The sequence below is a fragment of the Haemaphysalis longicornis genome, unplaced genomic scaffold (assembly GCF_048455015.1).
Source record: "Haemaphysalis longicornis isolate Haplotype H1 unplaced genomic scaffold, Haemaphysalis longicornis Haplotype H1 scaffold_2, whole genome shotgun sequence".
In the NCBI taxonomy this organism is placed as follows: Eukaryota; Metazoa; Arthropoda; class Arachnida; order Ixodida; family Ixodidae; genus Haemaphysalis; species Haemaphysalis longicornis.
The window spans coordinates 250138154-250282332 of record NW_027526295.1 but is presented as its reverse complement, the minus strand read 5'-3'; the positions used below and the strand labels follow the sequence as shown (position 1 = coordinate 250282332).

The 144179-nt window shown below is 46.7% G+C and overlaps 3 protein-coding genes across 4 annotated transcripts; 2 read left to right on the top strand and 1 right to left on the bottom strand.

The window, feature by feature from the left end:
* The first annotated feature begins 68952 nt into the window (after positions 1-68952).
* Positions 68953-87499, top strand: Epsiloncop (coatomer subunit epsilon). Its single transcript, XM_077700145.1, has 9 exons — positions 68953-69179; positions 69567-69733; positions 71622-71724; positions 73471-73520; positions 78750-78803; positions 80421-80502; positions 83202-83357; positions 85081-85149; positions 87316-87499. The coding sequence occupies exons 1-9, from the start codon at positions 69081-69083 to the stop codon at positions 87430-87432; spliced, it is 897 nt and encodes a 298-aa protein (XP_077556271.1). The 5' UTR covers positions 68953-69080; the 3' UTR covers positions 87433-87499.
* Positions 87500-87515: 16 nt separating this feature from the next.
* Positions 87516-108485, bottom strand: Betaggt-i (geranylgeranyl transferase type-1 subunit beta). Its single transcript, XM_077700144.1, has 9 exons — positions 108239-108485; positions 107886-108007; positions 103878-103942; positions 101895-102043; positions 100686-100818; positions 99663-99708; positions 98503-98687; positions 95711-95819; positions 87516-92205 (listed from the first exon to the last, which is right to left on the bottom strand). Exons 1-9 carry the CDS (start codon positions 108325-108327, stop codon positions 92021-92023), a joined length of 1083 nt encoding a protein of 360 aa, XP_077556270.1. The 5' UTR covers positions 108328-108485; the 3' UTR covers positions 87516-92020.
* Positions 108486-108637: 152 nt separating this feature from the next.
* LOC144170373 (uncharacterized) lies at positions 108638-137719 on the top strand. Of its 2 annotated transcripts, XM_077700142.1 has the most exons (8): positions 108650-108726; positions 109691-109844; positions 110989-111775; positions 116245-116696; positions 118483-118651; positions 121455-121556; positions 123543-123573; positions 131807-131946. In XM_077700142.1, exons 1-7 carry the CDS (start codon positions 108656-108658, stop codon positions 123569-123571), a joined length of 1764 nt encoding a protein of 587 aa, XP_077556268.1. In that variant the 5' UTR covers positions 108650-108655; the 3' UTR covers positions 123572-123573; positions 131807-131946. The 2 variants fall into 2 exon arrangements, with proteins under 2 accessions (XP_077556269.1, XP_077556268.1); XM_077700143.1 differs by lacking the exon at positions 123543-123573 and having other exon boundaries at positions 108638-108726; positions 131807-137719.
* Positions 137720-144179: the final 6460 nt, after the last annotated feature.

The following is a 144179-nucleotide window of genomic DNA, read 5'->3' as shown; positions in this document are numbered from 1 at the left end:
ACTGAACCGTTGTAAGGACGTTTTCAAAGGAAAGACGTCTCTGGTGAGGCGGCATCCCACCAAACAAAACGTCCATCTAACCAATATGTCACGCTTTATACGATGCAAACGGTTTTTTTAACACGGAATAGTTTTATGCCGGAGTACACAAACCTTACCGACGTCACATCCGTCACGGAAATGACATAACCAGGAAAATTTCCATTCGCGCAGCGGCGCTATGTTTCGAGCCCACGATCGCTCTGGGCGCAATGGCACAAACGATAGGTGTGAAAAGCTTCACCGACTAAGCCATGAAGTCATGCCCGGATAGCTGTACGAACGCGCTTTATGTCCCTCCCTCTAACTTGTCCATTCAGATGGTGCTGCCGTCTAGGAGAGGTGAAGTGAAGTCGTGCGTCATGACACCAATGAGCGCCGATAGTTGGCGCCTCGATAGGGCAGCGTGTAGCAGCGCAAGCTGCTGTGTTTACCCGTCCGCCGCCTATGTGGAACGCAGCACAGCTTGTCGCAATGAAAGCGTCTGGCGTACACGCCACGGAGCAGGACCAATGTGGTCGCACCTTTGCCTAAGCGACCCGCCAGCAGGACGTCGCTCGCCAAGCACACCCGCAAGACTACGGCAGACCCGCAAATCATCCTCCTTTAGCTGTAGCGGATGGACTGTGACTTCACCAAACGATTCGTTGACAACCCGTTCGGTTTCGTTGCCACGCTTTGAGAGATCATGAGGTTTCAATCGGATTTACGCAATGCTACGGCGCGTGTAATCCAGTGTCTAATGTTGATGCGTATAACGGTGCCATACCGACGAAATATAAGTAGCGATGTGCAAGTTCATATCGATGCACAATAAATATACAAATGCTCCTGTGAAGGCACATTTCACTTTTGTGCTTTAACGATTCCTATGAATGAAGGATCAACCACATTTTTAATACAAGACAACCCCCAGCTGTTCCGATCGCTTGACTTAAGCACACGCAATACCTTCCCATAAATGATTGCACCATGGGGCTTGTGTGTTCCTCCCCATAAACATTTCTCTCTTGGATGACCGATAAGTAAATTTGCTTATGTTTCAGTTGCTCGCTCAGCTGCATTTGTTACTCCTTCGAGCCTAAACTTTCTGACATTGAGATTTGCTACGTGGAGGGGCCTGGAAACGAACGTAGCTTAGCAGAAAGGGACCATCACACACCAACACATGTGATTACATTCGTGTAGCTTCTACGCTCGGCACGTATATTAAACGTCGACACGGACCGAGGTTCTCGTGTCAAAAAATTTTCTTTCCTTGTGGCTGCCTTCCCAACTCCAGCTTCAGCCATCAGTCGTTGCTCATCGCTCTGGACCATCTCTCGTCGATGCCTCGACGGTGCGGTTTCCGGGTTCTTTGTAGAGAGCTTCTGAGCTTCGTCGGCTGTTCGATACCCTTAACTTTCTGTGTCAGCATCGAGCTCCCCGACTGCTGCCTCGAGGTATCGCCGTGTATGTGCTCGTCTGGTTGGTCCTTAGCAGAGTTCTCGTCAAGAGCAGGGGTGCTCACCGAGAAAGTTGCATCGTCAATAGTTTTCGTAGTTCCCCGAGTTCCTTGGTAACACTAACACTTGGTAAAATTTCTAGCAAGTTTAGTATCAGTTGTAAATATACATTCCTTGGTAACGCACCAAAGAGTCAATCAACGTTTCACCATACACCTTTTGACAAACAGGAAGGTTGAAATTTCCATCTGTATGGCGTCTCGTTATACGAACAGGAAATAGAAAACAAAGTTAAGGGCAAGAGATAATTAGAAGTTAGTATGCTATTGACTAAGAGTGCAATTTTGTAGTCACGGTGAGATGTGAAACACAGCACTTGAAGTTCTTCCAATGCTGAGTTACTGGGCATTCAAAGGGAGAATATGCTAAATTGTTAACTGTTGTTTTTGTATTCATTGAAGCGGAGATAAATACATCGCATCTGTTACCCCCCCCCCCCCCCCCCCGCGCGCCTAACGTTTTATTACACGAACTTATATGGCTGCGTACTGATGAGAAATATACGGAGCGAATAATATTAATAGGAAAGTGTTGACAGGCCTCATTAGTGTCTAGAAACCAAAGCAATTTTTAACGTGCGCTATCAATTTGTTCCTCCCAAAGTACGCATTGGTCAAAAATACCGCGTAAGTATTTAATAGGAGACACTTCTGAGTTCTTAGATTTCTATGACAAAATTACATGTGTCATAACTGAGGTATTTTGATATTGAATAAAAGTTTTCATATTTTGATTTTATTAGTATTATTAGTTGATGTATTAAACAAAAACTACTCTGAGAGGTATGATAAGTCCGCTATGATATTACTTTATTAAGTTGAATGATTCACCAACTGCGACCAGAAAATAGACTCGTTTGCGTAAATTAAAACTTCTGAAAAAGCAAGGTGGAAAATAAGATTACACCCAACACCAAGCCTTGAGGTACTCCACACGTGGTTGCTTTACACGCACAGTGACAGTTAATAATTACTACTTTCTATTGTCGAAATGGTAAATAGCTTTGAAAGTCAGTCCTCATTTGAGCCATTCACGCATCCTTAGGTTTCCGATTTATTCAACAGCAATGTACGGTAAGCCGTATGAAATGCGTGTTTGCTTCTAGCTAGGTGACACGTAAGCCATGGTTTCTTGGTTCAAAGGAAATATTAGGCATGCCCACCTTGGAGGTGAAAATATCTTCCAGAGAAGCTTTCAATATCGGTGGGTGCCCTCCTTTTTGTGCACAAGTTCCTCTGCAGGTGGTGAGTGAGTGAAATTGAAATTGAAATACCATTTGAAATTCAAAGTTTAACGCGCCGAATTCTGACTGCTTATGAGGCATGCCTTTGTATAGGTCGCCATAGCAGCATGGGCTACCTGTTCTTATTTACTCTCCCACACCTCGCTTACGAGAGTTGAAATTTTTTGTTTTTGTCCCCCCCCCCCCCCCAACAAAAGAGACTCACTCCAAACTTCCCATATACGGCAAGCAAAAGCTAGTTTCCAGAAATGGCAACCTAACTGCGCCACAATCTCTAATTCTAAGTAGAATTTTCCCCGGGTTCCCCGCAGCGGCGGTCGCTTTTCTGATGGAGGCGAAAAGCAAAAACGCCCGTGTGTAGGAGATTTTGGCACACGATAAAGATACCCAGGTAGTCGAAATTAATCCGGTGCCCTCCACTACGGCGCGCCATATCGAATGCGTTCCATCGGCGCGTTATACCCTACAATCAATCAATCAGTCGGAATTGCCCCCGATCACGACGTAAAAAATGGCATGATCATTACTATAGTCCCTAATGCGAAATTTGTGCGCAACGCGAACTGCAGTCTTCGGTCACTGCGCATATCTGCTGCGTCTGAGGAAGTGATCACGCGAGTAGCGAACTCACAGCCGCGCGTGCTACTCTGACGTTATCTCGCAGCGCTTCGCTACCGCCGAACATGTAGCAAATTGTGTTTGAACCCCCGCGCAAATGTCACGTGTTTCGGATGAGCCTAACACGGAGAAGGTAAACGCATCACAAACACTCATTAACTAAACTAATCAATCCCCCATTCCACAACTTCTGCTTCAAATACTCACTTTACCTCGTGCTCTGAGGGAGGGGAACAGCCTCGATTCACCCAAGCCTGCAACTCATCATTAGATCAATTTTCAGGAATTAAAAGAAAATAACTTGCACCAAAAAACACTTCATCCATTCGTCCCGGGAGGTGCTCCGCTTTCGCGTTCAGCACGAACGCTCAGCTGTACACAGAGCAGATGTGATAACGATCGCATTCAGAGATAGAGAGATCAAACTTTATTTAAAGTCGCCCATGTCTGAGCTGCTGAAAATGGGGCTCCTGGGGGGCCTGCAATTCGTTCAGGCGGTATTCTGCAGGTGCAGGGAAATAAAGGCAGCATTCAGAGAGGCGCCTTTATTTTCCACAGGCTTGTAACCCTACACGTCCCTGACACATGATATCACAAATATCCAATGCGGCCATTTTTTAACGAGTTGTTGTTAGACGCTTCACCTTGACACAAGCGATGCATCGACACGTAGATCGTCTGCAAACGTGCATCTCCGCGCAAAGACGGCGCAAGCGCAGCGAAGAACGGATCCGTCCCATCCGCCGCAGCGAGGACGCCACTACACAATAGAATGCACCATGGAATGCTCAGAAGACACTGCTCGCCATCTAGCGAGCTCGAAGTAAAGCAATGTTTAAAATGGGAGATAGATATCCCCCCTGAAAGGGGTGGGGGGGGGAGTGTGGCAGCTACTAAGGATGCCTTTCAGTGGGCGCTTGCGTAAAGGCGTCTCCTCTATTCCTTAAGCCGGCAACATTACGGAGGCCGCACATTGGCTGGCACAAATTGGGAAGAAACATATGCATAGCACAAGACAGCAGCGTACACTTCATTGAAGCCATTTCAAACTTACAAAACATGCTAATACACAACGCGCAAGCATGATACATGTATACATACATGTATTATGTGGTTGATAAACACCTGTCTCTAAATCTAAATTTGGTCCCTTAATCTGGTCGATTAACACCTGTCCATCACTTCTGGTTGTTGATCAATTCGCTCTCGCGCTACAAACGATAGCCTCCTGGTTAGCTCATTTGGGTAGAGCGACTGCTCCGGTTATGCGGTGGCCCCGGATTCGAATCCTGGACCAGGGCGATTTTTTTTTCTTCAGCTGCGCGAAGTTTTTGAGAAAGCTGTGCCAAGCAGCAGGTTCACGAAGTACACCCAAAGCAAATGTCAGGCCTATGGAGCGTACACGGGAGAGTTGATGTGGGGATTCTAGAATAGTGGTGTGTACCTCTGGAGTAGAACATACTCGCAGTGTGGGATTGGCCAACCAAAGAATCCAATATGAGAAAGCTTCGTGTTCAAGCATCATCGTCGTTAGAGGGAGGGGTGGTTCTTAGGGGTTGCCTCAATGCATTAGATAAAAAGATGTTGTTGCTGGGTTCCTATTTTCATGGGATTTTAGGCTTCGCTTATATTTCTCAAGCGTGAAAAAAAATGCTAATCCTGCGGAATTCATCCAGCATTTAAAAATCATTGAAGGCGGTATAACAGATGTATCGCCGTGGAAATATTGCCAAGAGAATACAACAAAACCGAACATGCCAGGGACTATTATTTACAAGCATGGAGAAAAACCGAAATTAGCAGCGTTGACCTGGAGCGTTTTTCCACTTCTCACCGCTATTTCCCAAAATACCAAAAACTCACAACGTGTATTCCAATATTTATTCGGTTTTAGGCCGTAGGGTATGCCGTCATAAATTATTAAGCGTCAAAATGTAAGTAAAAGATTACACACGCATTCCTGCATCTGCATCAAGACTGCAGCCACAGAAATGGGGGCTCTTGGAGTACAACGAGTCCAAAACCCGCGCTGTGCTGCGGCCGTTTTTTCACGTTCTGCTTGTCGGACTCGAATTGGTTGAAGTCGTAGAGGTGGTTATGTGGGGGGTGACTTCCACGGTTGGCTCGGCCCTCTGCTGCGAGGTCTGACGATAACCTGCAATTTCGCTGGCCAGCTGGGTTTCCGCTTGTATGAGTCGCCTAATTTTGTCCTCCGCTTCTACAAGGCTGGCCAGGCACGACCGATCAGAACTGGTGTTGAGAAGTCGGTACTGAGAGATCGCGTTGGCCAACTGGGTTTCAAGGTCTATCAACCGCCAGAGCTTGGTCTCAGCAGTCATTAAAGCTTGCGCGGCTTCCTGGCCCTGCAGTCCGGGCTGCTGGATTGCCTGTCGAGCTGCAATGACCTCGGCTGAAGCCTCGGTGATCTTCCTGGTGAGCTCCCGAATCTGATTGGCCGCTTCAACAAGCTGGGGGTCGTTGTAGTTCGTAGGGATCGGCGCCCTGTCGGGGAGGTTGCCCGAGCCTTGGCGAAGCCACTTCCAAAGCGAAGGGCCGTCCTTGTCCCTGGTGCGGTAGCGGCGCCGCTCTGACGGTCTCGACTTGGAAGTATTTTTCCGGTAGTTAGAAGGAGACTGGCCGTAGTCATCGTAGTCATCTCCCTCGTCGTAGGAATCATAGTCGTCGTAGTAGTCCTCGTCAAAGTGGCGGCGCCCCTGCTTCCTCCTTCCACGCGGACGATCAAAGGACACCATGCTAAGCGAATGCAAAATGTTCTCGAAGGACTCAGCAATCCTCGCCAGGTTTTCCTCGCACTGTCTCACAAAGTCCTCGTCAGCAAATGCGGTTGGCGTCACAGGTGCCTCCTCTAGTTGAGCCCGTGCAGGTGGCGAGAGCAACGTGGCTCTTGTTTGCTCCAGCGGAGCAGCGGCTACTTTGGCCACCACGGTCTGCTGAGCTGGTGCCGGTACTGCGGCCATAGGAGCCTGCTGCATTGGCTGCACAATAACCTGCTCAACTGGTACCGGCATTGCGGCCACAGCAGAAGGCTGCACTTGCTGCACAAGCACCGGCTGAGCTGGTACCGACAGTGCGGCCCCAGGGACCTGCTGCACTGGCTGAACAAGCACTTGCTGCGACGTCTGCGCCACTGCGTCGGCATTTACGGCTTGTTCCCGCCTATTAACGATGATTGTGGTCTGAGATAGGAATGTGGGCTTCTTAATGGCTGTCAGAACTTTCGGGCGGCCATCGTCGTACGGGTCATTCAGAGAACATCCGTCCACCGCATAATCGGGGCCTTCCCCTTCGTAACCCATCATGTCGACGTTATGAGGCAGGTGTCCGTGTCCCCTGCAGTGATCCAGCTCAAGGACAGAATTGGTTGGGGCTGGAACGATGGCTGTCATATCGAACACAGCATCAGCTGGGTGAAGAGGGGGTGGCAGCTTGTGATAATGGGGCACGTTTGTAGCATAGGAGCCATGAAACTCTTGGTAGTGCGTGTGAGGCGGTAATTTTTGCGGCGCCAAACAGCAGGTGCCGATGTCGCAGTCGTCAAGGGGGCCAGCCATACGTTCTCGACGAAATGCTCCTCTTTCTGTCGCGGAAAGATCTATCTCTACGCTACGGCCTCTGCTGCCACTGCCGAAACCGTAAAACCTATTTCGTTCAAACTCCGTCGGCATCAGTTCCGACACAATTTCAGTCATCAGGTCCGGATTGTAACCCAGCACGTCATCGATGACCTTCATCTGCAGGCGATTTATTTTTTTCAGCCGTTTCCTTATTTCTCCGGCCATACTAGCACTCGATTCTATTGGTTGATTCTGCAGGACGGCTCTGGCTGCTTCCAAGTGAGTCAGTAACTTCATCTTTTTGTCGATCTCAGAAGCCGCTCCGAATCCTTGGCTTTTAGTCACTGGTACCGTCTTTACGCGTCTGGCGTCCGAGGCGAACGACGGCAAATTATCGAAGCTGTGAGGCATAAAATTCGAATTGAGGCCACCGCTACCCATCGAGAGCCACGCGAAGTCCTCGGACGGGTAAAGTGCTTGGGCGGGCCCCATATAATTTGTTAAAGAGAAATACGGCTGCGCATCGAATGGCATGACACCCTGCATGACCCCAGCTGGCGCACCGTACATTAGCTGCATGAAAGAGCTCTGACGCATGGCCGGCGAGTACCAGCTGGTAAATGGCAAGCCTGTCATCATTCCGGGAATCTCTCCAGGCATTCTTGGATAGTCCATTGCGCGCATCCAGGGAAGGTGGCCGTAAAACTGCTGCTGTGTCATCTCCTCCTCTTTGCTCTTCTTTTTCTTTTGAGCTGCTCTCCTCTGTTCAGCTTTCTTCGCTTCCTCGTCTTTTTCTCTTTGCCTTCGTTCCTCAGCCAGCTTGGTTTTCGCTTCAGCTTCCTCCCGAACACGGCTTGGCCCAACCGACTTCGCCAAAGCCTTCTCTTTTTCCCCGATCTCTTTGAACTTGGACTCAGCATCCCTTCTCAACAGGGCGTTGGTTTCACTCACCAGCCGATCGAAGTATTCCAGCTTTTGCTCCATCAGCTCCTTGAGCCTCCTCTTTGAGTGTATCTTGTTTGCCATGTCCACTTCCTCGTCCACGAGCTTCCGGAAGTTTTCGAAGCTCTTGCCACGTACGTCCTCCCGGTTGCTGTTCACCATGCGCTCCCATTCGTCCATCTTCTTGGCCATTATATACCGGATAATCCTCGTGTTTTCGTCCATCGGCGGAGGTGGAGGCAGCGGGGGTGGCGCCCGTGGTGGCGTTGGTGGACGAGATCGCGGCCTTGCATCTCTCCTGGAGCGAGAGTAGCGACTTGGGCTGCCCCTTACCAGCGAGTGGCGACTAGGGCTGCCCCTTCCCCGAGAGTGGCGACCTGGGCTGCCCCTTCCCTGCGAGTAGCGACCTGAGCTGCCCTTACGCCGGCCTCCACGACCGGGACTCCCAGGTCTCGCCCATCGCTCCCGTGAAGGGCTACCGCGCACTAGTGGACCCCTCGGCTGCATGGCTGCCCGTCAAGGCTCGGGCGGAGCACCACGAGCTCACTTCAGTGATCCCACCTCCCGAAGGTGTCCTCTGGTCATTGCGAGGTGCAGGCTGGGAGTCGTGCCAGAAACACAGCGGTTGCAGTTCGAATAGAACGCAAGTCCCAAACTCGATTTCAGGGCGCAGCCAATCTTACGGCTCACACCAGGCTTCAAACCGGGCCCAACTCTGGAATTCGGTGGTCACCCCAAGGCGGTGAAAGGCGGCTTGGTGGTGTTATCGATGACGGTACTGCTTCTACACGCGGATTGAAGAAGCTGCAAGAGAAATGTGTTAAATGTCCGGTGAGGGCGTCGCTCTTTTGTGCGGGAAGAGAAACAACATACCATGAAATGTAAACACAGCAGAACTTATGTATCCTATTTTCAGTGTTTTAATTTGCTTTCTATCGACCATTTTGAACCACATGTAATGATTATTGAACCCCGCCTGATTCCCCCGATGAGTATCTTCCATCACACCCGAGGATATCATCCCTATCATCATCATTAATATAACTTAAAGGCAACAGTATTCGTCGCGAGATCGACATGTAGGTGGCGACAGCGTCGCGCAGCTAGTGTGGATGCTCCGCTGAGCCTCCCAGGAGAATACAAACTGTGGGCGCGCTTTGTGCCTTTTCCGCGCCGTATGTGCGCACGAAAGGCGCATACAAGAGTGCTATGCTGTAGTTCGGTTTGTCAACGTTCAATCTATAGCATGGAAGCGGCAATACGTTTTCATCACTACGCCAAGAAAGCGGCGACCCATCGCGAATCTCAGAACGGCCGCAATAATGGCAACGAACGCCGTGGCTCGTAGCAAACTCGATCTTCCCGGACTATTGCTTTGAGCCTTCAACAAAAGCATAAATAGAAACAAATCGTGAAGGCTCGATCTCTGGAATTTAGTTTACAGCAGCAATTTCAATCTCTCTCACTGCTAGCATGACGCACTCTTGCGTTTGTGGGATGCCCTGAAATGGTAACACCACTTAACTGCCCCGACATTCCTTCTAAGAACTTATGATATTTTTTGTGAGCTAGAAAGGCAACATAAAATTACTAAATTTTAACCAGCGCAGAGTGTTGCATCCGGGCAGGCGTACCCGAGCCGAGCTCCGTCGCCTCCGACAGGCGTGTGGTAGCGTGGTGAAACCAGCGGCCAGACAATGCTGCTTCCTTGAAGACCAGAAGCCGAAGGCAAACTTAACTGGTTTACTGCATGGCGAGAGATGAGCCGAAGCCAGGAAAGAACAATCCCCTTACGGTTACAGTACAGGACTCGAGCAGAGTGGCAGCATTGATTCACTGCTCAAACAGGAATGAACTACAGGACTTGGGAAGGGGGGGGGGGGGGGGGGTCTTATTTATTCTCAAAGCGCTAACGCTCAAACAAGCGTTCTTCTTGCTATCTGCACACGGCACAGATACACACAGCACTCTTTCCTGAGTTCGTGAGCGGCCGTTAGTAGCCGTGCAAGCCGAGTCCGAGAGAGGGGAGAGAGGAGGTCTCCTCAACGGCTTCTGCATCCTCCGGACAAGTCGAGGTGTGCCTCGTCTCCCACCGCCGCAGTTTGAATCATGCAGAGAGAAGCGGCAGCGATCCGGACCTTCCAGACATGTAGCGGCGTGTTTGGATCCGTCGGCTGCAAGCGTGAGTCACCGACAAGGAGGCCTGCTCGAAAGGCGCACATAGTGGAGGCTTCCCCACACACCCGATGAGTGCGGCACAAAGCTCGAAGCACTGCGGTGGGCTGATTCGTAACAAGATATATAAATGCGACCATTCTAACGGGTCTTTTGCACGCAGCTCTCGGTAAATGAAATTTTAGCGACTCTGAAGGCAGTTTTGGTGAATAACGGTGTCGGATCACTTATTTATATGGCTTTCGTGGCGAGTGAACTTGTGAATTAAATTGCTAACGCGCGCACTACAATCAACATCCCATGTTTATCTAAACTGGCAAAGTGACAAGCAGGTTTACAATGTTTAAACCAAGCTTTTGGGACTTCCCAGTGAGCAGAGATTTTCTGTTGCGGCTGCACTGTTGACCATTTGCGTTCCTTTTAAAATCTAACAGATGCCTAGAACAGCCAGATGTGTTTGCATTCTTACGGAATGTCGCTTACGAACCATAAAGACGACAAATGAAGTTGCCCTGTTGCAGATGTAGCAAAACGTTCCTTTTTTATTTCTCGTTACGAAACAGTGCAACGGGTTCCCGCTAACTACTTTGTTTTGTAAACTGGACCTCGCTTTTGTCTTGGCATTTAATTCTTGAGGATTGGTAATTAAAAAAGGCAAGGATAAAAGTTTTCTGTTCATTCCGTTTTTTTATGGGGGGGGGTTGCCAATGTTACAAGATTAGCGAGAAGAGAACGCATGTAAAGCGAAAAGACAAACGTTGGTTGCCAGTATTACTTGCAATTGAAACTACGCTGCGAGTCAAGTTTCGTACCTGTGAAAAAGCAGTACTTCCACAAGCAAAAACTGATTAACCATCCTTTTGACCCGAGATGGTCGAGGAATTGTGGCTCGCCTTTTTCAAAATTGTATTGAAAGCAAGCATTGTGGGAAAAATAAAAAAAAAATCCATCCAGTCAAAGCACACACCCTCCACACATGTGGGCAACAACGTGTATTATATTACGCGATTTTTTCTTATTCTTTGAACTTAGGTTCACTTTAAGAGGTTAAGACGTGACCATATTAGGCATTTGGTTATGCTGAGTCAAACACATTTCTGGACAAGGTGTTGCATGTCGGGATTAGAAAATGGGATATATAAAAATTACACACCAAATGCGACAGGACAGAAGCAAACTCAGAACTGCCGAATTTTACTGAGAAATCCCCCTCCCCCCAACTACTCTTGCGCATCTACAGAAACGTATAAGGAACCACAGTCTAAAAATAAAAAAATTGCACCATCTTCTCGTAGGGGAACCCTGAGTAGTATGCAAAGCAGCCATGGGGTCGATTCAAGTGCCCATTAGTTTTCAGTTCATCGTTTCCCTTAGGTTGAGGTACGTAGCTACCGTTATATTTACAGTTTGGTTTCCATGGTAACTACCACACTTTTCAATTTCCGGAACTACGAAATGGGAAATTGCTTTGAGCCCATGGCTGTTTCGCCTACTACTCAGGGTTCCCCTACGGGAAGATGGTGTAATTTTATTAGATGCGACGGGGCTATGTCTCTCCCTTGTCGTTGTTTCACCGTCCACACCCCCACTGCGCATGCTCGGCTTACTGAACGCCCGGTGGTGTCTTACCCTTTAATGGCTCCTGGAGCGACAGTATTACCGGTGTCTTCCTGGGCCAGCCCGAGACGAGCCGAGCATGCGCAGTGGGGGTGTGGACGGCGCCACAACAAGGGAGGGACATAGCCCCGACCATGAGATGCTGGAGCGACAGTGTTGCCGGTGTCTTCCTGGGCCGGCACGAGACGAGCACGCTTCCCCTTAAAGGGCTCCTGGAGCGGCAGTGCTGCTGGTGTCTTCCTGGGCCGGCGGGTGGATGGACGGCGGATGACGGAGCCGAGAGCAAGAGATGCTTGGCATCTAATATTTATTTTCTAAAAGGTACGTGAAGAATTCGATCACACAGGCACTTGCGGGTGTAAAATACGTCTCCGGGAATGTATGGGGGATAGCTCGCACGGGACATGTGCAGTGGAATTGTTTTTGTTTGTTTCTTCTTTCTATAAGGACACATTACAATTTTACAAGGGTGTGGCAAATGCACGAGTATGCACAGGTCTTGTCGCTTCTTAGCCGTTTCGTGTACAAAACTTTTATCCTTTAAATAATCCCCACGCCACCTCCAGAACACACGCTTTGACGTTCCCGAGACAACAGACGACTGAATAAGAAAGGTGCAATGCGTCGAAGCAATGTTTATAACACGTTTCACACTCAAGCGGTGACAACGGCGAAGATATTTCATGAAATTAAACCAGCGCATTAAACCGCAACGGCAGCTGATTATTGCGTTTCTAGAGGAAATGCCCAAGCTGAGGTAACTATGTCATTGCTCACTACCAAACATGTACAAAATATTGGTTGTTTCATTGTGTGCAGCACGTGTCTTGCGCCGCGCGCAACGTGAACGAGCAGACGACGCGAGAACGCCATCCACACTAGGAGCGGTTCGTCCCGCCGCCGCCGCCAGTGGCCGACTGTGTTCGATCTCGGGGCGAATAGACCCTGGAAATTTGGCTAGCCTGCCCTCCGAGACCTTCAGCAGGTCACCACATCGGTCGACTGCAGCGCCCTCTCAGAATACCGGCTATTTTATACCGGAAACTATTTTATATAACCCCGTGCGCCCGTGCTGCAGCCCGCACTCTGCCGACGATAAGAATACAGCCGCTGCCACCTATCTTCAAGGATACCATTCCCCACATGCCTGGGAGGGGCTGCGGCCGATTTGAGCCCGCTGTCAGCCGGTCATGTCATGTTACATGAGACACTGCTGGGCAGATCGGCTCCCTTTGAGTGTACATCATTCGTAAATTAAAAATAAACAAGCGTCCAAAAGATTTCACAATGTCTCGCGTAATGCTAGGTTGTTGTTTACGTGTGCCGTTATACTATCACTAAACGCTGTTTTGGTTGAGTGAGAAATGATACAAGCACCAAATAATAATAATAATAATAATAATAATAATAATAATAATAATAATAATAATAATAATAATAATAATAAATATTTTATTTGCACAATAAGATGGTTTTCTAGAGGACAAGGTGAAGCAGAAAGGTTTCGATTGATGCATGTTCCTTCGATCACTGTAACGCGCAATCCAAAATTTTTAAAGGTGAGACATAGTGCACCCGTATGCACTCCTAATGAGGATTTGCATGACACATTACCGATGCTCGATACATCAGCGAAGTTACATTTTTTACGTCTATTTGTACTTGCAATCTTATAGGGCACACGTATACCCGCGCAGCGGAGGAGACGGCGGAGTAAAATTCATTCATTCGAGACTTAGGCGCTGATGCCTGGGCACCAGCCTCTTTGGGTGTTACAAAAATATTCTGTCCTTCCCTGTGTGCCTTCGCTAATGAAGGGAAACGTACGCTTCCGTTCGCGCCCGGTTTGCTGCACCACAGAGCTGCGCAGGACATGGTGACGCTCCTTCTTCCGCGGCCCCGTGTTTAGAATTCATTCGAATATATTTTATAATGCAGGGAAAATTTCAAAACATGAAGCGCAGAAGACGAGAGACACAGACTAGTAGACACACACGGCGCTTTCAGCCTGTGGAGGCTTTTAGGCAACCCGTGCAGCCCTTCGCACGCCGGCTCGCTCACGCACGAACCGAACTGGCCCGCCGTGCGCGCCGAGAGAAAGAAGAAAAAAAAATTCCCCCGCATTTCCCCGAGGGGGAGAATGTGAAAGTGCGAATGCACGGTTGTCGGCCCGCTTGCGGCGCTTGCGCTCGGCCCCCGCAGCCCACCGCCTCGCCGCCTTCTCTTCCATCTCTTCCATCGGGTTTGTAGTATCACGTGTACACCACGCAGTTATCAAGCCGCTATAACGCCGCTGAGTCGCCAACGCACGCCGCTGACGACGTAGTTTGAATGCGTTAAAGATATAAGGCGCGTCAACACTGATATCACCGTCGCGTCCGTGGCTTGATCGGTAGAGCGTCGCGCTGCGGCCGCAAAGTCCGCGGATCGAAACCTGGCGCCGGATGCTGTTTCTTTATAGAGGAGCACTGCGGACGCCGACGCCGCCGCCGGCGGTGGATGGTTTGGGGTCGCTTATAAACACACTTAAAAAATATTGACGCCGGTGAGTTTTTGCGAATGCGTGAGGAGGCGCGGAAGCATGGACAGTGTGGAAAGAAAGAAACGCTGAGGGAAAGGGAAGGGCCACGCCGCAGCACCCTGCCGCTAGGATCGCCCCAATTTTCGAAACCAAAACTAGCCAAAGTCGCGTAACAGTGGCTAGAGTGTTCTAGAAGTTTACTTCTTGTACACTCTATAATGGCTGTGCTCGGGTTTAGCACGGTTTCAATACACGGGCTGGCCGGGCAGCTTCTCCTCTAGAGTCAGTCCCTATGGTTAACGCCTCTGATCGTCTGCTCACCATAGTGGGCGGAAGACCACAGCTAAAAGCGGCGTGCAAGCAGCCGACAGTAATTTCTCACCTGTAATTGCTAGAAAGCATAATCAAAATAACTCTAACCAGAAAAAGGAAGTGTCGGGCGCTGGGCCCTGGTAAGAGCAGGGCGGAAATGGAAAGAACGTGTTGCCCGGCGCTTTCAAACGCCGCGCATTCCGAGAAAGGCCGCGCCTGCTCGCACCGGATGTACTAACGGCCACCACATGGGGATGAACCCCGACGAAGAGGACTTGCTTTTTTCCACCTTCCCCGGCCCTCAGCGGCAAGATGAAAGGAAGATGAAGACAGGGAGACGCGGTCCGGGCGCCGGAGCTCTCGGCCCGTCGTCTTCGGACTCCGCTCGAGCACTGTTTTTTAGCGGCCCGCTGGGCTGTAAATAAACGTACAGTTTTGTATCGGAGGCTCAGTTCGTCGGTTGGGGATACACGGGGTCAGATCCTCAGCGCTGCTGCGGCTTGGAGGAGAAGCCCCAGGGAAAAGAACATCGCGAAGATAACTGTAAGCAAGAAAATAATTTTACTATAAAAAGTATTACAACAGCAATTCGATTATTAAAAGTTCCTAAAGGCAAACGCGGGGAGTACGCTGAGAGGTGTACTGCGAGAGTGTCGCGAGGGCGCTACGGTCGACCTGTGTGCTGTTTTTTCACGCGCTTTAGTCACTGCAGCGACACACCGTTGTAATGCAAAACTGCCCCGAACGGCAGACAACCCACATTCCTGGGGACTATATCAAAAGTTTGCTAAATGGCTAAATGGTGCTTAAAGGACCCCTGAGATGGGGTTTTTTGGGGGTCGATGGTATCGAAGCGCAACGGCTATTTCTTGAACTAATCGTGACGTACTAGTCCGACCTTTATTTAAGCAATTTTTTTACGAGCGTAAAACACCCGAAAGCTACAGAAACATCTTTGGTGTACGCTTCCGTTTGTGCCGTGCCAGGTATTTGTGTGATACCGAAGTTTAAACCAATTACACACCCGGCTCGGTGGATACAATGAGCGCAGGGGCAACGACGCCTGCAGCGTGAAAGCTCAGCGCTCCGTTTCTGGTGTAAGAGTTTCATCAGTTGCATTTGTTTTCCTGGATGCTGTTCCCGAAAGGATTCTTGGTACCATCTCTGTTTCGAGCGTAGCCTCGACGTTGTTTCCGTCATGCGGTTGTAGCGAACGGCGCGCAAAGGGCCCGCCGCGCCGAGACGGCGAAGGCGGGAGCTCCTCACGTAGAACTTGGACGACGCGTGATCACAAGGCGCACACTCACGTGCGCTCACGGTGGCTGAATAAATCAGTTCAAGCCAAAACTTCCCCAACGATGTCGCGGCTGATTGCCTCTACGCCGGGAGCGACAAGGTGAAGAGCATGCACATCCCGTAACGGCAACTCCTGCCAAAGAGTTTCATTTCATTGTTCCCCATCAAGTCATGATCGCAGGAAAATGCGGTTTGGTGCGCTCGGCCTTCTGAGTGAACCATGCTTCCTAGTGTCCTTAGCGCAATTTACCGTTTGCGGTGTTAACGGAAACAAGAGTGGTCGTTTGCCGCTGAAAACGATAAGACTGCACTCAGCGGTTTCAGTTCCGGCAAGTAGCGACATCTGACGAAGTCGCCTCAAAGCGAATGACACAAATGTTTTTTTTTGCCCAGAACTGCACCCTTACACTTCAAATAGCTTAAATCTTGGACTAAGGCTTGACGTTGGGCTAGTTGGGTACACATTATTCAGACTAAAAACAGCGCAGGGACGAGGACGGAAGAAGTGACAAACTAGGTGCTGGCGATCAACTGAAGTACGATTTATTACACGACATTAAATACATGGAAAAACCAGTGGCTGCAAGCATGCGCCAGTTCAAGGGTAAGATATCACTCCAGTATGCCATGGAAGCTAACATCAAGGATGAAACAATCAGACTTGGTGTCAAGCCAGCTATCCGGTACAAGTGAGGTTCAACTGGCTAGATATGCCACCTCTTTCCAAAAGGGCAATTGACGGCGTGCTCACGCATTGTTCCCCCCGAATGCCAATCAGTGAGGCCTCCAATATTTCCCGTGAGCGAGCGTCTCGATAGCGTTATCTTGCTACTGAGTTCGTTATAGCCGCAACAGCAATGCGACGTTTGGAGCGATCTTGGAGCGTATTCCCAGCAATGCTGGGAATACGCTCCAAGATCGCGAAAAGGCCTACTGCCCTTCCACTCGGCCCACTCAAAAGTGGTAAAACGTGGCATTGCTGTTGCGGCTATAACGAACTCAGTAGCAATATCCTGTCCACCCACCATGACGAAGAGCTTATGCACCCAAATCAAGAGACTCAGGGAAGCAGGATACCCGGTCCCTGTGTTGCGCAGCTCCGCCGAGGATGTTCCGAAAAGGGTCAACACTAACTTCGCAAGAAACCGGCCACAAGAAGAAACATCCAAGGGTCGCTTAAACGTCATACCCTACGTCGATGGGGTATCACACTTTTTGAAGAAGATCGGAGATAAGGCAGGAGTAAGGGCGGTTTTGTCAAAGCCCAACAGACTGGCGAACAACACCCACTCCGCTCCAGCAACGCTATGGCACGTTTGCTGCCAATTAAAAATAAAGAAAAAGGGGCAATAACCCGAACATACATTTTGCTTAAAAAGCCAATTAGTAGAATGCAAAAGTAAATGCCCACACATATTGGTTCACTTTCGGTCGGCTCATAGCAGCGTGGGCAGTTCGTACCCACATTGTTACGCACGTAAGACGCGTACGAAATGTGCACGTGAATATACACCACACCAAAATGCCTTAGGACATGCTACCAAAACACGAGAGGGTTTACCGATCCTGCCGTGCCCGAAGGAAACCTGGCAAAAACACTTTTGAATCCCGAAAGGCACACACTACTTGACCACGTGATAGCAGGTGCACAGCACTGAGGAGCAGCGACCGGAAGAACCACACAGCAAGTTACTGCATTCTCATGTACTAAAATGCGAAGCAATGGGAGGCACTACTGGCCAGCAACCACTCGGACGACCAGGTCGGTCAGGTTCAGTGGTCACGCAAGGCAGAACAGGCTATCGGAGTCTTGGACAAAGGGTACCACCCTGCCAAACCCGTATCACCCTTGGACCAAGGGACCTGAAGTTTAGTGTAGAATTTAACGCGCCGACGCAACGCAGGCGATGAGGCGCGCCGTAGTGGAGGGCTCCGGATTAATTTTGATCACCTGGGGATCTTTAACGTGCGCCGAAATCTCGTACACACGAGCGTTTTTGCTTTTCGCCTCCATCAGAAAAGCGGCCACCGCGGCCCGGAATCGAACCCGCATCCTCGTGCTAAGCAGCATAGCGCTTTAGCCACTGGGCCACCGCGGCGGGTAGGACCAAATGTACCACACCTGCAAACCACATGGCACAAGACTCATGTGTAGTGCCGCCCAACCGCGGAAAAAATACCTATAAATAAGCGTTTCTGCTCTCAAGTCCCCAATTCCTACTCGGGCATGGCATCAACATAAGCATCCAAAATTCCCACATACCCGTTCAGTGGAATTGGCTAGGACGTATGGCAGTTGCCGTCCAAGGTTAATGCCTATACATCACCAATCAACATTGGCTTCAATGCCGACATACCCACTACGAGGATCAATCAGCGATTTACTACTCGTACAAAGGCCATAGGTGTCCTCAGACATTTGTTGTGCAACTTTCATAGACTTCTCCCCAAGCTGAGTGTGGTGTTTAAAACAAAATTTAGTGCCCTTCCAGTCTTTTAAAAGGGATGCCCATCGGGGCTGGGTGCAGGCAAGGAAGTGCACAAAACAAACGCGCAGTAAAAAAAATGGCCGCGTATCTGCTTCTTTGGTTGCAAATGTCGACGAAACACGATAGTCGACTGGCGCCCCTGCCAAGTAAAGGCCTCCTTTCTCTTTCCCGCTCACCTCCCATGCTGTTCCTCTCCCATCTCGTTCCTCCCAAGTTACCACGCTAGAGGTTTGCTCAAGTCAATTTAAATTTACGGCGTTCCACTGCTCCAAGTCGGATGTCTCGATGCCAGTGCTGCCGTAGCGTGGAGACGCGCATGATTTGAGGCACCCTACTACAACGTTTATAGAACCACGTTGTCCTAATCCACGAGCGTTCCAAGCGGAATGTGGACACTCTCTAGTAGAACCTTTCGTTGCTATTGCCGTTTGATTTCTTAAATGCCGCCAGGAGGTGGCGTGGGCAACAGAAGACGACAGTTTTCTACCGTTTATGTAATATTTCATTTGTTATCACAAAAACCAAGCACCCATGATTTTTTAATAACGGAACACTGCAAATATCCCTTAGGTATTAATTCTATGCCTTATATTTGCGTAAGGCCTTGTTCTTGTTCAACAATGTTGACAAGTATGAACATTGACAACGGACTTAGACGTTTAGATTTGGCTGTTGGTATATACGACTATGGCACAGCTTGAGTTTCACTTTGGCCGGGTGGCTGAATCGAGCCGCAGACAGCCAGCCGGAGAAACACACATGCACACAGAACAAAATTTCTCCCTTTAAGTAGCCCAAGAAAGACTATCGTCTTTAAAATTCGTTTTGATAAGAGAGTCGCCCTAGCGGGTTTTTGAAGTATCTTTTCAATATACTCACATTAGATTGAGATGTACAGAGAATTTCCAGACGGCTGGCTTTGCCGCAAGATTCAATGTTGTCGACGAGACTTTTGTCGATGCGACTAAATATGGACGGTTGGCTTCAGCTTCCCGCTCGTTGAACTCGGGACTTACGCGCCGTCGGCGCTGCCGTATCGGACAAGTTCCAGCTGCCGCGTACGCTGTGCCGAATCCATGGGGCGAAAGGACGCGCATCGGCGACAAACCGCCAGGCAGACAAGGCTCGAATCAGAACAGCTCCATTGTTAAAAATCTCGCCTTATAAAAACACGTACAAACAATGTTACTGTCAGCAAAAGTAGCAGTGTGTTTTGGTAAGACGTTCATTACTGCCGTGTTCAATTCATTTACAAAATACTGGATGGTAGTAAGATGTGATTTGTAGGTTGCACATCACTATATGTACAAATGGCTTTAGGAAACGTAGCATGTAATATCGCGCGTACCGGTACCGATACGCCCAGCGGGAATGCCAACTTTCTCTGTCGGTGATGATGAATGATCGCGAGAGAAGTGAACAAAAAAACCCTTCTCGTGGCCAGAATCGGACCTTGGTCCCTCGTGCTATGAAGCCGGCGACTCTCCGATTGTTCTATTTCCACATGGTAGAAGCAAACGCCAAGTAGCAGGTACCGATTCGCGTATACACTCCAAACCCAAACGTTAGGCCTACGGAGTACACATCCAAGAGTTGCACACTCGGAGAAAGGGATTAGCCAACCAAAGAATCCATCACGAGAAAGCTTCGTGTTCAACAATCGTCGTCGTTAGACAGAGGGGTGCATGATTTTTCCTTGAGAGTTCCCTTAGGGGTAGCCTAGGAATATAAGAAATTGTGGCTATGAAAACAATTTCCTAAGTCAGTGGAGATCATCTAGCACTTAAAATTATTGAAAGCGGTGAAACAAATGTATTGGTGTGGCAATTCCCAAGAGAATATAAGAAAACCGAACACGCTCGACACTATTTGTACATTCATGGAGAAGAACAGAAATCAGCAGCGTTGTCCTGGAGCAGTTTCCCATTACTCGCCGCAGTTTCCAGAAAACCAAGAATTCACAAGGTGTATTCCAATATTTACTCGGATTTAAGAAGTCGCATACGTCGCCATAAATTCTGAATCTTCTAAATGCAAGTGAAAGATTACCCACACAGTTCTTCATTTGCATCAATACTGCAGCCGCAGAAATGTGGCTAGCGGAGTACAATCAGCCCTCGAAAACCCGCGTTGCGCTGCGGCCGTTTTTCACGTTCTGCTCGTCGGACTCGAAGTGGAAGAACTTGTTGCAGTTGTAGAGGTGGGGATGACGGGAGTTTCTTCCATGGTTGGCCCGGCCCTCTGCTGCGAGCGCTGACGATAACCAGCAATTTCGCCAGCCAGCTGCGTTTCCGCTTGTATCAGCCCTCTAATTTTTTCCTCCGCTTCAACGAGGCCGCCGCGGCACGACTGATCATAATTGGTGTTCAGAAGTCGGTACCGAGCGATCTCGTTGGCCAACTGGGCCTCTAGGTCTATCAACCGCCAGAGCTTGGCCTCAGCAGTCATTAGAGCTTGCGTGGCTTGCTGATCCTGGAGACCAAGCTGCTGGATTGCCTTTCGAGCTGCATAGACCCCGGTTGAGGCCTCGGTGATCTTCCGGGTGAGCTCGCGAATCTGTTTTGCCGCTTGAATGAGTTGGGCGTCGTTGTGGCTCGTAGCGAACGGTGCCCTGTCACGGAGGTTGCTCGAGCATTGTCGAAGCCAGTTCCAAAGCGAAGGGCCGTCCTTGTCCCTGGGGTGGCGGCGGCGTCGCTCCGAAGGTCTCGACTTGGAAGCGTTCTTACGGTAGTGAGGAGGAAACTCATCGTAGTCATCGTAGTCGTCGCCATCGTCGCAATAGTCTTCGTCAAAATGGCGACGCCCCTGCTGCCTCCTTCCACGCGGACGACCAAGAGACAGCGTGCAAAGCGAATGCAACATGTTCTCGACGGACTTAGCAATCCTGATCAAGTTATCCTCGCACTCTCTCACGAAGTTTTCGTCAGCAAATGCGGTTGGCGTCAAAGGTTGATCCCGAACAGGTGGCGACGGCAACGCTACTTGAGTTGGCTGCAGCGGTACAGTGGATACTTCCGCCAACACGGTATTCTGAGCTGGCACCACCACTGTGACCACAGGGGCCTCTTGCTCTGGTTGCACAAGCACCCCTTGGGCTGGTACTGGCACTGCAGCCACGGAGGCCTCCTGCACTGGCTCCACAAGCACCTGCTCCGCTGGTACAGGCACTGTGTCGGTCTGTGCGGCTTGTTCGCGCCTATTAACGATTATCGTTGTCTGCGATAGGAATTTGGGCTTTTTGGTGGGCATCACAACTCTTGGCTGGCCATCGTAATACGGGTCATTCGGCGAAGAGCCCTGCTCCACAACCCCGGAGTCTTCGACTGCGTAACCGATCATGTCGAAGTTATGAGGCTGGTTTTCATGTCCCCTGTAGGAAGGCAGATCAAGCACGGAGTAGGTTGGAGCTGGAAAGACGGGTGGCATATCGAACACAGCGTCAGCTGGATGAAGAGAGGGCGGCTGTTCGTGATAATGGAGCACATTCACAGGATATAAGTCACTAAACTCGCGGTAGTGTGTATGAGGCGGTAACTCTTGCGGCGGGCAACAGTAGGTGCCAATGTTGTAGTCGTGGAGGGGACAAACCAAACGTTCTCGACCAAATGCTTCTCTTTCTCGCCTCGCCTTCGCCAGGCCGCTGCTATCACTGCCAAACCCGTAAAATCTATCTCGTTCAAACTGCGTCGGCATCAGTTCCGACAAAATTTCAGACATCAGGTCTGGATTGTAACCCAAAACGCCGTCGATAACCTTCATCTGCAGGCGATTTAGTTTTTTCAGCCGTTTCCTGATTTCCTTGGCCATACTAGCACTTGAGCCTATCGGTAGATTCTGCAGGACGCCTCTGGCGGCTTCCAGTTGAGCCAGTAACCTCAGCTTTTTGTCGATCTCCGAAGCCGATGCGGATCCTTGGCTTTCAGTCACTGGTACCGCCATTGCGTTTCTGGCGACGGAGGAGAATGACGACAAATTATTGAAGCTGTGAGACATGAAATCCGAATTGAGGCCACCGCCACTCATCGAGGGCCACGCGAAGTCCTCCGATGGGAAAAGTGCCTGGTCGGGACCCATATAATTTGTTAAAGATAAAGAGGAAGACAGCGTTGATTCGAATGGCATGACACCCTGCATGATCCCAGCTGGCGCACCGTACATTAGCTGCATGAAAGAGCTCTGACGCATGGCCGGCGAGTACCAGCTGGTAAATGGCAAGCCTGTCATCATTCCGGGAATCCCTCCAGGCATTCTTGGATAGTCCATTACGCGCATCCACGGAGGGTAGCCGTAAGACTGCTGCTGTATCATCTCCTCTTTGCTCTTTTTCTCCTGAGCTGCTCTCTCCTGTTCAGCCTCGTCCTTTTCTCTTCGCCTTCGTTCCTCAGCCAGCTTGGTTTTCGCTTCAGCTTCCACCCGAACACGGCTTGGCCCAACCGACTTCGCCAAAGCCATCTCTTTTTCCCCGATCTCTTTGAACTTGGACTCGGCATGGCTCCTCAACAGGGCGTGGGTTTCACTCGCCAGCCGATCAAAGCATTCCAGCTTTTGCTCCATCAGCTCCTTGAGCCTCTTCTTTGAGTGTATCTTGTTTGCCATGTCCACTTCCTCGTCCACGAGCTTCCGGAAGTTTTCGAAGCTCCTGCCACGTACGTCCTGCCGGTTGCTGCTCCTCATACGCTCCCACTCCTCCATCTTCTTGGCCATTATCTGCCGGATAATCATCGCGTTTTCGTCCATCGGTGGAGGTGGTGGCAGCGGTGGTGGTTGCCGTGGCGGCGTCGGTGGGCGAGATCGCCGCCTTGCATCTCTCCTGGAACGAGAGTGGCGCCTTCGGCTGCCCCTTCCCAGCGAGTGGCGACTAGGGCTGCCCCTTCCGCGCGAGTGGCGACGTGGGCTGCCCTTACGCCGGCCTCCACGACCGGGACTCCGAGGTCTCGCCCATCGCTCCCGTGAAGGGCTACCGCGCGCTGGTGGACCCCTCGGTTGCATGGCTCCCCGTCAAGGCTCCAGCGGAACACCACGTGCTCACTTCAGTGATCCCACCTCACGAAGCTGTCCTCTGGTCATTAAGAGGTGCAGACTGGAAGCCGTGCCAGAACACAGCGGTTGCAGCCCGAGTAGAAGGCAACTTCCAGACTCGATTCCAGGGCGCAGCCAGTCTTGCGGCTCCAAGCACGCGTCAGACTGGGCCAAACACTGGCGTTCGGTGGTCACCCCAAGGCGGTGAAAGGCGGCTTGGTGGTGTTATCGATGACGGTACTGGTTCGACACGCGGAGAGAAGAAGCTGCAAGAAAAATGTGTTTGTCCGGTGAAGTTGTCGCTCTGGTGTGAGACGAAAAACAACATAACATAGAATAATAAAACAGCAGAACTTTTGTATCATATTTGGTGTGTTTTTATTTGTTTACTGCCGCCCATTTCTAACTAGAGCTAATTAGTATTGAACAAAGCTTGATTTCCCCGACGAGTACGTTCCATCACATGAGAGGATTTCATACCCACCGTCATCATTATTGTAACTTAGAGGCAAAAGTATAGTCCCTGGAAATTTAGCTGCCGTCCGACGTCTTCAGCGGGTCGTTTTGAAATGAACGTGTCGGGGTTCTGAGACATTTCCCAAGATCTAAGGTTTTTTTGCGATAGAATGCCCGTTGGCATAAAAATAACTTATTTACAAGTACACATGGGCACCCGTCTCTCGAAGGAAGTCAAGAAGGGCGCGGTGGTGGGGTCCCCAGAGCCACCGCTGAAGGTCGGGGAGTCTTCCACGATGGAGGCCTGTGCCTCTCAGGTGTCGCTTTATGGCTGAGGCCAGTGAAGGACACGCCCATATGAGATGGTCCGCATCAGCTTGTTCGGCAGGAGCTGTGCAGAAGGGGCAGGTGTCATCGAACGGGGCATGGTAGCGTGGTGGCCACGCCCGGGTCACAGCAGGTGATAGCGCCACTCCAACGCGAAGTCTGTGCAGCAAAACCTCTTCCCAGCAAGCAAGTCTACTGGGGAGGTCCGTTCCACACGGCGGGATGAGGGCACGTGTGGCGCGACGCAGATCGTCCTTCCGTTGGAGAGTTTTCTATCGGACCGGTTGTTAACATTGGCAGCGGCCGAGGAATATACGTCGGGTGACAAGCCATATCCGCTGCAATGTGAGCGGGGAGCGTATTCCGCCTAACCCACACCAGCCTGAGAGGGCAGGGGTACGCGTATAGTAGTGTGTGGATGTCCCTTGAAATGGTACAATTGTTCAATACTTGGTGGCGTAAATCCCGTATCGCCGCGGTGGAGTCCGTATAAAGATGTAGGATGGCACCCACGGGGGCGCGCTGTAGGGCCGATGTTAGTGCCTGTAGGCCATCCCGGATGGCTGTGAGCTCCGCCAGTAGAGGGGGCAGGGTGCGGATGGTTTGGTAGAGGCAAGTTTGAGAGGCGTCAGGATAGACGGGACACTGTATCGCAGTAGATAAAACGCCATCCTGGGCACCAGCGTCCACGAAGGCCTCTATCGCCGCGTACTGGGTCGCAGCCGTCAGTAGTGATCCTCTCGCACATGTTTTTCCGGTAGTTCGAGTGTGCAGTCTAGTCAGTGGTCGGTTGTCGGTCACCTGGTGATACCGCCACGGCGGCCTGGTTACAGGGCGATCTGGTGAAGCAGGTAGGGAACAGCCCATACAGCTAGCCAAGGACGCTGCTTCCGCAACAAAAGTGCGTTTGTGTATGCGGGCTGAGCGACGTTGTTCGACGAGTTCGTCAAGCGTGTTCAGCTGAGCCTCAGCTTGGAGCGATGGTATCGGGATCATTGCAGGAAGGCAGGTGATGGTGCGCATGTCGGCTCTCTTAATAGCCTCAAGTCGGGCCCACTCCGTCTGAGTCATGTACTGGAATTGGGCCTGATAAACCAGTCGAGGCTGCAGTACTGACTTCACCAGGAGGCAGGAACCACCAGACTTCTGCGAGATGCGTCGAATCAGGTGAAGCATCTGTCCTGCTTTTTGTCGGGCAGATCGAAGCCACATGGCAGCCGACCCAGCCGCAGAAATTTCCAAACCTAGCACGCGAAGAGATGCGGCGGTGCGTACGGTTTGGCCGGAAAGTTGCAGTATGAGTGGAGAAATCGCTCGTTTGCGACGGCCCCAAGCACTGGCCACCGGCAGAACGGCTGTTTTTTCCGCTGAAAGTGTCAATCCAGCGTATTGACACCGTGTCTGCGTGTCTATTAAGGCCAGTTGAAGGCCCACGTTTTGGCGATGCAGGTCTGGGTGGACGGTCCATACCGTTATGTCGTCCGCGTAGACGAGGAAATGCAGGTCCGGTATGGAGCCCAGATGCCAGGCAAGCGGCAACATCATAATATTACAGAGGAGGGGTGAAATAACTGACCCCGGAGGTACTCCGCGAACTGGTGTGAAGTGGCCATAGCTTGCCCCGCCGATTCGTATAGAGAAAGATCTTCCAGTAAGAAAAGTCTCGATGAAAGCGCACACCTTGTCTGGTAGACAAAGACTTCGGAGAGTTTCCAGGATTGCCCCGTGGCTGACGTTGTCGTAGGCCTTGTGGATGTCCATGGCAAGGACTGTCCGCACTTTGTGTGAAGGACCTCCTAGTAGCACCATTGACGACAAATGGCCCAAGCCATCCTCTGTACCCAGACGAGGTCGAAACCAATCTAAGTTGTTGTTTTGATCACATTTTCTGGAATTCATATTCTGTTGGAGTTTTTTTGTGTATAAATAAATTTATTAGGAATTTTAAATTGTAAACTACTGTTTACGCCGCTAGTGGCCTGCTTCCTGCAGAGTGCGGACGACCACAACCACCTTCTAGTACACTGTACCACAGCTAAAAGTGTTGTGCAAGCAGATGACGGTAATTTTCGCCTTTAATTGCTAGAAAACATAACAAAAAACTCACAAAAAGAAAGCAAATCAATAATTTTCCAATAAAAAATTATTAGAAGATAAATTTGGTTCTTAACAATGCCTAATGGAAAACGCGGTGAGTACGCAGCATGGTGTACTGCAAGGGCGACACGGTCGGCTGGTGTACTGTTTTTTACGCACTTTGATCCCTGCGGCGACACACGGTAGTAATGCAGAACTGGCCCTGACGGCAGACTAGCCAAATGTTTTGGGACTATAGCAAAAGTGCGCTACATGGTGCGAAACGGATACAACGAACGACTATAAATGTAATTACCCCTCCCCTAAATACGTTGACTAACCAATCCGAACCCCAGCGCTGATTCATACTAGTTCAGAACATGCTGCCTGCTATGGTGACGCTCCAGCCGGGACGTTTCGCTGCAACGAGGAGACGTGTTCACTTTTTGGGAACTCGGAAACGACAGCAGGGTCATTACGTTGCTTAGTGTCTTTCCGCTATAAGAAAAACGCCGTTAAAGTTAGAAATAATAAACCTTTATTGATGAGCTCAAGTGGAAATCTCAGGGTACTCCTCCGGTAGACGGCACGCTTACTCAGGTGTACCCAGCCTGAAGCTTGCCGTCCAGGCCCCTTCACAAAATATTGCTGGGATCCAAGGTCCGGGTGGGCCGTCCAAGCCATCCATAGTTCATGAAGCATAATGAATTCCTTTTAAAGCAATTATTAAGAACATACATTGTGATAACCGCTGTTGTCTATTGTTACCCGCCCAAACAAACTCACCTACCCACACGCACACTCCACCGGAAGATACTTCAGTAAAATATGCTGTTCGGCTAGTTGATTCATTGCTTAAGGAAAATCGAGCGCTACAAACGAGGGCAGAAAAAAACGAAGAACGACGAGACAGAAGCGCATCTGTCTCGTCGTTCTTCGTTTTTTCTGTCCTCGTTTGTAGCGCTCGATTTTCCTTAATCAACCGGCAGCATTTCCTCGCTCACGTGAGGAGCGAATGACTGACATCGACCCCGTTGAACAGGGTGACAAGCATACTGCCTTAAAGGGACACTGAACTGAATTTGTCAAGCTCCCGGTTTTGCTTTCACTGCGTAGACTGGCTCAAATTACCACACTTTTCATAGTTTATCCAGTTTATAAGTGGGTAATTATTTTACAAAGAGGGAAAGAAGAAAAACTACCATGCGCGGTTTGTGGCGGCCGCACAAACTAAAGGCTGTGACGACAGGCGGAGATGCACCTTCATTGGACGGTGTCCAATGTTAGCATTCAAACAAGTTTCGGTTTCAGCTCTGTAAAACAACATGCTTGACATCCAACGTCATCGTTGGATGGGCATTCTCGATATCTCAGTAATCGTCGTACCGCGCTTCTGCCATGTTGTCGGCTGTAAAATGCATAAGATAAGCCTCCCAGGACGGCTTGGAATAGTAGCATTCACTAGCCGAGGCCTACGCAGTGCATGAATGCCCTCCGCGTCACCACAGAAGCTCCAATGCCATGCGCTTTTCCCGCATATTCGGAGCTTGCCTCACTCATGCCTGTATCGTAAAAAGCGTGTTCGCACCAGGCCAAGGGTCTGCTGATTCTGGCCTGTGCCCACTGCCCGCAAGTAGTCGGTGCTTCTGGCAACAGCACGCCAACGAGAACTCGCTAGCGCGTCAGTGTCAGTCTGCGTGCGTTCTGCGAACTCGCTCGTGGAGCAGTGAACGTTGCGGCCCAAAAATGGTGAACTCAGTTTAGAAAACATCAGCCGAAAACAAAAACGTCAGCTTACAAAAAAAAAAAACAATGTACACTCGGGAATTCGAACTTGCGACTTGCAAAACAGCAATCCTAGCGCTTCAGACCACTCGGCCACGAACCATTTTTTTGCTTGTCTTTATTTCCTCTTTTTACATTGTTACAAGTCAACGATGTAATAAAAAGCGCCTACCATGTTTTGGTTTGTGGAAACTACTATAAACATCAAATGATGCCAATTTTTGAAGTACTGGCAAGATTTCCGCGTCAGGATTTTCCACTTTGTACAACTCACACAGATCACTTTTTTCCTGAAATATGCGCTGACACTTTGCGCATTGACGTCCGCATGACGCACCGCCATTCGAAAGGGCCAGATACTATACAATCCTAAAAGCATAATCATATCATGCGGTACATCGTCTTCATTATTTACACTGAGGAACCTGATTCCAGTGTGTCACCGGATACTCCTTCTTTAGGGTTCTCATCAGGACGTCCCAGAAGAAAATGGCATCCCAACAGTCAAAGAACGCACAAGTTGTTCCAAGCAACAAAAAGACCTCGGTCTTCCATCTATGTTTTCACAGGTAGTGTGTTGGTGTGCAATTTAAAAAAGAAGTCTTTCACAGAGGCTGGGATTACCATAGCTTTCACCTTGGACAAAACATCCTGTCCTCGGACTGCAGAGTACACTGTTCGGTACAGATGCACAGGTAAGGAAATTTATTTCAGATCTTTTTTTCAAACCCTTCCTGGAAACATTTGAGAGATAATCCAAAGAAAACTGCACAGAAAGGAATCTACCTGCGTCAACTACATCTAGCTATCCTCTAATTGTAGGCCATTCCTCGTTGCGTGAAGAAACGATGAACTGCGGTAAAGCATCGGCAAGTGCAACTTGGAAAAAAACTTCGCAAGAAAGGGTCCTTTGAATCCCTGAAGAACATAAAACGATCAACAATTTGCCTTACGTATATATGCGATAGCCCGAGCCCTCCCAGCTTCACTCTTCGAAAAGGAGAACTTTGGCTCGTGCGTTCCCATGTTGAATTCCAAATAAAAACAGCTAAAATACGATGAAACTTATTCACATGAACACGGTAACAGTGAATAGCTTGCATCACGAACCACACTTTCGCCAGAAAAACCAAGTTGCAGACAGTGGCCCTTGCGAAGACGGACAATGCAACGGACAACGGAAAAGCGTTCGCAGATGCGTAGTCGTGCTGCTGACCGCTGTGCGTGTTCTCCCAGCGCAAGAAAGGGCTTCCCGCACCCTATATTTACGCTGCACGGTAAAAATATCAGTTGATTTTATTTCCTTAGTACCTATATTCACTTCGCAGACTCTTCTCCCGCCTTCAAGTGGCATTAGATTTTCCTACTAGCGTACCAGTCAGCGAGGCGTCGCATGTGCATTTGTGCAGCGCTTGTGTGAAGCGACCTTGACTTGGAGCTAGATACAGTGTACAAACTAAGGAAGTAAAGAAAGGCACATTCTTCCATTCACAAACGTGTCCTGGCTTCGCTTCAACTGAGCGAACGAATTGCGACGACCCGTCGGCGACCGGCGGACGAAACGCTGGGCCGACTGACTCTGAAGGCCGGGGAGCCGTGCAGTAGCGCAGCCAATTGCCAGCTCATCTCCTCCTGACGTCACACGAAAACGCCAGAGAAAATGGGCGAGGGTGCAGAAAGGAGGACAGCATTTTCGAATTGATTTTTCTACTTAATAAATTCGCGTAAACGCGCTCAGAGTGGTCGAAACATGGCCTATGGACACCGGACTACAATTTGCGCTAGTAATCCCGCAATGTTTACAAATCACTTCAGTGCCCCTTTAAGTTGCACTTCAGGGGACATCCTCAAATGGGACTTAGCCCGAGTCGTTCTACTGTATTGCCCATTATGTACCGCAGTTTCACCCAGGAGGTGGCATCGCTACCCTGGGCCTCGTTGTCCTCATGGTCCTTTCGGGCGAGAGAATAGCGGTATCGTGATTGTACTGGACATTCAGAACCTTACGCCAGTGAAAAGTGATGGGGATAATTATGATGGGGATGGTGATGATGAATAGGAGGAAGAAGGGGAGGGGTAGGGGAAGAGGAATGGTTACAGCGACGACGACGAGGAGGTGGACGACCGTACCGACAACTACACTCTAAGTTTTTTGGTGTGGTAGTTTCTCCCTTAAGGGTGGAACAGGAATGTATCATATATTTCTCCCTAAGAGGTAGAAATATTCTCCCTTTAAAAGGGAGGAGCGCGTTTCTACCCCTAGGAGTGGAGGAAGATTTCCCCCTTTCGTGAGCTAATGGAGGAGTGTTCCTCCCCTGGCAGCGTCACCCAAGCAAGGCTTGTCATGCGAGAAAGGCCTAGGGAGCTGATCGGTTTGAGGATCGAGGAAGTACAAATACGTAGGTTACCGTGGTTGTGTGCGCTTAAAATGCGCTAAAATAACAAAGAAATTACCTACCGAGCACCAGAACTGCGGTGAGCAAGCGATGTCGCCAATCGTATATGCGCGACTTCTTGCATTCGTCTCGCTGCGCGCCCCGCCTACGCGTTCAGAGCGAACGCGCCACCGTAAAAATTGCTTCCAAAATTCCGCCTTTATTTCCGAAAGGCTCGTAACCCCGCCGTTCACTGCACTCGAGATCACAAGCATCCAGTGCGGCCGTTTGAGAACAACCAGTTGTTGTTAATCGTCTTACCTTGCTACAACCGATGCATCAAAACGCGGATCGTCTGCAATCTCAGCGCAAAGGCAATGCAGGCAACACGAAAAACGTATCCGTCGCTGTCGCAACTGGTCGCAACCATTAAAGGCGGAATTTTAAAGGTGGTGGAGAAGGCGGTGGAGAAGCGGGCAGTATTTTTTTTCGTTAATGAGACTTAACTAATTAATTGTAATTAATTATCTAACTCGAGAATTACTGCCCTAATCACTGAAGTGTCAATGAGGCACTTGTAGGTACACACGACGGGCATCTAAGTGCGGTGTTTTCAGCAACGAACTAATTGCGTACTCATTTATTCTGACTGATAAATAAAACCCGCGAAATATAAAAAATACCACGTGACGGCGCTTCTGCGCGCATTGTGAAGCAGCGTCCCCAAACTAGCTGAGTGAAAGCAACTGCTCCGCGTGTTACCCGCCCGAAGAGACAGCGCATCACCTTGATAATGGCATACATGGAAGGAGCAGCGACAGCAAGATTCGCGGGGCGCGTGTGCAGATAATATGCAAATTCGGTCCCGATTTCTTCTTTTTTTCTTTCGTTCATTTCATTCTGGCTAACTCAGAGGCAGCCTGTTTCAGGGCACTGCTTTACGATGCGCGCGGAGGCGCCGTCACGTGGTATTTTTCATATTTCGCGGGTTTTCTTTATCAGTCAGAATAAATGAGTACGCAATTAGTTCGTGGCTGAAAATACCGCACTTAGATGCCCCTCGTGTGTACCTACAAGTGCCTCATTGACACTTCAGTGATTAGGGCAGTAATTCTCGAGTTAGATAATTAATTACAATTAATTAGTTAAGTCTCATTAACGAAAAAAATACTGCCCGCTTCTCCACAGCACTGCAAACATTATGCACTAGGTTTTCTTCGAGTTACGCCATTGCTCTTTTTTTAAATCTTGGTGCATGATAGCTGGGACACCCTGTATATGGAAACCTAGGCATACACAGCTTCGCTGCAAGTCAAACCAACAACGCCCTTTCTCCCCGCCAGTATTCCGCAGATGAACAAAGGGCAGAGAGAGAGAGAGAGAGAGAGAGAGAGAGAGAGAGAGAGAGAGAGAGAGAGAGAGAGAGAGAGAGAGAGAGCTTTATTGGAAAACCGCTGATCAAAGCCGTCGGCCAAGAGCTTTTGGGCTCCAGCAGCGTCCTCGACCAGTTTTATTTTGAGGAACAAGCAGCGAAATTCACCATCGTCAACTCTCCCACTGCCTGAACGGCATGAACGAGCAGCGGCACAACGCGTCGGAAACAGATCGAAGCTATTTCAAAGTTTTAAGGGGGGTTACAAAGTAAGGCGTTTCCAGCGGCAAGATTTCAGAACCCTTCGACAACCCCAGGTGAAGCAAGGAGTCTCGGGCCCTCAGCTGGACACTCATATTTTCGTGTTCACAACCCATAAGAGCTCAGATATATCCGCAATTTTTTACTAAGCTTTTGCAGCTAGCTGGCTCATGGCCCGGCGTTTCTCAACCGTAACACCCTCTAACACGGAACTTAAGTTGAAGCCTAGTATAAAAATATGATGTGTACAACGACATCCAAAGTGCGTACGTATCCCGCGTAGCCTCCCGTCTTTTCGAGTCTACCGGGTGCTCCTAAACCTTCATATTTTGCTTAAAATGTTAATTTCTTCAAACCCGGCGGTTTCTCAATTTACTTGTGCAACAATGCCAACCTCAGTACCTACAGGCCTAGAGCCCACTATGCCCCAATAGAAACTTTTCTCTCCTCCTCTCGTTCTAAAGCCCACGTTAGTTTGTGTTGCCCAAAATTACAATCAAGACCCAAAAGACGACGACCCCTCTTGCAGCTACTGCTCGCAACCGGCCCGAGAAGCGACCCTTTCAAATGAAAGCTCTATGAATAACACCAAGTTCGACCAAGATTTATTATAAAAAACGTTTCATCGCCACAAAATCACTCGCCTACAGTTAAGATACGGCCTGATGCAGGTTGGATTTTAATGCGTAGCATTGTTTGCCGATTTCCCCCGCAGACAGGACCGTGTAACACTCTGCATTTCCACAATAGTGCAGATTTCGCGGAAGTTCCACTTTTAATCGTTGTAATAGCGCAAATGAAGATAATTGGCCTACCAGAATTTTGAAAACCCAAGAAATGAAAAAATATATAAAAATAGCAAGAATGGCGAACTGTGTAACGCCTTGCATTTCCACCTGCAATCGTTATAATATCATAAATGCAGACAACTGGGCAAATGAAATTTTGAAAAACCGAAAAGTAAGGAAATTACAAAAAAAAGGGGGAAAATGGCGAACCGTGTCACGCCCTGAATTTCCAGTACAATGCATATTTCGCGAAACTTCCACCTGTGTTCGTTATAATGCCGTAAATGGGGATAATTGGTCGAACAGTATATTTAAAAACCAAAAACAAGAGAAATATAAAATACTACGACAATTGCGAACGGTGTAACGCCCTGAATATCCACAATAATGCAGATTTTGCGGAAGTTTCACCTTTAACCATTATAATGGCGTACATGTTGATAATTAGTCGAACATAATTTTTAAAAACAAAAAATAAAAAATACAAAAAATAGCGATAATGGTGAACAATGTAACGCCCTTCATTTACACAAAAATGGAGACCTGGCGAAGGTAACAACTTTAATCCTTATAATACCGTAAGTGGAGATAATTGTTTTGACAGAATTTAGAAAAACCCGAAAAGTTTGCTGCAAAGAATTCACACTCTATACAAGTGGCATGAGAACGCTACGCATTATAAGGCAATTGTCTGAATTTCTACAGATTTCTACAGTTCTTTTCACAAATAAATGCCTAAGTAATGGGAAAAATAATGTTTAACCGCAAGGCTCAGGCTTCTAAGTGATCGTATTTGGAACTTCCGGTCGTAGCATGTCGATTTTACAAACGGCGGCACAGATAATAATAAAAATTGTTACAGCATGCACGGGTAAATATATTCAGCCAAGAGAAACAGGCGCAAAATGGCGATAGGGGCGCGTACAATTTGACTTTCAAAGTCGGAAATCATGACAACGCGTTGTGCGCGCAGGTACCGCTCTACCTTTACCGCTTTATGCACCAGATGCTAACATCGCTGAAGAACTTTTTTTTCTCTGGTTCACTATCGGGTTTCCTTTTCAGTGTTTTCTCTTGCTAATGTCCGTTCGCATTTCCATGGTGTCTGATGCGTGATAACATTTGTTGGAAACCGCGCGGAAACGAAAATTTCCTAGAATTCGCGCTCAACAAACTCAAGGCTCAAAAAAAAAAAACATACGATCGCTGTCAGGGAACGCATGCGAACATCCAAACTGATAACAACCCGCCTATAGAAAACTGCCCGCCAAAAACATACCACGTTACATACTGGCATTGACGCTGAAAATGGGGACAGGCTTCTCTGTCGAAGCCGCCATTTTAACATCCTCACACAGCCATTTTCCCTTGTTTCTTTTTTAAGACTATCGCTTGCTGTCATCTTTTCCTCTTCCAGTGGCTGGGCAACTGTAGCGTACCGCCAACCATAGTACATAACTCTTCCGCGTCCCAGAGAATCGTTATATGAGTGCCAATTCCGTGGAAAATGCCAGAAACTTTCGTTTCTTTCTTAGGCTCCCGAGTAATTCAGAAGGAAAAGATGAGCGCGAGCGATCACGCAGTCGGTCAGTGTCATAGAAGTCAAGCTTTCTGTGGCGGATAAGGAGCTTCTACAAGGCGGCCACTAATGTCATTGACAGTCCAAGAAATGCGCAACATTAAGTCAACGTGCAGTGAGATTATAATTTACATGATCGAGGCACGTTTAATGTAACGCGTGGAATGAAATTTGATAAACAAAAATGGTGCTATTGCCTTTTTAAAGCGAAGCTTTCTACGGCTCACTGGTGGCGATGTAGTTATGAAATGCACTGCAGGGAAGCCACCTTTACACAATGGGTTTCCACGAAGGCACATCAATCATACCACACGCCTGGAAAATGGGATGTCTTTACGCACAAAACACGATGCATTGTAGCGCTGGAAGACACATTTGCATTGTAATAGAATCGCTGATGATGATACACGATCCGTCTTCGCATTCCGGTCATTCAGCCTTTCCTTTGGGTTCGTTGCTCAGCCGCTGGCTTTGGGTGTTTGCTGAGTTAAAGTGGACTTTGGCTTTGGGCTTTGGCAGTTTGGGTTTTGAACCGTGGGAGTGCAGATTTTGGGCTTTGATTTGACTCAGTTTGCCTGGAGAAAGCATCTTAACCATCTTTCTCTTAAGAAAGGAGTTTTGGTTTCTTCTTGTATTTTGCTTCGCCTTCTGTTGAAGGGAAGTCTCCTTGCCTCCACATTGCGAAAGAGAGATGGAGAGATGCCAAACTTTATTAAACAGTTGAATTCCGCACTGTCACATGATTTTCTCGGCTATAAAGCACGCTGGAACAAAATACTAGCTCCGACTCGTAATGAGTAGGGCAAATCCACAACCTATTGGTAAACTGATGCGCTTTCCAAGGACTCAAGCTAAACTACTACATTTCTGCCCATAAGAAACTCCCCGCGATGACGATGAATTTGTTGGCGATGCTGTTGGCGGATTTTATTGAGCCGAACATTCCTGGAAGCCAGTTTCAGTGACAACAATAACTACAATGGTGTCATTCCCGTCCTGTTTCGAGAAAATATTTTGTTCCATGTAAGCTGAAGTCAATAAATTACAGCCGCGTACACCTTAATGAAATGATGCCCCGATGACGACCAAACGAGATTACTTGGAGAACAAAAGGGCACACTGGGGTCTTAAACAAGAACATTGTCAGTCTAGACCCACCTGATTGCAAACAAGGAAAAAGTCCTGCGACAAACCCCCGCTGGATGCAAGACGTTGGCGGGTCTTTGTTATGTCCAGATCGGCTCCAATTCAAGAGAGAGGCCTAAAAAACTGGTACGATTAAGAAGCAGTAGTCTGTCCGATGAACCTTCATAACATAGCTTTTTTCTGAGGGGGGAGGGGGGGGAGGGCAATGAATGAGAAGCGTAAGCTACGGCAATATCTCGGGAACATGCGCTTCTCCCGTAGGAGTCCATATATCTGAAAGTGTCGAAAACAGCAAGGGTGGAGGGGGGACTTGCCAATGTCTGTTTCGCAAAGGACAATTTCACCTTCGTGTTGTCCAGAGTGGCCATGGCGCAGAGCAAGCTAAAGACGCTCGAGGACATGTTTAGGTGCAAAAGGACGAAAAGCTTTATTGCATGTCGAATCGAGGCACCGCAAACAAAGGATGAGGCACGGTGGCAATGCTTACTGTGCCTTTGTTTCGCATCTGTTCACGCGGTTCTGATCGTCCAAACGGGCTTAAAGTGGAGGAACAAGGGCCACTTGGGAAGTATCCTAAATTCCAAAGCTTTTTCGTTGACACTCATTAACGGTAGTTAACTAAGTGGGGCAGTACCGTGGGCAGAGATGTGCTGCACTGTTCTTCCACGCTGCTCATTCAGTTAGCCCAGCACCACGGTACCTATAGAAGTGCTCTCGCTAACATCGGAAATTGCAATATTTGTAGTGGTCACAAACGTTGGTGATGTTGTAGAGACGTCCATACAACGCTTTCCTTCCTGAAATACGGGAAAATTAGGTATCAGAAGGGGAAAACGGCAAAATATGTAATTACCTCTTAATTATACCGTGAGGGCACCGTAAAATCGACGGATAATAGCAAATACTTAGCGTCGGGCCGGGTTACAGAATAAAGTACACAATTGCCGTCTCAGAAGGCCGGACGTGCGCGGAACTAGCAATAATATAGTGTATAAGTTTCTGCCCTCATTTGAGTGAGAGCAATGCATGCTAATGCCCGCCTTTTGGCAGAAAAAAGTGTTCCAGCAACCACCACAACCCGTCCTCTATAGTGGTGTAAGAACTGAGCAGCACCGAAGCATCCAAGCAGTCGAGAGCACGCAGCTCGCTAAAAGGGGAGCTTCCAGAGACTCCTGGGCGTCGCTAATGCAAGCCAGAGACTTCGGATGCCCCGCTTCAAGGAGTTCACCTTAACTCACAGTGAATTGGTGTCGTGACGTGACCGCACTATACAAAGCGCCGATGGCGAAACCCACGAGTGTAGCACAACTACCCGATGGGGACAAGTGCTAGGTTTCTCTCCTCCTTTCCAACTCTGGCTCGCATGCAGTCGACGCGAACGGAATCCCACGAAGGCGCGGCCCCGTCGGTGCTGCTTGCTTGCCATCCCCTTTTCCCTAGCCTGTTGGCTTTTACCGTGGCAGTGCTATAGCTCGCGCTCGACAAAACGGCGATAATTAATGATGCCAGGGAAGTCAACTGTCCGGCATCCGTGGGTTTCTAGTTTTCTCAATTTCTATCTCCCCATCCTTCCAGCATTTAGCTCGAGCACTCTTTGACGTGCTGCCTTGCGGGACCCCATCCGAGCACGAAATCTGTACAGCTAGACCCAAACTTCGTTAACCAGGCTTTTAGCAGTTCTTCTATATTTACAAAAGCTGATTTTCCGAAATTTAAGAGTACGATTTAATAATAAGCTTTATTCAATGTTTTATATACATGATATATTTACTGCCGCACCTAAGCACGCAGTGCTTGTGAGTGGGCAGGCAGATCAGAGGCGCAGCAACCATGCGATAACGCAACAAAATTGAAATAAAAAAAAAAACAAGGAAAAAATAATAATAAAGAATAAAAATACATCCATGTATGTCCTTAAACAGCATTTCATCCCTTAGAAAACGCTGCTAGTGAAACAAAATCAGCAACAAGAACAGTAATGCCGAAAAAGATTACACAATACCAATATCACAAATATACAGCGGCGTACGACACAATTGACGCATATCAATGTATGCTGCACTAAGAGCAGAAAACATAACGTCATAGCTGCAAGCAAACAAAGAAGACAATTTTTGCATAAAGAATGAACCAGGATGGTAAAGAAAGAAAGGGTAGGCAACAATTCGCGAAAATATGCGAGGGAGGGAGAGAAGAAAAAAATTACAAAAGAGATATACCGACTTGTATACAGGTAATTGCCATGATGCACAATAATGCCACACTGATGAAAATGTAGATCACAATTTGTTCAACCCAACTGCGACAACCACGATGCATTGAAATGGGCCGCGAAGTTCTTTTTCCCAATATAGTTCTACTTAAAAATCTAGACACCAGTTTTTAAATAGCTTTTTTACGTGCTTAAGATTGCTTAAATTAAGAAGTTCTGCTGGGACCGAGTTAAACATGGATGGAACATAATATTGTCTATTCCTTTTCCCATAATTCGTAAAAATTCTCGGTATGTGGAATCGTTCTGTCTGCCTTAACGTTCTAGCTTTAGCTACAGGCATTTTGAATTCCACGAGATAGTAGCGCGTAATAAAGACGGTATAACGAAACAACTGATCAAAATTTAATATGCCCATTTCATTCATTATGTCTGGTGTTTTCTTTTCATGCAGGCTTGTAGCATATACAATGTTCCTGACGATTCGGCGAACAAGCTTATTTATCTTTTCCTGTTTAGTTATTGGGCAGCTTCCGTACAGAGTTATGCCGTAGCGAATAGTGCTTTCCGCAAGTGACTGGTAAACACGATATCTTTTTTCTATATTAGTGCCGTCTCTCAATTTATACATGTAGGCAGATATTGTCCTCAGTTTTACAAACGTGATTTATGTGTTCATCCCAGTTAAAAAACTCGTCTATGCACAAACCTAGATATTTTACACTTTGACTGTACTCTAAAGTCGAGCAAGAACAATCATTACAGTTTTCTAAGTGTAGAAATACCTTTCTGTTCAATTGAATTTGCTTATAGGGGCTTCTAATGCAAAGAAGTTTTGTTTTGGCTTTGTTAACGTGTATGTAGTTCTCAAACATCCAATGAAGTGCTTTGCTTATATCCTTTTGAAGAGCTTCAACGGCATGTTCGTACAACGAATGTTCAAAAACTAATGCTGTATCATCAGCATACTGATACAGCCTGGACGAAAGAGATAAATTGTTAATGTCGTTCGTATAAATATTAAAAAGTAAAGGGCCAATTGTAGAGCTCTGTGGAACCCATTTTTAATTAGTTATTTTCCGCTCATGGCATTTTCCTATTCGAACAGATTGGTACCTTTTTGTAAAGTAGTTCTTGAATAATTGGCTATATTTTCCTCTGAATGCCATGTGTGCTAATTTCTGTAACAATATTTCATGATAAACAGTATCAAAAGCCTTAGACATATCCAGAAACAGAGCTAACACTATTTTATTGCTACCTAACGCTTCAGTGATAGAATCATTAAAGTCTTCTAAAAGTAATGTTGTGCTCTTGCCTTGTCGAAAACCATATTGCGTTTCAGATAAAAGGGAATGTTTGCAGCAAAAATTTATCATGACTGTCGAAATATACTTTTCAAGAATATGGGCCATAACAGGCTACTGGCCTGTAGTTCGCAGGATCGTCTTTAGCACCGTTCTTATGTATAGGGCGTACTCCGGAAATCTTCATTTTTTCTGGAATACTACCGCTCTGGAATACTACCATTAAGTATCGACAAAATCACCAAGCCTAATCTGTCTATGTGAACTTTTATATCTCGCGGTCGGATCTTATCGTATCCCGCTGGTTTCGTAATTGAAATCGTATCCACGATACTGTGGAGGTCCCCCAGGGTCATGTCTGGGAGAAAGGCTGACTCAACAATGCTGGGCACATTGGTAATTTTTGATTCAGTAATTTTTGATAATTTTTGATAAAAAATTGATAATTTTTTATTTCAATGTAATTGTGAAGTCAATTTCCCCTACAAAGCTGACCATCTAACCCAATTTCACTAAACTTTTCTAAAGAAAATACGTAAAAAAAAAACCTCTGTCGCATGCCCCCGCGCGAGCGACACGAGTAAATGCAGAGCATTGGGGGTGGTCACGTGGCGTAGGTTGTGGTAGTTGGCGGTGGTAGTTGTAGTTGTTGTTGTCGTACGGGTGCGTCGACGGCGCTTAAAGGCCAAGTACGACGAAATGCACCAGGCCTTGGAGCACGGGGAGTTTGCGAGCTTGGACGAGTTCCTGCGCGCCTTCGACGTGCGGTCCGGGGAGGAGTACTCGGAGAATCTGCGGGCTGGCGCTTCGCGTCCGTGCGTGCTTCACGCGAGGACCCCCGCCGAGAAGCGCGTGAACGCGTTCAACCCGTGGATCGGAAGGGTTCTCGACTCCAACATGGACCTGCAGATCATCCTCGACCACTACGCGTGCGCGGCGTACGTCGTGGACTACGTCAACAAGGCCGACCGCGGCATCTCGTTCTCGTAACGCGGGGTCCGCCGCTCGCCGCTGACGTTTCGAAGCCGTGTCTCGCTCTCGATTCGATGGATCCGCAGCTCGACGCTGACGACTGGCGGCGGCCTCTCGTTCTCGACGCTCGGGATCGGCCGCTCGACGCCGACGCTTCGCCGCTGCCTTAGCGCGCGCAGTAGAGGGAGAGGAGGTAGCACCTGCTGCTGCAACGCCTCTTTCAGAGCGGACAACGCCGAGGGACGACGGGTGCCAGTGCGAGTTAAAGAAATGCTCTGCATTTAAAATTCTGCGAAATTTCACTTTGTTAAGGCGAATGATTAGCGGAGCTGTTTCTCGGCGAATTTTTTTGCACACGGCACGCTTCTGATCCATATCTCCCGGCCAGCGCGCCGCTGCAGCACCGCTCACGTCACGCTCGCCCACTGCGCTGGAGCTTTCTGTGATATTCGCCCTTCGCGAGTGGCAATCTGATCCTCTTGAACCTCCTCTGCTGTATAGAAGTTTAACGCGCGTATATATTCCCACTTATTTGTCCTTCAAAATTCCCGGGGTCTCCTCACGACCGAGCCGACCATGCCGCTGATTAGGGTGGTAAAAGACAAGCGGCACTAAGAACGCACTTCGCCCTGAAGTAAAAAGTACATGCTAATCAACCGAATACACCTTTAACATCAGCTGCATGATCTACACTCTAACCTCTCAAAGGGATTCGCATTAAAACATTTGTCTGACAATAAGAGACACCGGTGCAAGTAGAGGAACGTTCTGTTGCAAAGCGCGCAGAGGAACATGACAAATGGTGGGACTGCTAAATTTGGTGCACGGGAAATTCTCGTACGCATGAGGGAAGAAAGACGCGCATGTATTGTTGTTTCTTCGCGGGAATGACCACCTCCCGGGCCCTGGGGGTCGCGGCGGCCCCATCCTGCACCCCCATTACCTGACCCAGAAAGACGAAAAAAACGTCTCTCTCTCTCTCTCTCTCTCTCTCTCTCTCTCTCTCTCTCTCTCTCTCTCTCTCTCTCTCTCTCTCTCTCTCTCTCTCTCTCTCTCTCTCTCTCTCTCTCTCTCTCTCTCTCTCTCTCTCTCTCTCTCTACTATAAGCTTGCGGGTAGATTCAGGAGCAACAACCATAAGCAACGCCGGTAACACCTGTCACAACCTTCGCCACAGCTAGCCGTTTCGTAGGAGTGATGAAAATAGCAAAAACAGATTTCGGGCATGTGACCCATCCCCTTGCAAAGTGCTAACCTAAAGACGCACGTCCAGGGGCACGCTAGGTCACCGTAATGGCAATCTTAGCTGTCCACGCAAAAAATTAGGACGTCAGCACCCGAAAACCGAGAAGACTGAGCAAACGGAGGATTGTATGCGCATTACGACACTCGTGAATGTACAGAATAAACAAATAATACGAGTAGAAACAACGAACCAGTTTCCATCGCAGCCCAACCAGCACGGCAATAATAGTTCTGCGTCCCGTTGACGTCAACGCATTATCCACTGACTGTGACAAATGCGTATTTCTCCCTGAAGGAACACAGGCTATCACAGCACTGAGTGCCCTCGTATTCCTTGATCCGACTGATATTTTTTTTTTGCTCCTATACACGCACGCGTGTTTTTATTTTCTCGGAGGAACACTGCACACCTTTACGTCTCTATACATCGTCCCAAACACACGCCTACCCTCTACGTCTTTCTTCTTTGTTCAGCTTTGCAGAGCACTGCTAACACTTTTCAAGCCATTGTGCGTCCTACAGACCATGTGTCTTCTCGTGTCCAGAGAGCTCTCTTGCGAAATTGGTGTAGCTGAAGCCGAAATTAAAGGACAAGGTTACAGTATCATCTGTAGTTTAGGTTTTCGCTTTGTTGATTCTTAGCCCCGAATATTGTGTTATTCGTTTTTGTCTACAGTTCAATCTCCATCGTTTATTTTTCTTGTGTGCATAGCCAAAGTCAAGCCATCAAAATTAATAAACAGTGGTCATTTTCTTTTTTGGCAATGTCGCAACATGCTTTGTGCGCAGTATGCTCTTCACATTACAGTTATACATACGGCCTGGCGACTGCAATGTGAGCAGAGCAGAGCATGCGGAGCAGAGCCGAAACAGTAATGTCGACTGCCCGTCGCCAATACAGTCTGCTGTCCAGTGTAACACCAAGGAACCGCACGTGAGTGGCTTGACGGATAGACAGGCTGTACAATGTTAAATTAACACGAGTGGCCCGTCGCCGGTTCCCAAAAAAAGAACACAACAGCACTTCTCGACCGACAGCGTCAGTCCGACAGAGGACAAATATTTCTGCATGGTGTGAACGCTCCGTTGAGCCATTACTGCCAATGGCTTATGTTGATATCCGGACAACCAGATGCAAACATCGTCAGCGTACATGGATACTTGAGCTCGTTGTCCAACTTCTGTTAGTGCTGCAGGTACCCCGCCATAGCCACATTGAAAAGAATAGGGCACAAAACACTACCCTGGGGAACCCCCATCGAGACACTTCTTTTTTCGCTTAGCACACTCCCCAACCGATTTTGCATGTACCGGTCCATGAGAAAGCCTTGAACGAAGCGAAGGAGGTGTCCTTACACCCCCTGTCTACTATTGCTTGTCTCAGGACACAGGCATAAGCCTTCGAAACGTCAAAAAACAGAGCTATAGTTGAAATTTCATGCACTCGGTTATGTTCGACATGGCTGATAAAGTCCAGAACACTATCTTGGGCGCTTAAGCATCGTCGAAACCCAGTCATGCAGTATGGTACTTTTTTATAACAATCTATCCACCACATTAATCTAGCACAAACCAGTTTCTCCATCAACTTCGCCACACAAGATGTGAGGGAAACAGGCCGGTATGAAGACACCGCCGTTCGGTCCTTTCCAGGTTTAAGAACCGGCACCACCCAGGCGAGTTTCCACGAAGAAGGAATGGCACCAGTTTCCCAAATGTGGTTGAAATACCAGAGGAGATCGTTTTTGCGTTGTGCAGGCAAATTAAGTAGCATTTGACTGGTGGTTTCGTCAGACCCTGGTGAACATCGCCTGCCTAAGGAACTTAGCGCGCTCCCGAACTCCCGAAACGTGAATGTGGCATCCAACGCTGAGGAGGACATAGAGGCTAACGGGGAAGGGAGTCCCGCATACATGGTATAAGTGTACGCGCACGCAAATTCCTTATCCAATTGGGAGATCGATGCCAAGGCCGCAAATGGCCTCATCGAACGTAACTGTCCAGACAACGAGTTCACGATGCTGCAATTTTGAGGCAGTGGTGGGAGTACGCTTAAGGAAGAGCAAAAAGTAGCCCATTGGGAGCGCCTTAATCTGATTGTGTAGCGGCGGTGGTCTTCAGTGAAGGTGGTCTTCAGTGTTGTATCACCCTTTCTTCGCTTAAGCTGCCGGTCGGCTCTTCGCCTGGCGGCACACAGGTTCTTCAACTTCAAATCAGTCGCTGGGAAGTGGCATGGGAGCTTACAGATTGTTGTTGCTTTCTCTTTACTCGCTGACATATCCTTGAACAGGTCATCTGACCCGGCACTCAGCTCCTCTTTATACCGGTCCCAATTGACCACACGGGCAGCAATTTTCGCTTCGCTGTGGTGAAAGCCAGTAGCGTTAATGAAGATGCATGGGAAAGTGGTCGCTGCGCATACGGTCGGGCGCTGTGCAACATGGGATCTGGATATCACTGGTATGGAGAGAGAGATCAATTGTGCATGCTGACGCAGGTGGTCGGAAAAATGTGAGAGCCCCATCATTCGCAACACACAGGTTCAAGTGGTCAATTACGTCGACGAGATGTTTTCCCCTCGCATCCGTCTTTGTGTCGCCCCATAGACAATGATGGATATTGAAATCCCCACAGATGATCATAGGGGTGGGGCAGCGATTACACAGCTGTTCCAAGAAAACTTTGCAGTTGATGGGTCTTCCTGGGGACAAATAAATAGATGCAACGCTAAGCCTGTGCTTGCCCAGTTGAATGCTCACCGCAACCACTTCCGCTACTTCCGAGCAAAGATCACTAAAAGGCAAAGATACATGAGTGACCTCACGCCGGATGTACAGTGTGGCGCTACCATGCGGAAATGTTTGGAGACTCGGATTTTTGTGAGCCACATTGCCAGGTATTGATCTTCTGCCCGGTAATCCAGCTTCAGACAAAGCCAGAATAGGGATCGGAGTGTCCTTAACAAATACATTAATTTCGGCCAGATGACATGCTATACCAGCACAGTTCCATTGCATGATTAGGGGCACTTTTCGTCGTAGTTTTGTAAAGCTGCGACCTAAGGACGCCATATTATTATTGCAGGAATGGAACCAAAGATCCTACAATGACTGGCTATAAACCGAGCACTGTCTCAAGGATGATCTTGGTCGTTCCAGGGGCCATTGAGGCGAAGTACGACCGCAAGGCTACAAAGAGAGCGCGTATAATTTCAACGAAGTTTCCACTCTTTCGCTCTTCCTGTCTATTATGGCGCTCTTTCAAGGCTTGAGAGTACTGAGCTCTTCTACACTGCCTAGTCTATACCTCCTAAGGTGGCTTCTGGGCAGATTCAGCCTCACTGGGAGTAGCTGGCGGCGTCGCTAATGCTGAGCATGTTGAAGCTCGTGAATTTTCCTTTGAATTTGTAGGTTCTAAAGGTGGCAACGCTGGAAACTGTTGTTCATCGGATGGCTTCGGCGCTTCTGGAGGATGTTCCGGCCCAGAGATGAACGCCTTCCGTCGATGTAATGCACTCACTCTAAATGGGCATCCACTATAGCTTGCTGGATGATCACCACCGCAACTTGCACAAGAAACCGTTTTTTTTTCCAGTCCACAAAATCGCTCGAACCTCCGCAACGCTTGCAGCGCTGTTAAGCTCTGCAGAATTTCACAATATAGAAAAATGGACAAAAATAATGTTCCCCACAAAAATAAAGAACAACCTAAATAATATTCCGTAACGTTGGCACTTAAAACAGCGTGGAGGTGACTCCGTATAATCGGCAACTTCGTGTCTCGTGAAGCCAAGGTTGATCTTCGCGGGACGTTCGGAGCCCAACCGCGTTGGTCGGGAAGACTTTCCACTTATAGGGCGAAGAATTGTCTCGATGCATAATGCGCCTTACATGGAGGACCCCCTGCGGCCTTAGGTAGGTGAGGAGCTCCTCTTCCGTGTGCCACTTGGGGACGCCTCTAATAATGCACGTGTTCTGTACATAAGAGTGTGCTAGTCGGGCAGATATAGCAACACCACCCAAACGGTCGCATCGCAAAAGGGCGTTCACTTCTTCTTCGGAGGTCACATCAAGAAGTAAGGCGCCTTGAGCTGTGAGACGACTGCGGTTGAGTGCTTTGCCCAGCAAAGCCGAAACAGAAGAAAAGAGGACAATTGGGTTTTCACGCCTGAGATCTTTGCCCGTTTCTACGGGAGATACAGAACGGGCATGCCGACAGTTCTCTGCTTCCGATGACTCACCACCTTGAAACCCTCATTGTCTACGTCGTCCATCTCAGCAGCCGTGTCATCACTTTCGCAGGTAATTGAGACATGTCCCGTGGCCGAAGTAGCGGTAGTGGAATCGCCGTTGTCACACTGGTTAGGTCACTTACACGGTGGCTCGCTCCACCGATGAGTCTTCCGAGCACTTTTCTCCTGTGAGAGAAGTTCCCGCTGTAGCCAAGGCGGCAGCCATGATGCCACCACCGTTGAGTTCACTCCATCTCCCGGAGCTCCTCAAAGTGGATGACTCCAAAAGAACCCCATGCGACGCATAGGGACTATACCTCCGTGAGGAGACTGCTGTTTTTGCAGAAATCCTGGCAGGATAAACGAGAAACACCAAAAATAAGAGACGCATTCATTTCAGGCTGTTTTGAGAAAGAATGAATAAAAAGTGTTTACACTTGAAAGGGTTAGGCAAAAACACTTCAAACGAAAACAGCTACGGTCCGGCCAACAAGGCCAGAGGAAGAATTTTCTCGGCAACAAAATGAAGAAGGAACAAAAACAGCGCTGACATCTGACGCATGTGACACGCAAGCAGAACCACAGCGAAATGTCGGTGTGGTAGATTTATTGACTGTCTTTATTCAATGAGGAGGCTCATAGCCAAGCGGAGAGGGGTGGTTATTGTTGTGATTTTTTTTTCATATGTTATACGGTTCGAAGTAATGAATTAAAGTGTTGACCGAGCTGTGATATCAATTCATGTTCCCAAACTGTAGGTTATGTGGCCTCGCAGTTATGTAAACAGGCATGCATCGTAGAACCGCCTTGTGTTGAAGAGTACAAAACTATTCAGTAACGATGCGAAAGAAGGGAACAAACCCATTTCTAATATAGTATGATCAGTTGGTGTTTATACGCACACAGATGAACCATTCTTTTTTGTCCGATTCTTATGTCTCATACAGAACATTTTATTTCCGATTACTTTCCAAGTCGGAGACGAAGATTACGATCAAGGGAAAAGACGAAAAGAAGAAAGCCAACTAACCATTAGAATAGACAACCTGACAGCTTAGTGAATTTTCTTTTTTTTTTTTTTTTTTACAGAATTGGCGGCCTTTTCTTAAAAATTCTTAGCCGGATTTTTGGTAGCCTATAGACACGGCTACGCACATTGCAGTGACGTCATTAGAGATTTGCTTGCAGCGACAAAACTGTACCCAAGCCCGAAATAAAACCAATCTAGTGCCCTGCGTGTGCGGGACGTTCGCTGTGACCGTGTGGACATTTTTCGGGGTCATCATCATCATCATAGGCAACAATAACAACAGCCCACTAGGTCCACTGCAGGAGGAAGGCCTTTTCTATCGACCTCCAACCCCTCCTGTCACGCGCCACCCGCATTCATTTTTGTCCTCAGAAATTGATTATTTCGCCCCTCTATGACGTTATTGGCCTCGCCCTCCTTCTAGATCCGTCTCTCGCTATCCACTCTGTCACCCTTATAGCCCACTAGTTGTCATTTTTCTTAACTATGGGGCCAGCCCAAGTCCGTTTCTTTTTTTAAAAGACAATAGTCTTTCTTGGGCTACTTAAATGCAAAAATTCTCGTCTGTCTGTCTGTCTGTCTGCGACTCGATTCAGCCACCCGACCAAAGTGAAGCAGTATCTGCGCAATAGTCTTGCATAGTCGCAGCCAAATCTAAACATGGAAGTCCGGTTTAATGTTCATATTTGTCAACATTATTGAACAAGAACAAGATATTACGCGAATATGAGGCGGAAAATTAATGCATAAGTGATATCTACAGTGCTCCTTTATTAAAAAAGTCATGTATGGTTGAGTTTTGAGAAACGAAATACTACATCCACTGAACATAAAAAATTCACTCCGTCGCCTGCTGTCGCCCACGCCACTATAGTTTCTCGCGGTATTTTAAGAAATCAAGCGGAAACACTTACTAAAGGTTTCACTAGATAGGTTCCACCCTCTGCCTGGAACGCACGTGGAGTTAGTCAACGTGGTTCTATAAACGATCAAGCATGGCGCCTTGACTCATGCGCGTCTCCGCCGTACGGCAGCGCTGGCATCGAAGCACCCGGCCTGGAGCAGTTTAACGCGGTAAATTTAAATTGACCAGAGCAAACATCCAGAGTGTTTGCCTTGGGAGGAGTGCGACAGAAGAGTAACAGCATGAGACGTGAGCGGGAAAGCGAAGGAGGCATTTACTTGGCAAATGTTGACGAAGGACTATCGTCTTTTGTCGACATTTTCAACAAAAGGAGCAGATACGCGGCCTTTCTTTTATTTGAACTACGATATCTTCTCCTCCAGTTTGTTTTCTGATCCAAGAAGCTCGTTTCCTCTCCTTTAACATTACTCCTTTCATTCCCCTTTCCATGGCCATCTGAGCAGACATAAGTTTGCTTTTAAGTTGTTTATTAAAGCCGCTCCATATGCATCACCGGAAGGATGCATTGGTTGCATGTTCCCATTTTCAGTGATAGAGGTAACTTACTGTTGATTATCTGTGAGTGTTTGCCGAGTGCAACCCAGCCGAGACACATTCTGCGCACGATATATTTCTCGTGGTTCGGATCAGCGCAGAGTATACTTGACCGATGTAGTTGATTATTCTACTTGTTCTAGCGTTTCGTTACATATGCTGAACAGGGCGCTTTCGGCATGCTTAGTCTCCATTACTTTAGATTTATTCATATTTATTTTTAGCCCCACGGCCTTGCTTTCTGAATTTAGTTCCTCGAGCATTTTTGCAGGCGTTCTGCAGACTCGCTTAGCAAGACTATGTCGTGTGCAAACCTCAAATGGCTCAAGTATTATCTGTTTATCCGTAATCTTGTGTGTTCCCAGTCAAGCTTCCTGAATACCTCTTCCAGACAAGCTGTGAACAGTTTTGGCGAGATGGTATCACCCTGTCGTACGCCCTTACGGTTCGGGAATATATCGTTTGGCTTGTGAAGGGTTATCCTGCACGTACATTCTTTATTTCTATCGTCTAACAGCCGTATGTATGTCTCCTCTATACCCTGGTCTTTTAATGCTTCCAGCACTGCTGCGGTGCTTATTGAATCAAATACTTGTTCGTAGTCTGTAAATGCCATGTAAAGGGGTTTATTGCACTCCGCAGATTTTTCTATAACTTGATTGACGCCAAGGATGTGATCCATTGTTGAGTATCCTTTCCGAAAGCCAGCCTGCTCTCTGGGTTGATCAGAATCTGGGCTGTTGCTTATTCGGTTAACTGTTGCGTTGGTAAACAGCTTGTGTACGTCTGAGAGTTGCCTGATGTGTCTGCAGTTCTCAAGGAATTATGTTGGCGTTTTTCCAGGCTATGGGCAATTTTAGAGTCTTTAAGCATTCTGAAAATACTGCAGAAAGCTTTTCCATTACAGTATCTCCTCCCTCCTTTAAAATATCTGGGGTTATGCCATCGTCACGTGCAGCTTTTTCTAACACTTTCCCGTTTCAGGCGTCTTAAATATCTAAAGCATACTTTCATACGTCTTCACAAGTGTCGAGCTTCCGTTTACATATTAAAATAAATAGGTACAGTGCCATAGATAAACGCTCAGGTACATACCCTCATGAATGCTCTTACTCGAGAAAATTAAACCAACATCGATGGGGAAGTATACATGCCGTTGCCCTTCCAAAGTAGCTCCACATTTCAACTAATTCTTAATCCGCATTTTCACTCGAGTAGTCGTTCAAAAGTCGCTGGCAGATGATATATTTTACCAATAAGAAATAAAATTTTAGACCACAAAAACTAAAAAGGCGAAATGCTCCTACTTTGCTACCTCATTTATATGCTGTCCGGATGAACGAATGCGCGTCATGTTGGCAGCTCTATAATATTGAGGCTTTATGGCGAAACAAAATGTCACATTCGCCGTAATCCACAACAAACTCTGTCTTGGCGGACGATCTGGGACACCCGTGCCTTATCTTCACCGCGATGTCTACAATCGCAGCTACGTTCAGCGCTGCGTCACCGGGAAGCAGCATCGTCTCCTTTTCTTCATCGATATCTATTCCGTGTAGCCAGCAGAACTCGAGGGAGGAGTGAAGGGTGGGGAGAAGGGACCGGACGGTGGGACGCTGGCCGAGTCGCCGTAGCTAGAAACGTCTCCCGGGGCCGTGCCCAATGTGGTGTCAGTGTATCGCGTGGACGCAGGACTTTCGCGGTCCGACGTCTGGCGCCAAGCTCCGATTCTGTTTGCCACCTGTTTCTCGACCCTTATCAGACGCCTGAGCTTGTCCTCAGCATCGGTGAGGCTGTCGTGGCGTGGCGAGCTGCCCGAGGCACTGTGGAGAGCCCTGTACTCGGAGAGTCCGTCAGCCAGCTGGCTCTCGAGATCTATCAGTCCCCATAGGCGGTCCTCGGCCGCAAACAGGCTGGGCATGGTTTCTTGGCCGTTTTGCTTATTTCTCTGGATGCCACGCCGAGCAGCCATGACGTCGTTCGAAGCCTGGGTGATTTCCCGCACCAGTTTTTGGATACGGCTCACCAGTTGGTCGGCCTGACCGTCGTCACTCTGAGTCTTCGTGGACGGTGGGTTGCCCAGGGTGCTGAGCACGCCTCGCCAGATCGAGCCCCAGAAAGACTGGCCCTCTTTCGTCTTTGTACCGCTCCGGCGCTTCTCCGAGGAGCCGTAGTTGGACTTTCCTTTCTTCCGGGAAGGATGAGCAGCATTGTAATAGGAAGAGTTGCCCTCCTCATCGTAAGAGTATTCGTCGTCATAGTATTCATCAGCGTATCTGGTCTGATAATCCGATGAGAACTCCGAAGACAGAGAGCCCCCCAGCGAGTTCACGATTTCCTTGAGGGAATCGGTAATGCTCTGCAGGTGATGCTCGAATTCCGTGTCGAAACGGCGTGGGTCCAATGCGTTTTCTCCCCCCTCTTCCCTTCGCTCTTCAGTCGGAGGCGTTACCTGCGGCGAGGACAATGGCTGCGGCTGAGAAAGTACCGTTGCGAGCTCTATTGTCTCCACCTGCACTGCCGCGGACTGTGCTGGCTGCACTGGATTAGCTATGCTGGTTTCGGAAGTGGTTACTCCTCTGTTTACAATGACGACTGTATCTGTAAGGTTGTTGGGTTCGGATGCGGACGCTGGAAATGGCATTCCGTCGCATTCATACTGGCCGTCATGGTACAGGTGGAGCGGAGGAGCGAGTTGATGTGGTGGCAACACGGAGTAGGTAGAGGTGCGAAAGGCGGATGGCGCTTTGTAGTCGACTTCATGGGGCAGAGGTGCTTCTTCGTGATCATGACAAATTTCACCAGTGAAGATATGTGCGTGGTGTTCGTGATGCACGTGGGGCAGTGGAAACTGTGGCCGTCCGTCTTCAGGATAAGCATAACTGCCGTTGGCGGCACCAATCATGCATTCGCTGTGAAAATTGCCAGCGTTCGACCTGTATTTCTCCCACATGGCTCGCGGACATGACCTATGTTCGATGGGCAACAACTCGGAAGTCCCATTGCATGTAGCCTGGTTTGAACCACCCAACCGCAACACTGAAGCCGTGCTCACGCGTACGTTGTCTTCGTCGAATCCAGTAAGTTCTACTGTAACCGTTTCCGAATCGTTTGGGGACTGCGCCCACCGCAGCCTCTTTTCTTTTCCGTCGGTATCTGGGACTTTCAAAATACCCTCACGCTCAGCTCGCTGAAAATTTTCAAGCTGAAGGTCCGACACAGCGCCTGACGTCTGATCGCCATCGGCTTCGATGATCTCGTCAATGGCTTTCATCTGCAAACGGTTAATTTTTTGCAATCGGCTCCTGATCTCTTCCGCTGCACTTGAATCAGAACCTGTCGACTTTTTCTGTAAAACACGCTTCGCTGATTCCAGATTATCCACAAACCTTAATTTCTCGCTGATGTCAGAGCCTAGCTGATTTTCGAGTGCATTCTTGGTCCCCTTCACAACAGCGACAAATGATCCTGAAGCGTACGGAAGTACAGTGCCGGGAACGTGCTGGTATGCTGCCGTGCCGTAATTCATAGACAGAGCAGCCAAGTCCTGCAAGGGGAGGCGTTGACCCTGCTGTATGTAAGGCATCGCAGTGGGCTGCTGCTTGAATATTGCCTGGACATTGCCGAACATTACTGGTGACTGTATGCCCATGGGCGCACGGTAGCGCTGCTGCATTGAAAGCATCCCAAACATGGCTGCGTCTCCTACTCCTGGCATCGTTGAAGGCATCATGTTAGGCATCATCCCAGTCGGCGCTGCATACGTGCCGTAAGAGTAGATGTTGGCCCGGTTTTCTCCTGCGCTTCCTTCTTTCTCGCCAGACCTCTTACGCTGGTAATTTTTGATGATTTCGTCCCCCTCCTGTGCGAGCTTTCTTTCATTGCTGTCCTCACCCTCTTCAAGCAAAACGTCTTTGCGTCCGGCAGCTTCAGCCAGGGCCACCTCACTGTCGACGACTTCTTTGAACCTTCTTACACCTTCACTCCCGAGCTTGGCGTTGGATGCCCTCGCTAGCCGGTCGAAGTAGTCAATTTTGACATCGATCATCTCCCTGAGCTTCTTCTTGGAGACGGCCTTGCTGGCCAGATCCACTTCCTCGTCACTGAGCTTACAGAGCTGTTTGAAGTGCTCTGCACGCTCGTGTTCCTTGTCGGTGCTCATCATGCGGTCCCACTCGGTCAGCTTCTTGGACATGAGATCTTGGAACTGCTCTTTTTCCTCGTCCACGGGTTTAGGGGGCTTCGCCAAAGGGGCTGCAGTGGCGGGCGACGGCACAAAGGTTGGAGGGAGCTGCCGCAATACAGGTGAAGGCAGCAAGGGCCGGCCGGGTGTTCCTCCCCCTGCAGTGGCGGACGACGGCAGAAAGGCTGGAGGGAGCTGCCGTAATACAGATGAAGGCAGCATGCTCCGGCCGGGTGTTCCTCCACCTGGACCTCTGTAACCAGGGGTCGCACCTCGCGGAGCTGGTCCTCGAGGGAATGGTGTAGGTCCGCGCCCGAGCGGGCCCCGAGGGGCAGGGCCACGTTGAGGTAGCATGTTCTTTCTTCTTTTGTGACAGACCTTCGCAACTGGTGGCCCTCGTGCTCAAGCTCGGCGCGTCGTCATACTACGATCCGGCCCGATCGTTCTGGGGACAGCTATGAGTCCATACTGGAAGTCTGGGAGTTCGGACGTAGTGCGTTCGTTGAGCAGGGTCAGTCGGTTCGGCACGCGGGAAACGGCAGCGCCGGTGTTGCCGATGACAGTTATGCTTCCCCTCGTGTCGACAGTGTAAAAAAAAGAAAAGCGTTGTGTCCCTTATACGACTGCGAGGCACTGGTTTATGCGTCACTGGCCAAGAGAAACAACCTGCCCGCGTCTGCAATGTCACACCGCACTGCACCGTCCGTATTCCACCTGAATACAATAGTAATTCAATTTAAAGCAGACCGTTCTTTATGCGGAGTTCCACACCGTATTCCCAGCGTATACGCCAGTACGTCCTCGCAAAAGATTGTTGGGGCGTGAGGTCTAAACCAAGTAATCACGTTGACATCCAGTTTTCCTCCAGCATTACCTTTCCTGAGATTCTGCAGCACGTGTCTGGCAGCACACTCTGATTTTTTTGAAAAACCTTGTTCACAACAGATGAGGCGTACGGTAATTATCAGCAGAGGTATGCGCTCACTACCTTGTGAAGGGGAGGTTCTTCGTTCTTGGTCCACTCCTCCGTTCAGCTAGCTAATAAAACAGTTCTCTGCTTCACAATCTCTCTCTCTCCCTCGTGACAATAACGTTATTTTGGCCAAACGCAGCGTCAAAGAGTGCCATCCGATGGTCCTCTTCCTCCTTTCCCCGATTTTGGGCAAGGCTGTGTCTAGATTGCCGTCCGGCAGCACTATAAGCACTCCACTAAAATGACGACCACCGGCGTTTCTCAATAAAAATGTCCCTTCTGGTATCATTTCGCTCTCCCTAACGTAATCTAACCTAACATAACTTAATGAAGGGAAAGCAACCATTTCAAGAAATTAAAAAAAACCTAAGCCATGAAAATACAATTGAAACTAAAGATATAAAATTAAAAAAAGACGTGAAGAGGCAAGAGCAGGATACGAACCACCATCCTTGGCACCAGGAAGCTAACACGGAGCCTCTACCCCAGAACGGCAGACGCTCCGCCCTGTGCCCCTCTGACGTCGTCGGGGCTCTAACTCAGTGCTGCAGCCATGGCTACAGTGCCGTCCGACGGCATTTACATTGAAGACAATACGACGTGCCGCTTTCAAAATAAGAAATAAATGCGCCCACCTCCCCGCGAGGGGAACCCTGTGTAGATGCGACGCATCGTGGGGTTCACTTGGTGTTTCCGTTGGATTGATTCTGAAATCGCGTGAAACGTGTCGGGAACGCGTATGATTATTATGTTTTATGATTATTATTATGTTTTATTGGCCAATCTTAGTCAATCTCTCTAAGTGGTATGCTTGGGGCTTCGCTGTCGCAACGACCTTTACTCCATCATTGTTGCTGTAAGTGGGAGCTTCTTGTCTTTTATTGCAAGTGTTAATCATTGCCCCATCATGCGTTGTATCAGTAGCATCTTGACGTAGTTTGAATGAGTCAAGGATATAAGGCGCGTTCGTAGCATTTGATTCTGTCTCGGTTTTGTGGTGCAGTGAGAAGAGCACCATGTACCTCGCGTTCCGCCCACAGGGTCGTGGGATCGAAACCGGGCGCCGCTAACTATTATTTTTTTTATAGTGCAGCGGGAGGGGTGTGGACGGACAACGCCGTATGGAGGGACAAGGCGAGTGAATGAGATGCAGTCGCATCTAAAATTATGAGTCACAGGTTTGCCTTTACGAAATCGGGATAGCCACACCGCCAGTTAAACCTTTCGCCAGTCCCCAATTGTTTTCAAACACTATGTCGCTCCACATTAGCATATTTGATGACATCTCTAATAAAAAAACAGTATCAGGCGCAAAACGGTAACAATAGTACGCCTCTTCCAATTCTAAAATGTCCTTGCATTGCTGTACCCCAGATTTACTTTTTACGGAGTTCTTCTTTTTTCAATTTCGCATGAGAAAATGAACACGAATATTTGTATGTGACGAAACACCTTTTTAAGTAGGTATTGCTACAAATTTTTCCAATCTGACTATATTATAGTAGCTAGTTCGCCTACCACTCAGTAATTTATATTAGTCTTCCGGATGCAAAGCTTCGGTAGAGAAATAAAGTGGTACAACGTGCCGGTCTGGTAGCATCAAGGTATGCAGCCGTGCCGTCTTATGTACACATGTCGCTCCAAGCATGTAGACCGAGAAATGAGGCCTACAAGCGCAAGGCGTCTGCGCTCATAGGGCTGCTCCTTGCGCGACTTGTGAGTTCGGACAAGTGTTCAGGAAAGCCGCGTAGCTACTGTTACGATTCTACTGTTACGATTCTCTTCGCCTACGGTCTGCCACCAAATACAATAGCATTGTGCGAAGCTTGCAGTACAATTCTCCTTTGCTAGGTGGCAGAGCCTACCACTACGGGCGCCTTACTGTCGGTGACTCAAACCGTTGCATCGACAGCCAACGGATCTGCAAGCTGAAACTTGCCCCGGCGGCATGGAGGGATGCCCAGGCCGGCGGGGTGGACGCCACGGCCGAGATCTCCTCTCCCCCATCTCTCAGACTCAGCGAGCGCCGCTGCTGCCGGCCCCTCACGAACTCTGGAAAGAGTGTTGCGTGTCTGTGTGTACAATTTGCGGGCCGTGTGTTTAGTACATTGTGAAAGGCGTGGAGCCGTTACGGCTATCGTGTATGAAGCCGCCCTCTCGGTGAACAGTTCGCATTTCGATGTCGCAGGAGCGAATACATGCTGTCGCTCTGCTCGAGTCCTGTATCGTAAGCTCGTCTCGAAGGGTATTGTTCCTGCATTGCTTCGGCTCACATCTCGTCATGCAGTGAATCAGTTAAGTTACCCACCACGGTGGCTCAGTGGCTAAGACGTTGCGCTGCTGAGCACCAGGACGCGAGTTCGATTCCCGGCCGCGGCGGCCGCTTTTCTGATGGAGGTGAAAAGCAAAAACGGCCGTGTGTACGAGATTTCGGCGCACGTTAAAGATCCCCAGGCGGTCAAAATTAATCCGGAGCCCTCCACTACGGCGCGCTTTATCGCCTGCGTTGCGTCGGTGCGTTAAAACCCTACAATCAATCAAAATCAGTTAAGTTTACTTGTCGCCGTCACCAAGGCAGCAACTTTTGCAGGCCGCTGTTCACCACGCTATACCACACGCGTGACGGAGCGGCGGTGACCGGTTCCGGGACGCCTTCCCGCACGTAACGCTACTCATTGAACAATCGGCAGACACCAAACTGAAATCTGCCGTATGCTGCCCATCCGAGGATTGCAAAACACTCGCTGTTTCGCAACGCTTATGAAGACTGGACGCCCAGAACAGTCCGTCTTCTACCTAAGCCAGCTTGCTGCAGTTTCACACAAACAAGTTCACGAAGCACCGTGAATGAATGAATGAATGAATGAATGAATGAATGAATGAATGAATGAATGAATGAATGAATGAATGAATTGATATAGGATAGATCGAACGCCTCGTGTTGGGGAAGATGAAGAAGAGGAGAGGATAAGGGAAAAATTGTTCGCCGTTGGCACGGGTTCATTTCGCACATCCGCCTAGCACACGGACCACTTGGTGCAGATCATTTGCAGGAAAGTATAACTTCCCAAGAGGGTTGACAGCTGGGTGTCTTGGTGGTGTCTTTATGTCCACCCCGCACACGGACAATCTCAAGTCCACTGGGGAAGGTTTGCAACTTTCTCGAAAGCCCCGAGGGACATGTACGTTTCCTTTTGGATTTGTTGTGGTTTATTTCAATCTTCATATGTTCTAACATAGCGTGGTTTGTGTCTCCTCTTTTCTTTGTCAAGCTTGGCGCATTCCCATACATGGGGCTTAACGCTGGGTCTTCTGCTGTGGCATAGGGTGCACGGGCGGAGAGGCGGGGCATGGGGGCCAAAGCGTCAAATCGTTTGTTATTATTTTTTTTTTTTTGCCTAATCGCGGCATCTAGTCCCACCTCTTTCTAACGTCTGGCGTGATGGCGTAGCCAGTCCGCGCTTTGCAGAGGAGGACTTGCAAGCCCCGCGGAATGTTCAAAGAAATGGGTTGGTCGGGTCTTGGTTGGCTTTCCTTCAGAGTTCCTTGACTAATTTTATGGCGAATTCTCCTCGCAATGGCGTCTTCGTTGACATCCAGAGTGAATGAATGAATAAATTTTTTATTCAGTAACAGGTGCTGCTGTTAGGGCACCCGTCCGGTGGAAGGGATTCTCAGTACGGGATCCCCTGGCTGTGGCTGGCTGAGGCAACGGGTCACTTGAAGGACATGTGCTCTGGTTGGAGGGATTGGCTGCAGATGCCATGCCATGAGCGACCTCGTTGCCTGGGTTGTTCTGGTGTCCAGGGGTCCATTCCATGAAGATGGCGATGCCCTGAAGATCAATGAATCGCTGCACTGCGTTGTGAATGGTGCGGGTCAGCGGCTTGCTGGGTTGGGGTTTTGTAGGTCTTGTATTGCGAACGGATAAAATTACTAAATAAATTAATTGCGCTAACAAGGGGGACACGGACGAAGTGAGGACAGACACACACAGACACACACAGACAGAGGACAGTCCTCACTTCATCCGTGTTCCCCTTTTTAGCGCAATTAATTTATTTAGCAATGGAGTACAAACGTGCCCAGGACGCTACCCTTATTAAGGATAAAATTAGCTTCGCTTTCAGTTTAGCTTGGATTGTTCCAGTGTCTCCACAGAGTAACGTGAGAGCCAAGAGCATAGCGTGTAGTTCCGGTGTGGTGCAGTGCATTTCAGCGGCAGTAGATATAGTGACTACTTGATCATTTATTGATCATGAGCTTTACCGCGCCAACGCTACACAGACGATGAAGCGCGCCGTAGTGGAGGGCTCCGTATTAACGTATTAATTTTGTCCACCTGGGTATCTAACGTGCGCAGATATAGTGACTACTTCCGAGAATGATGGGTCAGACTCATGAGAGACCCTTCCTACTTTTTGGCTGTTTCGCTTATAGAAGCGTCGGTGTAAATGGCGTATACGTTCCTGGCTATGTCCACTGATGTAGCCTGGATAGCGAGGCTCTTTGGTGTCTGTATCTGCGTTGTTCCTTACGGGACCGAGATTTAGTGTGATCGGTTGGGTGAAGGTGAAGTCTCACCTTTGGTGAAGGCAGGGTGAAGATGGTGGTGCGGCCGGATGGGTACGGATCAGTTCTGTGCAGACGTTGCGTGTCGCATCATACTTTGTTAGGTGTCCACCCTGGATTGTCAGTGTCCTACTGTCTTTATGGATGTGGTGCCGGGGAGCTATTGAAGGCTCCACTTACTCATGTCTTTATGGATGCCGTTAGCCGCTGGCGTATGCTATTAGGCTCGACTGCTGGCAGCTCGGCGTATGTTAGAGGTGATCAGTCGGGGTATGTCTCGGAAGGCCGGTAATGCATCGTAGTAGCTTGTGGTGCAAGGCTGTGAGTTGCTTCAGCTGAGTACGGGTCAAGGAGGTCCTGCATCGCTACAAAACCAGAGGCAAGCGCTACCGTGACCTCAAAAAACTTATAATGAAACACAAGGAAGTCAAAAGGTATGAGAGAGAACTTGCCAGATGGATGGAGCAGTAAGGAAGTTTTAACAAACATACGTCCAACCTAAAACTCTCGAACACGTTCCGCGCTGTGAACGGTAAGAAGAAATCATCCTCAAACCTCAACAAAATTGCCCTCACTACTGGCTTGCCACTCGACGAATTAGAAAAACGCACAGCCAAAACATTCTTCCCAGAATCCTTCAAAATTACCCCGTCTACGCCTCACAGTAGATATCCGAGTAAAGCCGTCATCAATGAAGACGGACCTAATTGAAACAGCACATTCTCGGGTCAAAACCAACAGCGCCCCCGGCCAAGATGGAATCACGTGGGCTATGCTACGTAACATGGACGGTGAAAGTAAAGAACACCTTCTCAGCCTCCTAAACGATGTATGTGGAAATCCGGAAGCCTTTCTGCATGTCTCAAACATTCCGTGGTATAATCCAACAGAGAGAGAGGGAGAAAGAGAGACAGCTCTTTATTAGAAGAAAGCAGAGAGGTCTGCTGGCACATATTCGCCTATACTCTGCGGGGATGGGGTGAAGGGAATAAAGGCCCTAAAGGAAGCAGGGCGAAAGAGAGGGGGAAAAAGAAGAGGTAAAAAATAAGGTAACATGGAGTGTCCCGTGGGTTACGTTAGAATCCAGGTGACCTCACAGGATGACGATGTATAGTTCTACATTGTCTCTCTGACGCCGATGTCGCGTAAATAATCGAACACTGCATCTAAATACTTTTCGCTGGGATCATGAAGATGACCATGGTCCAAGAAGAGCTTTCAATGATAAAAGTCCGTTGTTGAGGTACTCGATCTTCTTGGCGAGGTGGCTCCTTTCCTGGCTGTACGCCGGACACTAACATGTGTTCAACAGAGTAAAGATCGTTTCCCCGAACTCCGGTGTCGATCAGGAACCCAATCGCCCGGGCTCCGGTTGATTTGGCAGGAGGCTGGCAGGGCGATGGTGTTGAAGTTCTTGGAGATGGCGGTCGAATTGACAAACTCGAGGCGTTGAGGTTGATTAAGTGAAACGGAAGTTTATATACAGCTATTTACAGTAAGATAACTGGGTACATGAGTAACAAAAAGAAAAACTTCAACCTGCAGCTAGACGCTAGCTCCGAGTGCGCACAAATCTCTCGAGCTCCTCAACTTCGTCTAACTCTCCTATTCTCGGAGCGTACACAAACCGCTCGAGAAACCACGGCCGAGACTCGGTCTCGCCGCAAGATCCGTCTAGTTGCCCGGTACGGCGCTGCACCCTAAACCTCCGACGCGATCTTAACCTCGACTAGGGGGCTCACAAATCCCAACCTAGCTTTAACGGTCGAGACTCCTTGTTCCGCCGGGAACTGCCCAGCTCGGCGCTCAGGCGAGAACGATTTCAAACGGCCAAGTTCGGCGTTATAAAACCTCGAGATCACCCTCTCTCGGGAACGCCCCTGTAGCGTTCGTACACGGGTATGGGAGTGCCCAAATTCACGTAGACAGCTGTCACTCAGCACGCCACGAAATATTCAATGAGGCGCCGCCATCTTCGGGTCAACGGCACGCTCGCAGGCGAGCAGGTACGTGCGACCCCGCGGGGTGAAAGCGAAAGACGGCGACAGTGCGTCATGCTGACCAGGGCGCGTTAACAATGGAGACTCGTGCGGCGCTCGCCCCGACGCCGGTAATCCCACCACCTCCGCGCGTCAAGCAGACGTTCCCGGAATCCGGCGGCGCTGTCTGCTCTCTCAATGGGGGATTATCCCTGTGGTATGCGGTGGGCCAGACAATCCGTCTCCCGTGCACGCCGTGACGAATTGGCGACGGCTGCAGCGCAGTGTTGGCAGTGCTACGTCGCTATACAGAGTGGCGGGTTCTCACGCGCAGCCTGCGCGCCTGGCCACTGACCGCATAAGTGGACCTTACAAACAGTTTCTGGCAAAGCACTGTTATCACAATAAGGGTTTGTGGTTTGACCGAGAGGATGTCGGTAGGGGTTCGTAAGTGCTGCGTTGAGGCGCAACCGATAGTAAAGCGTCTCAAGTCGACGTGGGATTCGCTCTGGGAGCCTCATTCTCAGGTCAGAGTCTATATGGTACAGAAATTCGTGATGAGTTTCGGGGAAAGACCAGAGGCGGTTTCGTTCCTCTAAGGCAAGCTGCTTCGCTAGAGCTGCAGCCTCGTGCTTTGTAAAGAAAATTTCCATTACACTGCGCAGTTTTAGCCCTCTGAGAGCCGCCTCATCTGCTTTCTTGTTGCCGAGAATGCCACAATGTGTGGGTATCCATTGTAAGGTCACATGATGCCCGGCGACGTAGGCTAGATGGTGCAGGTAGGTCACGGGATACATGGTCGTGAAGGCTGAAGCAACTGGCGTGCAATAGAGTTCGCAGCGCTGTCTTTGAATTAGGGCTTTGCGTCGATCAAAAATTTCAATCCGATTAATCGGATGCCTTTAATCGGTTAATTAATCGATTAATTGGATGTGTTCATTTAGATGAATAAGGCTTAAAAGACAAAGAATGTTCAGTTTTTCCTGATGGTTCTTTTTATTTTCACGGTGCCGAAGTTAGTCTGTACAAATCGGTTTATACAATTAATGATCATTTATCCAGCTGTGGAGGCAACCAAGCTTGTTATCATTTTCAGGGAGCAGAAAGTTTCTTTTCTTGTTGACAGTTATCCCGGCTGTGCTGAACACACGCCCGCATGGCGTTGAGGTTACCGGGACTCACAGCAGCATTTTTACAAAGGGTGCTAGTTTTGGAAGGAGTGAGCTCTGCACCCTCCACCATTCCAAGGGATCCAGATCGTCGTCGGCAACTTCTGCCATAGAGCGGTATAACGGCACCTGGCAAGGTGTGCTTTGCTCTTCATTTTCCTCCACAAAATGGTACTTTCGCTTTTCGCAGGGAGTATTTTCAGTGGGCGTGGCGGACGACTTTACTTCCAGCTGAGAAAGCCTTTCCCACACATGTTCGCGGCGATCTCTGTCGAATGGGAGGCTTAGCGCAAAAAAGACGAGGACGGTGGCAGACGAGACAGGCGGTCTTTTTGGGAAAACATCTTGGTGCTTAGGGTTCGTTGGCCAGCGTACAATGGCGCTGTAAGTACAATCTGTTTAATGACTCTGGGGGTGTAAATTCTTCAAAGAGCCGCCTCCGATCACTGCCTCTAAACGGGGTCGATCACTTCCTCTAAAGGGGAAGGGGGGCTGTTCCGCGATATGCGGAAGTAAAAACAAGTTCAGAGCTGCGCGGCGTGAACAGCACGGCGTTCCCCCTTCGCCTTCGGAACTGACACCGACGATCTGGACAAAAGCAACGCGGTAGTTGAGGGTGGCGGCCGCAAATGGAAAGAATGGAAAGGAAAAAGCTGGTACGTAGAACGTAAAGAAACGCAAAAAAAAAAAAAACTCCGAGTCGCACGCAGGGTTGAAGACGGCAGCCCTTTCTCTCGTGGCGCACTACACTTCAACCGATTAACCGATTAAAAACATTAATCGCTATTAAAGCATTAATCGGAAGGTTAATCGACCAATCGCCCACCCCTACTATGAATCCGCGAATATAGCCCATTCTGCTGGTGGCTGACGAAGAATCTAGCGGAGGGCTTGCTTAACTGCATAAAGCTCGACCGACGAGGATGAGGTTGCACGTTCAAGGCGGTAGGACAGCGCTTGGCCGCTTGACGAAACGTAGACGCAGATGAACTACTGTGAGACGTAGATGAACCGTCCGTATAAATGTGGGTCATATGTGAATAATGGCCACTGATGTGGGCCAGCGCGAGTTGAAGGAGGCAGAGTTGAGGGATTGACACCAGGTATGCTGAGTTTTATGCACACGGGTGAGAGAGTCAAGGGGGGGGGGGGGGGGGGGGGTCAGACGACATGGTTGGTCGCGTTTGGGATGGTGCAGATATGTTAACAAAGTTTATAATCTCTGCGAAGCTGGAATTTTCGTTGCGATGTACAACATGTGTCAAACGATTGGTTGCTGTGTGCAATCAATACCTGTGAGGTATATTCAGAATGTATCCTGCAGCCGAAGAACATATAAGGGCAAGCAACCAGCCTCCGCGACGATACCAGTGCAGGAAGGCCAAGGCAGGTGCGGAGACAATTATTTCTTGCCCCATCAAGCTGTTTTTTGTTTATGGTCGACAGCCGCTGCAAAACAGGCAGGCTGTAACGCAGCTAGCCAGCGACATAAGCCTTGGAGAGAAACACCATCGATCGACAGTCACCGCCCCATTGACTTACGCCAAGGTACCCAATGACTTCGGAGACTACGTAATCCAGTAGCCAAACCACACAAACCTAGGCTACACACGGCATTGAAAACCATGTTGAAAACCTACGGCCCTATCATTAACGCCCACAAACTATTGGAAAGTTCCTCGAACGGATGGCCATTAACCAACTCGCATATCATTATGAGTCGGCGTTACAACATTTCAATCCCGCCCAAATCAGATTTTACACTAACGTGGGTACACACGAAATATTTTTGACGAAGTTGAGCGCGACGAAAGTCGCGCCAGTCGCCAGCACCAATCGCCACCAAGCAATCATCATGACGTCATACTAAAATTTTTTTGGCAGCGTCTGGAACCCCGCGCGGGGCACGAGATTTAGCCCCCTCGCAACGGCTCCTGCCCGCGTGACGTCATCAATACGTCATAGTGACGTCATATAGCCGCCGATGCTGCCGCTGCTGGCGGTATGGCGTATCCGAAAGTGCCGAAAGCCCTGAATGCCTGAATTTCTTGGGTCGACAACGTAGATGAAGCAGAGTTGATAGAGTTAGAAGCACTATCAGAATGTGCGAGAACGTTGCCGTATGCGGGGACCAAGCCAGCCTTTCCACACGGTAGCGAAATCCGCTCTCGAGTAATGCTGACCTGTGACCGCCTGCTCTATGCCGATGGTACCTGCGTTAGATCTACGACGCTACGACATCGCGCAGCCGAGTGGCCCCGTTTGAACAACCCACATAAGAAGACACCGTCCGAGCGTGATTATGTGAGCCTGCTGCGGCATGTCCGCGCGGCGGCATCTGCTATCAACAGTTTGCACCACGGCAAGTTCAGAATGCTTAAATGGGTGGCCTGAAATCGCGGTGTTTTCAAAACGACAGCAGCGCGGAACAGTGCTCAGGACGTAGGCTAGACGCGGCCACTGATATTTTACTGGTCGCATGTGCGCATTACAAGTGCAAACCACGGATAGCTAGAAAAGGTAATCATTGGTGTTCCCACACATGTACCGCGTACAACCCAGCACAGTAGTTTCAAGGAGATTAGCAAAAAAGACCCGAAAATCGGCAGTTTGTCGCGTTTTTTGTATATATTTTCGAGTGGATTGAATTGTGGCTTAAAATTGTTTACCCGAAATACGTTTTGTGCGCGGAAAAGTCTGGTGATCATGAGCTTCTTGCATCATAAATGCATGGTATTCAGCGCTTGAAAAGATTTTTCAGAAGAAATTATTGTAGCTGTAGTGGTGAGCCATTTCACTACAGTAAAATGTGGCAGAAATACATCTGCGATACAAAGGATGTGAAAGAGTGAGAACATTGGCAGTCTCGTATCCCGTGGCCCAGATTGTGGCTGGGTAGTTTCCATCATGCATTCAGCTCCTCACATTGGCACACACATGATGCTATGACAAATTAGGAACTGGGTCCTCCAAAAGGTACACTAGCTAGGCGCTTCATGCCATAGCTGCTGCATTGGCATAACCTTCACGTCTCTGTATATGTGGCTATGTTGGCCAGATTTTACTCATTCCCCTCATGCAAAGGGACTTAATTCAGGACACCCAGCCGATACGGTCAGAGAAGAAGCTGTACAGACGGTAACAGGAAGGGTATAACACTTGGCCGACCATCATGTCTCCAGCATATGAAAACCCATGGGTTCTCGCAGGCACAATAGTCAACGTCAAAGAGAATCTGAAGATGTGCCTGGGACGTGAAAGCCTCAGCGGATGGTTTGTGTCCATGGGTATGAGCAGCGAGCACACTGCAAATGTAATTGATAGGCAAAGGTCAAGGCTGTAATGGTGCGAGTTTAACCAAAAGAAATGGTGAAAAACATCCCAATTTCAAACTGCATTGATGTAATATGGGCACGAGTGACGTCATATGGACGTGCACTGTAAATGCAGTTATCTGTGTGTTAACTGTACGTTAGCACTCAAGTGATACAATCAAACGGAATGGAGGCCCCACTGAAATTGCCCAGTTATGCTTTTTTTGCGGTGGGTTAGGTTGGTGGCTGTAAATTGCACAAACAAGATTCTGTGATGTCATAGAGAAATAGCTGGAAAGTGTGTATGGAACTTCCACTGCTCTACACATTTTCTGTACTATCTTATTTGTTTGAAGTTTAGAATAAAATTGATGTCATTTGTTTTTTGGGCAAAGAAGTCTTTTTAATGAACGAACCTTGTATTTTTTCTTCGTAGCCTCTGTAACAGCCTGCCTACTGTGCCCCTAAACAGTTGTCGCTAAACAAATGCCCACTTGCCAGCCAGCTTCAGGGGCTTGTAACGATTTACTAGGATTTTTCATGGCCAACATAAATTCCAAGGAATCCACGGTGGTACACTCCAGGGCAGTGCAAGTCTCAAAAGAAGTTTGACAGCAGGACTGGACACTAACACAACCAACAGGCTTCATAGGTGGAAACCAGAAGCCCACCCACACAATGCCATGCAATAAACCCATGCAGTGAGTCTCTTGATTTTTATGCGAGGCATTCAACGAGTGGGTTGACTAGTGAGGTTACCTGGCCAGTTTGGGCGCAAAATACTCACTTTTGTGATTTCAGACAGCTCTCAAAGGCCTATCTAGATGTCTTTGTTTTTGTCGCAAAAAAAAAAGTGCAAGCTCACAGTTGGGGATCTTGAAAACATTGTTTAGCCTCTCCAGCAATTGTGCGAGCCTGAGGTAATCCTGCCTATAGGTGATCCTCATGTTTGCTAGCTCCCACAGCAAGCAAATGAATGCAGTGACTGAAAAAGATGGTGGCCAAAGGGAGAAAAGGTGGTGGTTCCTGAACAAACAGCCCTTGATCATCAAAACAGCAGAAAAGACCGCTGATGACTCCGAGTCCTCGGCTGGGGTGTCGAAATACCTTCTGGCCTACGTGTACAGTGCATTCACAAACTTTTCTTTAAAAATCTTGCGATTACACACACTCCCTCCATGGAAGGGGTTTGTTTCCGGCAAGGTGGTTGAGTTGAAATTTGTGATTAGTAACAACATCAACTCGCCATTCTTCCCTTTCATTTAGCATGCTTCCGAGCTTCACTTCAAAAACCATACTATTTCTAATTTACGTATAAATGGATTGATTATGGAATATTCTCTTATTTACCTCTGCTCAAATAAAACTGTGTTATACCTTAAACGCTGCTGTGTCCATGCAGGCGTAACATTCTTCAATGGTGTTGTGTGGGGTACATTAAGCTCAATACTAATAAACTTAAAACCAGGGCAAGTGAAGTTTCCCCTATTGTTTCAGGGTATCCAAACTATTTATAAATTTTTGTAAGCATTCTAACTGTCTACCAATACTTTGGGGGTAACTCAACTCAGCTCACCCTTTTTTCCCATGTCTTTATTATTGTTGTGCTCTACAAACACATTCCCACCTGGAACATGCCTGCTGAATTTAGGGCCCAAACCATTCTTTTGCTATTTCACACGATTGCAGCTGTATGAAACATTGCTTCTGTTTAGTTTTAGCCTATGATTTCCAACAGGTCACTAAACTACTGTCAAAACCATATTAAAACATTAATTGCTATTTATAACAAACAGTATTCTAACATTTTACATAAAACATTTGGTTGTTACCTCACTTGACGTTTTTGTTACACAGCCAGCCTGGTTCATATTTATGCCTTACTGCAATACATTCACATGCTCGTCTTACAGCAAATCAGCAGTGACAGAAGCCACACGTTTTGGCTTTCCAGCAGAGCTTTGGTGTCAACAAAAAAGGAATCTTTCTTGGCTTCTCTGCAGAGCTTTGCACTCAAGCAAAAAGATCACTTGGTTGTTTTGCTTTCCTGCAGGACTGTAGTGTAGTGCTAGAAGGCATCACTTGCTTATTTGGCATTTTTTCTGTGTATTGTGCCAAGAAACCCTTGTGTTTTGTTTGGAAAAGGAACTTCACACCACAGACTGTGCAGAGAAAGTAGAGCTACTCACTGACTTTTTTCACAGCCACGGAATTTTGATAGAATCACTTGTCATTGACAAACACCATGTTTGCTTTCTGTCTGAAGGTGTGAATCTGGGCGAGTTGGTTTATATTTTGGGGAAAAATACAGCAACAATAACAGTACTGAAGTACAAGGAAAGGTGCTGTGATGAACAGTGTCCATGTGTTCGCAGCTTTTTTGTCCAGTTCCTTTCCTGTGTTTTTTCATGAAGACTTGCTACAGTGCCTGATCAAGCCTGTTTTTGTCTAACAAAAATGTCAACAGCGAAGCACTTATCAATGCTCACATGCTGCCCATTGACACCAAAGCAGAAGTACGTTCACTGGAGTCATTTTATTGTTGAAGCCTTCCAGGATACATACAGCTTTCAGCTGTACTGCAATATTCACAAACACCAATAAAGACATTCACGTCCACATAGGTGTCCTCGGCTCCAGTTCCTGCACAAGGTATTAAGTACTCTCGGGAGAGGATAATGTCAAGCTGTACAAGAACCATTCCCTCGTAGATGTGCTCCATAACCTGTTTTTTAGGCTTGTTAGCTTAAAAAATAGTTTCAGTGCCCTGTTTTTCTTCAAGCTAATTACCACCACCAGAGAATGTGCTTTCTAGCAGTTGGGCTCTGCTGGGTATGCATCGTTGCAAACAAAATATGGGACACTGCATTATGGCCCTTACGACTAAGTATAGTCACTTAAGCAATTAGCCGAAACAGTTTTTTACACAGCACAGAGTTAAAAAGCAAAAGAACATGAAAGATCTCCTTGCAATTACTAACTTTTACTGTTCAGCCCCCTCCCCCAAACACAGAGCAGACAATTACCAGCTGTGAACACAAGTATTAACGTCAAGTTGAATTCCACAGGGGGCTCCGGATGGGTACATTAATGTCACAGTCAATCAGAATTCGTGAATCCACTGTAAGCCTTCGAGAGAAGCTCTCACCATAACTGGCCATCCAACTGAGTGGGCATGAAAGTATTGTTGTTGGTTATGTTGACTTCCAAGCCAAACACAAGTAAACAAAAAACTAGCGTACCAAAATACATAATCAGAACAGATGCAGGATGAAGTTTGTTGACTAACCGGGTTGAAGAAGGCAGAAGGCAGTGGGGCAAAGGTTAGGGAAATAAAATCCATGCGGTAATTGTGAACGAAGTTATGAGACGCTGCTAAACGATCAGCTGGTGAGGAGGGAGGGCTATCCTATCTATCCCTTGCTACCTCTTTACTATAATTGAGCAGATAGCAACCTTTCATAAAACTTGCTAGCTGGCAGTTCCACGTACCCTATGTAGAAAATTTTAAGGTAGACAAAACGTTGTTTCCTGTGCATTCAATAATGGCTGCCTACAGATTGCTTAGAATTCGCAGCTCATTTGAAGTCTTGCATATCATGAAAGCACAATAGTATTATTCGAAGCAACAAATTCGAAAAACATAGATGAACAACAAGAGCCACTTGTTTACCTTGAGCACACCAAACTTGAAAGCACTATTTAACACAAGTGTCAAGCTTGGCACAAACGGCGATCTTATCGGCTTGACTTCTCCCGAACTTGCAGATTTGGAGCTTGAGCCTCCTTGCACAGGAAGCCAGCCAGTGAGCGGCTGGTTTCAGCGATAGCTAAGTACCTATGTTGCCCATGGACGGGCGGCTGCTGGGCTCTCCCATTCACCAGGCCACCTGCGCTCCCTGCATGCAGCGTGCACGGATTGTTTCGCGGGGTAATAACGTTTCTTGCAGTGCCCCGCGAGAAAAATTGCAGAACAGGCTACATGCGAGGACGGATTGCGTTCGACGATGCCCTGCGCTACCTGACGATACTTGATTCGTGCACACTGACGCCGCTGACACTGCGTCGCTCGCGTTATCACGTCATCAAAGTCAGCTACCTCGTTAGCCACGGCGCAAAGCGCTGGAAAACTGATCCGCACGTAACACGTTTCACGCCAGAATCAAAATACAAGGCTCGGAATGCAAGTAGCGATCGGAACAAGTAGACAACGAATGCAGGAGCATAAAGCCGATGGCACGCGAACTGCAAGACAATATGAAGCTAGCAACATATTTAACAGCAACAAAAGGAGCACGGAAAAAAGCGGGGCGAAGCAGCTTGCCAAAATAGGATGCGTTAGGCTTACCAAGACTAGCAGCAGCAAGTTCACGAGAAATACTCAATAAATAACTGCAAACAATCCTCCCAACAAGAAAAAAGCGCCGCGAGGCAGCCGCTGTGCTAGGCGATAAGGATGTAACCTATGTAACGTTACGCAGGCTTGCGGTTGGAGCCAAGGCCGGAGCCAAAGACGCCACAGGAAGTCACGTGACTAGTTTAGTTTGACGTCACTTCTGCGGGGCAGGAGCCACCGCGAGGGGGCTAGATCTCGTACCCCGCGCGGGGCACGAGACTTACCCAATTTTTTTGTTCACCACCTAAAAAAACTACAAATAAAAACATTCTGTACACTAATTTGGCAGTGATATTAAAATTAGTAGACTTAAGTGATTAATTGTGATAATTTTTGTACACGGATTGTATTTTCCCACCACCAGAAAACAGGAAGCGTTGCATCGTAAGAAAATCAACTTCCGGCCTGCCTCTTGCCACGGAGTTTGTGACTGCATGTCGGGTTAGGTTGCTGGGTGTTGCTGGTGTGTGTGGTTTTTTTTTACTTGCTGTTAGCAGTCGTCTAAACTGTTTAGTTTGCTACGATGTCGGCACAGAACCAACCTGACCCCTTATTTGACATCCGCAACGCCTTTTACATTGGAAACTACCAGTACTGCATCACTGAAGCCCAGAAAGGAAAGGTGAGTGTTCTGCTGTTGAACAGCCGGGTCCTCATCGTTCCTGCACTAAATAGCTGAGCTGTCTAATCTTCAAGCCTTAAGTCATTTAAGTTTGCAGCATTGTTACGCAAATCACTCCATTTTTATTAGTGTGCCCGGTTGCAATGCGTTGAACTTTAACATCAAATTCGTCGTGTGTGGCATCTAAAGCTGACGGGTGTAGCCGGCCGCATCTCGCACTTCATACGTAGGTTTAGTTCTTGTTTGCTAATGGCTCCACTGTCACTATGACAGTGTGCATGCAATATCCGTAAGCCCAACAGTGGCTGTCGTAGCGCACCGTCAATACGAAGTCGAGTGCCGATGCCTGTGTTGCCATTGCCATAAACAGTTTCGGATGTCTTGCAGAACGTCAGTCCCGAGCACAAGCTAGAAAAGGACGTCTTCCTCTACCGAGCCTACATCGCGCAACGGAAGTACGGCGTCGTCTTGGATGAGATTCGCTCAATGGCACCCGAGGAGCTGCAGTGCATCCGTATGCTGGCTGACTACCTGTCCGGAGACTCTGCCCGAAAGTAAGTATACTAATATATATTAACATTATTTTTTGTTAAACTGAGCCCGAATGTATATGGTATTATATATATGGTAGTAAATTCTAATCATGTTTTGTTTCCGTGGTTAGTACGTCACATTTAATCATTCGTATTTAGCATCCGACAGCGTGGCGACCGATTATGTCCGCTTACATCGCTGCAGCAAAAGTTGTTCATCCGGCCCCTCTAATGCACTCAAAAAACAATGCTTCCCTTCATGGTCAAATGTCTTAACATTGCGCTGTGTGTGCGTGAAACAGATGTTTCCAGTTCCAGTTAGTAGTATATATGTGCCGAGGCAACACTCGGAAATATTAAAAATGAATTTTGATTCTACTCTAGAATTTAAACCCATACTCAAAAACATCGAAAAGCCACATCTGCTACACAAAACTTTATGTATGCCATGGAGGTTACTACTGCTGGAGGCAGTTAGACAAAAATGGACGAAAACTTCGACTGTGTTGTTGACTTGTGCAAGACTATAGCTGTCCACACTTCAGGATACATATACGTGTGTATAAGTAGTGAGGTGTAGCTACACAAAGTGCACATGTTATGTTACCAATGTTACCCTGCAAACATGATCGTAGCGGTGGCTGATGCAATGCGCTCAAAGCAAAGATGGGCTGGCATCGGGCAAGGCAACCAAGATAACCAGGCGACTCACCAACCTAACAAGGGGGTGGTTTTTCCCTACCTGCACGACATTTCACACAATCTTAAATTAAAAATATTGGTGGAAGGGTCTGCTCCAGAAAAACTGTCACGGCGATGCACTGATACGTGCCCGGTTCCAAAAGGAAAGAAAAAGTGCGGGGTTAAGCGCCAAAACCAGTACGTTGACTGCACTGCGGGAGTCGTGTATAAGCTCCTATTGTCATGTCATAGGACTTACGTTGGGCAAACAGGACGGTGCCTTAATCAGCGCCTCCGTGAACATGCCAATCGAGCGGAAAAAGGCACAGACGGGAACCTAGCTAGTCATTGCCGGAACTGCAAGTGTTTGCCTCTGTTTAATGAATGTACGGTTATGCTTGGTGATCCTGATCAGCGCACACGGGAGATTGTGGAGGCGGCTGAGATGCATCGCGGGGGCGAAGATTGCGTTAGCATAACCTCCGTATCTTTGACAGCGAAAAAGCTGGCCTTCCTGGGTGTGCGCCTGACATAAAGGATGAGGAACGTGTGCGCATCTATACAGTGCACACGTACTCTGGTCTCATACAGTGCGCACATACTGTCGCTTATTTTTTGTATTTTTGTTATCACCGTTGCATTTATATATGTTGTTCTGTAAATAAAATTGTAGTTGGAAGTCAGTGCTTGTCTTTGTCCCGTTCGTTCCCTGTCTGAATTTTTGCACTTGAAATTGGTACAGTGGATTACCAACTAGCTTGAACCCACACGTTGCATCAAATGAAGGCATTGTGCTGCTGAGCCCAAAGACACGGGTTCGATTCCCGACTGTGGCGGCTGCTTTTCTGATGGAGGTGAAAAGCGAAAATGCCTCTATGTTTGAGATTTCGACGCACGTTAAAGATCCCCACGTTTTCAAAATTAATTCAAAGCCCTCCACTACGGTGCACCTTATCGCCTGTGTAGCGTTGGTGCGTTGAACCTCATAATCAATCAGTCAATAAATCGGTGATGTACAATTAATTTGGTTGTGTGCGTTGTCTGTGAAGGGACGCCCGTGTGTTTGAGATTTCGACACACAGTAAGGAACTTCAGGTGGTCAGAATTAATCCGAAGCCCTCCACTATGGTGCATTTCATTGCCTGTGTAGCGTCGGTGCGTTCAACCTCGTAATCAATCAATCAGTGATGTACAATTAATTTGGTTGTGTGTATTGTTGTCTGTGAAGGGACCAAGTTGTGAAGCAGCTTGACCAGAAACTCTCCCAGAGCTTGGATGTCAACAATATCATTCTACCACTCGTGGCTGCAACTATCTACTACCATGAACAGGTGTGTGTCCTCACACTAACCTTTCTAATTGAAAGTTTGGCACTTTCGTGCTGAGGTTATGTTCAGTTGAACAGCCTCTTTCGTTCATGATCTCTCTCTCTCCCTATTTTTATTTCCTGCGAGAAGGTTCCTTTGTGCCTTAGATACGCACTATGTACCCTGCATATTAAGGGAACAAAATTTGTTTCTGGGCTACTTAAAATATATGATATCTGTGCTGTTTTTATTATTATTATTATTTATAGCGAGCATGATCTTTTGAGATTTTAGCACATTCATTTATACTACAGTTGAACCTCGTTATAACGAACACTGACATAGCAAAATATCGGCTGTAGCGAACTACATACAAACTTTGGTTGGTCACGCTTTATTTTGATGACACTTATTCTTTTAACCCTTTGACGGTCGAATTTTCTCGTCAAATGCGACCCCCCAGGTTCGATTTTTTTTTATTGCTGATTTAAATTCTTCGGATGGATCTATTTCGAGAAAAAATTATCGTAATTTTTTTAGGGTGACCAGAAAGTGACAGAAAAATGGTTTGTGTCCTTACATACATGTGGTATATTCATGAGTAACACAAGAAAAATTCTAAATAAAAACGAGCACCTTTTGAGTGAATCGAAATCAGATAGACATCAGTTTCGCGGGCACAAAAAGCGGGAAGCGCCCGGAGGACGAGACCAAAACCAGCCGCTGCGCCACGCGCGCGCGCGGCCGGATGCGTGAGCGATAGATGGCGCACCACTCCTAAAAATACAAAAAAAAAGGAGAAAAGATCCTCATCAGTTTCGCAGGCGCAAGAAGCAAGAGGCGCCCGGTGGGCATAAGGGGCCTTAGGCGGGCGATACCCAGCGCGCCCCCCCGTTACCGGATGCGCAGGCGATAGCCGGCGCGCCGCTGAAGTAAATCGTAAAAAAATAAAAAGAGCCATCGGCGCAAGAAAATAATTTGACGTATTTCCGCAGTGTGGCAGCACATGCCAAGCAAGAGAAGTTGGCGAAAAAGGCGCGCTTTTTAAACATACAAGCGATGACGTACATGTACGTTATTGACAATTTTGAAGGTGTTTGCAGAGGACGTACATGTACGTCCGTGACCCTGAAAGGGTTAACGAAACTGAAACCATGAGAGCCGCGCGCGATATCAGATATAACAAAGAAATATTTAACCAGGAGGCTGAGAAGGTACTTAGAAAAACCCCCGTAGTCCGAAACTGCAGAAGTATAAAGGCCCTTTTGTTCATGGACACTGTGGAAAACTTCATCCTGCTCAGTGCTGTGAGTATTCACCAGACGAAGATCACATCCTTCATCAAATAAATAAAGACGCAGGCCTGTTTTGTCAAATAAACTTTGTTCCGTTGCAATTTAACGTACTCATGTTCCAGTTCATTGAGCTTGAAATGCAACAAGGAGAAAGGTACGGGTTAACCTGTTTATACAAGGTGAGAAGCCCTAAAAATGCATCTTTGTATCAGGTATTTTTGCACGAGTCAGATCGTTTATTTGTTATAGCCGATTTTTGCCTATACTGTTACAACGAATACCGGTTATAACGAACTAGTTTGCTGTCCCGATACTACTTCGTTGTAGCGAGGTTCGACTGTACTATGAAAATAAGGTCCAGCACCTACTTTCGTCCTTCAGCTTTAGTTGCCCTGTGGACTTCTTGGTAGCCTAATTTGGGGTTTCTTACAAAGCATTCAGTGTAACCACACGCATTGTTTACGATGTGTTGCAGAACTATGAAGCAGGCCTTCGTGTCCTTCATCAGACTGAGTCCTTAGAGTGGTAAGTGTCTGAATGCCGCCAAGCTCATCACTCGGCTACCAAATACCTCGCTGTAACTGCTAATATGCATGCAACAGTTTGCATAAAATCCACATTGGCCTTGTATATCTATTTACATAAGAAAAAGAATATTCCAAACAAGCAAACCCCACACTTAAGTGCTGCTTGTTTGGTTACAAATAATTGCTAAGCCTGTGGATTTTCTAGAAATCTATGGGTAATTTGTGGATTTTAATAGTCGATACGGGACACATGCCGTCAGCTTTAGCCAGTAGTGATCAACCACGGAAAACTGCACACTAGTGCCATCTATGAGCAGATTTGCCGCAGATAAGACTGCGTCGGCACATCCAGCTGACACATCATGAAATTATGACACTCACCTTCTTACGAGCCCAAGCGAAGCCATGTTACTACTATCACTGCTCACCAAGAGCACTTTTAATGCTTTACGCAAGCAATTGTTTGCTCTTGTTGCGAAGAAAACCGTCTTCAGTGGTGTGCACTTTCTGCTTCAATCAGGACTGCCGCCCGTTTGTCTGCGTGATTGCTTGGGTTCATGATTCGCTTGGTGACAAGTACATTGTGGTTTGTGGCATAAACGCTCGTGGATCAGTTTGGCAAATTATGCTTAACTCAACGAAATGCATGAAAAAAAATGGCTGCGTATCTGCTCACTTTGCCGCAGATTGAAAGATGACAGTCTTCTGCCGCCCCTGCCACATAAATGCCTCTTTTCTCGCCCCCGCCCACCTGTCATGCTCTTTTCTTTCCTTTCGCTCCTCCCTTGATAAGCACGGAGGGTTTGGGCATGTTGGTAGAACATGACAAAGAATTGAAGCGCTAGGACAATGGGACAAGTGAGTGCTCCCAAAGCTCTCAACAAATTGGGCAAGCTATGCAAATTGACAGACCCTAGTCTTCCTACTAGACCAATGTGCAGCAAAAAGCACGAAAACCTCTTTGTAGCTTGCGCAGCAGGCGTTGTTTACAGCCTTCCGTTGGAATGTGGGAAAAGGTACATAGGCCAAACAGGGTGGTGCCTCAATGATCATCTCCATGAGCACAGCAATAATGGTAAGGAAAAACACGGGGGGATGGCTTGCATCACAGTGCAAGCAGCATGGTTGCAAGCTCCTGTTCGATAAGTCCGCAGTTGTTTCCAAGCACTAGAATCAGCTAATGTGAGGGATATTGGAAGCTGATATGGTGGCTGATGCAGACCACAAGTTTGTTGTACTGCGTCTGTCGCCTTATCAAAGAAAGAGCGTGATTTTTCGAGTCGAGTGTGACGTGATGAAATTCTACTATGATGTGGGCCAGTGTTCATGTATATATACGTGTATTTGTCTGCTAATGAAACTGTTGGAAGTAGCACGTTGTGTGTGCTGACTCGCTTGTTCTGTTGCCCTAGCGCTTCAATTCTTTGTCAAGCACGGAGGAGGCATGGTCAAGTCAATGCAATTTTCCCGCGTTGCACTGCTCGCGCCATCTACTGGAACATTTTGTTGCTCTTGATCTTGGAAAATTATCACGAGGTCCAGGCTCATGCGAGCTCTTTTTGTATTTTCGGGTCAAAACATTGTTTTCCACGCCATTTCCTGATTTGTCAAGTAGCCATCGGTATTTATTAAAGGAACACTGCAAATACCAGTTATGCATTGATGCTTTGCCTCAAATAAGACTAATGTTTTCTTTTTGGTCGACGGCGTTGACACGTAGGAGGTATGTTCCCAGATTTAGTGGTTTGGAAGGGTTTTCGCTGTATAAGCATCTCGTTCAAGAACTCTTTTAGCTTTTGGCTGGACGGCTAAATCGAGGGACAGGCAGGCGTATATACACACAGACAGACCAAATTTTTTTAGTTTATGTAGCCCTAGAAATACTATTGTCTTAGAAAATGCATGCCTGTATTGGCTGAATTGATCTTAAAATGCAAATAAGTGCTCTTGAGTTAATTGGGCAAGCTAGCTGATTGACAACAGGTTACTTCATCCCAAATTGGCTTTAGTAGCGCATGGAAGAAACAAACTTAAACAAAAACAAATTATTTTACCGAAAAGAAAGGGGTACCTGCTTGAGACATATGCGATCAATTAAATTTTGCAAACGTGATAGAAAATGCAATTCACAGGTAGTTCTAATAGAACAAATAGTTTAAACCACCGCTTTTCATGCCAAGAGAACAGTTGAATGAGAAGTGAAGTTCCCTGTCATATTAAACACATGGGCCATGCACTGATGTGGACTAGCTTGCGTAGCAGTGGAAAGCGCAGCGCCCCTGCCGAGCAGTGATGGTAGCAGTCGGCTTTGCTCAAGCCAGTGATAAAGTGAGCATCAGAACTTCACGATGGGTCAGCCGGACGTGTTGATGCACTCTGGCCATCTGCAGCTCATCTTCTCATTGGTGCTGCTGAAATGCAGTTTTACCCAGCTTTGCCACTGTTTGCGTGCTCCGTTTAACGTTTAGAGCGCCTGTACCTGGTAGCACAGAAGCATTACCTCTCAATGACGGTTGTGCTAATTCTAAATAGAAAGGATCAGCATCATCATCAGCCTGTCTACTCCAACTGCAGGGCAAAGGCCTCTCCCATAGATCTTTATAGAGAGGATCAGTATGTGGTAAATGCAATCTCCAACGAACTTCCTGAGTGGATGTTATTTTTGCTGGAAGGGTCCAGCAGCGAGTGTACCAATGATTTTTGTACTTTCAAAACTATTGCAATTCCTGCGATAAGTCACAAATTACAAATTTCAAAAAACCTGAACTTTCATTTCACAGCATTGTGCCATGCTGGACCACAAACAGCTATGGATATACCCCAAAATTTATCATTTACAACATTTTAAATGGACGAAATGGCTATTTTATAATATCCCATACGTCATACCACAGTTTTGTGCTTGTGACATTCGCAAAGCCTTTACGTAGTAAGCATTGCAGCTGCTTTGTCTACAAAATAGTAAAACAGTGTGTTCACTTTAAAGGGACACGGAACTGAATTTGTAAAGCTCCCGTTTTTGCTTGCACTGCGTGGACTGGCTCAAATTAACATACTTTTCATTGTTTATCCAGTTGATAAGTTGGTCATTATTTTATAAAGCCTGAAAGAAGAAAAACTACCATGTGCGGTCTGCGGTGGCTGCACCAACTAAAGGCTGTGACGTCAGGAGGAGGTGCACCGTGATTAGACGATGTCCAAGATTAGCATTCAAACAAGTTTCGGTTTAGTTCTGTAAAACAACATGCTTGACATCCGACGGCATCGTTGGATGGGCATTCTCGATATCTCAGTAATCGCCATACCGTGCTTCTACCATGTTGTCGGCTGTAAAATGCCTGAGATAAGCCTCCCAGGACGGCTTGGAATTGTCGCAATCACTAGCCGAGGCCTACGCAGGGGACGAACGCCCTCCCCGTCACCACAGACACTCAGTTGCCATGCGCTTTTCCCCGATATTTGGAGCTTGCCTCACTCATTCCTGTATCGTAAAAAGTGTGTTCGCACCAGGCCAAGGGTCTGCTGATTCTGGCCTGTGGCCACTGCCCACAAGCAGTCGGTGCTTATGGCAACAGCACGCCAACGAGAACTCGCTAGCGCTCAGTGTCAGTCTGCGCGCGTTTTGTGAACTCGCTAGTGGAGCAACGAACAATACGGCCCCAAAATGGTGAACTCAGTACAGAAAACATCGACTTACCAAAAAAAAAAAAGAATGTACCCTCAGGGAATCAAACTTCCGACTTGCAAAATAACATACCTAGCACTCCAGATGACTCGGCCACGAGCCAGCATTGCCGGCATTGGAAATACTATATAAGGTATATAATGTATACACACTTTTACACTTTCCACTTACAGTTTACACTTTTATTTAGTTCTAGCATTTCAAGCAGCTTAGGTGACTATTTGTTGTATAGCACTCGTGCAGTAAGCGTCCCCCAAATTTCTGCAATATCTAATGTCTAGCAATTGCATTTCTTAGACCGAAAAGCATTCGCAGATGTGTGGTCGTGCTGCTGACCACTGTGCTTGTTCACCCAGCGCAAAAAAGTGCTTCTTGCACCCTAGTGTTATGCTGTACGGTAAAAGTTTCAGTTGATTTTATTTCCTTAGTACCTATATTGAATTTGCTGACTCGTCTCCCACCTTCAAGGGGCCTTAGATTTTCCTACTAGCATACCAGTCAGCGAAGTGTCGCATGTGCGCTTGTGCAGCGCTTGTGTGGAGTGACCTTGACTTGGAGCTTGATACAGTGTACAAACTAACATAATAAAGAAAGGCACATTCTTCCATTCACAAACATGTCATGGCTCAGTTTCAACTGAGCTAACGAATTGCAATGACCCGTTGGCAGCCAGCGGACTAAACTCTGTCGGAGGGTCGGCGAGCCGTGCAGTAGCGCAGTCAAGCCAAGTCATTTCCTCCTGACATCACACAAAAACGCCACAGAAAATGGGCGAGGATGCAGAGAGGAGGACAGCATTTTCAAATTGATTTTTCTACTAAATAAATTCGCGTAAACGCACTCACAGTGGTCGAAACATGGCCTATGGGCTTTGCACTACAATTTGCGCTAGTAATCCCGCAATGTTTACAAATCACTTCAGTGTCCCTTTAAATGATCTCAGTGAGCAGCGGTTGAAGTACCTCAAATGTTATTGTTGTTCAGTAGGCACAATGTTGGAAAAATGGTATACGACATTACTGTCCGATTGTGCAGTTTCCTCACTTATTAACACAAAATTATGGCTTAGCACAACTTTTGTATGTAATATTTTTCTTTTATCGCAGTGCCTCATTAATGGGTTCAGTGGTGTGACAGAGCTTTTGTTTTTGTGCCGTTTTTTTTTTTTTTTTTTTTATGGTGCGCCAGAGCAAGTGGCCAGCTAAACAGCAGCATGGATGGATGAATTAGTTTCTCGAACCAAGTGAAAAAAGTACAAAGACGTTTCGGAACGAAATGTCTTTGTACTTTTTTTACTTGGTCGGTGACTGCATTACTGTTTGAACGGGAGGCTTAGCGCAGAAAGGGGAGGACGGTGGCGCCTGTCTCATCTGCCACCATCCTCGCCTTTTTGCACTAAGCCTCCCATTCAGTATTTACCAACTAGCCCAACAGCATGTTTTATTGCATTACTGTTTCTTAATACAATTTTTGACCAGACGAACCTTCATCAAACCCTTGACTAATTAGTTTCTAATTTCCCTCTCTACTCTTTTATTGCAGTTCTGCCCTGACTCTGCAGTGCTATCTTAAACTTGACAGGCTCGATTTAGCAAGGTAAGTGACGCTGCTTGCATGAAAAATGGCCGTACAGGATTGGAAAATTTGTATATTAGCCTGTGAACAGTGTTGTCAAAGGGTAGAGGCAGTGGGCTGCTTATCTCCGGAATGCAAATGAGGCTTGTATGTCCTAGATAGAATAACTTTAAGCAAAGATAGCTCCTTTATTTTATTTCTATTCCTAAATCAATAATGCCGTAAGTGTGCGGTCTCGCAGCTGTGCTTCCACTACCCGCTACTACGTACATGAATTTTGATTTAACAGGCCAGGAATGCAGAAGCAGCGCTTGCTTGCTTGTTGCAAATGGAGAAAGTGTGTATACGAAAACAAAAAAGGGACCAACAGAGCCAGAACAGGCAAAAAAGTGTTCTACTTATTTTGCATTGGCAAGCTTCTGTCACCACTTCTGGCTTGCATTCCTATCCAGTCAAGTCCCGAAAGACCATCTAGGAGAACAGCTAACTTGTCAGTTGGTGCAAAGTTCATATCCCTGTCACATGACGTTGTGGCTGAAGATGTTTACCAAGATATCATGGTAAACAGAAGGACAGGGCCTATTGGTCAGCAAAGCTGTTAAATGATATCCACAAGACCTTCTATGTATTGCATTTTTCAGCCCCATGCATGCTCCATGCTCTTTAGAGGGGCCATGAGGACAAAACGCAAGTTTGGCTCATTCGAAAGATTGCCTCGTTAGAATCATACTGACACCACTTCTAACACACACTTCGCTGAAATAAGCTATATAATTAGGAAAAAAGGGAATGGCCATGCGACCCACTACCTTATTTTCCGCAACAGAACCGATGATGTCATACCAGCCAGCTCTGCGATTGGCGGACGCCAGCAAAAGCAAACGTTTTAATTAGGCAGAGCTTATAAGCTTGACAAACGAGCTATTTGCGCTTAAATTTAGGGCACATTCTTTTTATAGCAGTAAGAATGGGGGGATAAACAGTGGAAGTTACGAAAGCACATGTAAACATAGAAGTACCGATGCATACTGTTGTCGGTACTGCGTGCACTATGCTCGTTTTAGCTGCACAGCAGTCCGCCGCTTTCGAGTTGTCTTGCACGCACTGGCCGATTGGCGTACGCGACGTTGTTTAAGTGACCCTGTTTGTTGAGGATATTCCATGTTTCACAAAACGATTACTTTATACAGTAACAAAAACAAGCCAGTTGCAAATACAGTAAAAAAACAAAGCCACGGCAGGCAACGGTCTGTGCATGAGTATGGTAGCGCCACCTGGGAAGACTGACGGCAAGCAGCGCTGCAGCTGAATTGCGCAGTGCAAGTTCGTTTGTATCGCGCACTTGCGACTTCATTGCTGACGTCACAAAAACGCACGATTTGGCGGGAGAATCAAAATTTTAACCTAAATTGATCGATTTCTCAGTAAATACGGCATCATTTGCTGCCGAACAAGTGCTAGGAGCTCTATAAAACACGAAATCTTTCGAATAAAACAAACTTGTATTTCGTCCTCATGGCCCCTTTAATTGTAGTAACAAGCACTCAAGATACGCCCATTTAGCTGCAGTGACATTTGGCTGGCACTGTGCAACTGCAGCGAACAACGCATAACACGCCATGGCACGTCACATTTCAGAAAAGAGCTGAAGAGGATGCAGGAGAAGGATGATGATGCTACTTTGACTCAGTTGGCGCAAGCTTGGGTCAACCTGTATGTGGTCAGTATGCACTCGGAAACGCGCTTCACATATGCAGTGGGCGATTGATCGACGTACCGTCGATTAATCTGTTTATGCTTTAATCGCGATTAGTTTTTAAAACAAGTTATTCGGTTGAAGTCGCGTAAGCAAAATGAATGGGAACGCCATATTGAAACCCTGCGTGACCGTGTAGAGAATGATTTCCCATGTCCACATAATCCGCCTTATGCCGCGATTGGAATGATGCAGGTGTGCTCAGCATGGGAAATGATGGAAACAATGTGAGTATGGGAAACTATGCAAGTATGCAAGCCAGTAGCAAGGAAAGACGAACAAAAAAATGCAAAATCTTGTATTCAAATACAACCTAGGTCGCCTAGACTGCCCAGAAAAATAGGCCGATGGCCATGCACGCCATTTTGGCATTGGATGGACTCGCTGCTGTAGAAGTAGCTGACAGTTATTAGTTTTTCCTCTTACAATGACGGCAGGCGCCAATGTCTCTTCATTCTGGAAATGTGTGAATCTTGAAAGCAGAGACCAGTGTCTTGTCCACACCAGAGCAATGCAGTGACCTGTTTGTCTTGTCATTTGTAATGTCTATAGAGAAGCCTATAAACACGCTGCTGCCTGAAAACATTGGGCCTCCTCAATTATCAGTCACGGATTGTCCGAGGACTGCCTGAGACATGATCCGGTGCTTAATTTCCCCATGTATTCCTATGGGACTTCCGGTCCGAACGCGGTCCCTAGACTGCCCGCGGACCGTCCAGGACTGACAAATCGAGGAGGCCCATTGACTTTTCTGCATGCCAAGCTACAAAGACTTGCTATGAATGTCTGGAAGTATTTGAGCTTCACCATTGTCAGTCATGCAACAGCAAAAATGAGCCTGAAACGCGGAATGTTAGTTTTAACTACAGAGCTGTTTAAGCTTTTAGTTCTGCTGAATAGCGTTACCAGAAAAAAATACCCAAGAAAAAATACCAAGTGCGCGTGAGAGCGTGCACCTCGTGAGGGTCACCCAGCGTCGGCCAGCTCGACTTTATAGAACACACTGCCCAGCGTTTGTGGTGTGATCTCAGGCGTGCCGTTCTCCTTGCCAGTTCATGTGCGTCCGTTCCTGAAGTGGAGATTACAGACGCCGAGTTCGCGCTACAGATGCATGTTTGCAAAGCCGCTTGCCGCCAGTTGTAGCACGTGCTGACACGGTCCACTTTGAGAGAGATGTGAAAGCCTGCGGCTGAAATGATCCGGCACTGCCAGTCATGGAGAACTTTCAGTGGCAGGTTCGGAAATCCATGTGAGGTGCTACAGCCGGGTCTCCGACGAAAGGGGAGGGGCCGTCAGCCCTGCTGTTTCTCCAGCCTTGGACCACTAGTGCAAGCTGCGCCAATTGTTTTTAAGGGCAGATCACTTTAGGCACTCGTCTTGTCGTCGTAGCTCGCTCGCTGGACTCAAGTAGACCAACAGGGCGTTCCGTTGTAGCGCTGTCGTCACGGTGTCCCACAGAGGCTTCGAAAGCCAAGCGGTTTATATAGTCATAAGCGTTCAAAACTCGTAACCTCTAGCGCTTGTCATACATCTCCCCGTTGTTTAGCGCAAAGAAAACTGCAGGTACACTTGAGGCAAAATATACGTAATTACCCGCCGCGGTGGCTCAGTGGCTAAGGCGTTGCGCTGCTGAGCACGAGGCCGCGGGTTCGATTCTTGGCCGCGGCGGCCGCTTTTCTGATGGAGGCGAAAAGCAAAAACGCCCGTGTGTACGAGATTTTGGTGCACATTAAAGATTCCCAGGTGGTCAAACCGGAGCCCTTCACCACGGTGCACCTCATCGCCTGCGTTGCGTCGGCGTGTTAAACCCCACAATCAATCAATCAAAATATACGTAATTACCCGGCAGCGCCTGTGTTAGTTTAGTTAAGAACGCCCGTTGGGTTGGTTTTGACAATAGTAAGCGAAAAAAAGTGGCAGTGCAACGCCGGCACGTGCGGGAGGAAAAGGAAGCACAAAAAGAACGGAACTCCCGCTGGCGCAGTTTCAGGCAGGGGGCGAACAAGCACTGCGAAGGCGAGAAACTTAAAATGCATTGGACAAACCTTCGTTGAATTCATCGGGTCAGGAATAAAACAGGGCGGCGAAGATCGTGGTGGGCGGTAACAGTGAGCGGATAACGGCGCCACAGCCCATTATGGCGAATCACTGCTCTGAACTTCCGACAGCGTTTACATTGAGTGGAACAACTTTAATGTTTTTTTTTTTGTCTATAAAGCGACCCAAAAGATTGATTAAAGCCTGCTGATTGATTGGGTTGAAATTTTCGGTCAGCATCCAACCCTACTTTGAATATAATCCAACGGTACCTTTCAGGACTTATGTTCACTTACCCCATTATTCATCACATCAGGTGCATACACAGCAGTAATATGTTAACCAAAGGTAACTGCATTACGGAGCAAGATGGACGAGACAGTGAAGAACGGAGCCACATGTATCGGGCATCTTACTGATGTGTTACACGTTTATGCTGACCCGTTACTGTGCATTTTCAACATACCAGCTCATGTTATGCATCACTCAAAGCATCTTAATGGGCTGGGTACTGTTTTGCTAAATTGACAGACAGTGGTTGGTTGTCAGGTGTTAATGCGTCAGGTGCGGCCGTGCTTACTGCGTTCCACAAGAACCTCTGTTGTGAGCCGACATCTGTCGTGCAGGGAGGAGAGAAGCTTCAGGAGGCCTTCTACATCTACCAGGAGCTGGCAGAGAAAAATTCCACGACGCCCCTGCTTCTCAACGGACAGGCGACAGCCTATATTGCGCAGGGAAAATATGAGGAGGCAGAGGCCCTCCTGCAGGAAGCCATTGAAAAGGTAATGCAGTTGCCACTGCGCACACTGCCTGCTGCATTGCAGTGGTTGGTGGCCACCACGGGTGAATCAAGCATGTTGTGAGTGGCCCAGACTCCTTAGAGGTGGAAGAAAATGTTGCACGCCGCAACAGCTTGTTGTGGCAGCATAAGGGAGTCTACAGGAGCAGGGGCAGTAGTAGCTTTCAAGCGATGCTGGAACACCTGGCACCGTCTCCTGTGGTTTCTAGTTAGTTGACGCACGTTGCGTAACTTTGAGTTGCGAATCTGGCGCAATAAAAAACCCGTTTCTCTTAATTTTCAACTTTAAAAGTTTGAAGCTGTGTTCAAAATATGTCTTGAGTATCAAAAATGGACATTGTTTACACTATCGAATATAGGCATGGAATATTATGAGTTACTTTTAACTGCAAGCCGGCGGTATATTCCGCTGCGTAGAAAGACTGAGCATGTTTCGGCTTCACAGCTTTCACTGCACACCAAAAGAACTTTACGTGAAATCACCATAGTGGTGTGTAATTGAGGTGTTCCTGATTTTCAATGTGGATCCCAAATAAATTCTTTACGCATTTCCTGCGCAGCGCTTTTATGCTAGAAGTATGGCGGCATTTAAGGGAACTTAACGTGGTGGTTTTTAAGATGCAGGTGTCCCTCATCCTTTGAAGCAGTGAAATACACCACTGAGGCATTGAGTGCAAGCTGACAACACGGCAGTACAGTTTTATCAGCTGGTGTTGACGTAAAACAGAGTTCTGTGTCACTCAGGGAATTTATCAAAAAGATTCAGGGAAAACCTGGAAAACTGGGGGATTTGAAAAGGTCAACTTGGTCGACACCCTGGCTTAATGCAGCACTATACCAAACAGGGAAAAGTGAGAAAACTGGAGTTGCAGTTCCACAGCCTGCTGCACATTCCACAAAGCTGCTACCAAGCACAGGAAGTTTCAGTTGCTTCAATACTTTTTAGGTCTTGCCAGTCAGGCTTGCATGGAGTTCACACCATAACCTCACAATGAACTGTTCATCTGAAAAACATGTTTTTCTTATCTCAGTACATGATCCAAGAGTTAATGCAGGCTTTTCTTCCTTGCCTTTAGTGCAGTTCAGTTCGGTTTTCGGTGACAGCCTGACAACTGTTAAGAGTTTCTTGGAGAACAAACAATTGTGCATGCCACGAATGGGTGGTGACATTATAAGTAACCAAGTAAGAGACATAGTAACCAACACACAAATCTGTCTGTCTATTTCTCACTCTGGTACCACTTACAGCAAACCACAGCAAAGACAGGCAGGGAAACGGCGTCTTCTTGAACACCCAGATAACGTCACAAGCGCTTGGCAAAGGTTAAGATATAGGCATCTGTCGCTCGAGGAGAAACTGTGTGGCTTGGCCGTTATCAGCATTTCACTGCAGAGCTCCGGAATTAATTGTGGCCGCTATCATTTCGTATATCTAGCCTCTCCTTCGCTGTCGCATCTATGAAGCTTCGTAGTCCACTTTAGCTTTCGTTGTGACGTTATCTGGTTGCTCACCCGTGCCAGCGGCAATGGGCCGTTTTCCCTCCTATATACGTTCTTGCTCCGTGGTACTAACTCGCCGCTTTAGGAGCATAATAGTGGCTGTACCTTGTTTGTTTGACCAGCTCATTATTGCTCCTTGTTTTGTTTTCATAAAACGTTCGTGAAAAAGTTTTGTTGATCATAAATTTTTTTTTAATTGTGCACAGGACAGCAACCATGTGGAAACACTGATCAACCTGATAGTGCTGTCCCAGCATTTGGGGAAGTCTCCAGAGGTAGGTACTTCCACCACGCGGAATGTCTGCTGGCATTAGCATTTGAATGATCTTCATTCCTCCTTTGAGAATATTCTTTTCCTTCTTTTTTTTTTTTTTAGTGTCTCTTTAGATATTGGATAGTCACTCTTAGTGTCTTTGCTGATTAGCAAAAATATGGGTTGGGGAACAGTCACCACTTAGTGTACTCGCAGTGGCAGCGGAAGCTGGGACTTCATTGGAAGATGTTTTTTAGATCTGCTTTTAGTAGCTGTGCCTTGATTATTTAGCGGAATGGTTATTCACTGATGTCGAGATGACATTTAGAGGTTGCGCTTTTAGGTTCTTGGCTAATTCACTGCAAGGGTTTGTGCTATTACACCTTTATCACATAGCAAATCTGACGACGTTTAGAGCAAATGGCATTAGCTGTGAATGCCATTTGTTTGGCGCTACACGAGAATACTAAATGCCGTTTACGCAAATGGCATTCGGTGGTTGTACGAGTTTGGCGAACACATTCGCATTGGGTTCCAAACTGAATGAGTAGCCTCGACAGCAGTTGTCTGTCAAGGTAGTTTAATAATAGGCTGTACAGCGCCGTGTTTAAAACCAATAAATCAATATTTTTCCCAACACGTTTTATATCGCAGAAAAAAAAGTAAATGACACGTTTGCAAAGCTCCGCTATGTTTGCTGCTACCGAGATGCGGATTGGCTACTCACTTGTCTTGGCTTAAGATGTGATTGTCACCTAAAACAGAGGTGCACTTGTTCATTTCAAATGTACGTTTACTTTGTTTCAAAAAAAGTAAAAGGTTTAAAAACATTATGGACGCATTTTTGTTTTATCTTACAATTCTACAAGTTCACCAATTGTCGCTGGTATCATTATTAAATGACAGTTACTTTGCCGTGTAGACCCGCATGGCCAAACCGAATGTCATTTACAGTGATTGTAATTTGCTTTGAATGACCTTAAATTTATGTGACAGGGTTTCATTAATGATTGCCAATTCCTTCAAGGTTTTGTTTGAAACATGAAGAAATTCAGACATCTATCGTGACGCTTTAGCGTGAGGGGTCGATAGCACGTCTTCAGCAGAAGTGCCACTGGGTTGCACAATAATCAAGCTCTTGGCGTATCCTGCATTGGCACACATGATTGTCTTTGTATACATGCTAAAGCAGCTAGTGACACATGGCAAAGCAACGAAGAAAACAAAGAGGCCAGGAGCTACTACTTGGCTCTTGGAGAGGGCTTGACCTGTACTGCCCAGTAGGACTTGATTTGTTCATCGTAACTCTTCTCCTTATATCTGCTTCAGGAGTGTTACATCTGCAGATGCTTTGCCTAGTGGGGGAGGGGGAGGAGTAGGGGTGGCGAGATTAATTAAGAAATTTTTCTACACCTTTTGGGTAGTCAAATAGAATGTTAGCCAACAGTGCCTCACTTTGTTCCAGGTCCTATATAGCAGACGCCAAAAATTTTGTGGCGCACAAAATTAACCCTGTGCGGCACTCATTAGGATGTAGCCGTCAGAAAAATTTGAAACTGCCTGTGTATGTTTTTGATAACCAAACTTTCACTTAAAAAACAAACAACTCGATCTCATAAGTAATTAATAAGTTAATAAATTATGTCCTAATCGTAAACGTGAACACTGTTTCCTAACCACTGCTACAATAGAAAACGTATACACATTATTGTGATCTGTAGCCCTCATATATTAAGGTAACACCTTCAGGTAACACCTTCAGTTTTGCTTTAATAAACATTTTAACTAGATATAAAACGTAAAACCAATAACACCTACTTGATGCACCAAGCATTTGGCGTGTCAAGTAGGTGTTCTTCCGCTCAGCCAGCATTTGCATTTCCCACTCTACGGTGGGAAATGCGAATGCTGGCTTAGCGGTTCAAGTGGGGATGATGACTATTGTAACTCACATAAATGCTCTTAAAAGTCGCGTGTATAATTGTACGCGCCGTGTCGCAAAGGGTTAAGATGTGAAGGTAAGTGTGTCAAATTTGCGCTCGTTTGTATAGCTTCATCACGATCGATTTCAGTGGGCAGCAGTGTGGGAAATGGGTGCCAGCCAGTCTTGTTGGTTAGAAGAGAAGGAAAGCTCCTCTGAACTTAACTTTGACTGGTTTCTGGCTTTTTTTTCCCCTTCTGGCTGCAGGTGACTAGCCGCCTGCTGAGCCAGCTCCGCGATACCAACAACAGTCACCCGTTTGTGAAGGAATACCACAGCAAGGAGCAGGAGTTTGACCGGCTGGCGAGGCAGTATGCGCCGTGAGCCAGCACAAGTGCATTCCATGTCGTTCTGAAAAGTTATGAATAAACTCCCCTTGGCCTGCAGCCCACACACTGTCAGAGACCTTTTTCTGCATTTTTAATAGCACAGCCGTGGTCGGCTTGGCAGTTTCATTTTATTCACATTTACGTCACATGTGGATAAAGCATTCATGATGATAGTGTTCAAACTACAGAAGTGCAGTCACACAAACTTGGACCAGATGTACGAAACTTTTAGGCTGAAAGCTTGCTCTTGGCGATAAGCATATGAGAATGGTGGTTATCCTGTTCATTGATTTGTGCAATGAAGCACTTAAGGTCGTAAAATTCTGCACGACGTAATGGGCTGTTGGTACCAGGTAATAAAACTGGCACCAGTGTGGTATCCAGTACTTGGTTGATGCTCAAAAACGTGGTGTTTATGCACGCCCAGATGGACTAAGTACCGTATACCATAGCAGGGCTGGTCCTGTGGCCTTCTGCATTTTCATCTTCACAATGACCACATACTGTGGAAAAATACTTGACATGAGCAGATTTCAGTTTCAGAAACCCCATATGACATGTTTGCCTAATAACACAGGCCAGCCTTGTCTTCTAGGTCTGCACAGTGCCCATACTAACTGAGGCTATCAAAACATCTCGAATCACCATAGCCACTCCATGTACTCGTATAACGTTGGTACAAATATAACTCTCACACTGAGACATAGGTACTCTACATTTATAACGAATTAGGGCGACCAAGCCAAATGTTGCAGCGAGATGCTGCTATGGTTTGACATTAATACTGGTTATCCTTGCAGCTTTTTATCCCTCCAAGCATCCTTTTAAGAGGTTTTTGTAATGTTGAAAAATCAAATAAAAAATCAATCAAATTTGAAACCTTTTGCAAAAGATCTTGCTGCATTGCACAATGGCTGCCAGCCAATTGTGCAAAGCAGGCAACATGTTTTATGATGTTAAAAAACCAGACTGGCTGCAAATTTTTCGCTCATAATGACTCGACACGATGCTTAAAATAAATTCTAGATCTTTTTTTTTTCTTGCAACAAAATAGCACCAAAATATCGTAACCTGCCAAAAGTTGCGTGCTACCAGGTATCACTTTTCTTGTTTTGTACTTCACTCCCAGGGAAATATGCCTTCATAATAAAAAATACCAAAGCCTCCCAGGTTCTGTACAATTGCCACAGCACATGTACAATTGGCAGCAAATGAAACACATTGTGTGCAGTGAAATATAAATCCAAACTTGCAAATTTAAAATAACGAAGGTGTAATGATAGCCGAAAAGATTAGTCCCACCGAGAGAAGGGCTTGCTACGTCGGATATGGGAGGGGCGATGTGAATAAAGTGAGATAAATGTCCAACACAAATGCAATGCACTTATGTTTATAAATTATTCGTACCACCAGTAGATGGGATTCAAAAGTAATAGCAACATTTATGTGTTGTAGTTAACACTTCTCTGCGTTTCATTTTCTCCCGGCTGTATGCATGCATCTAATGGAAACACAACTGCTACGTTTTCCATCTCGCAGCCCTTTACACTCAACAGTTTTTCTCAATAGCTTGTAAAATTAGTCAGAAAACTTATCTATTCCCCCCAAAAACTTGGCATGACCACAACGTTTTCATTATTAAAAATGCAGCACATTCACTATAGCAAGCATATCACATAGGTCGCACTGAAATGAAGAAATAAGCGTTGTAGTTCCCGACTCTGGATAGCTGGTGTCATGACAACCCGACTACATCTTGCTACAAGATCACACTTTGTAGTTGTCATCGCAATGCATAGACTTGGAAAGGCCTGAACAGTTTACGTCTCAGCTTGGTCTCACACAACAGACCTCAGTCCCAACACCATTTCTAGATCTGACAAATAACAACAATGTTTGTTACAAATGCAGCCGCTCCAGTACATACGAACCTTCTGCTGCTGTTAACGTCCCCTGTTGGGTTGTGATAAAATCTTCGCATCATGCACACAAACACACTGAACGATAACGACACATATGGAGTCCGGAGACATGCATGTTGTGCAGCGACATAAATCGGTGAATTCACTGCAACTGCTCAAAGCTGACACACACACCCACACTTGTGAAGTAGTACCACCATAACTTACACCCTTGACTTGATACAGATGTGTGTGAATACAGTTGCCTCTAGTTAATGCGACCTCAGTTCAAGTTCAGTTCGATTTTTCTGCTTATATTGATCATGATCAGAGGTCCTGTTACGATTTAAAGCATTGTGTTTTGACTTAAATTAAATTTTTCACTCCATGCGGGCACATATTTGTGGTTGCAACAGGGTTGAAATAACAGAAGTTGACTAATAAAACTCAGCATGAATAAAACTTGAATCAAATTTGTATTGGCAAAAACTTTAAGTATCTATGGTGGAATCTATACTATTCGGAGATGACCCACACATTTGAATTCAAACCCGAAAGCACTAAACAAAACAAAAATACAATTTTCCCACAAGACTTTTCCCCAGCTCCCATGCAGCTTTAAACGCCAGAATCGGCACAAAAGGTAGCGCACCTTTTTACACTGCCGCAATTTTTGAACTAATCAGATAGCAAGTGCGCCTTTTTCCAGAGAGAGAGCCCACTTTAGCTATTAATGTGCAAGGGCTACCCCTTTCCTCATGATAGCAGCATCTCTACACATGTGGCACTCTTGCCTACTGCAGGGGAAGGTTTGGAGACATAATGGGAAATTGCTCCAGCATTATGGGCAAGCACTGGGCACACCCACTAGGTTTTAAAAGGAAAGTGTCTTGGAGACAGCTTTTACGAAGGCGGCTAGTGCAAGTTTGTTAGACTTGAATTACACAGATTACGCTTGCAAACGTGCAGCGAAGTTTGAGAGATGTACCAAACTTTGTTTGTATTGTGAGCGCTTACTCGTGGACTCGTGGAACTGTCGTAGACTGTGCCTATCCACCTTCCACCAGTGTGGACAATCTCTCACCCGTACATAACCATTATAATCGTCATCTGTACATGATCATCATCATAAGTGACTTGGTTGTGGAGCCACGATCCGACAAGTAAAGGCGGAACCGCTCGATCTGCTGCCTCCGTGAGAGAAGCGTTCTGTCTCCTTACAGTATATTATACAACCTTTGATACTCTGCAGCTATTAATTATGCACGAGTTTGCTTATAAGGAATTCAAACTTTTCAAATTCGAATTGAATTGTTCGAATAAAGTCATAATTCAACTCTAATTCAAAACTGGAATATTCGCAAACCCCTAGGTGATATGTATCACGTTACCCATAAATACACCATGTTTGTGAATGCAGCTTATGCAATTATAATGTGAATAGTTGAGGACGAAATGCAGTTTGAGCAGAGAACATTTGTCAACACACAAACGAGCTTACACTTAAAATCAACTCACCCATAAGCTTTGGGTGAAAACAAAATTAAGCTCTTGCAAAACACTTCAACAGCATTCAAATAACCACAGTTTAAAAAGTGCGATCAATTTTCTTCACTTGAAACAAAGTCTTTTGTGCGACAAACATCATGATAAGATGGTCTTGAGATGTAAACCTTTGGCAAATGCATTCACAAACCAGTCATAGGGTCATAAGCACAGAGAAAAGGTGTTGGCTGCATAAAGAGATGGCACTTTTTTCTCCAACCATTGAATAAAATAGTGTAAGGGCAGCACTCGTGCAAGAACTCCACAACACCCTTTCGGATCCTAAAAATAGTGCCAAAATTTAAGCCACATCAAAGTGCACTCACATCACATCACAGGAAATCACTTGGTAACATCAGACTACGTCAAGTTACAAATAAAGTTAAAAATAAGGTAATCTGCGGTGACAAATGAAGACATTCGTAAACAGCCACAAGTAGCATGGTGTACCTTAATAGTGACAACACCTTAGGAAAATTGCTAGAAAACTGCCAAAAAATAACGAAAAAGAAAAAACAGCACTGTTAACAGTGCTGCTTAATTACCCGTTTGAAAGCAATAAAGCCAAGTGATAAAGAAAGGAAACAGGCTCGCGTTATCTTATATTGACCACTAAATAATCGTTCAACAGTTCCTGTGACACATCAAGGCATTGTGCGCTTCTGTGTTTAAAGAACTGGCCCTAAGTACGGGCTTTCTCATGCAGAGGAAGAATTTCAAGTTTCTTGCTTTAGCCACACGACACCAACACCCTGCTCCAAAAACAGTAAAAGTCACAAAACAATTAAAAAGTGTTGCTTTGCCTTCATGCACACAAGTCAGCTTGTGAATCTCAGTGTTTCCCGTGATCTTCAACATCGAATGCCACGCCTAGTTCCACGCACCTCAGCGTGTAAACATATGAAAACGACAATGAAAAGCATTCCTCCTAACCTTTGCCCAGACAAAACAAAGAGCTGTTAGTAACGTGTATCATCCGGAGGTGTCATTCCTCCCGCTGCATCTTAAAAAGAAAACTGCAGTTTCCGGACAAAGTGGGAGAGATATGTCTGCCACCGAGTGCACAGCTTTCAAACTGGCCTCCAGAGTGAGGAAATCGAACAACCACAAATTCACTACTACACTCGCAAGCGTGCATCATCTGTCTCCAGCGTCGCCCGAACAATGATCGGATTTCTGTTCGAGTGACCTCCAGGAGCGGTGGATGGCCTTCAGGTGGTCTGCTGCTCGCTGGCTAACATTGAGTGCTGGCTGAAGTGGTGCTACTTTTTCCGCACCCATCAATGACAGGCCCGCAATGCCCATGTAGGCATGCATGGGATCTGCACGGGAGATCAATGTCATCAAATGGCGCCAGACTGTCCTGATGGTTATGCTATACATCAAGTCTTTTGCTTGCCGCCTGGCCTGCCTCAAGTTTCGGGCGGCCAATAAACTAGCACGATTCGAGACAATCATTCAAATTTCTGCTGCACTAGGGGAAAAAAATGTTTCAAATGAAAAAAGTGAAGGGTACACAGGAGTTTTCTTTTTTCACATGACAGCACTGCATTTCAAAGCATAATTTTTCAAGCACTAATGTCCAACCAGCTCAACAAATTTTTTTTTCTAAGAAAAGAAGTTAGGCAAGCTTTAACTGTTACCGACAGTGCAGAGAGCAAAACGTAAAACATCACTACACACACCGCATACACAAACAGCTACTGCTTTCACACAGGCCACAACCCCAATCCTTGCTGCAATAATTGTGGAGGAGCAGAGAATGCAACACATTCTATAAGACTGACCAAAGCATTTGCAGGTACCGCCATATTTCCTACAATTAGTAGTGTGTCTGTCTTCAGCAGGATCAGTTTACGCTGAAAATTAGCCTTGGGCCTTGGCGTTACAAAGTCCCCCTCTCTTTTTCTTTCTCTCTCACCTGATAGCCCACCTCTTCCTATGATTCCCTTGTGCAGGCAGAGTAGCAGAGCAGAGTAGCCAGTATGTGTTACTAGCGTTAAGGCACTGCACGGGACACAATTTCTAGGCCCGGCCCAACCTGGCCCGATAGAGACACGGCCCAGGCCTGACAAATTTTTAAAATGTCAGCCCGAGCCCCACAAATCTTTGAAATGTCAGCCCGAGCCCGACCCAAGCCCCGCAGAATTTAATAAAATAAGCTTGGGCCCACCAGACTGTTTTTTTTAAATATCGGCCCAAGACCAAGAGGCTATAAACGTGAGCCCAGAGAAGATTGCTGTTTTTAACCTAAAAATGTAAGCAAAAAGCGACTAGTTTGGCTTAAATATTTTTTTTAAAACTTGGGCCGAGCTTTGTACAACTTAAGCATCTCGACTTAGAAGCTGCATTTTCAAGAGTCACGGTGAAGTAGGCACTTCACTTACTACAGTCTTCGAAATCAAGGCACACCGAGGATCCTTTAAATGATTCCGAGAAAAGTGGATATTTTTTTATTTATACAATTCTTGAACAAATACTATTTCATTTCTCGTTATGTTTCTCGCTCCTTGCTACATGTTTTTGTGCATAAACAATAAATTGTCTATGGACTCTTTCTTCAGGTAGGCCCATCTTGCTTGCATGATGTATCCCGCCGTGCTAAAGTTCTGTTCGCTGCTAGCACTTGTAGCAGGGATGCACAGGATGCGTTTGGATAGAAGGGACAGTTTAGGAATTTCTTCTCATGCGCTCTCCAGAAGTCACAAAGCTCAGACACACCTGAGCATGAGTAGTCCTCCTTGCCATGCAGATACTCCTCCAATTCATCTCTAGCTGCCTTGCCATCCTCCTCATCACACCAGTCTTGAAACAAACCCAGGCACCTTCTTTTCGAAGCGGGCTCTCGAATGTCATCATTAGTTTCATCTTCATCTTCGGTCATTGTTTCATTGACACGGCCAAGCAGCTCTCTGACGTGCGCGTATACTTCAAGGTGATCCTCCTCAGGCAACATGCGCAGTTGGCGGAACTGAGGCCAGAGAAATGTGGCGGTCTTGTGGAGGAGGGAAATTTTCAGTTTTGTTTTCGGGAAATGACGAGCAGAGGCCTTCAGCTTCTCGATTTCTACTGGCTCTACTGCAGACATGGGAGCACGTTCAAGATGTTTCTTCAATGCGGAAGCATACAGCACAACCAAAGGAAGTGTTGGACGTTCTTCCTCCTCGATCGTGTCACTAGCATCTTCGAATGGTTTCAGGAACTCGATTAACTCGTCCAGTGTTGCCATGTTCACACTTTCCATCATATAATTGTTTCTTGACTCCAGTAAAGCTTCTACCTCCTCGAACTGGGAGCAGACAGACTTTAGCATGGATACCTTTGAATGCTATTTGGTGGGGACTTCCTGACTGACAGTTTGCTTTAGCTGGCTTAAAAAAATTATGACGGCTTTGGTCGTCAGTACTGTTTTGCTAACCAACAGAACCTTATTGACGAAAAATTCCTCAGCAAACAAGTTTCGCAGAACAGTGTTCAGCATGTGTGCGCTACAATCTATTCTGCCATAGGCCTGCAATGCGCACACAATATTTGTTCTTTGGTCAGTTACGAACTTTGCTTTTTTGAAAGCGGCATCACATACTCCAAGCTTCATGAACCTTCGTACTATAGTTCCTTCCAAATGTTGCCCCTGATTTTCTGTTCATTGGGAAAGTCGCACGTGAACACAACGCCGCAGCGCATGCTCCAGTTAGAGTCGATATAATGCGCCATAGCTGTCGTGTAGGCGAGCTTTTTGCAATCACCCGTCCACATGTCAGTTGTTACTGTGCACCTGCTTTTACTGAGCGCAAGTTGGATCTCGGGCAGCATGTGGTCTCCTAAAGCCCCCGCAAGTTCGGCGACTTTTCGCGACACAGTTGTGAGATGCCGCAAAATATCTTGGGCGTTCACTTTGCCATATCTAGCACTGATCTGAACCAGCTCCTTTGCAGCTGCCTTGAAGCTGCTGCTGCTGACAACATCTAAGTGATGCATGTCTTTCGCACAAAGGCGCACGCACGCGATGTCACTTTCTCCTTTACGTCTGTAGGCACGGGAGGTTTAGGGCATTGAGGTGAGAAAAAAAAAGAAATACTTCCACTGTTCAATGAAACATTGCACTTGTGACGACTGTGATGAAGCGTCTCAGTCTTCGAAGAATTACAGACCAAAAAAAATTTGCACGACAGACACTGAACGTCCTTCGGACACTGCCGTTTTGGAGTTCACGACTGTTAAAAATTTTTCCCATACAAAGCTCTTGGAGCGCCTCTTCTCCACAAGTCAGCAATTCCCACAGGATAAGCCATGCTTAGCTCACCGGCCGTTGCTGATGGAGCGCCACCTTCCATTGCAGCCACTGGGGCAGCGAGTGGCACTACAGACATTGTCAACTAATGGAAGGCGTGAAATGTGTGGCACAGAGTGTCGCGTGCAGGACTCTCGCCACCTCGCAAACCCCTGCAGCCGTTAAGAACTCTGGGCTGCCTGCCAAACATGCGGCCCTCCCTACCTTTGTACCTCAGAGCGACCTCGTGGGGAGGCAAGGCTGACGAGAAGCGGGTGTTTTGACTGCTTGCTGTGCCTCCGGCTGTTAGGGAACGGCTATGTGTGCAGGCCATGGAATGCTGGTGCAGTAAACCCGGCTTCAGCCGGGGCCAAGGTCTCGCAACCGCACTGCCAGGGCAGTGTGCAGTGCACTAGTTTGCATATGCTGCCCACCCCCTCTCTCCCTTTCTCTGTGTATGTGCGTGTATGTGTGTAGCCCTACTAGGAATATCTGTGCATGTAGACATTGCACGTTGATGTCCTAAAATGTTTAGTTTCAAAGGCACTACCACCTACCCGGGTCGCTGCCAGGCCATTTGCTGAAGCCACCAGTAATTTCATCCTGAGTCGACCGAAGAAATTCGGAATTCTCCTTGTAGTCAATGAATTGAAAGGCACCTAAAAGCTGCATAAATAGAAAAAGGAACAGTGACACAAAAACCTGTAAATTAACAAATATATGTGCTTAGCTAGGTAATCAATCGCTGCTTATTTTTTAACGTATACATGTGCTTAGCTAGGTAATCAATCGCTGCTTATTTTTTAATCAGAAAATAGGTGCAATGGTACGCCAGGTTTTCTACTCTGATCGATAACCATAATTTGCATTTTAAGTGGAGATTTCAAATTCAACCGTTTTATCAGATTCTGAACAAGGAAAAGAAAAAGAAGACCAGTTAAAAGTTTCATGTAAGAGTTCATTGAAGAACGTCAAACTACCATATTAGCTATAAAATAACAACATTTAATGTCTATTCACCCTGGGCTTATGCGTACCATTGTGCAATATCAAATGTGTACACTTTGAGAGTACAGCACATGGTCATTCTTGCAAAATGCCACCAGTTTCAGTTGGGCGTAAAAATGGCCGAACGTTGACACAGTAGCACCAGCAATGAAGAGTTACAGCAGAGCAGATGACTGGTCCCAGTACGGTACCCTGTAGGTGACTGGTGCCACTGTGCGCGCGATAGGTCTGAAACTAGCTGTGTGCTGCCCATGTACCGGGCACCGTACCAAGACCAGTTCTACGGGCTCTGATAATAGGGTGCTAATAACAGTAATACAGTCAAACCCGACTATATCGAACCCGTTTACATCGAATTATCCCATATATCGAACAATTAATGTGCACTATAATGTTACCGGGAGAATATATAGCAAAAAGTACGGCTACATCGAACAAAAAAGGCAGCCGCAACCTATATATCGAACTTCGGCAGCGCAAGATTGCCCCCGAAGTTGGCTTTCCCGCGCGGCAGCTGGGCGAGCTGCCTACGCCTCCTCCCCCAGTTTGAAAAGTCACTTAGCCCAAGCGCTCGCGCTCTCGCTCGCTCTGACAGCCACCCCCTGGAAATAGTGGTTGGACCACACTCTCCCGCTGTCTCGCCAGTCTCGCGCGGCGGGCTCTCTCTCCCCTCGCTTCTACGCATGCTTCCCTTTTCGTGTTTTCGCGGTTGACGACGCATCGGTACGCCTTGCTCATCCTTGTTCAACTGTGAGGACTCGACGAGTTCCGCCCCGCCCCCATGTTCCGATGCTCTTCACGCGCTGAGCGTTCTTCGCCGCCACTGCGCGGCAATAGAAGGCTGTGGGCTCAGCTGTTTCGAGTCACTTGACAATGTTGAAAAGTGTGTGCTCAACAATGCTTCGAAAGTGATGAAGCAAAAGAAGATCGGAGACTATTTCTCGCGCTAGTGTGCCCGCGGAGCATGTATCTTGCAAGTAAACAACAGTTAGTGATGAGGTACGTTCTGTGCATTGTCAAATTCTTTAAACATTATATTTCGAATTATATGATATATCGAACTAATGACCGTTTTTTGCGAGTTCGATATATCCGGGTTTGACTGTAGTAATAACAATAATAATAGCACTTTAATAATTGTGTGCAGACTGGGTAACACAAGCAACTCAGAAGAAGCATGAATAATAACTAAAGGTAGGCTGGCCAGTGCGCATACCATAACCATTCACTAACAAAAGCAAGAACCTGATAACAAATTATCCTGCACAAGCAGCAGAATGGTTACCAATATATGGCAGTGATCGAAATTTCCACCGGTTCATTATTTTATGTTATACCAATACGTATGAAAATATGAATAGCAAGAGGAACATAAGATGCCTTTCAAAGCCCATTAGCAACAAGCCGAAGTTAACATTTAGAATATCCGCATTCAGGGATCGTGATCCTGCCACAAAAGGCAGAATAAGAAGGCCACCACCTCGACTGCTACACATACATTTACCAGCTACGGCACGAGATCAGCGTCTATTGTGGCTTGCGAAAAGGAGCACAGTTGGCATTCCATGTCTTTCAATGCAAACATTCTCAAGATTTGTTCTCCCAACTGCACAAGCCTGGTTAGAAAGAAATTCTTCCTTCATTATTCGCAGGATTCAATTTCGTAAATAAATGCGATAAATGTGACCCATAATGCATTAGTGGAATACTCAGAGAAGTTCTGCTCTCATTCCGTAATGTGCTTCCTACAAGATTATTAGGATAGTAAGGGCTGAGGTTGGGGGCTTTCTTAACAAGTAGAAACACTCTTACAGCTGTTTCCTGTGTATTGCACTTTCAACTCCAGTCCCACTTTCGTCTGTGTGTTCATGGCACCTCCTACATGCCAAAGCAAAGCTGTGTCTATTGTTCTTCGTGCTTTAGTGCTACAGGAGTGGAAGTGCAAGCCGCCTTTCATAAAGCCAGTCCTCCTATTACACAGGCTGTGGATACCTGCCTATTGATGCACAAATTTCGCTGATATCCTAACTAGCCTGCCAAACATTCAAACCAGTCAGAATAAACAACTGCGGTCACTTCCGTGAGCATGACACTAACGATGCTTTCTGCCCAACTCTAGCACGACAAGTAAACAGATTCTGGACATAAGCCATGCAATACTTAACCCGAAAGATTTCTTACAACTCTGAAACTTAGCGCAATAAGTCTCGAAAACTTCCTGTAAATATTCTCATTTTCTCTCAAAACGAGTCATTTTTAGAGGTATCCATAATTAGAGGATCGCAGGGGCGCCAAAAGTAAATAAAACACGAGTGGGTTGCCCTCAGTGCAAAGCACGCACCTCGAGTGCAGCGCCCACCCAGAAGGCGTAGCAGGTGTCGATGGGCTTGTTGGGGCGCCCCTGGAACCCGGTGAGCTGCCGGTTGAGACACCACCGCTGCAGGCTCCGCAGCTGCCCTTCACTCAGGGCGCACTTGAGGCGGTCCATCAGGACAAGCGATGCCACCGCACAGTACGTCGACCCACCTGCGTCAACACCAATTTTAGCAGCTTGCTATCCCCCTTGCCAAAGCCACCCACTGTGACAGCTCACAACACGTTGCTTTCACCCAGGACCTTTCTTGCTCGAAACAAATTTCGAAGGGTTGTTCAACGAGTGCACGTAAATGGGCAGTGCAAAAATAACCTGACTTTCCAGCAGAGCACCGCGATTTTGAAAGGGCCCTGAAGCACCCTCCATTTGAGGTATGGCGTACACACGAACTCACACAGTATGCTTAAGTGACCTCCACCTTTGCCAGAATTTTGTTAATGCAATGAGTATTAATGGACTTATCGTATATCAAAAGAGCGCACATTATGACAAATATTTTGAGTGAATACTTTGAAACTTTCGAATACTAAAACTGTGGCCTAAGTGAATATTGAATAATGTTTGAAACACTAAATTGATCAAATATTTTTAAAATTTGAATAATTGCGCATGCCGAACAAGTTCAGTAATAGAGAGTAAATACCACCTTCACAGTTTGAAAGTCAAGGTAACAAAATGCCATTGAGACGCACAAGATACGCTACTCTAAGAACAAGCGGCGATAGCGGGACAAGATGTTCTCACTGCAAAAACCCTCACTTGAGGCGATTTGCAACCGCTGTAAAAAAACTTGTGTACTTTTTATAATACGATAAGCAAGATTTTCATGTCTGATGGAGTACCGCAATACAATCGACAGATCGAAAGATCACTGAGGTTGAAATACATTTTTCAAATGTATCTCAGTCCAGAAATATAGTACGCTGAAGTACTGTGATACTGCCCATCCTTGGTTAACCCTTATTCTGCAAAAGGATCTCCCACATATCAATTCTGCTGGCCCACTAATTGCCCCGAACATGTGCCCGTTATGCCGACGACCAAACAGGTAGCCACTTTTCAAATGCAGCAGTGGTTGAAATTGCCAAGGAAAAGAGAGAAAACAGACGCTGAACAGGTGGCCTCACCATGGGACTCAGTTCCGGGATATGGGGATATTCCTCCATCATAGCCCTGTCGAGAACAAGCAGGTTCATGTGATGTGACAGATGCACAAAAAAAAAAAAATTAAAGCCGTTACACTCAATGTGAAAGCTGTCATAAGTGCAGAGCAGTGATTCGCCGTAATGGGCTGTAGCGCCATTATCTGCTCACTGCTACTACCCAATGCAATTCAAATTTCCTACCCGCCGCGGTGGCTCAGTGGCTAAGGCGTTGCGCTGCTGAGCACGAGGTCGCGGGTTCGATTCCCGACCATGGCGGCCGCTTTTCTGATGGAGGCGAAAAGCAAAAAAGCCCGTGTGTACGAGATTTCGGCGCACGTTAAAGATCCCCAGGTGGTCAAAATTAATCCGGAGCCCTCCACTACGGCGCGCCTCATCGCCCGCGTTGCGTCGGCGCGTTAAACCCTAGAATCAATCAATCAATTCAAATTTCCTGCCTTCACAGTGCTCGCGTGGCCCCTGCCTGAAACTGCACCAGCGGGAGTTCTGTTCTTTCTGTGCTTGCGTTTCCTCCCGCACGTGCCGGCATTGCACTGCCACTTCTTTTCGCTCACTATCGCAAAAACCAACCCAACGAGCATTCCTAACTAAATGAACGCAAGCGCTGCCGGTTAATTACGTATATTTTGCATCAAATGTACCTACACTTTTGTTTGCGCTAAGTAACTGGGAGATGTATGACAAGCGCCAGTAATTCACGAGTTTCAAATGCTTATGATTGTATAAACCGCTTCGGTTTCGAAGCCTCTGGGTTACGTCGCGACGACAGAACGCAGTGTGGCTCTACTTAGGTCCAGCAAGCAAGCTACGCGACAGGGCGAGCCCCTGAAGTGCTCTGCACTTAAAAGATTTGTATTTTCATGCCACAGCATTGCAATATCCTGTGGTCTTCACACAGGGTGCTCTACCGAGCACAAACTCTGGGCAGCCTTCATTTCACGTAGCCTACATTTAAAAGGAAGGATGTCTGCCATTGGCAGCACTTACGTAGCAGTCCTGAATAAAGCTCACAGCCTTTTCTTTGTCGAACCCAGACCAGTCGTGTAGCATGAAGCAGATGGCAGCAGCGCAGTACACAAATCGCATGTCATCCTCGGTTCCGTGGACGAGAGCCGAGAAGCTGCGGAGAGAAAAAACAACGGGTGTTGCGATGTCAACAAAATGGGAGTAAGCAGACAGCACTTTGCCACCAGCAAAGTGTTTAGAACCCCCTGATAATTCTAGTATCACTTGCACACTTGCTGTAGGGATTGCGACTATTACGTGAACCTCTTCCGCACAAACACTGTAACAGACAGCGTTTGTGCACAAACGCAGGCTGTAACAGCACAAGCAGCATGATCACTGTTATAGCACAAATGCTGTTACAGCCAGGAGGCTCTCCCGTCTTGCGCATGTGCGACGAGAGAGTGCGCCTAGCAGGTTCACTTGGCAAGGGTGGTGCTTTCGCCCTCTTCCTCGTTGCTTTGCCCAATAACCGGTTCCCACACTGCAACTTCAGCGCCACCAACTGGCTAAGTGTAGCAGGACACTGAATGACAAGGGGACAGGGTCTTGACTTCCCGAACGTGTCGCGTGCGAACCTTTGTGCTGAACGTTCATGTGTGGTGAGAGGACGTTCCTGGTTCCCTTGGAGTGCAATCTACCCACGGCAGCAAGATACCTGATGCTCCAGTATTCATCAGTGAGTCGAACCATCTGTAACTCTACAGTGCTGTTTAATGCCATGCTTCCAATGTTATTGTTATGGCCTGCCGTTAGTCTGTACGTGGTATAGTGTTTGTTTGTTGCAAGAAGCACCGCCCGGGATGTTTTGCCCTGTCGCCTCCTGCCTTTGTCTCCTCAAACACTCAGCCCACCGCAAGCCAGCACTCGCATGGCATGTTTGCCGAGCGTGGATGGCTGCGAGGTGAAGAATAACTAGTGTGTGAACATTTACACCGCACTGATTCATGCCTGGGCACGAATGAGTGGATACATGTTCCCTGGGCAAAGCGTGATTATAGTTGTAATGATGGTGAAGATGACACCATCAACAATGACGACGATAGTGGGTTTGCAACCCCCATGTCATGATCCTTGCACAGACCATAGCAGCAAGTACTGCACAAGGTATGAGTTTCCATTTTGCAAGGCATACCATACAAAATTTAACGATGGGTCTGGACACCCCATCCGAGATCTGAACGTACGTACCTTCCAGATTCGTGCTGTAAAGCTTTGAGGCCTTGCATGATTGCAAACCTGTCCACTCTGCTCAGGTCGTCTCCCAGAATAATGAGGGTCAGCAGGGCAGTGTACGTCATGGCAATGTGGCCGCAGTTTAAGTCGCTTGCACTATCGTACTGCGGGAGAAAAAGCAGAGATAAGAAAAAACCTACACCTCCCTGCTTTTCTTTTCTTTTTTTTTTTTTTCTGGCAACCTTTAACAGGATTTTCACTTCACAATCAAACTTGTTGAACATGGGGAAAATAATTTTAAATGCCAGGGCTGCAGACACAATTATTAGACGACTGCTTTTGCTTTGTTGTTTTCCTTTAAGGCAATACATTTGAACTCCCACTTATGCGACATTGGTTGCATGCTCAAGAAACACCCCGTGGTCCAAAATTAATTCGCAACCCTCCCCAATGGCATCCCTCTCCGCCCAGTACGTGTACCTTTTGCATGTGAGACATATCATTTGAATTTTGTCACAATTAAACAAGAACCTAATAAAATTTTCAACAGTAATAAAAGACGTGCTGGTTGAACCCCAAAAACCATCCCTTTGGTATACATATATGCCTGATGCATGCAAGCAATTATTAGCTGCATACAGAGCCTTCCATAACTAGTTCTGTTTTTGGCTAAAGACAAAAAAAGCCCCAAAAATGTCTGCGAGAAAAATTTTTGCTTTTGGGGATTTATACAAGAAACATGATTTTTTTTTTAATTAACAGAGGCAAAACAAATATTTTAAATGCGCACAATAAGTGGGCCCCTGACGGCACCCATGCAAGTATCTTAGAACACATAAAGAACTTTGCATCCCAGCATTTCGAACACTGTGGAATTCTGTCAACCAAGGGGGCTTGTGCTGAGTACATTCGTTTGTGCAAAGAATCCATATTCGGAAAGCTGCTGCACTATATTCCTATTTTGACAGTTGCCAAGCAAGGTTGTTCCTCCTTAAAGGCACACTAAAGGCTGAAGGACGTTTCTTTTTAACTGGAGGATCACACCTTCCAAAGCTATTTTAGATGTTGTTCAACGACAAACGATGCTTTGCATGTTTAGAAATTAATAATTGACTTTAACAATGTTCTCTCTTGTATCCGTTCCATTTTTTGGCGACGCAAAGCATTGTTGCACATCATGACGAGAGGGACTGCTGGCAACGTCATCCAAGCAAGCGAGGTGCTGGAGCCTATGAGAAGCAGCAGAAAATACCCACAGCAGCTGGCGGCAGCTGGCCGAGCATGCTGCATAGCTGATTTATCTAGTAATCTGAGACTTTTGTCACTGGCTGTCGTATATAAATAGACATGAACCGTGAAAAGGGGCCCTGGCTCACGCATTCACCAGTGCAAGTTTTCTGGCTGTACTTGCACAACAATTCAAAACATTTGCCCAAAATCGAAAGAAACCTTACAACCAGTTATAGTGAGAAAACCTGCTTGACAAAGTTAGAGCAGAAGTTTGTGCCTTTTAAGAAACGTGTGCTGCTCAGCAAAGAAGTTCCCGCATACGTATATTTTTTACATTTAAATTTCCCTGCCTTGCTGTTTCCAGAAAAATGCTTATACAAAGAATACCAATCGCATTTCGCTGCTCACTTTTTGTGACGTCCTCAATTGCAGTGCGGGAAAGCATATGGGGCCGCTATACCTGCTCCATGTTCTGACATTTATTGTGGGCTTATCAAATAACTGTTACTTGCCGAGTGCAGAGAAGAGGAAAACGAAATACAGGGCGCCACTCTTACTACGAAAGACAAAACCCCTTTTCCTTTATGATCAATTGCGTCACTTATCAGCATCACGTTCCCTTGACAATGTGGCTGGGCCACTGCCTTCACGTTGCCAGTAATATAGAGTGCGACAGCACATTAATAGGGAACCACTGTGTACAGTCAGTACGTAAATATGCAATGAAGGAGCTGCAACACACTTTAAGAAAACAGGTGACAAGCTTACCGGGCAGTTCTCCTGGCAGTTAGTAGCATGAGATCCCTTGAAGCCACAGCGGTCAAGATTAGTTCCTGGTTGCAGCAGAAAATGTGCAAAAATTAGGGGTGAGCAAATATTCTTGATTTCAAGTACAAATCAACTAGCTCTTGTTGTGCAGTTTGTGTTCGATTTGAGAATTTGATATCGCTCTCCTTCTTCAATTATCCAGCTATGGCTGTATATTTGCGCATACAATTATTCAGGTTTGCATTGACTGTTAAATGTGCCATGGGTGGCAGCTAAACTTGCGCTTACCCCAAAACTCAGCAGTGTCGGAGCCATTAGCCACTGCAATGTCAGACATTAGGGAACAGAGAAACACAAACGCCTGTTTTAGTTTATTCACATTTATTGCAGCCCAACAGCACCTACACTTGTTAAGAGCTCTGGCTGTGTTAAAATATGCAATAACGTACGGCGCGTAAGTACTTGGTAATTGATAGAAGGTTCTAATACAATTCCTTCTTTTTTTTCACATATTTTTATACAATTTGATTAGAGAATTTTACAATTCGAACTCCCCTAGCAAATAGGCATACTTGATAACACGCTGCAGCATAATATGTATTAACATACTTTCCAGAAAAGGGGTACATCACATTTGCGAAGAAAGACTCCTTAGCCGAATTGGTTATTGAGCAACCCGTTGGAAAAATGCACAAGACAGCAATTCATCCAATAAAACAGGACAAAAAATTCAGCAAGGTGAAACACACTCTACAGACATAATGAATGTTTCAATCGCAAATCTATTATTTCACAAACATTTTGTACTAGAAGCAATTTTGTTCCCAATTTTCACCCCAGTAATCGAAATGAGGCGTCGACCATAAGTGCTGATTATGGAAAGATTTGAATTGTTGTGCAATGCCTTCCCGGTACCACACTTTGAAGTAAGACACATTGTTAAAGGATATGGCGTGTTTTGGTAACTATTCTCCCCCCCATTAGTGCAGTTCTGTAATCCTTCACTATGTTAAATGGCACTACATTTACACAAAAAATGGGTGCTGCAGGAGGAGGGTTTTTATGCGCTGAGGCTATGGTCCTGAGTGCCCTCTTTCATGTAGTGTTAAATACCCAAGATTAAACACACTATGTTAAGTGACAGTGGAACAAGTTAAAATAAATTAGACATAATAAAGATTCACCAAGGTGTTTCAGAAAACACCCAAAGCTTAAATTTTTGCACAATTCCTTGATGGGAGGGGTCCAGTTCATTACGGAATCAAACGTTTCTCTCACGCACTTATGTTTCACGTACCCAGGAGATACATCCAAAGGGAAAAACATCCGCATGGCACACGGTGTATCCATACAAAGGTATGTGAACAGACTCTAATCCTCGAATTAAAGTCTGCTGAGAAGCTCAAGACATTAGCCACCAAACTGTTAATAATGGTTGGGACAGTGCTGACGGAAGGTTCTGAAAGCGAGTGCGATAGGTGTGTTTCGGCAGGTGTGGATGTTTTGTTGTGTAGTCAGTGCTTGTGCACGTTTCGTCTCTGCATTTGAATTAGTCTGCCTGCCGCACTTTAGGAATTTCAGAGACCAATTCGTAGTATAGCCAAGATAAGTTTGCCTATCTATGAATTTCAGAGTGAGCAGGTTGCAGCTGTATAGGGCTGTGTTGAATAGGCATGCAAAAACTTGCACAATGTAAAGGCAATCATTGCAGACAGTCGTGTTCCACAAAGCACTTCACTACACAATGGAGAAAGACAGATAAGACTGCAGGCCTTATTAGTGAACGATATTACGTATATATTTAATTTGGCTGTTGCTTATTGTCATAAAAATCTGACTGCCTTCCTAGGTTTTCCTTGCCTATACGCCACGAGCTTCACGATTGCTGCGCCACCTGTTGCCACTTCTCCACGGCGCTTACGGGATGACCGCTGCGCAGCTGATAGCAGCTCATGCAGTGTTTTGGCTCTCTTTCACTTCTTTTTGCCTTTCTGTGCCCTAAACAACTTGTTATGGCGATGTCTGTAAGCAAATAGTATGTTTAGGGCACTTAAAAAAAAACGCCAACAAGAGCTATCCGGGAACGCGGTACTGCACGCTTCTTCACCGCTCTTACGGGCGTCGGCGACAGCAGCAGCATATCACCATTGTCATCTCCGAATATGTGAGGCGCAAATGAATTCTATTGTCGTATCGTTTAGACCTGATACTGGCACAGCCAGAGGTTAGTTTGGTTTGCAGAGCGGACAACGAATGCGGCTTTGTTTCGAATATATACGTCGTAGAAAAATATGATTCAGGGATGTGATTACCTAATAACTGACAATAACTTGTGCCTTTTATAAGAATAGCGGCCATGCAAACATGTTAAGCATATTCCAAGTCTGTGGGTCGTTATGTGCCCACTCCCACCTGATAGCAAGGAACAAGGAGAATTAATGAAACCACAGAAAAATAAATGGTCTGCCAAGTCCGGAAGCAATATACTAGCTCGTATGGGAATGAAAAATCTTAGTGCAGCTTCAGAAATGCTAGAGACATTCGTCTTAACCTAAGCAAGGTAGGACTCACTAGACCAACTAGATCCGAAATGAACTGATATTTTCCAAAACAGGGGAGGGAAAGGGGGGTGCTTAACTATCGTTGCGTACAAATGCGGAGCGAAATCAAGGAATGACCGTTTTAGTAATCACACACACAAGCTCCGCGTTCACTTTTGTTTTGTTTTTCGACTTTAACGAACTGCTGATCAATCGGCGGACACATTTTTTGAAGTATACAGTAAGCAAGTTCACAAACGATAAAAGGTGTCGTTGGAAGAATGTGGTATCTGATAAGGCCCTCTGATTTCGCTTTTGTGCTAGATTCTTCAGGCACCCTGTGTCATATGACGGTGTTTCGAAGAAGCATTTAGTCACGGACGCAGATATAAGTGGAGGATACAAGTAGCAGATGATGACCGTTTGCGAGGGCTCACCTCGCAACAAGACGACCCAGCCATAAATTCTTTGTGCTGACTCCCGCATGTAATTTTGCATTATCCATCGTACTTATTGCGTACAATGTCCATGAAATTTGCGCTACATTAGCTTGTTCAAGGTAGTGATCAATATCTGAGATATGAAGCGTAACTGGCGTGCTAACAGGTATGAGAGCTCCGCTAGATTATGTAAGCACACGAAACCGATTTCCATCGTAGTGCATAGCCGTAGCATGAGCATCTGAACGAACGCGGCTTACGGAGGTACTGCTAGTAAATTTCAGTACAGTGAAATTACAATCAGCTCCATGCATATGCCGGTTTTGCGATGCCGGCCTGTGACACACACCTGGAGCTTATGCAGACTGAATGTGCCACACTAAGATCACGTCAGAAGCATTTACACTCTCGTAAATACACCACATTTGCGAGCAGAATGACTGCTCCACATAAATATATATTTCCAACGCATTCAAACAGCAAATATCAGTCGCGAACGGCGACTGCGACAGTGGTGAGCGGGCCGGAGACTCCCGCGACTGCTTTCGAAACGGGCCGCTAGGGAGATTTCAGTGGCGCCCCCACAGGCAGCGCTCAAGGCGTATTTTAGCAATGCCGTTGATACGAGTCATGTAGACGATGGGCCAAGTTCTCTGTTTGCTGCTTCATTTTTTTTTTTTTTATCATCGGAATTTTAACTATCTCTGCAAGAAAGTTGCTCACGAAAATTATACACAACTTTCTGGCCAGCATTTTAGATTGTCAGGAAACATGATCTATGTAACAACCCTTGCACAAATGCAAGCACTACAAAGTCGTTTATTTCTATACATTTTGGAAAAAAATAGTAACTCATCGTATAAAATTTTATGCGTGCTGAGCACTTATGCAGTTACGGCTTTGTTAGGAGGTAAGATCTTTTTCTTAAATTGGTCGCAGTGCAGGATAATAAAGATAAACTTCTTTCACTAAAGCACCGGCTGCTTGAACTGATCTGGATCGCAGTGATCAGCAGGACGCGTACTCACGATCGGAATTCGGCAGCACCTGTAGCGAATAAATCCATTCGATGATGTGCTCCTTGTTTTCTATTGTGTCCAAAGCATTAAGTAGATCCAGGCCAGACACAGCGAAGTAAGCCACAGTCATCCTGGAAAACGAGAATGTGGTATGAGCCACAGCCGCACATTTCAGATCTGGCATCAAGATTCGAACGGCACATTTCCTGGGCGTCGTTACAGATTTCTGCGCACTTCAGCACCACCCTCAGTAGACGTAGACAGGATATAACACATCAAAATCAAGAAACCTGTCAAGCTTTCACCCATTTTAGCTTAGACCTTACAGTGGTTCACGCGGTCGTGTGTTTATTAGGCTTTACCTCATTTCATCCAACGATGACATAGCACAGGGGAGTACATTGAGGCACCTGTGGAAAAACTTGATGTGCTGTGCCCTGAGAAAAACCATCGTGGTGACAACACGCCAACACTGCTTTAAACTGAGCGTGAAAAGTTAAAATGTCAACAAAACAACTCGCATAGCGGTCGGTGCTAGCAGACCGCCCCGAAACCAGCACGTTTTACGGGACTCCCTCGCTCGTACGTTGGTTTAAACCAGTGCTGCCATCTTGACGTATTGACGACTAATTATATCACGCATAATTACTTTTTTAAAGCCTTAAGGGCAAAAAATAAGTTTGCACTGACGAAAATAATTTTATATGAGTAAATATTCGAATAATAGCGACGATTGATTCAATCGTCAGGAGCCAAATTATGGCTGGCGCCAAGTAGCAATGGCGGCAGTCACTGCCAGTAGTATGCTAGAATTTGTTCGCCGTATTTTTCGCGAACGCCGAGACCATGGGTACGAATGACATCAATAATCATCTTTTTTAAATTGTTTGACATGTCCGTTTGGTATTTCTGCCACTTTAAGCTGTCCAGTGCCTTCATTTAGCCGGCGCACATTGAGATGTTGCGCACTGCTGCTCAGCCGCGCTCCTTTAGTGTGTAACTTCTGACGTGAACAAATTATTGCAACTGTTCTTTGTTTAGACATGGTTAAAATAATATTGCAACATAATTATGTTATTGTGGCCTGTTGTTTTAAGCCGTGAAAACTGTAGGAAGTATTTTCACTCCTAACTTTTTCGTCGTCGTCAAAGCATCCGTGCTCCACTTTCAAGGGAAACTGGCTTTCTGTACTACGTAGGCGAGCTAGTGCGATCTTTGCAAAGCTTCTGATTTCGCGCATTTGCCGCTAACCTGTGCTCTTGCGGTGTTGTAAACTGCACTCGGCCGTACACGAATAAGGATAGTACGACTAAATCGTGCAAAAGCGGGCCACGTATGCGAAATTAAGCGCACAACAAACTGCAGGAAAAACAAAACAGCGTGCATTGTGTTGATGCTCTTAGACCAAATCGTTTTTCAGCTCCTTGTCGGCGACTCCACAAAAAGCTCGCGATTTTAACGCGCGCATTGTTTTTATTACTGCATAGTTTCAAATGCGGCCTCGAAAAAGTTAAGAGCGTTTAAAAGTCGCATTAAGCGTCTTCCAACGTCCAATCCGCCAGGCATTCCCTTTGCTTGTCTCCGCTACCGCTAGACGTGCACCGAATGTCAAGGCATGATGCATAGCTTTTTTAACACCGACGATTGTTACTAGCAATAGTCAATTCGCGCTGCCAGGAAGCGCTTGTGGTGTACTTTGTGTGCGTGCGTTCGCGCGCGCGCGCGCGCGTGTGTGTGTGTGTATGTGTGTCGTGTGTGTCAGAGGAATGCCTGGGAGGTGTCTCATGCTGGGTCGTGTCTCTTCGCTATTACAGCATGCTCACCATCAGGCAGCTGCGGACACTGTACACAGACGAACTCAAAGTGAAGCATCTGTCTTCAGAGAACCGTGAAGTGTTCGCCTCCATCGTCACAACTGTGTTCAAGGAGTTTGAGGATGTGGCGGACAGCAAAGACAAGTCATCACAGGTGACCTAAGAAGTCTTACTTTAGGGTATTACTCTGTGCATGAACAGGTTTCTGGGTTGTTTTCTTTGTTTTTTTTTTTTCCAAGGTGAACTGATTTGTTAATGATTCTTTTTTAACACTAGCGTCTATTGTCATGTCATTGAGACGAATCCACTGATAGGATTCCTCCTGCCTGAACTAATCAATGAACGTTGACAGTGCATTTGTGTTTTGTAGGGTTTTTAGTTGCCGAGGATGATCTAATGTATGGGGTTTCCCTTAGGGACGTCATTTTGCGTCTTCACGCTGTCTTGCATTATTGTGTCAATGAGACTTGTAATAATTCTCTGGAATTAAACAAAGTAAATTCATCTTTTAGTGTCGGCAGCGTCTTCACCCTGTCTTGCGTTATAATGTAAGTTAGGAAAACTTAACTTAAACTAAGTTTCCCAACAAAGGGGGTGCTGTAATAACGACGGTGCTTTCATCATGGGTACTGTGCTAATCAATGCCTGCTTGCTAGTTCAGGCGTAGCTGCCCTAAATGCTTTGTATTGGTCCTGACCCTCTTCTAGATCAGGACCAATATGAAATTGTTTCTTTTTTCTTTTCCTCTCTTTTAGCAGCGGTCTTCTAAGCTGTAGCAAAACATGTTGATCTAGTTGGCTTGTTATTAAAAAGTGGCTAAAAAATTTGAGAGGAGGCAAAACTTAACAGCCTTCACGACGCAGCCAAGCTGGGTTCCTTGAGCAGCTAAGGGGTTGCACTCACGTTTGTGAAAATTTTTTTCATTCTTACTGCATTTCTTGCATAAACCTTGACTATACCACTTTCTTTAGGCAACAGGTGGTGTCTTCTGTGGTGCACGAAGTAATGCACGGGAACAGGAATATTATAGCTACAACAAAAAAAAAACTGTCTCTTATAGAGTGCCCTATTTACTCTTACAACGGTGGTTAGGGCTTTGTTTCAATTTTCCCCCACAAAAGTACCCTCAGCTGTGCTGATAACTTCATAATTATATAGGCACGAAGCTTCTGGTTTATGCAAAGTGTGCAGTAGTGCGTTTTGTCCAGCTGTTTAGTGAGGGTGTGTGCCTATCATTTTCCGAGAATACACAGCACACGTTTCGTGTGGCTCTGCATTTTTTTTTTTTTTTTTTACAGGAGGTCAAGTTGAGTGCCGATAAGAGCGTTGTGGCGTCGGAAGTTGCCAGCCCAGTGTGCGCGACTACACCGCCGCCTCAAAACGGTAACTGTGCCGTAGACGGCGACTCGCCCATCAAATGTCCCAACGCCAGGAACGTTCAGCGCATCGTGGACTCGAGCAGCGACTCCGACGACGACGACGTGATCCGAGCCGTGAAGGAGACGCTCGGTGTGCGGACACATCGACGGACTGAGCCGAAACAGACCTGTGTGCCTGGTCACGCCGCTTCGGCCGTTTCTACCCACAATAACACTTCCAGTGCAGGTGCCAACAACGCGTGTTTCTTAAACAGCAACTCATCAGATTCTTTGTCACACACTCTTCCAAAGGTTCCTACAAGTGCTTCTTCCCCACGTGGTGACTCTTCGAGTTCATCCTTCAGTGTAGTGTCCAGTATCGCGGCCTCCGCTAGTGATGGCGTTCCGGTGAAAGATCCTTCTTCCAGTGGTGATGCTTCCAACAATGCCGGCAAGACGAGTGCGGTGTGTGGTGCCATTCCAACTGTGCTGTTCCCAAAAGTATCAGTGGATAAGGCCGAGGTTCTTTGCGGAGGGGAGGCGTCGGACTCCTCGGACTCTGAGGGGAAGTTGATGATAGCAGAGTCGCCCATGTCTGCCGAGTCTCCGCGGAGGCCCTCCTCCGATGGGGAGGGCAGTGCGAGGGTTGGAGAGCAGGCAGCGGGGACACGGCGGCATTCACTGCCGGAAACCAAAAACTCCAAGGCCGTCACCTCACCGAGCGAAGGTGGGTGGAAAATTTTGCCTTGAACTACAGATAGCCTTACCAGTCAGCTGTTTATTTATTATTTTTTTAAAAGAATTTTACTGGGTTGAGGGGTGTTCAGCCGATGGTGCAGTTTCAAATCAAATTGAATTCAAAGTATTTTGTTTCCTGTGTTACCGTATTTTCCAGAACATGCAACACTATTTACAAGTGATACTCTCAGCCTGCAGTAAAGGGTTTTAAAAAAAATTGAATGTGTATTTGCGTTCATACGTTCTCCATTAGCTCGAAATTTTTGGGTCCACAGTATGTTGATACAAGCCTGAATATTTGTAATACATCGGAATATTCAGCCAAAACAATATTTGGACATATCGAGCATCCAATTTTTGACATGGACATGAATAGGAAAAATAAATGAACGAGGGGAACTGCAATTGCAATTTTTAGTATTCACGCACCACTTGTTTTATGCATCTCATACCAATGCACATTTTGTGAAGTTCCAATGTCAGCTTGTTACCCTGAATATCTAGGGGGGACGGCAGCAAAAATGCATACAAACTAGCACAGATCAGAGGAGAAATCAATAGTGACAGCGGAAAGATTCAACCTGGCTACTTCAGAGGTCAAACGGCTTGACTTGGCTCTTGCTAGTTAAACTTCTTTGCTGACTGCAAAAAACTCCGCATATGCAAAAAATAACAATAAGAAATATTGGTCTCATCAATAACAATGCTTGTTAGAAAAACTTTTTTTTTTTTTTTTCACTGCCATTTGGAAACTGTGACCGTATTTTAGGAAACACTATGCTTGCTGGAGGTATTTGTTATGGTTTGACGTCAGATACAGATGTATTCCCTAAGATATTGCTCGAAAAAAGAATGCACACAGCAGAAGAAATGTGGAGACAAATAAAAACTGAATAATGGGACACGTGTTGCGATAACATTTAGAAGTTCAGTAAAAGCCTCAGTATTAACCCTTTTGTTGTTGGGGATGCACTCTTCCTTTAAGGGGCAGTTTTCTGCAAAGCCTGTACTTTTTCATAGAAGGAGCAACAAAAGGGAAGTGATGTTTGTTCTCCTATGAAAGTAATTTAGCTCGTTCTTTGTTTTCAGGGCAATAATAGCAAGGGCACACACCACCTGCCTTTTGAAAGACATCGTGCAGTGAGCAGAGATGTGATCAAAATTGGAAATATTATTACCAATATTTTTTTTTGTTAAAAAAATGCACACTCTCTGTGAGCACCTGTACTTTTTAAATTACCTGCTTCTTTTTAGGCTACTCCTTCTCTGTTGAATAGTTTGTATAGCGCTATCTTCCGGGTTGGTAAACTTTAGCTGCCCAGATTAGTTTGTTTATTATTAGTTTGTTTATTATTCACAAAGAGGGCCAAAACAGCAAGGGACAAATAGCGTGCATTGCTGAAGGACTTGCATATGGGATTCAGAAATTCAGTAAGCAAATAGAGGGCATGGAAATGTGCATGTGCATAAGGATAAGCTCATTAAATGAAACTCGGATGGCACCTAAGCACTTATGAGTTGTGAATGCAGAAGCACGATTGTCCAATTGAACACCTGAGAGTTTTTGCCTCACGCTAACATGTGACTTCGTCCTCTTGCCACTTGAGATGCTTAGCTTCGTGGTGTGCTTCCACTGCTTCTGCTTCCACTGAAGTGAATTTTTTAAGCTCCCAGTTTTGCTTGCACTGCATAGACTGGCTCAAATTAACACACTTTTCATCGTTTATCCGGTTGATAAGTCGGTAATTATTTTATAAAGCGCGAAAGAAGAAAAACTACCATGCGCGGTCTGCGGTGGCCGCAGCAACTAAGGGCTGTGACGAAAGGAGGAGATGCACCTAGATTGGACGATGTCCAAGAATAGCATTCAAACAAGTTTCGGTTTCGGTTCTGTAAAACAACATCTGACATCCGATGCTTGACTACAGCAACAATGACAACAACAACATCCGACAACAACAACATCCGATGCTTGACATCCGACGGCATCATTGGATGGGCATTCTCAATATCTCAGTAATTGTTGTAACGCGCTTCTGCCATGTTGTCGGCTGTAAAATGCCTAAGATAAGCCTCCCAGGACGGCTTGGAATCATAGCAATCACTAGCCGAGGCCTATGCACTGGATGAATGCCTTCCGCGTCACCGCAGATGCTCAAATGCCATGCTCTTTTCCCCCATATTTGGAGCTTGCCTCACTCATGCCTGTATCGTAAAAAGCGTGTTCGCACCAGCCCAAGGGTCTGATGATTCTGGCCTGTGCCCACTGCCCGCAAGCAGTCGGTGCTTATGGCAACAGCATGCCAACGAGAACTCGCTTGCGCGTGAGTGTCAGCCTGCGGGCGTTCTGTGAACTTGTTCGTGGAGCAGTGAACGTTCAGCCCAAAAATGGTGAACTGTATAGAAAACATCGGCTGAAAACGAAAAAGTCAACTTAGGAAAAAAAAGTAAAAACAATGTACCCTCGAACATTCGAACTTGTGACTTGCAAAATTATATGCCTAGCGCGCCAGGCCACTCGGCCACCGGCCAGCACTGTCAGCCTTGAAAATATAAGGTATATAATGTATATCCAATTTACACTTTTATTTAGTTTTAGCGTTTTAAGCATCTTAGGTGACTATTTGTTGCATAGCGCTCGTGGAGTAAGTGTCCCCCAAATTTCCACAATATCTCTTGTCTAGCAATTGCATTTCTTAGAGGGAAAAGCGTTCACAGATGTGTGGTCATGCTGCTGACCGCTGTGCTTGTTCTGCCAGCGCAAAAAATTGCTTCCTGCTCCCTAGTTTTACGCTGTACGGTAAAAGTATCAGTTGATTTTATTTCCGTAGTACCTATATTGACTTCGCTGACTCTTCTCCCGCCTTCAAGTGGCCTTAGGTTTTCCTACTAGCGTACCAGTCAGTGAAGCGTTGCATGTGTGCTTGTGCAGCGTTTGTGTGGAGCAACCTTGACTTAGAGCTAGGTACAGTGTACAAACTAACAAACTAAAGAAAGGCACATTCTTCTATTCACAAACGTGTCGTGGCTTCGTTTCAACTGAGCGAACAAATTGTGACGACTCGTCGGCGGCCAGCGGACTAAACGCTGGGCTGACTGACTCTGCCAGAAGGTCGGCGAGCCGTGCAGTAGCTTGAGTCAAGCCAAGTCGTCTCCTCCTGACGTCACACGAAAACGCCACAGAAAATGGGCGAGGATGCAGACAGGAGGACAGCATTTTCGAATTGATTTTTCTACTAAATAAATTCGCGTAAACGCACTCAGAATGGTCAAAACATGGCCTATGGACTCAGGACGCAATGTTTACAGATCACTTCAGTGTCCCTTTAAAGGCCTGCTGCACTCAAAATTTTAACCATTGGCGGATCCAGAGGGAGGGTCCGGATATCCTGCCCCCACCCTTAATTTTTGAATTTATGCCCCCAAGAAGATGACCTCTTAGGTCGTGCAAAAAGTCTAGTTGATATTTTTTTCTACTTGTATTCTTGGTTTTCTGAAATTTTGGTGAATAAAAACGGCTACCACCTTTTCCCTCCGCACTGTCATCATCATCATCATCACTGATAGAAGCAAATTGTAAGCACGGTGGTGGGACATCCTAACAGCTACCTCAGAAAGCTTCCTACCAAAACTACCAAAATCACTGTACATGCAGGAGTGTCCCTATGACGTGCACTGTTTAGTGAGCTCTGCCAATCCCTGGTCTCGTAGTTTGTGACATCACCCACCTCAGCGGCTCAGCAGCTGGGGTGTTTGTTGCTGCTGGCAAAAGAGCACAGTTCAATTCTCCAAGTGACAGCTTCAGTATGCACCAAATGAAATGCCCTTGGAGAGTCATCATAGTCACACAGCCATTTGTCAGCAGCTGTCTGTCACTGTAGGTCGTATCGGCTTGGGTGACTGTCTGTATTTTATTTTTATTTTTTCTGATGTAGGCAAAAAATAAAAAGCCTGTGTGCACTGCATTTTGGCCTCTGTCAGGGATCCCCGTGCGGGCAAATTCAATTCCTAGCCTTCCACCACTGTGCAGCTCACCATGACGTCACACATCGCCAAATGAGGAAAGAGATGTTGCTGCTAATTTGGTATGGTAGAGTTGGATGTTTCATGCCTTCAGCTAATTTAAACAAAATTCAAATTGGTGGTTGCCCGCTATGTGGCTCATTATGTATGGAATTAAATTAAAACCCGGTTTATTCAGACTGCGCCATCGAGATATCAATTAACTTGTATTTTTTCCTGTTCCATACCAGGAAATACTGTCTGCTGCCTTTGCTGCTGTTAGGGGAACATTTGTGTTCTTGTATCACTGAAGCTGTAGCAGCCGTTTTTCTGATAAGCGTAAAAACTGATTTTCTATGAAGGGAAAAAATCGTGCTGTTGCTGCCCGTGAATGAAGTTGTACTGCAGAAACAGAATGTTGTTCCTAGAAGAATGACTCTGGTTCTGTTTTTTCAGGACCTAAGACGCCCACTCGGGAGAGCAATGGGAAGGAGCACAAAAGCATGGATGACATGCCGCTGTTCACGCTGAAGCTGACGAAGACGAAGACTGGCGGCTGGATCATGGTCAGGCCCAAGAGCGAAGAGTCCGACGTCGGGGATGAGACGACTCCGCAGAAGCCCGCCGCCCCACGGCGGAAACGCATCTGCGCACCGCGCAAAACCAAGGAGAAGATTCCCGAGCATGCCAGGGGCATATTTGACTCGAGTGACGACGAGCCGCTGTCAGAACTGCTCAACAGGCAGCCCAACAAAAAGAAGCCCATCGGGCCGCTCCCACCACCGCCGCCTCCGCCAGTGGCAGCCGAGCATCCCAGCCTCTCGGACTTGGAGCAGAAGCTCAACCGCGTGCAGAAGCGCCGGAAAAAGCCAGCTGACGGGTTTCCACCCCCAAGCAAGAAACGAAAGGTGGGGGAGATGGGAATGGGAACTTACCCGCCGCGGTGGTTCAGTGGCTGAGGCGTTGCGCTACTGAGCACGAGGTCGCGGGTTCGATTCCCGGCCGCGGCGGCCGTTTTTCTGATGGAGGCGAAAAGCAAAAACGCCCGTGTGTGCGAGATTTCGGCGCACGATAAAGATCCCCAGGTGGTCAAAATTAATCCGGAGCCCTCCACTACGGCGCGCCTCATTGCCTGCGTTGCGTCGGCGCGTTAAACCCCACAATCAATCAAGGGAATGGGAACTTGGGGTGTGCTAGTGTCACTATATAAGATACAGAGTTCCGTTACTGCGGCACGCAAGTGAGCAACAGAGGCCATTTTGGTGTTTATCGGTATTGCCAAATTGTCGCTTCTGCGGCCTCGCCACTAACTTTGACGAGGCCATTTGTAAACAACACTGCCGAATACGCAGCAACACGGCATCTTCGGACACACTTGTGCTGCTGAAATGCCGCGAAGCGCGTTATCTTTGATTCGCGTTCGGATTGACACCAGTCGCGCACAGCCGCAGAGCAGGGAGGACAAGCTAAAACTAGCACAATTGACCGACAGAAAACGCATAAACAACAAAATGGCGGTGCCCATGAACCGTCGGAGTGTAACAAATGTCACGTGGTGCGAACTGACCAATGATCACAGCAGCGGCGTGGAACAATACAAGAAAAGAGTGCTGGTACTCTGTAACCTTATCTAGTGACACTAGGGTGTGCTTGGTCTACGTGTGGCACCTGAGAGGCTGTTTTTGGTGGTAAGGAAATTAAATATAAGCACTGCTGTGTGAGCAGTGGGGCTTGCCGTACCAAATGCATGATAAAAGGTTCCTAAGCCACAGGTGACATTCGCTGAAAAACTTGGGTTGCTTGGTCACTTGCTATTGCTCCATATTTCAGTGCCCCTGCTTTCGTTCTGTGTGTGAAATGTATGTGTACGAGTATGCTATGGACATGATTCACAGGTTCATGCTGTGTAGCCTTTATTTTATTATTGTTTCTTTTTTTTTTTTTTCAGTGTATGAAATTTGTACGTTGTGGCATGTAATAAAGCACCCACTTATGTGGGAGGCTCTAGGGCTTCGTTCCTTCGTAACTGCGTCAATAGTTCAGCTGACACAAAAAGCCAGGGCAGCACAGTGAATGAGAACGAGAGCCTTGGCTGCAATCCCTGACTGGGGTCCGCAGACGTGGAGAGAGTTTCGTATGCATCAGGAAAGCATTCCTGTCAGCCTTTCAGGAGTTCTACTATTTCTTTCTTTTAATGTGTAATCATTCGTAGGCAGCTCCCTCCAGAAATCTGTTTATCTGTCTGTAACGTGTGACATGGTAAAAGGCTCTTCATTCAAAAATCGATCCTGTGCCCACCCCTGCACAACAGGTCAATGCCTGTCACAACAGTAGCACCTGTCCCATGTCCTCTTTCTTGTGTGTGTTTCTTTGCACTACTCAGTATGTTCTTAGGTAAACGTGAGCTTCATTGAGTGACGTGAGCGCATTGGTACACTTGCGTGATGCTTGCTTGCGGATAAGGAGCAATGCCGCAGGTATACGGATTACTCCTTAAAGATCCTCTGGTGTCACTTCTTACAGGGGGTGTTTGATGCTGCGATGTCATGTGATCACTTCTAGTTGTAAAGTGGCACAAGTGCTGAGGCATATGCAGAATTTCATGCTTAACAATGCTTCTCCTTTGCTTGCTTGTCTGCCACGTGCATGTTCCCTGTGCTGATCGTATTCGGGGCTACTCTCGCTCTGCTGCAGCCTGCGGCCAAGCCGGCGTCGGCCGAGGACCCGGCCGTAGCGAAGCTCAAGCGCTGCATCAGCACTGCGGGGCTGCGCGTGCGCTACGTTCAGCTCCTGGAAGAAACGGACACTGTCGACCAGAAGGTGGAGAAGCTCATGAAGGTCCTCAGGGATGCTGGACTTAAAGGTGACACCATTTTATGGGCCTTTTAGGTGCGGAGCACCTTAGGACCGCACAATGCCCGTCGCGTCCCACATACCATTTACAATCGCAAAAAATCACACAGGCACCGGCAGGATTCGAGCCTGTGACTGGTAGAAGCAATTTTTTTAACCTCCTTGGGTAGACCAGACAGAGTTAGTGTCAGTCATCTTCACCCATTGGGCTATGACCGTGAGTTGGTACCCGAGAGTCGAACGACTTACTCCCTCGCCTGTAACGGTGCGGAGTACCTTAGGACCTCCCAATGTCCGTCCGCGTCCATCTGTGCGCACACCACATCGAGCGAAAATCAAGTGAAATTCGATTCGAGCCATGAGTTGCAGTTTCATTTAGGGAATATCAAGGTGCAACTCACGGCTCAAATCGAATGACGGTCGGGGCGCAAATCGGATGTCACTTGGGGTGCAACTTGGATGTCATTTCGAGTCCCTGTACTCTGCACCTTCGCCATCATCCACGGGCTGCCATTTTTTTAATGTGCTAAGAGTGCTGTATTGGTGAGCATGTGCAAGTTTTTTGGCATTGCTTGATTGATTGATTGAAAACACGTTTATTCTATTTTGTTGCGCTTGGGCACTGCTATGGATAATCATAGGGTTGGTAGGGTGATTGGTAGAGAAGGCAAAAGTTGGAAAGGATAATTATGCCGCCATTTACTACGTCAGCAGCGTGGGTGTAATACTGTGGTCGCCTGGAGTCGTAGTTGTCGTAGCGTCCTGCGCATCGCCGCAAAGTGGTCATTGCTTTTCGGAAAGCTGACAAAGAGATTCCGAAGCACATTCCGGATGTAGCAAAAGAATTAGGGCAGTTACTAGGCTACATGTTCAGGGATATCTGTGCCAGGTACATATAACTATTTTTGCATGCAGCAAAAAACGCACAGTTTTGCTGCGAAGTTTGTGACTTCGTTTCTTTGCTATTTTGAAATCACCACCATCAATCGGTGCATTTACGCATCACAGAGCAGAGATTTCTTCCTGTTGGGCAGAATTTTCACGCTCTTTTGGTGAGGAAAAGCATCGTGTGTTCATCATCAGTGAGTTCCATCGATGCCAGCACCTTTGGTTAAATAACATTGCGGGCAGCATGATCAACGAGTTTTGTTGACACCAGCACCTTTAGTTAATTAACATTGAAGGCAGTGTGGTGTCTTGTCACACTCCTTGTCGGAACACATGGATGCAGCTTGTCAAAGTACGCATGTACCCTGCTTGATAACGGCGGTCGTTTCTCTGTTGCCATCCTGTGAAGGCGATCCACCAATGCTGGGAATGCAGTTGAACAGTGCGAATGAACGTGTTTCGTGATCATGTATTCTCCGTTGCTTTTCAGCTGTTGTTTTTGATGATTACACAAAAACATCGCTGTGCTATCGTCTGCTCCAAAGCCAGCGAAGAGAATACATCACATACCACCAGACACTACAGCAAGCTGCGACCTGTGTAGCTAGATCATATTGTGCTCGTTTTGGGTGACTGAAATGGCGTGTATGTTTGCTGCCAATGCTTAGAGAAGAAATATGGAGGTGGCGGAATGTGTTGTGTTTCCCAAAACGTGTTTGTGCTGCCACATGTGATTCCGATGCCTTGTGTGGAAGATAGGCTTTATTTAGTTGCTGCGAGCACCTACCAAAGAACTATTTCACACACAACAGATGTCACTGCCATCTTGTCAGTGATTAGGTTGGACTACAAATTATTTGTTATAATGTGTTCAGATGGTTAGCAGGTTTTACCCATAACAGTAGTCCATAACCGGTACCAGTCTCTGATTATACATTTATTCTACTGGACAACTTGGGACTGAGGAACCGCTACTCAATTTTGCATGAGAGTCCTTGGTGCATGTGACAAGACAGCTTGCATTGGAGCACCTAGCTGTCTTACAATTGCAGCCTCAACTTTACTCTGGTACTGTGACATTAACTCTGAACATTTTGATATTTCACCAGCTGTAAAGCGTTTCATAAAAGGGTACCCGAGCTTCTTGCATCATTGCCTTATACATGGACTGCAAGGAGTTTGGGTATCCTATTTGAAAACTTCCCAGTCACAGTGAAGACCACTGTGATGTTACAGAGTATTTTTTGCGCGGGCAGGGGCCAAGAATTATTACTGAAGCATGTGCTTTTGTGGAGGGAATTGGTCGTGGTGCTTATAGCATCAAGCATGAAGACCAAACACCAAGTTTGTCACTACAGATCAAGAGCGTTTGTATGTTGGTTTAAAGCAAGGTGCAGCTGTTAGTGGGACGTTAACTATTGTTATGCGCCATTATATTCAGTCTGTCGCAGTTCGTGGCTATGTAGAAACACCGGTACCAACCTTGCTGTAATTTCAGCGGATATACGTCCTAATGCGCAGGTGTTTCACAAAATGAACACCCTATTCCAGCTTCTTGCTCAGCTTTTATACGAAAGAAGTTACATGGCTGCCATCTCTCTCTCTCTCTCTCTCTCTCTCTCTCTCTCCTCTCTCTCTCTCTCTCTCTCTCTCTCTCTCTCTCCTCTCTCTCTCTCTCTCTCTCTCTCTCTCTCTCTCTCTCTCTCTCTCTCTCTCTCTCTCTCTCTCTCTCTCTCTCTCTCTCTCTCTCTCTCTCTCTCTCTCTCTCTCTCTCTCTCCTCTCTCTCTCTCTCTCTCTCTCTCTCTCTCTCCCCCCCCCATAAGTGTGGCCCAATAAGTTTCCATGGCCTGGAAAAGTGGCCTGCTCTTCCAGTGTCAATCACAAAACAAGCGGAGCTCATGTGCTTGCATCTTTCTTCCCCAAGGCAATGCGACACTGGCAAACTGCAAGAAACTCAGGCAGCAACGAGAGGAGGAGAGCGAGGTTCGAAGCCTCGACAAAAGCAACATTGTGGCCATCCCTCAAGGTAGGCTTGTGCATTCAAAAAGGGGGTTGCTTTCTTTCTTTCTTTTGTTGTTTTGTTGTTGTTGTTTTTTTTTAAGGGGCAACGAGGTCGTTGATGTATGTGTATGGAACCGTGGAATGCATGCCTGAAATATGCAACAGCTCATGCATGTTTAGGGAGAGGATAGTGTGTTCAACTTTATAAAGACTCCAAGAACTCTCTGTACAGTGCTAAAAGCATTCTTTTTCTTCTTCTGTCGTATCCCTTTTTTTTTTTTTTTTAAGTGGCCGTAAGTAGAGCTGTGGTGTGCTTCCCATTCTGCTTTTAGTGAATATAAATACAATGCTCCTTCAGACTGTGCGGCTTGATTTTCCGCAATAAACATTGCAATTATGCAGACATAAGCAACTGCAGGTGCTTTGTAGTAATGCAAACAGTCTCCAGGGAATCTTTGATCATCGTCTGAGGTCAGCATATATTGTCACGCTACGTGCTATGGGAGCTTATGTATTTTTAATGCGCCATCACAGTGATAAATGAAGTGCTGCCAAGCCAATACGAGAGTCCCCATAAAAACTCGAAAGGCAGTGACACAAGCTGGGGTCGGAAAAAGCGCGAAATTATGGGGCACTTATTTTTGGAGTGGGGACTTACTTGTTCATGTGGTGAGCGTCACAATATCATTGGCATTGCCAATTTAAACATGCGACAGCTGACTCGCAGGCTATGTGCACATGAAAATACACTGATTTGCACATTATGATACCTGATGTGCACTGTATCGCGGAGGGAGGAAGAGTTTCTCCTTCCAACAACTTTACCAGTACACAGCAATACATGGCAGAAAGGGGGGGACCTCTAGAACATTTTTTTTTCTTCTTTTTTTCTTTTCCCACCAAACTAAATACAGTAGCCGACCGATTTTTCGGACCTGGAGAGGAACGGATAAGAGTTTGAATAAAAGAGCTGTCCGAAAAATCCGTGAGTCATTACTCCATGGGACAACTGGCAGTTCCTCGGGAAAGTCCAAAATATCCAGCAAGTCTGAATTTTCTTTGGAGTCCGAAAAAACAGTCGGCTACTGTAACCTAATCAGCAAAGTGGAAACATTGTCACAGCATTGTGACAAATTTCTGGCTCTCAATAAGTGGGAAACTGAATTGTGGACAGAGTTGACTAAAGTGGGTGAACGAAATGGCAAACTTGAATTTGCTGAAGTCAAAATAACAAAAGTCAGACGACTTTTATATTTCCACATATAGCTATATAAGCTAGATATGTGCATTTGTTTTAGAAATGTAGCTGCTTCTATGAATACTATTTTAAACTCTAAAGAGGTGTTAGCAAATAGCATCTTATGCATTTTATTGAATTCAGACGGATGTATGCCATCTACGAGCAAAGGTAACCATCTGTGAGCATATCAGCCACTGGAAACATTAAATATCCTTTAGTGGCAGTGTAACTACAATGTTGCTTTCTTATTGTACAATTCCATGGTGCGAACTGTGATGAGCTGGCTCTATGCAGAGCAATGGTGTGAGAAACGTTTGCAGCGATAAGGTAGTGTTAGTCTTGCTACTAGGTTTGCTTTATCTTAAATGAGACTATGGAAGTTTCACTCAGCAGAAATAGTCTGTGGGACTCGGGATAAGCATTTTAATATTTTTGTAGAGTATATGTAGATACTTCTTAATTGTGCATTGTACTAGTTTCAGCGATAAAACCTAAGGGTTAATTTAGTTACCAATTTTATCTAATATTTCCCTCTAGTTAAAGAAATGTTAATGAAAGTTAATGGAGTTACAATTTTGATAAGCGTACGTTTTTGGTTTTTAACCCTACACCAACCATGAATTAAGTGTGCTGATTGCCCTTTTTGTGAGCATGTATGTTGGTAAAACAGCCAGCAGAAAATGTCTTCAAATTAAAGTAATTGAATTTGCTGCTGGTAACCGAAAGTGAAGTTTAATTGTTGTTTTTGTTATTAAATTTTTGCTTTTCCAGCCAAAAAATATAGAAAAAAGTCTCTTTAAATGTAAGTGATTTTTAAAACAATTTCTATAGGTAACTTAACATTATTGCTTTAGTGCAAGCTTTCTAAGTGCGTCATTGTTGTCTTTTACAGTGACATAATGGGACAATGGGCATGAAATGCAGGCTATTGCTTTTTGTTTTTCTTGTTACAGTCAATTTTTTCAGCAGATTTCTGGCCGTTTTTACGTAGATATTATGAGAAGGGATTTCCATTTGCCAGACGTTGTTAACGCTGCTACGAAGGGTATAACATTACTTTTGTTGCAGAAAGCATCATCAATTATCAACTGCAAATTGTCATGCAGAAGCATACGTTTTGTTCACATGACCTTGTATTATATTTTTTCTAAGGGATGATGTTGCGCTGCTTTCTCTTTGTGCCTGGGCTTCCCCCTACTGAACAATGGCTTCCCTAAAGGACATATATCTATATGCAAGATGGTGAATCAGAATTCGGAATGACGAGCTCATTTAATGAACACATAAAGAAAAGCTTGCAGTCAAGAATGCGAAGGAAAGCGAGGGGGGAGTTCATAATTCATTAATTCATTTTTATTTCCTTAAGGCCACCACTGGGGGGGTATTACATAAGGGGTGGATACACAGGAAAATAAAACCTTTGAACAATTAGTTTTAGTAACAAGGTTGTTAAGTTTAGCAAGGTTGATGGGCAGGTGGTTGAAACAACGGAGCGGGGAAGGTCATTCCGATCATTCCAAACTTTGGCTGCTAGGGAAAAAAAAAAGTGGAAAAAGAGACAGTTCTGGTACAATAACAGGACACTTGAAGTGGACGGCTGGTGCGGTGTGAAATTATGTCGAGGGGAGTATGTAAGGGGCTGCATTGAGTGAATGAAAAATTTTGTGGAACAGGGAAAGGGTGATTGATTGATTGTAGGGTTTAACGCGCCGACGCAACGCAGGCGATGAGGCGCGCCGTAGTGGAGGGCTCCGGATTAATTTTGACCTCCTGGGGATCTTTAACGTGCGCCGAAATCTCGTACGCACGGGCGTTTTTGCTTTCCGCCTCCATGAGAAAAGCGGCTGCCGCGGCCGGGAATCGAACCCGCGATCTCGTGCTCAGCAGCGCAACGCCTTGGCCACTGAGCCACCGCGGCGGGTCAGGGAAAAGGATGCCGATATGGCGGCGAACTGGGAGTGGTGATAAACCAGATTGTGCTTTCAGGGATGAAACGCTAATGTTGTAGGAGTACAGGGAGTGAATGAATTGGGCGGCACGATTTTGTACGGATTCGAAGTCGTTAATAGATTATTTTTGCATGTTGGAATAAATTAATGTTTTTTAATGTTTGCAAGAACGAAAGACTTTTTAGAAAAACATGCTGCCCCTGTGTGACCCGAACCCACAACAAATTAAACCAGACTGAATCAAAGATTACGAAATTTTAATTTCTCCACAAACATTTGCCGTCAACACAAGTGTCTATGATCACAGAGAATGAGTCTGCAGCCTTAAATGCCTTTCTTCTGGCAAAAGAAGAAAAAATGCTGATCACACAGGGCTTAGGTAATAGAGCGCTTGCGACAAGAAAAGGAGTGCGCATGGCTGATCAAAGCAATAAAACTGCAGGTACTGTGAGCACAGTTATAACAATTGAGGTTTTGTAGTGTTATCTCAACAAACTAAGTTTACATAAATTTATTGCTGCAATATTTGACAGCTTTTGCTTTCAATGTCTGTTACAAGAGAGGAACTCAGAGATGGCGCCATTTGTTCAAGCAGAGTTCGGATACAAGCATGCCTGAAATTCGAGCTGACAATGCATTCTGCGTTTCGCTTCAGTTATGTAGGCAGCTTTTTTTTTTTTGCCTTCTAGCGTGGTTTTAAAAGAATTCTTATACAATAATCCTAGCTCTGATACGAACCTTGGTCCTTCAAACGTGTTTTATTCTCCGTGCGCACCTCGTACCACTGAGCCAGTACATGATGCCGAGTGGTACAATTTGTTTATTTTTTGCTGTGGATGACTTTTGTAGCTTCCACTGTGTTGCATGCTAATACAGGGTATAGTTCAAGCCACAAGAGGAAGCCATCTGAGTTTGAATTAATGAAAGCTTGAACTAATGAAAGGGAAGAATAACAACAGTGCACTGCGATCAAGAAGCAGTCGGGCATGTCAACAATTTGACCTTTGTCCTTGAAGTGCAACAGCCAGCACTTTTCGCTATAATGAGCTAACGTAGTGGAAAGCCTGCCCTTCGCCTACTGCAAAATTGAAGGTGTACGGGCGGCATTTACTCTGGCCATGGCTTTTGAGCAGACAGACGCACTCGTGCTTCATCGTTCTTCTTGTAGTCACCGGCCACAGGTTTTGCGTCTCTTGCCTCAGAAATGATGTCATCGTCTGTCAGCGCACCCCACACCACTGCACTCGCGTCCACATAAACGCGGTCTGCAAAGAATACCTCTTTCGAAACTTCTGTCATGGGGAAGATTAGTTTCACCTAATTTTGCTCTTCTCTGCTTTCCAAAGGCGGTGCAGCTTTGTGTATAGGCAGCAGGTGCGTTTCACGGGCCGTGTTCCGGGCGCCAACCCGCTGGCGACTGAAACGGGTGAAACACACTCGCATTCGAATTAATGGAATTTGTATTCATAGATTTCTGTGGGGCTTAGCCAGACCAATTCGTACAGTTCAATTATCCATAAATTCGAAATATTGAAGTTTGAACGAATTAGCTTTCACTGTGTTTACAGCACACTATTACTTTCACCTCGAAGAAACTGAAACCAAATTCCTGGAACATGGTAATATAAACCCAATTGATTCCCAATAGTGGCCGAGTTTTATCTTTTGAATGTATAAATGAAGCCAAGAAACAAAAGACCCCATTTGTTAATGAAACACATGGCATCAGCAGCATCAATTAGATACCTAACGAACTTTTCAGCAGCAAGCAAATCAAGGGATAGAAGCATTCACGGGTGTGCACAGCCGCCTCTGCTCTTTTTTTGGGGAGGGGGGCATCTTTTTCAGCAAATGAGACGAACGGCATCGGCAGCGTCGGTTAGATACCGAATTTATCTCCTGGGCAGTTTAGCTCTTTGGCAGCAAACACATCATCAAGAGATGAAGGCATTCACAAGTGCACACAGCAGCTTTTCCTTGGTGGCTATCGTTTTCAGCTAGGTCCAGTTACTTTCACAGTCTGCAAACATATTTCTTCCACAACGTAAATGAACAAAACGCGATACTAAAGACAAGCCGGTAGTAATTGGTAGGCCTTCAAACTGTGAGCTAGGTGAGGGGTATGCCTGAAGGCGTGGAGCCTTGATATGGTTGAATTAGTCTCAATAGTACACTATCTATGCCTGTTAGTCACAGCAGGCTAGGAGTTGAGTAAGCTTTCCATTTTTGAAGTGAATTTCAAATCCAAATTATCTCCAATGCAATAAGGGATCATTGTTCCAGCAAATGAGTTGCAATGCTAGCCATTCATTTGCACGCTAGTCTGCAAGGCTATGGAGTGCATCGTTCTCGACTAGTCCAGGGCTCACTGTTAACTTTCTTCCACACACACACACACACACACACACACACACACCCCCCCCCCCCCCCCTTACTTCCCTTTCAGTGCTTTGACATGTTCACCAAAGCATCTCGACGGCTGCACTTTGATTTGAAATTTCGAAATTTTTTGCCTGATTTGTTTATTTTCAGAGGTCCAAGCTGCGGTTAGATCATTTTGATTAAAATGAAAACTTGGAGTTCAATCGTAAACTGACTTCCTTGTTAGGCGCAATCTTGGTGCTGTATAGGGCAGCCAGATCTGCCATTTCCATATTGCAGGATGCGGGATGTGTGCCTGTTCAGGGAGTTCTGCATAGCAAAGCACAGACTTGCCGTGCTTTGCTCATTATGAATTAGTGCGTAGTCCACTCAACGTCGACAGGGACGTGGGAGGTGTTAGCAGGTAAAACTGTTGCGTCCTGTCAAGCCCTGGAAAAACAAGAAGCACCTGTTCCTGTGCCCGAGATGAGGTTTGGAGCAAATAAATATAGCCTAAGCAATGCAGTTATAAACCTCAAGTGAAGGAAAAACTGGCAGTACAACAAATGTTCAACCGGTAAATTTGAAGGGATGGTGACTGGAAGTGACGTTATTACCACCTCTTGCAATAGTGCAGTGAGGTGAAGTATCCATGGGTGCAGGACTAGTGAACAGTGTTGTTGAAGGGAGGCAAAACTGAGCAGAGGAGCATAGGGAAAGGGCAAGTGGGTTAAAGGGCTGGTCACATGTGACATCATAATGGGGAGGTGCTGTCATATGCAAAGCAATGCTTACGTGATTTCCAGGTGGTGTCTTCACTCTAAGTAAGCCCACACAATTTCGCAACTTTGAACTAACTCTTAAAGTGGCCATGCAGACAAAACACAAGTTTGGTTCATTTGAAAGATTGCCTCATTCGAATTATACTGACACCATTTTTAATGTAAACTTCGCTCAGATAAGCTACATAATTAGGAAAAAAGGGAATGGCCATGCGACCCACTAGCTCATTTCTTGCAGCAGAACCTATGATGTCATATGTGCCTGCTCTGCGATTGGCTGCGAGTGCCCAGGTCAAACTGCAAGGCACAAGGCAACAAAAAAAAAAAGGACGAAAACCTGGAAGTAACCCTGGGGGACTCGACGAGTAGGGATTGATGGGGTAGTTGGTACTTTGACATTCTTGAAGCACAGTGCACAAAGACAGGACACAGAGAGGAACACGGACACAGCACTGGATGCACGTCCGTGTCCCTCTCTCTGTAGTGCGCTGTGCTTCAAGACTAGAGGACTCCTTTTGTTGAGTATGAGGCATGGCTAGAAACTAAATGGGATTTCTTTCTAACAGGCACACTGCCTTCCAGTGGAAAATGCTTTTGTTAATTTTGTGTTTTCACAACCAGCCTATGGTTATTTCAAAGCCAGCTTTATGAGTTCTTTAGGGGCTAAAAAGATGTAGTGATGTTTTGTGTCTGAACAAAAAATATCAAGAAGAAAAATGCCTTTTTATAGGTGTTCTATAAATGGCAATTTATTTCTGAGATACACTCGAACTCAGATACCGTATTTACTCGATTGTAACGCGACCGCGATTGTAACACAAGGGGTGACTTTTCACTGCAAAAAAATAAAAAATAAATCGCGAATGTAACGCCCCGACTTGTAGATCCGTCCGGCAAAAAAAAGGCCAAATAAAAACTACCGAAGTGACGTGACACTAGCGCACTCATAAAAAATTGCATTTATTTTTCAAATGTTGACTAGAAGTAATCATCTGCCTCAAGACGCGTTCTTGCTAGTTGTATTCAGACGAGTTCTCGGAATCCGAGTCCTCCTTCGCACTATAATCTTCCCAGAGAATGCCGTCTTCCGTGCCATTGAGGGCATTTGAAAGTGAACACTTCTTGAAAGCACAAATTACCACGCTTTGTGGGAGGTCGTACCAAGCGGCAGACACCCACTCTACTCTGCAATGAGCGAAGCGCTCGGTCGTTTGATTCTTCCTGAGGGTGTCAGGGTTCGATCCTCCCGGATCCAAATGTTGTACAGCTTGCGGATTCTGTCCTTAAACAGTTTGTTTAAGCACACATCGAGCGGTTGCAGAATCGAGGTCATTTCACCGGGAATGACAGCAAGGTGTGTTTCAGTCTCTGCCAACCTCTTCTTGACCTCGGAGGTGAGGTGTCCGCGGAACAAATCCAGTACGAGGATTGATAATGGGTGTATAAGAGCACCTGGTCGCCGGCACCACACTGTGTTAATCTAGTCAAGAACTCAGGATGCTTCCATCTGTCCCTTCTCCTGGCAACGCACAATGACGTTACTAGGGAACATTTCCTTTGGAATAGTCTTCGGGCGAAAAATGATGTAAGGGGGCAGCTTGTAGCCATCTGCCAAGCATGCCAGCATTGCTGTTATCCTGTTCTTTTCATTCCCAGTTGTCCTAATGCGGACTTCTGGGGCACCAACGCTGTTCACGGTTCTTGACACAGGCATATCAAGATACGCAGCAGTCTGGTCTGCATTGCCAATATGCCCCAATGGCATGTTTGAAGAACGCCGCAAATTAATCACAAAGCACTGAAATTCGAGTAATTTTACTTCAAAGTCCTGCGGCAACTTTTGCCGGATGGAGGTGGTCCGGCGGAGGGAAAACCCGTTCCTCCGCATAAACCTCTGCGCCCATCCACATGATGCTTTGAACTCCGAAGGCCACCCAAGGCAGTGCCGCTTGGGTGGCCTTCGATACCTGTTCGTCCTGCTCGCTGCACCAGCAGCACTAGCATGGGGGTAGCCGCATGGCAACGAGAAGGCAGGAAGTGATTGGGGGCGAAAGGCTAAGGGGGAGGGGAAACCGCCTGTTGTGACACCCTGGCAGCTCTGCAGGTGCAGGGAGACCGGTGTGGCGTGGGGCGTGTTTGTTGTGTTCACAGCCCAGAGTCCTGGTCGCAAAAAAAAAAACGGAAGAATTGAGGTTGAGCGAGGAAGGCAAATATCATTCGACGGGTGGAGGCCAGCGAAAAGAAGTCGTTTGTAGAGGCATTTGAAATTCCTTGAAGCACGTTTGAGCATGACACTTTCACAGTGGAGCTGATGCATCCCGAAGGCAGCACAACCTGGCTGTTCAGGACCGTGTGTGCCTGCAGCTGGTTCCCCGAATGATAGATGTTCGGACACAGAAGACGACAGTGTAGAGTACCTAAGGAGTGAATTTCAAGACCTCTCAGCATCCCCTTGTGCCATCCCTGATTGCACAACAGCACCTGAGTTTGTTAGTGCTGACGACGACGTTCGGGCTGTGGTGGATCACATTAATGCGGGACTTGCCGGTGCCGAAGAAGAGGACCCTACTGGCAACCCTGACGATGTTTCCCACCTTGTACGGCAGCTGAGCTTGCATCAGCGCTCGAGCGTAATTCACCGCAGTAGTGGCATAGTGGACGGCACCGGACTTTCTCATTTGGATGGTATCATTAATCTCGGAGACAGTTTGTGAACTTCTTGACGGAGAGGAAAAGCAAGCAAAGCTCACAGACTTTTTTCATGCTAAATAAATTCCTGTGGTTGTCACGCTGTGCTTTGTATTTTCAGTGTTTTGAGGAAGCAGTCGGTAAGCTGCCACTTGTCACAATCTCGGAAAGCTCTCAGTCATGTGCAGAGTTGTCAATAAGCTTCTGATGGGCATATTTTATATTTTGAATTATCGTTAGATGAAATTATTTTGTGATCCCCTTTAAGTTCAGTATATCTGGGTTCGACTCTATTTTATTGATTGCCATCAGTCACAGCGTATTGGTGTAAAAAAAAAAACACGCACTTCCGACCGCTCACTTTTATCTAACCTGGTAATCATAAGTAGCTAGTGCAGCTTTTCTGTTAGATATCCAGCACTTTAGTCCTTTTCTCCACAGACTGCTTATATGGCATTACACGAGGTCGTGTGTGTATTTTTTTTTTTTTTTTTTTCCCATGCGATGTATTTTTTGAGAAAACATCTTCAGACCTTGCCTGTTTTCTGTTGGCCTTAGCTTGTACTGTTTGACTAGCTGTTTATTATGTCGCTACCGGTATTGCAGTGGATTTTTGGCTGTGCCATTGTTCATTGTTTTATATGTGTGTGTACAATACCATAAATAAGAGAATATTGGCTTTATTTTTCTGAAAGCCTAGAGAAGTGTTTGGCCTTGATGATTTATAGCATGGAATGCAACCACACAAGACACAAGTGAGGGAGTTGAGTTGCCATAAGTGCGTGTTAGTGATATGAAGTTTCTCCTTTATTCTATCATGTAAACAAGTCGGAATAATTTTTTTTTATCACCTGCAAGTCAAAACATTGCCCAGCCCCTGTGGAATATAAACGCTGATACTTACATATTAAACGTTTCAAAATCTTTTTGGCTTCAAAGCAGGAGCCAATATTACAGCAGAGTGCTGGCATGTTGTTGCTATACAAACGCCCTGTCAACCTAATGCGTATGGCCTGAACAAACATCATGTGGTGTTCAACTCCATCCAAAGGTGCAGTGACTCAGGATTTTATTTCAAACTGACAGTTTAATCTTAATCTTATGGTAACTTGCTGACCCTTAGTGGGCGTTTTCCCGCAAGAATTCCTTGAAGTCCCTTTTTTTTTTTTTTTTTCTTTAATAGCGCACATTAGAACAAGCAACAGAAACACTGACACTGAGAGTGATGTGACTGTCGACGGATTTTCACTTGCAGATGGTGCGACAAAGCGGACGACTCGAAGTGCGGCCGTATCAGCTGTCGGGGTCAGCGCGGGGGAGCCCACCTCCCAGGACGGACTTGAGAAACCGTGCAAGGTCTTCTCGAGGTTAAAAGACATCATCGACAGCGAGGATAGCGACTGACCGCAAGGAGATGTCAGCTTCCCGCGTGTACATAGGCTGCTCCGCGTGAGAGACTTTGGGTTGCAGTGGCTTCTTCTATCACACAACCCTGCCCAGTTCTATCATTGTCACCACTCACAGGTAAGCCACAAGGTTCGCAACTACGCCATCGCCTTCCTTCGCTGCCACTTGTGCTGCACTGACGGTGATAGCTGAGGTTGTTCCGGGGAGCCACTGCAAGCCAATAGCCTCGTCTCTTACTTCCCTTTTTGCCCAATATCTTTTAAATTGTGAGTACTTGTTCATTTATTTTTTTTCTTAATCTTTTTACAATGTACCATACAGTTGTATACATATTGTACATGGGGGTTGTGAGGTCCTGGCAATGGGAGAATTGCTTGTGACAGCCATTGGGAGATTCTGGCTTGCCTTTTTTTTTTTTTTTTCTTCCTCTTAGTGTTTTGCTCTGTCTATCGTGGAGAAATCCTGTGGCCCAAAAGCGGTATGGCCGGCGTGGCCTCTTAGCATAGACTCTGCAAAGGTTACAGGGCGTACAGGTGTCCGTGGTGTTTTTACGGTCTTCCTTGCCAAATTAGGTTCGCACTGTAGGTGACTGTGTGATTGACACTTATTTGTGTTTGCCAGTGATGTGATCCCCCTTCTCTTTTTCAATAATTATGTTGTCGTGACTGTTTTAGGTGCCAGGTCTTATAATTTTAGATCTCGGAGTTCTTCTTGTGATCATGGCACAATTCTGGGTGTTTTGCTGTTATACAGGCCTTTCCAGTGTTACAGGCAAGAAAAAAAAACATTTAATGTCGACTTCATAAACTTCTCGCTGATTATGTGCAGTCGGGCTGTAATGATTTGCAAGCAAAGAATACTGCAGTCGAACCTTGCTAATTCAAACTCCGAGGGGATAGAAAATCTGTTCGAATTAGTCAGAGTTCGAACTAGCAGGGGTTCCTTTGATTGGCGGTACAGTGCACTCTGCCAGAATTAGAAATGCATGCACGATAAAGTAAACTGTACTGCACGTCCTTTGAAGTGCACTTTCAATAAAGTGCTGTGAGAGTACGGCATACGCGAAAGTACGGCGTACAACCGTGCCTCCGCAAGCACGTGAAGTGAGGCCGCGCGGTTCATACCAGCTGCTTGAGTGTACGCAGAGCAAGCGCATGATTATGGGTTTGGGAAGCTGCAGAGGCTAGTGACGCATTGAACTTTGGCCTTCGGCTTCGAATTTCTCAAAAAGTAGTCTGTGCGGATAATATTGTTTGAAATAACCATGGCACATGTTTCAGGTTCGAATTAGTGAAAGTTTTCTCCCATTCAAATACACGTCACTTTGCCGGGACCAATAGTGCAGTGCAAATTATCCATTGGTTCGAATTATGCGACTTTGAATTAACGAGGTTCGACTGTACAAACCTGAACGCACAGATTCTATGGTTTTCGCGTGGAGCCCTAATCAGGCTTGTGTAAGTTGTCATTTTAGTTTTATGTAATTTTCAAATTGTAGAAGTCCACGTTCCTCTTTTTTAGCCAGTGCTCAACACGCTTAGCCAGGTAAATTTTGTTGATAATATCTTTTTATCTTGAAAAATACTGATAATGATAGCAAAGTTCATGGTAGTAGTTCCTAGAGCAATGCTATTGGTATTTCATCTTCTAAGCCTTGCATTCGGGATCACGTTCATGTTTTTGCATTTTATTCCAGCCTGACCGTACGTGTGTGATTCGAGACGTTAGTTTTTACGAAATGGTAAATACGCGTTGTCTAAATTGTTGTGCTCTGAAACAAAGCATGTTTTTATATTGTGCTTATTGGTTTTAACAAGATGTGGAGCAGCACCGCAGGCATATTGATTTAAGAATTTTATTTAAACACGAGTTTTGGAATTCCTGATGACATATAGATGCTGCATTAACAAGTGGGCAGTTTGCAATGCAAGTGTTTTAGTACTATTGTGAGAGGTGCAGAGCTTTTGCTTCTTGCACGGAAAATTTTTTTATTGACATGCATATTTTAAAGCAAAGTAAATGTAAAATAACCACAGCTGAAGTGATTGGACCGTTGTTTTACATGGAAGCAAACTGGGCCATTAAAGTAGGAGGACTGCTTTTTAATTCGTTTTACTTTGCTTTTATTCTTTTTAGATTGAGTTACTGTTTGATTGATGTAAACTATACCTGCAACAGTCTGGTTTATGCAACAACTAAAAAAATACGCCTTGATATTCTCACAGCCACTGGACTCAGGAGAACACATCAAAGAGGTGTTTATTTGCTAAGGAACAGTTATGCAGGCCTAAACCTATGGATGTTTCTTTCAAACAGCTGTGTTACAATTTCTTGACCGAGTGACGCAAGTACGAATGTTGTCTTCCCTATATACCTGAAAGCTGTGTACACAAGTGTCAAGTCCGAAATAATAGCTCTTCCATTGATTGCTCCGCAGCTGACGTTTTCTTCCTTGAGCATTCTTGTGTGATTCCTGGCGTTTTGATGAAATCGACATTACCTGTTTCTAGCTTAAAGGGACACAGTAGTGTTTTAAATGTTGGCACCCTTCCAGTGTTTTTGTGCGAGAGCTGCAATAAATTTGTTTTGCTGTCAACTTGCTGCCGCCAGAGCTTGCAGTATGCATAAAGTTTCTTTAGCCGTATGCCAAATGTTGTCTTAAATTTGTGCTAGCGAAGTGCTACTTATATTCATGTGCCTGTCCTGTCATTGCTTACCATGCCTCGTCGGTTTAAATTAATCAGCAGCTGAATTTCATCCACTGTTTGTGCCCATTGGCATACTCTTTGTGAACTTTGTGGTATTGGGCTAACATTTGCACTACTGTGTGCAAGCCAATTGCAAGCAGGCAAAGAAGCTATTGTGAAAGTGGGAATTTGTATCAGTCTTGACGGTCGGAATTACTTCTTTTTGTCTACTATTTTAGATAGAGTCATAAGACAATTTGAATGGTAGAAACCTATATGGCACCATGAAGAAATCACCTTTTGGTTCTATACTTCTACTGTTGCACTTTGTACTAACACGAGGAGAATGCTTAGAATTGGAGAATGCTTAGAATTAAAGCAAAATACAGAGCATTAAAATGTTTTGATCAATGTCCTGCAAGAGATGCGCACTGCCAAAGTCAGGCGGGTAACCCTATTAAAAAGGCTGTCTTGGCCACTAAAAACTATGAAGTCCTGTCTGCTGTACTTGCAACTTTTGACGGCACACTTTAGCCAGCTCTGAACTGTTTTGCCCTGCTAGTTTATTTGAATATGTTGTACATTTCACGTACACACGGGAGAACAGTGCTGTGATGTCTCGGAAGGCGTGGCAGTAAAGCCAGGTTTATTTATGCCGTACTCAACTCCAGCACACCGCATTTTGCTCCTTCTTTTCTTCTTTTCCTTTTTTTTTTTTCTTTCTTCTTTCTTTTCTCTTAGGATAAGTTTAACCTGGCTCTCTACTCCAGCTGACGGGTCGTGTCAGCGGTACTGCTCCTCCTGTTGTGCGATGTGTCATATGAGTGTTGTGCTGATCCTTGCCTTTCTGTCTCCTGGTCGGAGTGACGTAAAAGATTGTAAAGGAACGTGCAGTGCATTTTACATTTTACAAGGTCTTCTGTGCTATGCTTGTACAGGACGTTCTTCCTTTTGTAAATTGCTTGCGAATGGCGCATGTGGATAGAACAGTTTCAGGCCCCTCCATTATGTCTTTCGTGAGCGTGCTTTCCAGCATAGTTATTTCCACATTTGTGCCCAAGGTTGTCTCTTGCGCAGGAGTAGAGGGGTGGCAGTAGATGACGTTTTTGAAGTTGCAGCGTGTGCGTAACGCCACGGAGCCATGTACATAAGACTTTATAAAACTACTTCCTTTCATGTTTAGTGGAAATGCCAGAGTAACTCACTACAAGGCTGTATTTCTTTGGCCTTTTTTTTTTTTTTTTTGCTTATAATTACAAATGTGTCACTACCAGTATGCGAGGCTTATTTTGTTCAGTTAAGCAAGGTAGCAAAATTCTTTGTGTTCTGTTTATCATCAGTGCCAACATACTAACAATGGTCGATCTAAGCTGTTGCCTTTGTAAAAAAAATCCCTGTGGTCACACCTGTTTTTTTGTTATTGTTATAACAATACATGCACATGTTAAGATATTGTAAAATGTAAGCCTCTGGAATTGCCTGAATTCAATTGCATTGAAGGAATAGCTTTGCAGCTGAAAAAACATTGGGGAGAACATAATTTGTGAGTGCTAAATTCATACACTGAGTTCCATCACATACGCGTAACAGATATGTAGGGCACAATACCTCTGACAGAGGTCCTCATTTTTATATATTTGCATGTAAAAGTCATCTATCGGTACACTCCCTTTTTTTTTTTTCCTATGTCTTTTTCTTTTTTTTATTGCACAACACAATGACTGCAGGATTTCGTGACTGCTACCGCACCGTTTGCGACAGTCACAGCTTCGCAAGTTGCACAAGCTGTAGTAGCTACCATATGCTGGCCTATGCAATAGTAGCAGCAGAGTGACTGGTCATTGATAATTTGTGTCTCGTCCAAATTGGCTGGGCCACTTATTATGATGTGACTACATTAAAGCATACTGGTTTGAAATATTCTCCAGCATTTCGTAACTTTGTAGGTTTTACACCCCGTTGGTCCCAACGTAATTTTAGCTGTGGATCTGTCAAGTGGGAATTCATTTTTCCGGAACTTAGCCAGAATTTTTCCTATTTTTGAGCTTTGTCTTGAGCATCGGACATACATTAAAAATGTTGATGTTCTACCGAATGCAGCGTGAGCAGGCTGCACATTCTCCAGCAGCTATTCGTATTAGTACTCAAATGCGTTAGTTCATTGAGAGAGAGGCCAGGAACAGCTGTACCAGCATGACACCCTGGCTGGAATACCTTGTTATAAGGCTCTTTAAAATTGACCCTAAAGTTTCATCTCTGTTTATTGGCCATGCTTCACAAGCGGGGACGTTTTGACAGAGCAGCCAAGCAATGTTTCAGTTCCATTGTGAGGAGATCACAGAGTCCTTTTTTGTTGCCAGTGGATAGAAGCCGTGTGTTTGAATTGTCACTGTGGCACTTTTAGGAGCCACGAGCTGCAACTAACCTCCCATACTGTGCCAAGAGTTGGGAGCTGAGCAGATGGCTTTGGGCATAACATAATACTTATTGTGATAGCATCCATAACCCTTGGTAACTGACTCTGCTTTGTTTCGGTGACAGTACCTGCAGTTTGAAAGTTGTGCTATTAGGGGGCTGCCTTCCACCACCTCTTCTTTCATTCCCTAACAGTAGGTGGTGCTAACACCTTTTACGTAGACTATGTCTCACTTCCTATGGCGTCCACCTTTTTTCGCTGAAGTGAATTATGTACCTCGACTTCACTTTGTTTAATGCCAGCCAATCGCAAGGGAGGAAGGAATCAGTGGGCAGAACACGAGGGGGGCAGTGTCTGGAAAAATCGAAGCGAGTGACGGGAGGGAACTTTGCAATTGCACATTTTTATGTTGTTTGTACGGGGTGAGTGTGTGTACATGTGTGAGCGCACGGACAGTAGTGTAGTGGGGAGAATGTTGTTGCGTGTAGTTCTTGGTGATTTTGTACACGTGCGTCTTTCCTGATCTTCCATCCATACAAGGCATCTGGGGAGAGGGTTCCACGCTTTCATACAGCGTTGATATTTCTGTTTTAAGAAATACTACATAATAGTGCTGCGCTCGTCGTGTAGAGGAGAAATAAAAGCAGTGACAAATACACTCTTTGTCTCTTCATTCTTGTTGCATTGAACAATCTGAAGCCACATCGGCCCTGCTTGTTGAGACAAATGTCGCAGGAGCTGCATTGTTAATGGACATTCGGGCAGTACACAAATTTTATGCTGTTTTAAATGCTTTGTTTTTTTATTTATTTCATAGTACCCCTAAAGGCCCTCAATGGGAGGGTATTACATAGGGGGGACCCATACACATGCTGAGAATACACATGTTAACAGAAGTATTAAGGAAAAGATGATTGGAAGGAAGCATATTGGCTTTGACTTATTGTACCATGTGGGGACCAGGGTTCTTACGGTGACCTATTTCGCACTCGAGACGGCCGTAAGGCTAGCTCCACTGAACTCCGCCACGGACCGCCGACCGGTGTAGCGGCAGAGAACAGCAAGGAACGCACAAGACACAACGAAACGGCCAAACTCTTTTATTGGGTGCTCCAATACCATGGTTCGACTCCTCGCTCATCCTGACCCAGCCGACTGGCGAGGATCAGGAGAAAGGCGCAATGAGGGCAGACAAGGAAGGCAGAGCCGGAACTCCGGTACCCACGTCTGTGGTGGCCGACCGCTCGTTGACCGCTCGATCCCAAAAAGCCTTTCCTTGTCCCGCGGGCCCTGAGCGGCCTCCTGGGTCCCCGACCGGCCCCCCGGGTCCCCGACAAACCAGTCACGTGAGGAGGGACTGCCACGCCACCACCGTGACACGCCTGTCCCGCGGCAAGAGACCCACAGCCGCCGAAGAGAGAGAGGGAGCCTTCCCCCCTCGCCTCGGCGGCGGGCGGAGAGGAATGGGGATAGCGCCGGGACTCCAGGTTTCCCACAACCACCACAACAGACAGGAGTCAGAAGAGTGTGTCCCCAGGGCTGGTGTGCGTAGGTGACCTGCTGTTCCTAAATCAGGGAACAAACTTCACTAGAAGATATAGCTCAGATTATGAAAAAGAAATGTATTTGGGCTGGCCATGTAGTGAGACCAAATGGCAACTGGTGGACCACAGGATAACAGAGTGGCTACCCAGGGACGGGTCTAGAAGAAGGGCAATGCCATTAACTTGATTGAGGGAGAGAATAAGAAAATTCGGAGGCAGAGAATGGACTCGAACAACACAGGACAGGAGTGGTTGAAGGTCGATGGAGAGACCTTTGTCCTACAGTGGACCTAAATAGGCTGTTGGTGGTGATGATGTTGTTAGTGGACGAGAGGACTTATAGAAATGTACAGAGATGTGTGGTAACGGAGGAACATTTCTGCCCACATTTAGCACAGGGAAATCTTGGGTTATGGTCTTTAAAGGCCAAGTGCACTCAAATTTTTCTTTTCCATTGATCCAAATAAGTTTATGCTCTAAAAATCACCATGGCCAAGTTCTAAGCCCGATACCCACATAGCACAATCACTGCCATAACTTCCACCATTCAAAGTAACTCTAGCAGACGACATTTGCACCTGGCGGAGAGTTGTTGAAACAAGTTCCAGGTGGCCTGTGACGAAAAAGTGGAACTTGTCCCGTGGAGCTTTCTCTTCTCCGGCGACTGGCATGGCGCACTGCCGTGCGCAGGGATGCGTTCGCTGGGGGTTTTTCTGGTACACTGCACTGTACCACCATCGACATCACATGCTTTGAAACTAACCGAACAGGTAGAAATACTTAATTTGTCAATGCAATGATTAGAAGCTAAAAAACTACTCATGCTTTTGGTGTTTTGGAAGTTGGCATAGCTTATTAACAGCGGAGCTGTTGTTCCTGGCCGTAATGTGTGAGGCATCATCAGAAAACCCCGGGTCATATTTACTCCAAGACATACTACTGTGGGCGTGCTAAGATCTGGAGAAGCCAACCAGGGCCCAGACCAGGCGCATCCCAGCTCTTGACTTAATGGAAGCATTCGATAATGTGCTGCTCAGCAGTATACTGGGGGGAATAACGAACATTGTATGTGGGCAGAAGATTTACCGGTACCGGTACGTCAGAAGCTTTCTTACAACGCGACAAGCTACTACATCCCTGGCAAACATCAAATCGGAGCCGATAACTCTAGGTTCCAGTGGTACTCCGCAAGGAGCGGTCCCCTCACCCCTTCTCTTCAACTTGGCAATGAGAGATCTCCCCACCGCATTAGACAACATTGCTGGGACTTGTCATGCCATATATGGAGACGATATCGTGGTATGATGCAGAACAGGGAGCGACACAGATGTGGAGGAGAGCTTGCAAAGGGCCCCCGATGTAGTGAATGCCTATGCTGAAAGCAGGAGTTTGCAGTGCGCCTCTAAGAAGTCTGCTCTACTAACCCCAGAAGAGAAGGAAGAGATAACATCGAAGTTCACATCAATAGCGATCTGGTCCCTCGACCCAACTGTATCAAAATACTGGGACAGCATATTCCACAAGGCATGGGAAATGGGGCTTAAAAAAACTCAGGGCAGCAGCAGAACAAGTTCTCCGGATTATCAGAAGAATCAGGATGAAAAAAATGCCATGGACTTGGTGAATGGGAGGCTACACGGCTAGTAGAAGCTTTTGTAGTATCGCGTATCACCTACGGGACGGCGTACCTCCTACTCACCTAGTGCGAGGTGGAAAAACTAAACATTCAAATTGGAAAGACGTACAAGACAGCCCTGGGGACTCCGAACTCGGCATCTACCATCAGGCTTCTAGAGCTCGGGGTTCATAACACAGTGGAGGAGCTGTGGGAAACTCGGAAGGTAACCAAAATTAGGCGGCTAAACCAAAATGTAATCGAAAGTGTGTATTGGAACAGCTAGGTCTCGCCTTGCCTGCAGGCAGGCAGAGCCGCTAGAAGATCTTACCCCTGACATGAGAGCGAAAATTACAATCAGTCAGATACTTAGGAGTGCCGAGAGAATAGCCAGGGCCGAGTGCCTGGGGTGACGTACTGTATGGGACGGCAACCGGAACCCCCTATATGTGTACGCCGCCGGGCCTCAAAAGGGAAAGATGGTAGCGGCAGTTACGACACCGGATGGAACTCGGCTACCCTAAAAACAAAAATCGCTAGGCAGCCATCGCCCTGGCCATCGCTTCCAAACCCAGGGCAATAATTCTAACTGATTCGCAAGAGGCCTGCAGACACTTTATACAGGGCAGTGTCTTCAAAACGTGCACCCACCAAATTCTTTGTAAACACCCGCCGGAAAACGTGCTTATATATCGCGGACGCCAGGACACACGCGTGTCAAAAGGGGAACGAGGCTGCCGATGCCACAGCCCGAGATCTTGTTCCCGGCCCCCTTCTACCAATCCCCGTCCTTGGGCACTCGAGCGTAACCTTCACCGAATATTTAACCATATTGAGGCTTAGCAGAAGAACCTATCCACCACCGGACAAAAGTTAGCGCTTCGTCCTCGTGCATTCTTTGTCCTTCGTCTTTTTTTGCGCTATACATCTGTTAAGAAGAAGAGCACACTCTCAGGATACTACACACTAGCAACACTGGCTAAACTACACTCCTGGCACACCACGCTACCTTTTGCCCGTACTGCCGGGAGAGGGCTGACCCTTACCAGACGGTGTGGGCATGCCAGTACACACAAACAATACACCCAATCACAAAACGTCGAGGGAGTAGTGGGAGGCCACCCTTCGCAGCGACGACCCTGCCTGCCAGCGATGTCTGGTAGAGTAGCTAGAGATCCTCAGTGGCGTTGGAGGCCAGTGAAATCCCTGAATTAGGTTAGCCACCTTCTTCGTCCCTTTTTTTTTAGGGGCGAAGCTCCTAAATCCATGGGTCTGTCCATCCCTTGTGTCTCGTGGTACGTGACCGCCGCATGCTTTCGGAAATGTCGCAAAGTGGGCCGCGTTGCACGCGCAAGAACCGGCTGCAACCGGCAGCGCAAACTCGGCTCCGGGAGCGCGAGCTTGTCTGTGTTCGCCAACGGAGGCGCGAGCGCACGTGCACTGCGAGGGGGAGATCACGCAAGAGATCACGCCACGAACGCAGGCAGTCGTTCTCGGAGATCGAACGAGACGCAAGGACCTTTGCTCGTTTCCTCTCGTCTTGTTCGGGCACAAGTTCGCCCTAAATATCTCCTCTAGAAAGTCGCGCTTAAACCGCGCGTCGGCAGCTTCGGGCTGAGCTCGCTTGATGCGTTTTGCAGCCGCCTCGCGAGCTCTCACTGCATCGGGGTTTGCGTGCCGATACGAGCGCTTGCTTGCAGCCTCACGAACCCTACAACAACAACAACAAACGAACAAGAACAAAATAAAAAAAAAAACAAAATAAAAGTTGATTTGTACAATGTACGCACAGTCTTACGTCTTTCTTAATGATGTAATGGGCGAACTTTCACGGGAGAGTTACGGTTACCGATGATCTCCCCCTCTCGAGCTTCGCCCCACTTATCATCATTCATTCCGTGGATATGGCGTGATTTTTTAATAAATATATTTTAAATCAACGAATTAATCCCACCGTTTACCACGCACCTCACTGAGCGCCCGGCGTCATCCGGGGTTGCGCGTGGCGCTCTCAAAAAAAGAAAGAAAGAAAAAAAGGGGTTCACGTGCGTCTGCCCCTCAAGGGGGGAGTACAAGACAGCTCGTGCTGTCTTGTACTCCCCCCTTTTTTTAGCGCGAAACGCGCACTTGCCTGTCATTTATTATCATCCCTGTTGCGTCTGTCACAAAAAAAAAATTAGAAATCCTTGACCGCTTGCCCTTCTGCGGGCAATATTTGCTGTATCTGGGCTGGCCCAACGCTACGTCCACCCTTTAGACATCTCCAAAATTTGGACGACCAAACTTCAGTTGTTCTACGCGCCGGTATAATTGTGCTACTTTTTACTCCCTCACTAGGTGAACTAAAATCAGCCTTGCTTGTGGTAACAAATACATCCGCAGAAGCAAAGTGCGAAAGCTAGCGAAACTGCTGCTCTGCTAAATGATAAATTGCACTATTTTTTTTCAATCGCGAGATAAATTACTTACTTTCGTGGAATGTTTGTTATATTTGGTTTAGCTGAAAGCAAAATATTGCCAACTGCACATATGTCCTTGGCGAAAATAACAAATCGCGGTAGATAGGTAAGTCCTCGCGTTTAAGTGCCTCATCTATGTTCATCTCACAAGCTACCTGCAGCACTGTGGAGGCTACATTGTTGTCCCCCTCAGGGCGCATAACTCACCGCGAAGGAAGCGACAAAAGGTGCCGGGGCCGTGCGGTGCCACTTGCCGAGAGGGGAGAAGGGAGTGTCCTTTCAGGACCCCCTTCACGGCGGATTAGGCGCCCTCAGTGAGCGCACTATTGATAACAATGTAGCCTCCACAGTGCTGCAGCTAGCTTGTGAGATGAACTATAGCTTTCGGCAGACACGTGTTCCCCGCTTAAAGCGGGGGCACATGTCCGTCCGAGCAATCCTGTTTCCGACGCCGCGCGCCAAAAATCCTAGCGTCACTAAATAAAGAAGCGTAGCTTATTTAGTGGCTGTAGGTCATTCGGTAGCCGAACCGGTTGTCGGCGCGGAGCGTGCGGGAACGCGTGCTTTTCCGCCCGTGTGTTCAGAGCGACGCGTTCCCGCTCGCGTTCTTCCCCTCTCCCAAACCAGTCCTGTAGCCATCATGCGTGCTCCCGGCCGCCGCCGCCGAACCCGGTTTTCATAGTGCGAAGACGCGTGTCCCTCTCCGCTCATGTCCCCCCCCCCCCCCCCCCCCCTCCCCTCCCTTCTCAAGTAACCACGGACAACCGCGGGACGTACGAAGTACAACCGAACATCTAATGCCCAGTTTGGACGGCCGCAGTACGTCCATGTTTGGATGTACATTTTCGAACGTACAGTCTTTGTCAAAATTTTATGGGCCACGGTGACCGTTGTCGGAGCAGGCACGCGGCCGTGCAGGGGCGCTGCGTTTGCCACTGTCGGCTGGTTGCGCGGCTAAAGAGAGCGAGGGGAACTTTTGCTCTTGCTTTTGTAATGTGTCCGGCGCGACAAGTGCTGCGCAAAGTACGTGCGCTGAAGCGATGTGCGCCTGCTCTGAGAAGCCGGCCCCGCTGCACTTATCGCGCCAGCCATACTGCGAAGGGAAGTGCGAAAGTTCTCTTCACTCTCTTTAGCCGCGCAACCAGCCAACAGCGGCAAGTGCAGCGCCCCTGCTCGGCCTCGCGCCTGCTCCGGCAACGGTTCCCGTGGTCCACAAAATTTTGACAAAGACTGTACGGTGGACATCCGGAAACGGATGTACAAGTCCGAATGACATCCGCCAGTGCACGTACAAAGTTACTACGAAGCATCAAATTATGGCTGAAATTGAATATAAACGCAAAAACGAAAAAGCTACTTTGATTTTCACTTAAAAAACATTTTGTACATCAACACCCTGACTTGCCTATTGCAAGTTTCATCTGCATATTTCTAAGATTAGGCCTATTTTTTTACTTTTTTGAAGCACCACAGCGACTCTGACGATGATCTCATTGGGGA

What these genes read in the sequence shown, in the direction of transcription:
- Epsiloncop (XM_077700145.1), top strand. Translation starts at nt 69,081, where the DNA reads ATGTCGGCACAGAACCAACCTGACCCCTTATTTGACATCCGCAACGCC. An exon ending in GACAGGCTCGATTTAGCAAG is followed by an intron (nt 78,804 to 80,420) that starts GTAAGTGACGCT and finishes GTCACATTTCAG; the next exon opens with AAAAGAGCTGAAGAGGATGC. An exon ending in CTTGGGTCAACCTGTATGTG is followed by an intron (nt 80,503 to 83,201) that starts GTCAGTATGCAC and finishes TCTGTCGTGCAG; the next exon opens with GGAGGAGAGAAGCTTCAGGA.
- Betaggt-i (XM_077700144.1), bottom strand. Translation starts at nt 108,327, where the DNA reads ATGGTTTTTCTCAGGGCACAGCACATCAAGTTTTTCCACAGGTGCCTC. An exon ending in TTACAGCACGAATCTGGAAG is followed by an intron (nt 100,819 to 101,894) that starts GTACGTACGTTC and finishes TTCTCTCCGCAG; the next exon opens with CTTCTCGGCTCTCGTCCACG. An exon ending in GGGTGGGCGCTGCACTCGAG is followed by an intron (nt 95,820 to 98,502) that starts GTGCGTGCTTTG and finishes CTATTTATGCAG; the next exon opens with CTTTTAGGTGCCTTTCAATT.
- LOC144170373 (XM_077700143.1), top strand. Translation starts at nt 108,656, where the DNA reads ATGGCGGCAGTCACTGCCAGTAGTATGCTAGAATTTGTTCGCCGTATT. An exon ending in GCAAAGACAAGTCATCACAG is followed by an intron (nt 109,845 to 110,988) that starts GTGACCTAAGAA and finishes TTTTTTTTACAG; the next exon opens with GAGGTCAAGTTGAGTGCCGA. An exon ending in CCCCAAGCAAGAAACGAAAG is followed by an intron (nt 116,697 to 118,482) that starts GTGGGGGAGATG and finishes GCTCTGCTGCAG; the next exon opens with CCTGCGGCCAAGCCGGCGTC.